The 105000-nt window shown below is 46.8% G+C and overlaps 3 protein-coding genes across 8 annotated transcripts in view; 2 read left to right on the forward strand and 1 right to left on the reverse strand.

Annotated features, from left to right (window-relative positions):
* The first annotated feature begins 7353 nt into the window (after positions 1-7353).
* LOC141105505 (exosome complex component CSL4-like) lies at positions 7354-21762 on the forward strand. Its single transcript, XM_073595363.1, has 3 exons — positions 7354-7362; positions 10766-10850; positions 21017-21762. Exons 1-3 carry the CDS (start codon positions 7354-7356, stop codon positions 21121-21123), a joined length of 201 nt encoding a protein of 66 aa, XP_073451464.1. The 3' UTR covers positions 21124-21762.
* A 9001-nt stretch (positions 21763-30763) lies between these two features.
* On the forward strand, positions 30764-68033 carry ZDHHC16 (zDHHC palmitoyltransferase 16). Of its 6 annotated transcripts, XM_073595487.1 has the most exons (12): positions 30765-30974; positions 38958-39106; positions 40356-40615; positions 42517-42711; positions 47582-47673; positions 49536-49564; positions 51886-52019; positions 53716-53763; positions 56828-56916; positions 60635-60758; positions 62820-62890; positions 67605-68033. In XM_073595487.1, the coding sequence occupies exons 3-12, from the start codon at positions 40400-40402 to the stop codon at positions 67717-67719; spliced, it is 1113 nt and encodes a 370-aa protein (XP_073451588.1). In that variant the 5' UTR covers positions 30765-30974; positions 38958-39106; positions 40356-40399; the 3' UTR covers positions 67720-68033. The 6 variants fall into 6 exon arrangements, with proteins under 6 accessions (XP_073451591.1, XP_073451592.1, XP_073451593.1 ...); XM_073595489.1 differs by lacking the exon at positions 38958-39106 and having other exon boundaries at positions 47585-47673; XM_073595486.1 differs by lacking the exon at positions 38958-39106 and having other exon boundaries at positions 30766-30974.
* A 32244-nt stretch (positions 68034-100277) lies between these two features.
* The window catches only part of EXOSC1 (exosome component 1), a 28424-nt gene continuing 23701 nt past the window's right edge, over positions 100278-105000 (reverse strand). Inside the window, exon 8 of the mRNA XM_073595484.1 lies at positions 100278-100399. Coding sequence (XP_073451585.1) covers positions 100293-100399 — 107 coding nt within the window. The 3' untranslated portion in view covers positions 100278-100292. The remainder of the gene's footprint in view (positions 100400-105000) is intronic.

Below are 105000 nucleotides of genomic sequence, written 5' to 3' on the forward strand. Positions count from 1 at the left end.
AGAGAGAAAGAAAGAAAGATATGGAGAGAGAAAGAAAGAAAGAAAGAAAGAAAGAAAGAAAGAAAGAAAGAAAGAAAGAAAGAAAGAAAGATATGGAGGGAGAAAGAAAGAAAGAAAGAAAGATATGGAGGGAGAAAGAAAGAAAGAAAGAAAGATATGGAGGGAGAAAGAAAGAAAGAAAGATATGGAGGGAGAAAGAAAGAAAGAAAGAGAGAAAGAAAGAAAGAGAGAAAGAAAGAGAGAAAGAAAGAGAGAAAGAAAGAAAGAGAGAAAGAAAGAAAGAAAGAGAGAAAGAAAGAGAGAAAGAAAGAAAGAGAGAAAGAAAGAAAGATATGGAGGGAGAAGGGGAGGGAGAAAGGGAGGGAAATAAAGAAAGGCAGAAAGAAAAAAAGAAGGAAAGAAATAAAGAGGGGTGGAAGGAAAGAGAAAGAGAAAGAAAAAAAGAAAGAGATGGAAGGAGAGAGAAGGATTGAAAAAGAAAGAAAGAGACATTGCACTACAATAACACACTATAATAACACTGCAATACAATAACACACTATAATAACACTGCACTACAATAACACACTATAATAACATTGCACTATAATAACACTGCACTACAATAACACACTATAATAACACTGCACTACAATAACACACTATAATAACACTGCAATACAATAACACACTATAATCAGTGGCAGAATTATCAGGGTTGCACCAGTCGCATTTGCGACTGGGCCCTTGAGTTCCGCCACTGTAGGGGGGCCCACCGCCGCTCGGGAGATAGTCATACACGTGGAGTCCCGGCTTCTCCGCCCATTCTCCCCGCCCACACTCACGGGCACACCACACAGTCCCCGCCCATCCTCTCCACCCATCCTCTGCTCCCGCACTCACAGGGACAGTCCCCGCCCACTTCGCCCATCCTCTCCGCCCGCTCCGCCCATCCTCTCCGCCCACACAGTCCCCGCCCATCTTCTCTGTCCCCACCCGCTCCCCCCATCTTCTCCGGGTCCACCTTCACTCAAGTCCCCGCCCATCTTCTCTGTCACCGCCTGCACTCACAGGCACAGTCCCCGCCTGCTCCGTCCATCTTCTCCGGCTCCGCCTTCACTAACAGGCCCCGCCCATCCTCTCTGTTCACCTAAGCAAGACTGGAGGGGGTACCAAGTGGTCTGCATGTGAGTGGCACCCATCTGATCCCCCCACACCACTGCTGCCACTAATCCCCCTCACACCACTGCTACCACTAATCCCCCCCACACCACTGCTGCCACTAATCTCCCCACACCCCTGCTGCCACTGATCCCCCCACACCACTGCTGCCACTAATCCCCCTCACACCACTGCTGCCACTAATCCCCCCCACACCACTGCTGCCACTGATCCCCCCACACCACTGCTGCCACTAATCCCCCCCCACACCACTGCTGCCACTAATCCCCCCCCACACCACTGCTGCCACTAATCCCCCCCACACCACTGCTGTCACTAATCCCCCCCACCACTGCTGCCACTGACCCCCCCCACCACTTCTACCACTAATCCCCCCCACACCACTGCTGCCACTAATCCCCCCCACACCCCTGCTGCCACTGATCCCCCACATCCCTGCTGCCACTGATCCCCCCACACCACTGCTGCCACTAATCCCCCCCACACCACTGCTGCCACTAATCCCCCCCACACCACTACTACCACTGATCCCCCCCTCCCCCCACACCACCACCGATACCCCCCACACCACCACTGCTGCTACTGATCTACCCCACCATGACCACTACTGCCACTGATCCCATCCCGCAACCACCATCCTTGCCACTGATACCATTCCCCTCCCCACCACTCATCCCATACCATCCCCCCAACCACCACCCTCGCCACAGAACCCATCCTTTCACCGCCGCTGCCACTCATTTCATCCAATGTCCCCCACCGCTGCCACTCATCCCATCCCCCTCCAACCCCTGAAAGTCACCTATGAAAAGTAAAGATTTGGTTTAAGACTCCTGGCCGTCCTCCTTGGTTGCCTTGCGCTTCTTCACTAGCTGGAATAATTCCTGTAGGTGAAAACGGGTTTGATCACTACGACTTTCGACGCTGGGATCGACAGACAGTGTTGTCCTTTGTTGACTAATGCTGGAGTCCAATAGCATATTGATGTCATCTGTCACTGGTGACATAAGGAAACTCGGTAATGAGAGGTTACCACCATTCTGTGGGATGATGTTTCTGTGATCCATAGGAGGCGTGACACTGGGAATTGGAACGTCAGTCTTGTCCAATGTTCTGTTCACATTCTTCCTACGACGTACGATGCTGGGATGGACAGTAAATGTACTCCATCGTGGCCTAAGGCCGGAACCCACTGCTGGGGTCATGTATTTGGTTGGAAGGATCTCATCACTCCAAGGCCTAGTGTTACTCCTGGTAGGTGCAACGCTGGGAATGGGAAAGGCAGTCTCCTCCATAGCGCTCTCTGCATTTTTGCTTGTTGGTGGAATGAGGACATCACTCGGTGAGATGATGCCACTCTTTTTCTTGGAAGGATATTCCTGTGCCTTACCATATTTTTGTTTGAGCTTCTTTATTCGCTGGCTCAGCCTAGCACAAAGGGAAGCTCGAGGAGGTGCGACTCTGGAATTGGGAACGTCAGTCTCTTCCATAGCGCTGTCCACATTTCCACTTGTTGGAAGGATATCATCGCTCATGCGGAATATGTTGCTATCCCTAAACATTTTGCTTGGCCTACGCTTTTTCAGTGGCCGGCATAAATCCCGTATGTGAGCACGGATGTGATCCCTAGGAGGTGCGACTCTGGGAATAGGAAAGTCAGTCTCCTCCATGGTTCTCTCTGCATTTTCTCTTGTTGGAAGGATGTCCTCGTTTGTTGGGATTATGTTGCCATTTTTGAACACTTTGGTTGGCCGGTGCTTCCTCTTTCGTGGGAAGAAATGTTTGCGTCTGACCACCATTGGTGGTTTACATCTCTTCATTTGCCGTCGTAGCTGGGCACGTAGGTAATCCCGAGGAGGTGCGACTCCCTTGCTATCCCTAAACACTTTGGTTGGCCTGCGCTTCTTTACTGGCCGGCATGAATCCCGTATGCGAGTCCAGATGTTAACCCTAGAACGTGCGACTCTGGGAATGGGAGAGTTGGTCTCCTCCATAGCACTCTCTGCATTTGTGCTTGTTGGTGGGATGATGGCACGCTTTCGTCGGAAGATAATATTTTTGCGCTTTAACACCATTCGTGGTTTACGTCTCTTCATTCGCCGGCGTAGCCAGGGACGTAGGTAATCCCGAGCAGGTGTGACTCTGGAATTGGGAAAGTGACGGACTTGGGACACCCTGTTGGGTATCTCCACCAAGAAGGTGCTTCTTAAGCTCTGGAACACGAGCACATCAGTCTCTCCCATAGCGCTGTCCACATTTTCACTCGGTGGGATGATGTCACTCTTTTTCTTGGAAAGATATTCCTGTGCCTTACCATATTTTTGTTTGAGCTTCTTTATTCGCTGGCTTAGCCTAGCATGAAGGGAAGCTCGAGGAGGTGCGACTCTGGAAACGGGAACGTCAGTCTCTTCCATAGCGCTGTCCACATTTTCACTTGTTGGAAGGATGTCATCGCTCGTTGGGAATATGTTGCTATCCCTAAACACTTTAGTTGGCCTATGCTTTTTCAGTGGCCGGCATAAATCCCGTATGTGAGCACGGATGTGATCCCTAGGAGGTGCGACTCTGGGAATAGGAAAGTCAGTCTCCTCCATGGTTCTCACTGCATTTTCTCTTGTTGGAAGAATATCCTCGTTTGTTGGGATTATGTTGCCATCTTTGAACGCTTTGGTTGGCCGGTGCTTCCTCTTTCGTGGGAAGAAATTTTTGCGTCTGACCACCATTGGTGGTTTACATCTCTTCATTTGCCGTCGTAGCTGGGCACGTAGGTAATCCCGAGGAGGTGCGACTCCCTTGATATCCCTAAACACTTTGGTTGGCCTGCGCTTCTTTACTGGCCGGCATGAATCCCGTATGCGAGTCCAGATGTTAACCCTAGAACGTGCGACTCTGGGAATGGGAGAGTTGGTCTCCTCCATAGCACTCTCTGCATTTGTGCTTGTTGGTGGAATGATGACAGCATTTGGTGGTAGAATGACGTCACTTGGTGGAATGGTTTCATCACTCAGTGGGATGATGGCACGCTTTCGTCGGAAGATAAATTTTTTGCGCTTTAACACCATTCGTGGTTTACGTCTCTTCATTCGCCGGCGTAGCCAGGGACGTAGGTAATCCCGAGCAGGTGCGACTCTGGAAATGGGAATGTGACGGACTTGGGACACCCTGTTGGGTATCTCCACCAATAAGCTGCTTCTTAAGCTCTGGAACACGAGCACATCAGTCTTTCCCATAGCGCTGTCCACATTTTCACTCGGTGGGATGATGTCACTCTTTTTCTTGGAAAGATATTCCTGTGCCTTACGATATTTTTGTTTGAGCTTCTTTATTCGCTGGCTTAGCCTAGCACGAAGGGAAGCTCGAGGAGGTGCGACTCTGGAAACGGGAACGTCAGTCTCTTCCATAGCGCTGTCCACATTTTCACTTGTTGGAAGGATGTCATCGCTTGTTGGGAATATGTTGCTATCCCTAAACACTTTAGTTGGCCTATGCTTTTTCAGTGGCCGGCATAAATCCCGTATGTGAGCACGGATGTGATCCCTAGGAGGTGCGACTCTGGGAATAGGAAAGTCAGTCTCCTCCATGGTGCTCTCCGCATTTTCGCATGTTGGTGGGATGGTGTCATCGCTCGCTAGTAGAATGACGTCACTTGGTGGAGTAATGTTGCTACTTGTTGGTCGGAACAGTCGGTAGAAATGCTTGAAATATATTAGGAGCAGTACCACCAGCATAGTGATAAATCCCAGAAAGCATTCTGACCGGTGCTCAGTAACAATATTTATAAGTACGGGTGAGGCTGTGTTCTCTAAGGTCACCCACCCCTTGGACCAGACTGACCAGAGCCCAGTGACCACCCATTGGTACCAATCACCAGCATTTATAGGCAGGGATGGGACTGTGTTCTCTAAGGCCACCCACCCCTTGGACCAGACTGAACAGAGCCCAGTGACCATCCATTGGTACCAATCACCAGCATTTATAGGCAGGGATGGGACTGTGTTCTCTAAGGTCACCCACCCCTTGGACCAGACTGACCAGAGCCCAGTGACCATCCATTGGTACCAATCACCAGCATTTATAGGCAGGGATTGGACTGTGTTCTGTAAGGCCACCCACCCCTTGGACCAGACTGACCAGAGCCCAGTGACCACCCATTGGTACCAATCACCAGCATTTATATGCAGGGATGGGACTGTGTTCTCTAAGGTCACCCACCCCTTGGACCAGACTGACCAGAGCCCAGTGACCATCCATTGGTACCAATCACCAGCATTTATAGGCAGGGATGGGACTGTGTTCTCTAAGGCCACCCACCCCTTGGACCAGACTGACCAGAGCCCAGTGACCATCCATTGGTACCAATCACCAGCATTTATAAGCAGGGATGGGACTGTGTTTTCTAAGGTCACCCACCCCTTGGACCAGACTGACCAGAGCCCAGTGATCATCCATTGGTACCAATCACCAGCATTTATGAGCAGGGGTAGGATTATGTTCCCAAAGGCCTGCCCCCTGCTGTTCCAGATATCGATCAGTATATAAACGAATCCACTCAGCTGCAGGAACTTCAAATAGTGTCCTAATATTCTGGCCAGGTAATTTTGGTGCAGGATGTGCTTCAGAATGAGAACACATATCAGGACCACCCAGCTAAACCAGAACGGAGTGCGGGTCAGGAATGAAATCCAGCTGATGAGTTCTAGGATGATGTTCTCAAAGGATGTCCCCTCGCTGTTCCAGATATTGATCAGTAGATGAATTAATCCGCTCAGCTGCAGAAACATCAAATAGTGTGCTAATATTCTGGCCAGGTAATTTTGGTGCAGGATGTGCTTCAGAATGAGAACACATATCAGGACAGCCCAGCTAAACCAGAACGGAGTGCGGGTCAGGAATATAAACCAGCTGATGAGTTCTAGGATGATGTTCTCAAAGGATGTCCCCTCGCTGTTCCAGATATCAATCAGTAGATGAATTAATCCGCTCAGCTGCAGAAACATCAAATAGTGTCCTAATATTCTGGCCAGGTAATTTTGGCGCAGGATGTGTTTCAGAATGAGAACACATATCAGGACTGCCCAGCTAAACCAGAACGGAGTGTGGGTCAGGAATGAAATCCAGTTGATGAGTTCTAGGATGATGTTCTCAAAGGATGTTCCCTCGCTGTTCCAGATATCGATCAGTAGATAAATTAATCCGCACAGCTGCAGGAACATTAAATAGCGTCCTAATATTATGGCCAGGTAATTTTGGCGCAGGATGTGTTTCAGAATGAGAACACATATCAGGACCGCCCATGGGTATAAGATTCTAAATATCAGCGGGATTTCCGCTGTCTGCTGTGTATTTGTCTCCACAATCCCCTCCTCCTGATCCATGTGGACCTCTGGGGATGGGATGACGGGATCCATGTGGACCTCTGGGGATGGGATGACGGGATCCATGTGGACCTCTGGGGATTGGATGACGGGATCCATGTGGACCTCTGGGGATTGGATGACGGTATTTCTGTTTAGCCCCCAAGGGAGCAACAGGACAAGAATCGTGACAACGATTCTGTTCATTTTTTTTTTTAAAGAAAATATAGAAATGTTTTCTTTATATAGAAAATAATTGGAAATTCCAATTACTATCAGTAGAAGATTATAGAGAATGAATGCCAATCAATAAATTGACTCTCAAATCCAAACACTGTAGATAATATGAGTATCGCTGAGGAGCTCTTCACAATCAGATCCTCTCTCTATCAAGACGGAACGTCAAGTGTCAGATTCTCCCTCTGCACTGCTAAATAACGGCTGCAGGTCACGTGTCCAACATCGTGTCTGTGCGTCCAGCCAATCACAGCTCTCCTTTGCAGCTGGAGATGGTTGCTATAGCAACCTCGAGTGAAAACGAGGATTGGCTGCAGCATAACTGAGCATGCGCGAGATAACGGCTGAGAGAAGATTAGGAAGGGCGGAAGTCATCTCAGCTGCGGCCTCGGAAGACAGGAGCTGAGGTGGCGCCGGTATTCCGTCAGATTAGGCGACCTGTTGGATTTCGTTACGGAAGTGACGTTCGGTCGCGGCCATCTTGGTACTCCACCTACTCAGGCGCTTCCTCAGCAAGCAATGATGGTCGACGCTGGTTGGGATCACGTAACGTCTTGCTGCCCATTCAGAGAGCAGCGTGCCTGCCGGTCACGTGGTAGCGATGGCTCCGGTGAGGTGGTGTGTGCCCGGTGAGTGGTGGAGATGGGAGGGGGAAGGGGAGATCACGGAGGCACCGGGAAAGTGGAAAGGGATAGGCCCAGAAAAATGGCGCTCAGTCTGGCTGTTGGAGATGTGAAAGTGAACAGTTGTCAGGTTTTTAATTCTGTTTATGACCCCATTGAGGAGATTTTGCCTCACTTCCTGTCAGTGTGACACCCATCCAAGAAACTGGAGGGGAGCAGTTGTCGGGGTCTCGTAGGCAGTCCAGGGTTGGGGTCCCGTAGGGAGGTCGGGGTCCCGTAGGGAGTCCTGGGTCGGGGTCCCGTAGGGAGGTCGGGGTCCCGTAGGGAGTCCAGGGTCGGGGTCCCGTAGGGAGTCCTGGGTCGGGGTCCCGTAGGGAGTCCTGGGTCGGGGTCCCGTAGGGAGTCCTGGGTCGGGGTCCCGTAGGGAGTCCAGGGTCGGGGTCCCGTAGGGAGGTCGGGGTCCCGTAGGGAGTCCGGGGTCCCGTTGGGAGTCCAGGGTCGGGGTCCCGTAGGTAGGTTGGGGTCCCGTAGGGAGTCCAGGGTCGGGGTCCGGTAGGGAAGTCGGGGTCCCGTAGGGAGTGCGGGGTCGGGGTCCCGTAGGGGGGTCGGGGTCCCGTAGGGAGGTCAGGGTTGGGGTCCTGTAGGGAGGTCGGGGTCCTGTAGGGAGGTCAGGGTCGGGGTCCCGTAGGGTGGTCGGCGTCCCGTAGGGAGGTCAGGGTTGGGGTCCTGTAGGGAGGTCGGGGTCCTGTAGGGAGGTCGGGGTCCTGTAGGGAGGTCGGGGTCCCGTAGGGAGGTTGGGGTCTCGTAGGGAGGTTGGGGTCCCGTAGGGAGGTTGGGGTCTCGTAGGGGGGTCGGGGTCCCGTAGGGGGGTCGGGGTCCCGTAGGGTGGTCGGGGTCCCGTAGGGGTGGTCGGGGTCCCGTAGGGAGGTCGGGGTCCCGTAGGGGTGGTCGGGGTCCCGTAGGGGTGGTCGGGGTCCCGTAGGGGAGGTCGGGGTCCCGTAGGGGAGGTCGGGGTCCCGTAGGGGAGGTCGGGGTCCCGTAGGGTGGTCGGGGTCCCGTAGGGGTGGTCGGGGTCCCGTAGGGGTGGTCGGGGTCCCGTAGGGGAGGTCGGGGTCCCGTAGGGGAGGTCGGGGTCCCGTAGGGGAGGTCGGGGTCCCGTAGGGTGGTCGGGGTCCCGTAGGGAGGTCGGGGTCCCGTTTCAGATTTGACCAATGTAGTGATGTATATACCATATGTGGCGGATGATGCTGGAAATCACTAGCGGACCCCATTACTACACTGGTTTCCCCCACATGCTTCCGGGACCTGAGCAGTTGGGCTGCTGCATTGTGAACACGGGAGGTCGAGCGATTGGCACCATTCAGATTTTGCTTTTCTAAATGACTGCAAAGTGTCCTCTGATTGGACGAGGTGGAGAAGATCCAGGGCGGTGATGTCACACTCTCTCCACCTTGTCCAATCAGTGAAGACGTTGCATTAATTCAGAAAACGCATCGCATTCTGTGAACGGCGTCCGTGCTGAGCGTCCGACCTCCTGTGTTCACAATGCAGCGGGGAAGCTGCTCAGTACAAGACCAGAAGATAGTGGAGATGAGTGGAGTAGCCGGGTCTCTATACAGTGATTTCTTGTACAGGGAACCCACAGATGTGATATTTTATGGAGTTGGTCCAACCTGGAGGAATGTAAAAATCTCCATCCCTGGAATGTAGCTTTAGGCCGGATTCTCACTATTCCCAATGAAGTGAGAGTTTCCCCCGCATCCGATTCTCATGTCCGGAGATTGTGAGCAGATCTGTATGGAGCCGCTTCACAGATCTCCGGAGCAAATTCTACACAAGTCTTGTGTGTGTCTTCTGCTCATTTCCAGGTCCCAATTCAGCCGAAAATTCAGACTGCAATCGGATGTGAAGAGGAATCCACCGGACCCCCCGCTGTGACCCGCTCCATGCGGCTGTGTGATCCCCGCCTAAAAATAGATATACCGTATATACTGGAGTAGAAGCCGAGTTCTTCAGCACTTTTTTATTTGTACTGAAAACGCCCCCCTCGTCTTATACTCGAGTCAAGCACTTTTCTGGTGCAAAGAATGACATTTTCCGAACCGAATTTGGGGCCCCGTATCTCGGGGGCCACTTGGTGCTAGAAACCCCAAATTTAGTGTACAAACCCAGTGGATCTAGCACTACAACATATCCAAAGCTGGGGTTCCTAGATCTAAGTGGCCCTGAGATACGGGGCCCCAAAGTCGGTTCAGAAAATGTCATTCTCTGCTGCAGAAAAGCGCTTGACATTTTCCGAACAGACTTTGGGGCCCCGTATCTCAGGGCCACTTAGATCTAGGAACTCCAGCTTTGGATATCTGGTAGTGCTATTTGCACTGGGTTTGCACACCAAATTTAGGGTTCCTAGTACCAAGTGGCCCCAAGATACGGGGCCCCAAAGTCAGCCAACTGTGTCCATCTGCAGCAATGTCATTTCAGGAACCTTTGGGTCCAGAGACCTCAAATTTTGGCTGCAGCTAGGGGGGCATCTAGGAACCCTTAACTACCGAGTTTGAAGTTCGGGGGACCTATGGCTGCAAATGGGCACAGTGAGGCTGCAAATGGGCATTGCTGACCCTCTTTTTCCACTTACAGTAGCTGCACATTTCTCACCCTCGGCTTATACTCGAGTCAATACATTTTCCCAGTTTATTGTGGTAAAATTAGGTGCCTCGGCTTATATTCGAGTATATACGGTAAGTTCACCTTTTTAAAAAAAAAAAAAGATTATATATATATATATATATATAAAAAATGCACTTTTACCCTTTTGCAGGTACAAAAAGGGCATTTATGATCTAGAGATGAGAATATATATATATATATAATTATCTTTTTTTTTTTTTTTTTAAATACACTGGAAACTGCTAATCACTGGTGCAATGCCAGGATACTGCAGAAGGGTCATGCACGTTTTGTTCATCTGCTGCCATCCTATCTATAATGAATGGGCGGCCTTAATGCACACATTGGATAACTTTACTCTAGAAGGGCGGCACATGCTGCAGCTGCCATGTTTTGCTGCAAAAGCGACACCCCCTTGTTGTGCGTTCAGCAGGCGGTGACCCATTTATACCGGGTGCAATGCACGTGATGGTTGCATAGTAGTGTAGCAATTAAAGGTTTAAACAGGAGGGTGAGGGGGCCACATATTTCCTCTTCACTGCCTGTCCAACACCCTCTACATGGATCACTTTTCGGAGGTGTGACAGTCCTCCAAGGACATGCATTGCAATATATGGCAGACAAGAATACCGCAGGGACAGCCTTTCCATTGGATGGAATGGAGATTGTGATGACTTGCTTATTTATCTTCAGAAGGAAAATGCTCCTTGACGTCCTCTCTAGATATCTCTGGGAGATTCTCAGTCCAATTACCTTCTCAGTACAGCAGAAAACCAGCTGGGTGTAGTAGTCGCACATAGTGAAGCAGGTATTATGGTGTTGTGTGATCTGTATTACCGGTGGAGTCCTCTGCCAGGCGGGTGGCTCCAATAGAATACATGTATGCTGTAAATGTTTCTCTGCATACATCATAAGATCCACGACTTGTCTCTGAACGCGAGATATGGGCAGGTTTTTGTTTTCTGCCGCTAATCACCACTCCAGAACACCAGGATGTACCCGGGCACGTTGGGTATCATTTAGCTGCCATACACCTCTGATAGTGGCATTCTTTGCACCTATGTGTGTGAGTGACGACCGTCACTGAATGGACTGTTCATAAAGTTAGTTTCATTCATTCGATCGTCTCTTCAATAGACAGCCGTACAGAGACTCTCCCTGTATTCAGATCCTTCTACTGTGCTGCCAACTGGCAATAGTGGTGAGAGAAAACACTGTAATGCTAATAACCACTTGCCGACCACAATAAAAAAAAAATAAAATAGATGGAGAGATGGAGATCTAGAGAGAGATATAGATTATATATAGAGATACAATCTCACAGAAGTAAGTACACCCCTCACATTTTTGTAAATCTTTTCTTCTATCTTTTCATGTGACAACACTGAAGAAATGACACTTGTCTACAATGTAAAGTAGTGAGTGTACAGCTTGTATAACAGTGTAAATTTGCTGTCCCCTCAAAATAACTCAACACACAGCCATGAATGTCTAAACCTCTGGCAACAAAAGTCAGTACACCCCTAAGTGAAAATGTCCAAAATGGGCCCAATTAGCCATTTTCCCTCCCTGGTGTCATGTGACTCGTTAGTGTTACAAGGTCTCAGGTGTGAATGGGGAGCAGGTGTGTTAAATTTGGTGTTCTCACTCTCTCATACTGGTCACTGGAAGTTCAACATGGCACCTCATGGCAAAGAACTATCTGAGGATCTGAAAAAAACAATAGTTGCTCTACATAAAGATGGCCTAGGCTATAAGAAGATTGCCAAGACCCTGAAACTGAGCTGCAGCACGGTGGCCAAGACCATACAGCGGTATAACAGGACAGGTTCCACTCAGAACAGGCCTCACCATGGTCCACCAAAGAAGTTGAGGTCATGTGCTCAGCGTCATATACAGAGGTTGTCTTTGGGAAATAGACGTATGAGTGCTGCCAGCATTGCTGCAGAGGTTGTAGGGGTGGGGGGCGGTCAGCCTGTCAGTGGTCAGACCATACGCCGCACACTGCATCAAATTGGTCTGCATGGCTGTCGTCCCAGAAGGAAGCCTCTTCTAAAGATGATGCACAAAAAAATCCACAAACAGTTTGCTGAAGACAAGCAGACTAAGGACATGGATTACTGGAACCATGTCCTGTGGTCTGATGAGACCAAGATAAACATATTTGGTTCAGATGGTGACAAGCGTGTGTGGGGGCAACCAGGTGAGGAGGACAAAGACAAGTGTGTCTTGTCTACAGTCAAGCATGGTGGTGGGAGTGTCATGGTCTGGGGCTGCATGAGTGCTGCCGGCACTGGGGGGGCTACAGATCATTGAGGGAACCATGAATGCCAACATGTACTGTGACATACTGAAGCAGAGCATGATCCACTCCCTTCAGAGACTGGGCCGCAGGGCAGTATTCCAACATAATGACCCCAAACACACCTCCAAGACCACCACTGCCTTGCTAAAGAAGCTGAGGGTAAAGGGGATGGACTGGCCAAGCATGTCTCCAGACCTAAACCCTATTGATCATCTGTGGGACATACTCAAATGGAAGGTGGAGGAGCACAAGGTCTCTAACATCCACCAGCTCCGTGATGTCATCATGGAGGAGGGGAAGAGGACTCCAGTGACAACCTGTGAAGCTCTGGTGACCTCCATGTCCAAGAGGGTTAAGGCAGTGCTGGAAAATAATGGAGGCCACACAAAATATTGACACTTTGGGCCCAATTTGGACCTTTTCACTTAGGGGTGTACTGACTTTTGTGGCCAGCGGTTTAGACATTAATGGCTGTGTGTTGAGTTATTTTGAGGGGACAGCAAATTTACACTGTTATACAAGCTGTACACTCACTACTTTACATTGTAGACAAGTGTCATTTCTTCAGTGTTGTCACATGAAAAGATAGAAGAAAAGATTTTGGGGCTGTTACTGATTAAAATTTTTGTGTTTTGATCGATTTTTTTTTTTAAATTAATTATAACTCACATACAGATCCAACTACTTTTAGCTGATCTCCTTGCATTGTGACTCTGCATTAGTCAGTGGTAAGTGTGGTATACACTATATACAATCATCAGACACTAGTTGGTTTCCACAATCCAGGACTTAACCTCACAATTCACACAAATTCGTTTTAAATTCAAACTGTAGCAAGCGCCGCCGTCATGGCAACAGCAGAAGCCGATCCACATGGCAAAAATACCACAGCTTATCAACCTCTAAGGACAACAATATTAAAAACGGAGGTTATCAAATTTGCCTACATTCATATTTACCATCACTGTCCAGGCTGTCCGGTGACGTCACCGGACTCCTCCCCCCTTCCCTTCGTTAGCAGACAGAGGCACTTGGGGAAGAGGGGGAGGAGTCCGGTGACATCGATGTCTGTGACGTCACCGGATCTCCAAACGGAACTCCCTGAAGACCCGGAAGCCGGCGGAGAGGTGAGTACCGATCAAAAAAATTAACGATTAATCGAGGAATTCATCTTTTATTTTCCCCAGCCCTAAAATATTTACAAAAATGTGAGGGGTGTACTCACTTTTGTGAGATACTGTGTATATATACGTTGTGTGGTTTACCAGGATTGTGGCTGTAGCTATCGGCTATAACCCCAGTACCGTTATTTTTCAGCCGGTGGCTTTCTCATGAGCCGCTGGAATGTTTTCCGAAACATTCGGCGAGGAGGGGGAGGGACATCCCCTCCCACCGCTTCCTGGTGTTTCTCCGGCTCTCTGTTTCCATTGGTTCGCCCGAGAAACGATCCGACGGTGCGGAACGGCTGCTCCTATAGGCGATCAAAGACTAGATACTCTTTGATGGCCTTGGAGTGCCGGAACAACATCACTTCCAGTCCAGGGTGGAGATAAATCAATTTTTCTTTCTTTATTATTTTTTTTTTTTTTTTTTTTTTTTTTTTACACTGTTCCTCTTAATTTTAATTTTTTTTGTTATCACTTTTATTTCTATTACAAGGAATGTAAACATCTCTTGTAATAGAAATAATAGATGACAGGTCCTCTTTATGGAGAGATCTGGGGGGCAAAGACTTCATTTTGCTTTTAACCACTTAAGGACCGCCTAACGCCGATGTACGTCGGCAAGGCGGCACGGGCAGGCAAAATCACGTACATGTACGTGATTTGCCTCTCGCGGGTGGGGGGTCCGATCGGACCCCCCCCCGGTGCCCGAAGCGGTCCCGTTCTGTTCCCCGGCGATCCGAGATGAGGGGGAGGCCATCCGTTCCTGGCCCCCCCCTCGCGATCGCCGCCGGCCAATGGGAACATTCCTTTGCTGCTGTATGCTAAACAGCAGCAAAGGAAATGATGTCATCTCTCCTCGGCTCGGTAGTTTCCGTTCCAGCGCCGAGGGGAGAAGACATCAATGTGAGTGCACAACACACACACAGTAGAACATGCCAGGCATACAAAACACCCCGATCCCCCCCCAATCACCCCCCCCCTGTCACAAACTGACACCAGCAGGTTTTTTTTTTTTTTTTTTTTTTCTGATTACTGCATAGTGTCAGTTTGTGACAGTTACAGTGTTGGGACAGTGAGTATTACCCCCCTTTAGGTCTAGGGTACCCCCCTAACCCCCCCTAATAAAGTTTTAACCCCTTGATCACCCCCTGTCGCCAGTGTCGCTAAGCGATCATTTTTCTGATCGCTGTATTAGTGTCGCTGGTGATGCTAGTTAGTGAGGTAAATATTTAGGTTCGCCGTCAGCGTTTTATAGTGACAGGGACCCCCATATACTATCTAATAAATGTTTTAACCCCTTGATTGCCCCCTAGTTAACCCTTTCACCACTGATCACCGTATAACTGTTACGGGTGACGCTGGTTAGTTCGTTTATTTTTTATAGTGTCAGGGCACCCGCCGTTTATTACCTAATAAAGGTTTAGCCCCCTGATCGCCCGGCGGTGATATGCGTCGCCCCAGGCAGCGTCAGATTAGCGCCAGTACCGCTAACACCCACGCACGCAGCATACGCCTCCCTTAGTGGTATAGTATCTGTACGGATCAATATCTGATCTGATCAGATCTATACTAGCGTCCCCAGCAGTTTAGGGTTCCCAAAAACACAGTGTTAGCGGGATCAGCCCAGATACCCGCTAGCACCTGCGTTTTGCCCCTCCGCCCAGCCCACCCAAGTGCAGTATCGATCGATCACTGTCACTTACAAAACACTAAACGCATAACTGCAGCGTTCGCAGAGTCAGGCCTGATCCCTGCGATCGCTAACAGTTTTTTTGGTAGCATTTTGGTGAACTGGCAAGCACCAGGCAGCGTCAGGTTAGCGCCAGTACCGCTAACACCCACGCACGTACCATACACCTCCCTTAGTGGTATAGTATCTGAACGGATCAATATCTGGTCCGATCAGATCTATACTAGCGTCCCCAGCAGTTTAGGGTTCCCAAAAACGCAGTGTTAGCGGGATCAGCCCAGATACCTGCTAGCACCTGCGTTGTGCCCCTCCGCCCGGCCCAGCCCAGCCCACCCAAGTGCAGTATCGATCGATCGATCACTGACACTTACAAGGCACTAAACGCATAACTGCAGCATTCGCAGAGTCAGGCCTGATCCCTGCGATCGCTAACAGTTTTTTTGGTAGCATTTTGGTGAACTAGCAAGCACCGGCCCCAGGCAGCGTCAGGTTAGCGCCAGTACCGCTAACACCCACGCATGCAGCATACGCCTCCTTTAGTGGTATAGTATCTGAACGGATCAATATCTGATCCGATCAGATCAGATCTATACTAGCGTCCCCAGCAGTTTAGGGTTCCCAAAAACGCAGTGTTAGCGGGATCAACCCAGATACCTGCTAGCACCTGCGTTTTGCCCCTCCGCCCGGCCCAGCCCAGCCCACCCAAGTGCAGTATCGATCGATCACTGACACTTACAAAACACTAAACGCATAACTGCAGCGTTCGCAGAGTCAGGCCTGATCCCTGCGATCGCTAACAGTTTTTTTGGAAGCTTTTTATTGAACTGGCAAGCACCAGCGGCCTAGTACACCCCGGTCGTAGTCAAACCAGCACTGCAGTAACACTTGGTGACGTGGCGAGTCCCATAAGTGCAGTTCAAGTTGGTGAGGTGGCAAGCACAAGTAGTGTCCCGCTGCCACCAAGAAGACAAACACAGGCCCGTCGTGCCCATAGTGCCCTTCCTGCTGCATTCGCCAATCCTAATTGGGAACCCACCACTTCTGCAGCGCCCGTACTTCCCCCATTCACATCCCCAACCAAATGCAGTCGGCTGCATGAGAGGCATTTTTATGTGCTCCCGAGTACCCCTACCCAACGAACCCCCCCAAAAAGATGTTGTGTCTGCAGCAAACGCGGATATAGGCGTGACACCCGCTATTATTGTCCCTCCTGTCCTGACAATCCTGGTCTTTGCATTGGTGAATGTTTTGAACGCTACCATACACTAGTTGAGTATTAGCGTAGGGTACAGCATTGCACAGACTAGGCGCACTTTCACAGGGTCTCCCAAGATGCCATCGCATTTTGAGAGACCCGAACCTGGAACCGGTTACAGTTATAAAAGTTAGTTACAAAAAAAGTGTAAAAAAAAAAAAAAAAAAAAATATATATAAAATAAAAAAAAATAGTTGTCGTTTTATTGTTCTCTCTCTCTATTGTTCTGCTCTTTTTTTACTGTATTCTATTCTGCAGTGTTTTATTGTTATTGTTATTGTTATTATGTTTTATCATGTTTGTTTTTCAGGTATGTAATTATTTATACTTTACTGTTTACTGTGCTTTATTGTTAACCATTTTTTTGTCTTCAGGTACGCCATTCACAACTTTGAGTGGTTATACCAGAATGATGCCTGCAGGTTTAGGTATCATCTTGGTATCATTCTTTTCAGCCAGCGGTCGGCTTTCATGTAAAAGCAATCCTAGCGGCTAATTAGCCTCTAGACTGCCTTTACAAGCCGTGGGAGGGAATGCCCCCCCCCCCCCCCCCCCCACCGTCTTCCGTGTTTTTCTCTGGCTCTCCTGTCTCAACAGGGAACCTGAGAATGCAGCCGGTGATTCAGCCAGCTGACCATAGAGCTGATCAGAGACAAGAGTGGCTCCAAACATCTCTATGGCCTAAGAAACCGGAAGCTACGAGCATTTTATGACTTAGATTTCGCCGGATGTAAATAGCGCCATTGGGAAATTGGGGAAGCATTTTATCACACCGATCTTGGTGTGGTCAGATGCTTTGAGGGCAGAGGAGAGATCTAGGGTCTAATAGACCCCAATTTTTTCAAAAAAGAGTACCTGTCACTACCTATTGCTATCATAGGGGATATTTACATTCCCCGAGATAACAATAAAAATGATTTAAAAAAAAAAAAAATGAAAGGAACAGTTTAAAAATAAGATAAAAAAGCAAAAAAATAATAAAGAAAAAAAAAAAAAAAAAAAAAAGCACCCCTGTCGCCCCCTGCTCTTGCGCTAAGGCGAACGCAAGCGGCGGTCTGTCGTCAAACGTAAACAGCAATTGCACCATGCATGTGAGGTATCGCCGCGAAGGTCAGATCGAGGGCAGTAATTTTTGCAGTAGACCTCCTCTGCAAATCTAAAGTGGTAACCTGTAAAGGCTTTTAAAAATGTATTTATTTTGTTGCCACTGCACGTTTGTGCGCAATTGTAAAGCATGTCATGTTTGGTATCCATGTACTCGGTCTAAGATCATCTTTTTTATTTCATCAAACATTTGGGCAATATAGTGTGTTTTAGTGCATTAAAATTTAAAAAAGTGTGTTTTTTCCCCAAAAAATGCGTTTGAAAAATCGCTGCGCAAATACTGTGTGAAAAAAAAAAATGAAACACCCACCATTTTAATCTGTAGGGCATTTGCTTTAAAAAAATATATAATGTTTGGGGGTTCAAAGTAATTTTCTTGCAAAAAAAAAAAAACTTTTTCATGTAAAAAATAAGTGTCAGAAAGGGCTTTGTCTTCAAGTGGTTAGAAGAGTGGGTGATGTGTGACATAAGCTTCTAAATGTTGTGCATAAAATGCCAGGACAGTTCAAAACTCCCCCAAATGACCCCATTTTGGAAAGTAGACACCCCAAGCTATTTGCTGAGAGGCATGTCGAGTCCATGGAATATTTTATATTGCGACACAAGTTGCGGGAAAGAGACAAATTTTTTTTTTTTTTTTTTTTTGCACAAAGTTGTCACTAAATGATATATTGCTCAAACATGCCATGGGAATATGTGAAATTACACCCCAAAATACATTCTGCTGCTTCTCCTGAGTACGGGGATACCATATGTGTGAGACTTTTTGGGAGCCTAGCCGCGTACGGGACCCCGAAAACCAAGCACCGCCTTCAGGCTTTCTAAGGGCGTAAATTTTTGATTTCACTCTTCACTGCCTATCACAGTTTCGGAGGCCATGGAATGCCCAGGTGGCACAAAACCCCCCCAAATGACCCCATTTTGGAAAGTAGACACCCCAAGCTATTTGCTGAGAGGTATAGTGAGTATTTTGCAGACCTCACTTTTTGTCACAAAGTTTTGAAATTTGAAAAAAGAAAAAAAAAAAAAGTTTTTTCTTGTCTTTCTTCATTTTCAAAAACAAATGAGAGCTGCAAAATACTCACCATGCCTCTCAGCAAATAGCTTGGGGTGTCTACTTTCCAAAATGGGGTCATTTGGGGGGGTTTTGTGCCACCTGGGCATTCCATGGCCTCCGAAACGGTGTTAGGCAGTGAAGAGTAAAATCAAAAATTCACGCCCTTAAAAACGCTGAAGGCGGTGATTGGTTTTCGGGGCCCCGTACGCGGCTAGGCTCCCAAAAAGTCCCACACATGTGGTATCCCCATACTCAGGAGAAGCAGCTGAATGTATTTTGGGGTGCAATTCCACATAGGCCCATGGCCTGTGTGAGCAATATATCATTTAGTGACAACTTTGTGCAAAAAAAAAAAAAAAAGTGTCACTTTCCCGCAACTTGTGTCAAAATATAAAATATTCCATGGACTCAATATGCCTCTCAGCAAATAGCTTGGGGTGTCTACTTTCCAAAATGGGGTCATTTGGGGGGGGGTTGTGCCACCTGGGCATTCCATGGCCTCCGAAACTGTGATAGGCAGTGAAGAGTGAAATCAAAAAGTTACACCCTTAGAAATCCTGAAGGCGGTGATTGGTTTTCGGGGTCCCGTACGCGGCTAGGCTCCCAAAAAGTCCCACACATGTGGTATCCCCATACTCAGGAGAAGCAGCTGAATGTATTTTGGGGTGCAATTCCACATAGGCCCATGGCCTGTGTGAGCAATATATCATTTAGTGACAACTTTTTGTAAATATTTTTTTTTTTTTTTTTTTTTTTTGTCATTATTCAATCACTTGGGACAAAAAAAATAAATATTCAATGGGTTCAACATGCCTATCAGCAATTTCCTTGGGGTGTCTACTTTCCAAAATGGGGTCATTTGGGGGGGGGTTTGTACCGCCCTGCCATTTTAGCACCTCAAGAAATGACATAGGCAGTCATAAACTAAAAGCTGTGTAAATTCCAGAAAATGTACCCTAGTTTGTAGATGCTATAACTTTTGCGCAAACAAATAAATATACGCTTATTGACATTTTTTTTACCAAAGACATGTGGCCGAATACATTTTGGCCTAAATGTATGACTAAAATTGAGTTTATTGGATTTTTTTTATAACAAAAAGTAGAAAATATCATTTTTTTTCAAAATTTTCGGTCTTTTTCCGTTTATAGCGCAAAAAATAAAAACTGCAGAGGTGATCAAATACCATCAAAAGAAAGCTCTATTTGTGGGAAGAAAAGGACGCAAATTTCGTTTGGGTACAGCACTGCATGACCGCGCAATTAGCAGTTAAAGCGACGCAGTGCCAAATTGGAAAAAGACCTCTGGTCCTTAGGCAGCATAATGGTCCGGGGCTCAAGTGGTTAAAGATAAAGAAGAGATTTCAATTTTTTTTTTTTTTTTGATCCCCCAGATCTCTCCATAAAGAGGACCTGTCATCATTTATCTCTATTACAAATGATGTTTACATTCCTTGTAATAGGAAAAAAAGTGAAAAAAAAAAAAAAAAAATTTAAAGTAACAGTGTAAACATAAATAGTAAAATAAAAAATTTAAAACGCCCCCATCCCTCCGCAAGCAAACGCATGCGTAGGTCGCGCACGCATATGTAAGCGTTGTTGGCACCACACATGTAATTCTAGCGCTAGACCACCTCCGTAACTCTAAACCGGTAACCTGTAAATACGTCGGGGGGGGGGGGGCGGGGTGTTGCATGGGAGGAGCCGAGTCTGAGGCTGCTCTTCACTCCTTTCTAAGATCAGACTAGTTTGGTGTGCGGCGTCTCTGCATTGCCCATATACCGTATATACTCGAGTATAAGCCGACCCAAATATAAGCCGAGGCACCTAATTTTACCACAAAAAACTGGGAAAACTTATTGACTCGAGTATAAGCCGAGGGTGAGAATGCAGCAGTTACTGTAAGTGGATAAGAGGGTCAGCAATGCCCATATATTCTGTCTACTCGGCGGCCGTGCAGTGTACCAAAGCCCCTCCTCCTCCTCCGTGACGGAACACGGACTCGGTTTCCCAGCAGTGAGTCAGTGTTCAGCCTATCAGGGACAAGGAGGAGGCGGGGCTTTGGTACACTGCACTGAATATATCACAGCGCCGGGAGATAAGGCTGCAGATGGGGACAGCGCCGGGAGGACTCGGGTATAAGCCGAGGGGGGCATTTTCAGCACAAGAAAAATGTGCTGAAAAACTCGGCTTATACTCCAGTATATACGGTACGTGACTTCCGGGTGAGTTTTCTAGACACCGGCACCCGCATGAGTTGTGGATCACTGGAGCTCGGATCGCGGTGCTTAGCATGATCCTCCGAGATATCCAATCCTGGTTGCAGTAGCGGACGGTTACTGTTCTGTGGTGATGATTGGTTAATGATCGGTGTGTTTTTTTTTGTTTTCTTCCACAGGGGCGACCATGGTGCCGATCAGCTGGTGTGAGATGCAGTGCCCCAAAACGCCCATCAAGGAACCCCGGAAGGTGGCACGTGTACAACCGGAGTTTCTGCAGACCTAAAAAATGAAAGCGTGGTCACCGCCGTACACCGGATCCTACCCGTCACCGCCGTACACCCGATCCTACCCGTCACCGCCGTACACCGGATCCTACCCGTCACCACTGTGTGGTTTGTACATGGGGGGGGGGGGGACCCAAAAGCAAATATTTATTATATTGCAGCAATTCTTAGATGTGGTGGCTGCATTCCCTTTTTTCTTTTTTTTCTTTTTTTTAGGCTGGCTTTCTTCTATTTTCATCTGGTGATCCTGCCAGTAAGTGTTTGTGGTGTTTTTTTTGTTTTTTTTTTTTTCAATAACACAAGCTCTCCAGCAGAATGTATCAATTACAGGGATGAAACAAACCATTTACCGCTGACAGGGGTGCGTACAATGATCAGGTTTTTTTTCTTATGTAAAACCCTTTATCCAAAAAAGGATTAAATCTGTTTTGATGAAACTTTTAATTAAGTGTTGGGTGGAGTTTGGCTTCAATTCGTTAGTGTATACAAATCTGCTAACACCCCCCCCCAGACTGGCAATGCTGCTGTCTGCTGTGCTCCTTCGTCCAGAGTGGGGGCGCTCTAGTACGGGGGGGGAGGGGGGGGTTACAGACCAGATCACCGGGTGAAAAGAGTGAAAAAAAAGCGCAAAAAACAAACGCAGCCGCCACATCTAATGATTGGTAATCTGCCATATATGACGTTTTTGGATCTGGGTGTAATACGGGACGGAAAGCAAACTGCTATTGGTGAATCTTTCCATCTGATGGTCTGGGAAATAGAAAGGGCCGGCAGGTGACTCCTTCAAAAAAAAAAGTTATTTTTATGCTGATTTCTTTTGGATGTAAAATACGCCGTATTTATCAAAGTGTCTGTGTTGCCCCCATTTTTTTTTTTTTTTTAAATACACAAAGTCAGCACTGATTGGTTGTTGTGGGATAACATAAGATAGATCTTTTATCAATTAGGCCTCTAGTGTTTATTTTTAATATATATATATATATAATTTTATTTATTTACAAATCTTGTTTTCTGTATTTTTAAATGGAAAAAAAAAAGTCCCATATTGCTTTCCCGTTTTTTACCTTTTTAAAAAATAAATAAAAATCTGTAATAAATGAGAATTGCATTCATATGTCTTTGTCTGATGGTCTGTCATTTACAGCAAGGGAATCGGTGAGCTGCTGTTCTTTTTCTCTCCTTCCTTTTTTTTTTTTTTTTTTATGTAATATTTTAAAACAGGGCTCAACAAACCCCAGTTGCCAGTTAGAGCTGCACGAATTATCATTAAAAAATTGTGATCTCGATTCAACCCCCCCCCCCCCCCCCCCCCAATCTCTATGTAGAATTTTACCGATTCATCCATGTAACAAGTGTAGAGAGTTCTCTGCTCACTCAAGTGTCAAAAAAAAACAAAAAACAAAACAAAAAACAAAAAAAAAACAGGCAGCCTACCAAGATTTCCACAACATTGTCTGAGTTGTTAGATATCTATAAACATTGCAACATTTTCTACTTGGATCAAAGGAATGAACTTCGGTCTGTAAAAAAAAATGGAACTTCCGCTTTTCGGAACCCTCCCCCCCTCCGGTGTCACATTTGGCACCTTTCAGGGGGGAGGGGGGTGCAGATACCTGTCTAAGACAGGTATTTGCACCCACTTCCGGCATAGACTCCCATGGGAGTCTATGCCTCTTCCTGTCCCTCCGCGCTGTCTCCTGGGAAACACACAGCTCCCAGGAGATAGCGGGACCACTTACGATGCGCAGCGCGACTCACGCATGCGCAGTAGGGAACCGGGAAGTGAAGCCGCAACGCTTCACTTCCTGATTCCCTCACCTAGGATGGCGGCGGCGGCAGCTGCCGAGAACCGAGCGGGTTCTCGGCGTCGCCTGCCGACATCGCTGGACCCTGGGACAGGTAAGTGGCCATTTATTAAAAGTCAGCAGCTGCAGTATTTTAGCTGCTGGCTTTTAAATTTTTTTTTTTTTTTTTTTTTTTTTTTTTTTTTTGGCGGTTTGGGTGGACTCCCTCTTTAAAGACTAAACCTTTTTCTGACACTTGTCTCTTACAAAGTTAAAATCAGTATTTTTTGTGTGTGTATGTATGTATGTATGTATATAATATATTTTTAGCAGAGATCCTAGGGCAGTGATGGTGAACCTTGGCACCCCAAGATGTTTTGGAACTACATTTCCCATGATGCTCATGCACTCTGCAGTGTAGTTGAGCATCATGGGAAATATAGTTCCAAAACATCTGGGGGTGCCAAGGTTCACCATCACTGGCCTAGGGAATAAAATAGCGATTGTTGCAATATTTTATGTCGCATTGTATTTGTGCAGCGGTCTTTCAAATGTAATTTTTTATAAAAAAAAAAAATATATATATATATACACCTCAATTAATTAAAAAAAAAAGAGTAAAGTTAGTCCAATTTTTTTTTTTTTTGCATATTGTGAAAGATGTTACGCTGTGAGAATTGAGAGAATCGTGATCCTTACTCTAAGCAAAAAAAAAAAAAAAAAAATGGTGATTCTCTGTACTGCATGTGGTGTGAACTGGCCCATAGGGGACTTTTTGTCCTCTGTTGTGACAGGAGAAGACAGAGATCTTGTGTTTCTGCTAAGCAGGAACACGGATCTCTGTCTTCTTACAGTACAAGCACCTCCAGTTAGAAAACACTCCCAGGAAACACATATAAGCCGTTTGATTGTCCCTGATGTTAACCCCTTCCTTGCCAGTGTCATTAGTACAGTGACAGTGCATATTATTTAGCACTGACAGCTATATTGGTGTCACTGGTCCCCAAAAAAAGTGTCAGTCTCCGATTTTGTTTGCCGCAATGTCGAAGTCCTGCTGAAAGTCGCTGATCGTCGCCATTACAATTTAAAAAAAAATTCCATAAAAATATCCCATAGTTTGTAGACACTAAAACTTTTGTGCAAACCAATCAACATACACTGATTGGGAATTTACTAAAAATTATGTAGCAAAATACATATTGGCCTAAATTGATGAAGAAATTTAGATTTTTTTTTTTTTTTATTGGATGTTTTATAGCAGAAAGAAAAAAAAAAACACAATTTTTTTTACATTTTTTTTTTTTTTCTTCAAAATTGTCGGTCTTTCTTTGTTTATAGCGCAAAAAATAAAAACCGCAGAGGTGATCAAATGCCAGCAAAAGAAAGCTCTTATTGTAGGAAAAAAAAAAAAAAAGGACAAAAATTGTATTTGGGTACAGCTTCACATGACCGCACAATTATCAGTTAAAGTAACGCTGTGCCCTATCACAAAAAATGGCCTGGTCATGAAGGGCGGTAAAACCTCTGAAGCTGAAGAGGTTAAAGTGTCACTAAATCCACATCATAAAAAAGTTATCCATAAATGGTGTATTACATACTGTTCATACTCAGTCGGTATGAGATTCCTTTTCTGTATTCTGCAAAAAACCTGGTTGATCCTGCTGCTCTCTATCTCCCCCTCCTGTGCATGTCCCCAATGCAGTTGGGGATTTTGCAGAGCAGTGGTGTCAGCTCTGCACATGCTCAGTTTTCACTGAGTTTCTATGCTGAGCATTTCCTCCCTATCGCATCTGAGCAGCTCATGTGGCTATAGAGTCACCCATGTGGGAGTATACACAGTGCTAAAGGACAGCCCACTCCCTCCCTCCTCCTTTATGCCCACTAACCAGCTAAACATAATGGGGAGGGATATTACATGTAGATTGATGGAGGCTTTGCCTCCCTCTTATGCTAAGACGCAGGCTGGAGGGGCATGACACAAACTGTGACTGTAAGAAATTCGCCCATCAAATCTTATCAAAAGATAAAGATTTGATATCAAATATATATATGTGTATGATGATTTAAACCAGTTTATTGATAATATTTATTTTTACTCTATTCCAAAGGCTTTTTTTTTTTTTTTTTTTACATGTGACACGGGACTTGAAGCTCCTCCTGCTTATGTTTCCCTGCAGATGGGCTGGGAGAGAGCTGGGTCATGTGACAGCTGTCTATCGATTTGGAAAACAGTTTTTTTTATAAAATGACAGAGCCGTCATCCACATACAGAAATAGAAGGGAGAATGTAAATCCTGGGGGCCACCATAAAGCCAAGTGTTACACTGTGCAGCCCAGGGTCACCTGGACTCACCAGAGAGCACAGTGTCCCCTTGAGTTACCATACAGCCCATTCTATACTGAAGGTTTCATCTAACCGAGTGTTTCCTGGGGTTACCATAGAGCCAAGTGTTCCCTGGACTCACCATGCAGCTCAGGTCCTCTGGAGTCACCACAGAGCACAGTGTCCCCTAGAGTTACCATAAAGCCCATTGTCCACTGCGTCTAGTGTTTCCTGGGGTCACCATAAATTCCAAGTGTTCCTTGTACTCACCGTGCGGCCCAGGGTCCCATACAGCCCATTGTCCACCGAAGCACAATCTATTCTAAGGCTTGCTGGGGTCACCATAAAGCCAAGTGTTTCCTGGACTCACCATACAGTCTAGGGTCACCTGGGGTCTCCGTAGATCACAGTGTCCCCTAGAGGTACCATACAACCCATTGTCTACTGAAGGCACCATCTAGCCAAGTTTTTCCACGGGGTCACTAAGTGTTCCTTGGACACAACATTCATCCCAAGGTCCCCTGGAAGCACCATCTAGTCTAGGGTTTACCATAGTGCCAAGTGTTCCCTGAACTTACCACGCAGCCCAGGGTCCCCATAGAGCACAGTGTCCCCTTGAGTTACCATACAGCCCATTGTCTACTGAAGGGGCTCCATCTAACCAAATGTTTCCTGGGGTCACCATAGAGCCAAGTGTTCCCTAAACTCACCAGGCAGCCCACTGTCCCCTGAAGTCACCAGAGAGCACAGTGTCCCCTAGAATTACCATACAGCTCATTGTCCACTAGAGGTCCTATCTAGTTTAGTGTTTCTTGGGGTCACCATAAATGCCAGGTGTTCATTGGACTCACCATACAGACCAGGGTCCCCATAGAGCACAGTGTGCCCTAGAGTTACCATTCAGCCCATTTTCCACTGAAGCACTATCTATTCTAAGGTTTGTTGGGGTCACCATAAAGCAGGCATGTCCAAAGTCAGGCCCGCGGGCCAATTGCGGCCTGAGTTCCGGTTTTGAACGGCCCGCCTGGTTATCTGGACATATATATCTTTTGTGGCCCCCAACGATCTCCCAGCGCCCAACACTGAAGAAATGACACTTTGCTACAATGTAAAGTAGTGAGTGTACAGTTTGTATAACAGTGTAAATTTGCTGTCCCCTCAAAATAACTCAACACACAGCCATTAATGTCTAAACCGCTGGCAACAAAAGTGAGTACACCCCTAAGTGAAAATGTCCAAATTGGGCCGAATTAGCTATTTTCCCTCCCCGGTGTCATGTAACTCGTTAGTGTTACAAGGTCTCAGGTGTGAATGGGGAGCAAGTTTGTTAAATTTGGTGTTATCGCTCTCACTCTCTCATACTGGTCACTGGAAGTTCAACTTGGCACCTCATGGCAAAGAAGTCTCTGAGGAGCTGAAAAAAAGAATTACTGCTCTACATAAAGATGATAAAGAAGATTACCAAGACCCTGAAACTGAGCTGCAGCACGGTGGCCAAGACCATACAGCGGTATAACAGGACAGGTTCCACTCAGAACAGGCCTCGCCATGGTTGACCAAAGAAGTTGAGGTCACGTGCTCAGCGTCATATCCAGAGGTTGTCTTTGGGAAATAGACGTATGAGTGCTGCCAGCATTGCTGCAGAGGTTGTAGGGGTGGGGGGTCAGCCTGTCAGTGCTCAGACCATACGCTGCACACTGCATCAAATTGGTCTGCATGGCTGTCGTCCCAGAAGGAAGCCTTTTCTAAAGATGATGCACAAGAAAGCACGCAAACAGTTTGCTGAAGACAAGCAGACTAAGGACATGGATTACTGAACCATGTCCTGTGGTCTGATGAGACCAAGATAAACTTATTTGGTTCAGATGGTGACAAGCGTGTGTGGTGGCAACCAGTTGAGGAGTACAAAGACAAGTGTGACTTGCCTACAGTCAAGAATGGTGGTGGGAGTGTCATGGTCTGGGGCTGCATGAGTGCTGCCGGCACTGGGGGGCTACAGATCATTGAGGGAACCATGAATGCCAACATGTACTGTGACGTACTGAATCAGAGCATGATCTCCTCCCTTCAGAGACTGGGCCACAGGGCAGTATTCCAACATGATAACCACCCCAAACACACCTACAAGATGACCACTGCCTTGCTAAAGAAGCTGAGGGTAAAGGTAATGGACTGGCCAAGCATGTCTCCAGACCTAAACCCTATTGAGCATCTGTGGGACATCCTCAAACGGAAGGTGGAGGAGCGCAAGGTCTGGAAGCACCATCTAGTCTAGGGTTTGCTGGGGTCACCATAGAGCCAAGTGTTCCCTGAACTTACCATGCAGCGCAGGGTCCCCATAGAGCACAGTGTCCTTTGAGTTACCATACAGCCCATTGTCTACTGAAGGGGCTCCATCTAACCAAGTGTTTCCTTAAACTCATAATGCAGCCCAGGGTCCCCTGGATTTACCACAGAGCACAGTGTCCCCTAGAATTACCATACAGCCCATTGTCCACTAGAGGCCCTACCTAGTCTAGTGTTTCCTGGGGTCACCATAAATGCCAAGTGTTCATTTGACTCACCATATAGACCAGGGTCCCCATAGAGCACAATGTGCCCTAGAGTTACCATACAGCCAATTTTCCACTAAAACACAATCTATTCTAAGGTTTGCTGGACTCACCATACAGCCTGGGGTCTCCATAGAGCACAGTGTCCCCTAGAGTTACCCTACAACTCATTGTCCACTGAAGGCACCATCCAGCCTAGTTTTTCCCTGGGGTCACTATAAAGCTAAGTGTTCCTTAAACTCACCATGCAGCCCACAGTCCCCTGGAGTCATCACAGAGCACAGTGTCCCCTTGAGTTACCATACAGCCCATTGTCTACTGAAGGGGCTCCATCTAACCAAGTATTTGCTGGGGTCACTATAGAGCCAAATGTTCCCTGAACTTACCACGCAGCCCAGGGTCCCCATGGAGCACAGTGTCCCCTTGAGTTACCATACAGCCCATTGTCTACTGAAGGGCCTCCCTCTAGCCAAGTTTTTGCATGAGGTCACTATGAAGCGAAGTGTTCCGTGGACTCAACATTCATCTCAAGGTCCCCTGGATGCACCATCTAGTCTAGGATTTGCTGGGGTCACCGTAGAGCCAAGTGTTCCCTGAACTTACCACGCAGCCCAGGGTCCCCATAGAGCACAGTGTCCCCTTGAGTTACCATACAGCCCATTGTCTACTGAAGGGGCTCCATCTAACCAAGTGTTTCCTTAAACTCACCATACAGCCCAGGGTCCCCTGGAGTCACCACAGAGCACGGTGTCCCCTAGAATTACCATACAGCCCATTGTCCACTAGAGGCCCTACCTAGTTTAGTGTTTCCTGGGGTCACCATAAATGCCAAGTGTTCATTGGACTCACCATACAGACCAGGGTCCCCTGGAGTCACCACAGAGCACAGTGTCCCCTAGAATTACCATACAGCCCATTTTCCACTAGAGGTCCTATCTAGTCCAGTGTTTCCTGGGGTCACCATAAATGGCAAGTGTTCACTGGACTCACCATACAGACCAGGGTCCCCATAGAGCACAATGTCCCCTAGAGTTACCTTACAGCCAATTTTCCACTGAAGGCACCATCTAGCCTAGTTTTTCCATGGGGTCACTATAAAGCTAAGTGTTCCTTGGACACAACATTCATCCCTAGGTCCCCTGGAAGCACCATCTAGTCTAGGGTTTGCTGGGGTCACCATAGAGCCAAGTGTTCCCTGAACTTATCACGCAGCCCAAGGTCCCCATAGGGCACAGCATCCCCTTGAGTTACCATACAGCCCATTGTCTACTGAAGGGGTTCCATCTAACCCAAGTATTTGCTGGGGTCACCATAGAGCCAAGTGTTCCCTGAATTTACCATGCAGCCCAGGGTCCCCATAGAGCACAGTGTCCCCATGAGTTACCATACAGCCCATTGTCTACTGAAGGGGCTCCATCTAACCAAGTATTTCCTGGTGTCACCATAGAGCCAAGTGTTCCTTAAACTCACCATGCAGCCCACAGTCCCCTGGAGTCACCACAGAGCACAGTGTCCCCTAGAATTACCATACAGCCCATTGTTCACTAGAGGTCCTATCTAGTCCAGTGTTTCCTGGGGTCACCATAAATGGCAAGTGTTCACTGGACTCACCATACAGACCAGGGTCCCCATAGAGCACAATGTCCCCTAGAGTTACCCTACAACACATTGTCCACTGAAGGCACCATCTAGCCTAGTTTTTCCCTGGGGTCACTATAAAGCTAAGTGTTCCATGGAGTCATCACAGAGCACAGTGTCCCCTTGAGTTACCATACAGCCCATTGTCTACTGAAGGGTCTCCATCTAACCAAGTATTTGCTGGGGTCACTATAGAGCCAAATGTTCCCTGAACTTACCACGCAGCCCAGGGTCCCCATAGAGCACAGTGTCCCCTTGAGTTACCATACAGCCCATTGTCTACTGAAGGGGCTCCATCTAGCCAAGTTTTTGCATGAGGTCACTATGAAGCGAAGTGTTCCGTGGACTCAACATTCATCCCAAGGTCCCCTGGAAGCACCATCTAGTCTAGGGTTTGCTGGGGTCACCGTAGAGCCAAGTGTTCCCTGAACTTACCATGCAGTCCAGGGTCCCCATAGAGCACAGTGTCCCTTTGAGTTACCATACAGCCCATTGTATACTGAAGGGGCTCCATCTAACCAAGTGTTTCCTGGGGTCACCATAGAGCCAAGTGTTCCTTAAACACACCATGCAGCCCAGGGAGCCCTGGAGTCACCAGAGAGCACAGTGTCCCCTAGAATTATCATTGTCCACTAGAGGTCCTATCTAGTTTAGTGTTTCTTGGGGTCACCATAAATGCCAGGTGTTCATTGGACTCACCATACAGACCGGGGTCCTCATAGAGCACAATGTCCCCTAGAGTTACCATGCAGCCCATTTTCCACTGAAGCACAATCTATTCTAAGGTTTGTTGGGGTCACCATAAAGCAGGCATGTCCAAAGTCAGGCCCGCGGGCCAATTGCGGCCTGAGTTCTGGTTTTGAACGGCCCGCCTGGTTATCTGGACATATATATCTTTTGTGGCCCCCAACGATCTCCTACAAAAGATATACAGTATCTCACAAAAGTAAGTACGCCCCTCAAATTGTTGTAAATGTTTTATATCTTTTCATGTGACAACACTGAAGAAATTACACTTCGCTACAATGTTTTGTGGGGTTTATCTAATCTTCAGGCCTAAAATGATTTTGTAAACGTGCAAAGAGTTGTTTATGTTTTTGGGGGATGGGGATTGGACTGGAAGGGGGGGAGGGGGGGTGCAGCCAGGTCAGCCTATTATATCTGCTGTGCAGCAGCCCTTATATTTCATGGGGTTTATTTTAAATATTTAGTGTTTGTTTTCCCTCCTTTGCTATCCCATAAAGCAGTGTGCTCCTCCATTCATTGGCTTTCACAGCCTCCACGCAGACAACGGGTCCCTCCCGCGCCTGCGCAGTAATGAAGATCAGACTCTGCTGCCAGGTGAAGTTGGCGCCTGCGCAGTGATTTCTCCGAGCAAGTGTGGTGCGTACTGCGCATGCGCGGTGTGCCGGGATGTCTCTGGCAGATGAGGGCTGAGCGTAATGACATCCGGTAAGAGCGGCGGTCAGCGTTCCCGGGATGGAGAGAGCGAAGGGGGAGGAGCCTGAGAAAGGAGACCGAGACCCCGCCCACTAAGAGACACCGACCGGCAGGTGAGACCACGGAGGGGGTCACCATAGAGCTCGGAGTCCTCTGGGGTCACCATAGAGATCAGAGTCCTCCGGGGTCACCATAGAGATCAGAGTCCTCCGGGGTCACCATAGAGATCAGAGTCCTCCGGGGTCACCATAGAGATCAGAGTCCTCCGGGGTCACCGTAGAGATCAGAGTCCTCCGGGGTCACCGTAGAGATTAGAGTCCTCCGGGGTCACCGTAGAGATCGGCGTCCTCCGGGGTCACCGTAGAGATCGGCGTCCTCCGGGGTCACCGTAGAGATCGGAGTCCTCCGGGGTCACCGTAGAGATCGGAGTCCTCCGGGGTCACCGTAGAGATCGGAGTCCTCCGGGGTCACCGTAGAGATCGGAGTCCTCCGGGGTCACCGTAGAGATCGGAGTCCTCCGGGGTCACCGTAGAGATCGGAGTCCTCCGGGGTCACCGTAGAGATCGGAGTCCTCCGGGGTCACCGTAGAGATCGGAGTCCTCCGGGGTCACCGTAGAGATCAGTGTCCCCCGGGTCACCATAGAGATCAGTGTCCCCCGGGGTCACCATAGAGATCACTGTCCCCCGGGATAGGCTTCCTTGAATAAGTGAGTTTTCAGGGATCTCCTAAAGGTGGACAGGTTAGGGGCTGATTGGATATACCGGGGGAAGGGAGTTCCAGAGGATGGGAGAGGCTCTGGAGAAGTCCTGAAGGCGAGCATGGCAGGAGGTAACAAGGGAGCTAGAGAGCAGTAGGTCCTGGGAGGAGCGGAGGGGGCGATTTGGGCGATATCTGCAGATGAGGTTGGTGATGTAGATGGGGGGAGATGTTGTGAATGGCCTTGTATGGTGTGGTGAGCTTTTGGAATTTTATACGGTGGGGGAGGGGAAGCCAGTGAAGGGATTGGCATTTGACATTTTTATCATTTTGTTCCCACAAATAGAGCTTTCTTTTGGTGGAATTTGATCACCTCTGAGGTTTTTTTTTTTTTAATTTTTTGCTAAAAAAAACAAAACTTTTTTTCATATGTTATAAAATTTTGCAAACAGGTAATTGTTCTCCTTCACTGATGAGGCAGCACTGATGGGTGGCAGTGATGGACATGGAGAGGCGGCACTGATGGTTGCCAGTGATGGGCACTGATAGGCGGCACTGATAGGCGGCACTGATAGGCGGCACTGATAGGCGGCACTGATGGGTGACAGTGATGAGGCAGCAATGATGGGCACAGAGGGGCGGCACTGATGGGTGCCAGTGATGGACACTGATGGGTGGCAGTGATGGGCACTGATGGGTGCCAGTAATGGGCACTGATGGGTGCCAATGATGGGTACTGATAGGCGGCACTGATGGGTGGCAGTGATGGGCACTGATGGGTGCCAATGATGGGTACTGATAGGCGGCACTGATGGGTGGCACTGATGGGCGGCACTGATGGGCGGCACTGATGGGTGGCACTGATGGGTGGCAGTGATGGGCGGCACTGATGGGTGGCAGTGATGGGCGGCACTGATGGGTGGCAGTGATGGGCGGCACTGATGGGTGGCAGTGATGGGCGGCACTGATGGGTGCCAGTGATGGGCGGCACTGATGGGTGCCAGTGATGGGCACTGATGGGTGGCAGTGATGGGCGGCACTGAAGGGTGCCAGTGATGGGCACTGATGGGTGCCAGTGATGGGCACTGATGGGTGCCAGTGATGGGCACTGATGGGTGCCAGTGATGGGCACTGATGGGTGCCAGTGATGGGCACTGATAGGCGGCACTGATGGGTGGCAGTGATGGGCGGCACTGATGGGTGGCAGTGATGGGCGGCACTGATGGGTGGCAGTGATGGGCGGCACTGATGGGTGGCAGTGATGGGCGGCACTGATGGGTGCCAGTGATGGGCACTGATGGGTGCCAATGATGGGTACTGATAGGCGGCACTGATGGGTGGCAGTGATGGGCACTGATGGGTGCCAGTAATGGGCACTAATAGGTGGCACTGATGGGTGGCAGTGATGGGCGGCACTGATGGGTGCCAGTGATGGGCACTGATGGGTGCCAGTGATGGGCACTGATGGGTGCCAGTGATGGGTACTGATGGGTGCCAATGATGGGCAGTGATGGGCGGCACTGATGGGTGGCAGTGATGGGCACTGATGGGTGGCAGTGATGGGCACTGATGGGTGGCAGTGATGGGCACTGATAAGTGACATTGATTGGCAGCACTGGTGAGCACTAAGGGGACTGATGTCCTTCTAACAGAAGCCGGTTTTCTTCTTTTCTTCACGCTGACAGTGTGAGGAAACAAAAAAGGCTGAAACCGGCTTCTGTTTACTTCTGTAATCAGCTGTCATTGGCTGACAGCTGATCACGTGGTAAAGGGCCTGCTGTGATTGGCCCTTTGCCCTGATCAGTGATCAGCTGAGTCCCGAGAACTCGGTGATCACACCGTGAGATATACGCCCTCCCGTCATTTTAAGCCCGCACTGTTGCCGTCTTTTGGCTATAGCGCGGGCACCAAGGGGTTACATTTTAAAGTGGTTGTAAGAGGCAGAAGGTGCCCCCCCCCTCCTAATACTTACCTGAGCCCCCTCTCTATCCAGCGATGTGAATGAGAGACTCGGCCATCCGGGACTCTCCCTCCTGATTGACTGAGACAGCCGCAGCGCCGTTGACTCCCGCTGCTGTCAAGCAAAGTCAGCCAATGAGGAGAGAGAGAGAGGGGGCGAGGCCGAACCTCGGCTCTGTGTCTGAATGGGCACAGTGAGCTGTGGCTCGGGGTGTCCCCATTGCCAGCTGCTCTCTGTGGGGGGGCACTCAACAGGAGGAGAGGGGCCAAGAGAGCCGGAGAGGGACCCCAGAAGAGGAGGATTGGGGCTGCTCTGTACAAAACCATTACAGAGCAGGAAAGTAGAACATGTTTGTTATTTTTAAAGGAAAAAAAAAGAAGACTATAGTATCACTTTAATTCTTGTTAGGGGGAGAAGGAGGGGGGAGGGGGGGGCAGTGGACGGCTCTATTTAAAGCGCTTTTAGTGGTATAATAATCCAGAGCTTGACAAATTTATTTTGAATGTAGGAGATAAAAAGGTTAGGAGCCAGTTTTTTTTTTTTTTTTTTTTTAACGTTAACGTTTTAAGCGTTAATGCCCTCCATTATTGCAGACCAGTAGAATGATAGTCTGGGGCAGGACCAGAACTTATTTATGTATGAGCTATCCGGAGACCTACATCTGGGGCACTCCGGGGACCTCTCTGGGTATATTCTGTGCAGTCTCTGAGGCGTAAGATATGTCCTATGGAAGAACTTGGCTTGTATCAGTTTTGTCCCTAGAGGATATCACCAATTTAAAACTTTCCTCGAAACTTTCCTCATAAGACTCCCTATCCAATGTAGGGATATCCGCCTCCCACCTAGACCAGAGTACATCCATCTTGAGAGAATCTTTCCTAATAAGAGTGAAGTACAATGCAGACAAAGGCTTGGGTAGGGTCTCCTGGGTCAACAATTCCTCAACCGCATCAGATGTTAGATGGGGTGGAGTTGGGAATTGTGCACGGAAGGCATGTCTCAACTGGTGGTACCAGAACAACATCCACCGAGGAAGGCCATTAACCCTAATAAGATTGAAGTACAACGCAGACAAAGGCTTGGGTAGGGTCTCCTGGGCCAACAATTCCTCAACCGCATCAGATGTTAGATGGGGTGGAGTTGGGAATTGTGCAGGGAAGGCATGTCTCAACTGGTGGTACCGGCAACAACATCCACCGAAGAAGGCCATTCACCCTAACCAATTCTTGGAAGGATCGGAGAGATCCCGCTACTACAACACCTTTTAGCAATTTGATATTATACCGGGCCCCAGAGCTGCGGGTCAGGGATTGTCCGGAAGTGTGGGAAGGACGGGTTTCCCCCACATAGGGCAAAAGGGCGACCACCTACCCGGAGAAACAAACCTCTTCCTGGCCCCACACCGTAAGAGTAGTTTTGGTAGGGATCGGTAAAAGAAGGGTATGCTGAGGCTCCACGATAAATCAGATTACCTAACTCTCTGAGATAACCCACAAGAGTCGCCTCAAGGCAGACTGCAGCATTGGCTTTAGACTGTTCCAACCACCATCTGACCGTGACCAATATGGCCGCCCAATAGTAAATTAACAGGTTGGGCAGCGCCAACCCACCACAGTCCACCGGGAGCTGTAGAGTTGATCTAGCTAATCGAGGGGAAGAGCCCCTCCATAAAAAGGAACCAATGCAGCTATCCAGCTCCTTAAAAAAGAACGGGGTATCAGCACCAGGCAGTTCCTGAACAGATAAATACATTTGGGAAGATAAATCATCTTTAGAACATTAATACGTCCTAGTAAGTTAAGGGGGAGATTGGCCCACCGAGAGCAGTGTTCCTTAAGGAGTGATACTACAGGTTGAATATTAAGGCGTTGAGAGGAGTGGGGATCTCGTGCAGCCCTAATTCCAAGATATTCAAATTCGTCTACCCATCTCAATGCTGACTGAGCCGCGGAATGTCTGGCCTGTGCATCAATAGGGAACAAAACAGATTTGCTCCAGTTGATCCGGATTCCAGAAAATCTTCCAAATTCGTCAAAGGCCGCTAGTGCAGCTTGTAGGGAAGGACCAGCGTCTTGCAGGTACAGCAAGGTGTCGTCTGCATATAATGATATTTTCTCCTCCAGAGGGCCGATCCTGAGCCCCCTAATATTATCAGAGTGCCTGACCAGAACTGCGAGGGGTTCCAAGGCCAGCGCGAAGAGACTTAGAGATAGAGGGCAGCCCTGGCGGGTCCCCCTCTGGAGGAGAAAGAAATCTGAGAGGGAGTTATTAACCCTAATCCTTGCCCTAGGGGCTCTATATAGCAACTCTAACCAATGTAGAAACCTAGGTCCCACTCCAAATCTCTTCAACACCTCCCATAGGTACTCCCACTCCACGGAGTCAAAGGCCTTCTCCGCGTCTAGAGAGGCTATGACTCTTGTACCTTCATTATGATGGGGTGTGGCCAGATTTAGAAACAGACGACGGATATTGATATCCGTGCCCTTACCCGGCATGAACCCGGTTTGATCTACATAAACAAGGTCCTCTATCACCTTACCAAGCCTTCGTGCTAGAATTTTCGCCAACAGCTTGGCATCAGCGTTAATCAGTGAAATAGGCCGGTAGGAGGCGCATTCTTCCGGGTCCTTACCAGGTTTGGGCACCAATACGCCACCATGACTCCGGAAGAGAGTCCAGGTCAAGGGACTGTTGTAGTAATGAAGTGAACTTGGGGGCCAAAAATTCTTGGTATGTTGAATAGAATTCAATGGGAATTCCATCAGGTCCCGGTGATTTGCCTGACTGCATACATCCCAACGCTTCCTGCACTTCTTCAAGTGAGATATCCCTATTCAAGTCCTCTCTTTTTGCTGATTCCAGGGAAGGGAGCGGGATCAGGTTAAGATATTCTATAAGTTCAGAGGTGTGGAAAGTTGCCCTAGAAGAGTATAATGACTGGTAAAATTTCAGAAACCTATGATTTATATCCGCTGAATCCGTCAAGGTGCGACCATCCAGATCCCTCACCCTACCAATATGGGTCACGGCATGTTGTCCCTTAGCCAACCATGCCAATAGCCTCCCGTTTTTGTCCCCGAATTCAAACACCCGCTGGGCGCTATCCAGCATAGCTTTTTTAGTGAGCTCAACTCTGAGTAGGGACAGTTCCCTCAAAGTATCCTGCCAGGGGACATAGGTACCCTGATTAGGAGATCTTACATAATCAGCCTCTTTTAACCGTGCCTGTTCCTCTAGATGCCTCAGAGACTGCACAGACTGCCTCTTCTTGGCAGCGATACACACCATATACGATCCCCTAAGCCATGACTTGAGGGTGTCCCAAACCACTAAAGGACCAGCTGAGCCTGCATTCCCATTCCAAAAGTTACACAGTTCCTCTGGCATCACCTCTTGTATATCTGGGTCCATAATCCAATATTTGGACAGTCTCCAAGTTCTAACACCCACCTCCTCAGAGAGCCTAAATGTAACTGATACCGGGGCATGATCCGAGATTCCGCGCGAGAGGATCTCCGCAGAGACCATTCTACGCAGTAAGGCCTCTGAGGCAAAAATCAGGTCAATGCGGGACAATGTCCGGTGTGTGGTGGATAGGCACGTGTATTCTCTGTCAAAGGGGTGAAAATGTTGCCAAACGTCTGTCATGTGAAATGTGGAGGCCCAACAGGACAACCCCAACTGCAGAGGACCAGAAACATGGAGTCTGTCCATAGTTGGAGAGGGAGCCATATTAAAGTCACCAGTAAATAGTACATTCTCGACATTATAAAGTGTAACCTGCTGCATCAGCTCATGAAGCACATCTATATCGGCTGGGGGGGGGGCAGGTACAGACCCACAATCACCACAGGAACTTCCAAAATCAGGGCGTGAAGGAGCACATACCTACTTCCCGAGTCGATTTTAACATCCAGGAGCTGAAAAGGCAGGGATCTGTGCACTAATACACTAACGACTCTGGCGTAGTTAGAGTAGGGTGCGTGGTAGTAAGCCCCCACCCAGGCTCGTTTTAAACTCAGAATAGGTGTCCAAAAAAAAAAAAAAAAAAAAACTCAATTCGAATCGTGAATCACGTTTTTTTTTTAAAGAAATTGCGGATTTTTTTTTTTTTTTGAGAAAATCGCCCAGCTCTACTCTCTCCTCTCTTCCCGGGATAAATAGTGGGGGGGGGGTTGCACGCTTTTTTTTTTTTTTTTTTACATACGTATATGAGAAATGTCAGAATGTCGGTATTGAGGTAGTGAAATACCCTTTGTGACCGTTGCCCAGCGTGCGCAATTTTAAAGCGTGACATGTTTGGGATCTATTTACTCGGCGTAACTTCCTCTTTTTTTATATTTTACAAAAAATTGGGTTATGTATTGTGTTTTTTTTTTTTTATTTGCATTAACATTCAAAAATGTGTATTCCCCCCCCCCCAAAAAATAGCATTTGAAAAACCACTGCGCAAATACTATGTGACACAAAAAAATTGCACCACCCCCCATTTTATTCTCTGGGGCCTCTGCTTTAAAAATATATAATGTTTTGGTGGGTTCTAAGTAATTTTCTAGCAAAAAAAAAATACTGACGCCTGTAAACAAAAAGTGGCAGAAAAAAGGTGATTAACCACTTCCGGACCGCCCACCACACCTGCGGCAGGGCGAAAACAACGTTTTGTGCGTGAGACACCGAGGGACGCGCGCCTGGGGAGCACGCGCGTAGGTCCCGCAAACTAGATGTCCGCCAGCAAACCCGCCATTGGTCCACAGAGAGGCAGAACGGGGATCTGCCTATGTAAACAAGGCGGCTCCCCATTCTGACAGGGGGGGCAAAATGGAGATCTGCTGTTTCAAGTAATCAGGAACAGCGATCTCTGTGTTGTCCCCAGTGAACCCATCCCCCTCCACACAGTTAGAACACACCCAGGGAACACAGTTAACCCTTTGCCCTTTGGAGAAGAGAGTGTACTGTCTGCCAATAGGGGACGATCAGTGGGCAGGTCCAATAGGTATGATACAGCGTCCCCACCTCTTTACAACAGCGCCAACAATGGCGATCGACAGATGGGGTATATAGAATGGAGCAGGTCAGGGGTTTGGTACCAGTGAAGTAAGATCTTGTATTGATTTTCTTTGTATAACGTACAGACAGAGCTCTTAGAGGCCTGCGACCAGATAAGTTGCCATGTCTTCAAGGGTATATCCTCGCCCAAGTCCTTCTCCCACTTGCGCATATAGGCATGCCAAGGTCCAGTTGAAGACAAATCTGTGATCAGGAGTTGATAGGTGACGCGATATCATACCTTTTTAGGGGACGAACCCTCTAAGCAGATATTCTCAAACTCGGTTAAGGGGGAGAATTGCAGGTTCGATACCAGAGACTGTGCAAAGTGGCTGATTTGTAATTCTAACTAAAGAAGGCTTGTCAGGGTAAATCAAAGGTATCTTTCAGATCCTGGAAGGACCTCAAAGTTCTGGTATCCACCAATTGACCGTACCGAAACAAGGCCCTATCCATCCAGAAATGGGACATCTGCGAGGTCAAGCTGTCCGGGATGTTGGGAGTAAACAGAAAGGAGGGGACCAGGGAGGCGAGTGGAGGTGAGCGGGTACAGGGAAGTTAATGCAAATTGGGAGGTGGAGAAGTGCCAGAGGGACGGGACCATGGGCGCTTCCTCCCGGTGATCTGGATCCAGGGTGCCGGAAGTGGCAGGGGAGCTGGCAGGGGTTCCCCAACCGGGAGTAGGCGGTACAGGAATGTCCAAGTCTCTGCAGAAGGACTGAAGGTCCTCCGGGTATCGTAGTGTGGTGGACCTCCCGTCTCTCTTTGCTGTAAGGCTAAAGGGGAAGCCCCAGTGATAGCGGAAATCGTGTTCCCTCAGTAGGGTAAGAAGCGGTTGTAGGGAGCGTCGTTGCTGGAGAGTAAACCACGTCAGGTCTGGGAAGAGCTGTATTGGGGCTCCGTCAAAGTCGATAGTGCGCATGTTGCGGGCTTTTCTCATGATTTCTTCTTTGAGGGTATAGTTGTGGACTCTGCATATCACGTCTCGGGGTCTAGACCCTGGCCCGCGAGGGCGGAGGGCATGATGAGCCCGGTCCAGTTTAACTTTTTGGTGTTCTGGGCAGCCCAGGACACTGTTGAAGATAGCTTGTAGGGTAACAGGTAGGTCTTCGTCCTGAGTGGCCTCAGGTAGGCCTCGGACCCTGATATTGTTGCGCCTGCCCCTATTGTCCAGGTCCTCAAGGTGGCGGTGGAAGTCCCGGAGGATGGATGCTGGCAGGCCAGGCAAAGAGCTTCAGCACTGCACGTCCGTTCCCGCTGCCAATATTTTTTTATTATTATTATTATTATTATCAATTTTTTTTTTTTTTTTACCAAAAATATGTAGAAGAATACATATTGGCCTAAACCGATGAATACATTTATTTATTTATTTTTTTTATTTATTTTTTTTGGATATGTATTGTATTATAGCAGAAAGTATAAAAATGTTTTTGTTTTTCAATATTGTCGCTCCCTTTTTTTTTTTTTGTTTTGTTTATAGAGCAAAAAAAATAGTGCAGAGGTGATCAAATACCACCAAAATAAAGCTCTATTTGTGGGGAAAAAAAAGGACATACATTTTCATTTGAGTACAGCGTGGCACGATTGTACAATTGTCAGTTAAAGTAACGCAATGCCGTATGGCAAACAATAAAGGGGGGTAAATCCTTCCGTGTCTGAAGTGGTTAAGTAGCAGCGGTGGGGGGGGGACTGGCCATTTTTTTTTTCTCTGTTGTGTGTGCGGCATGCGCGCTCCTTGTTTCACTCCTTTTTTTTTTTTTTTTTTGTTTGTTTCTCTTGGCACAGATGAGTATTGGCCTCGCGGTCTGTCCAGGTGATGAGTTTTGGGGATGAGAAACATTCGGCGCCTGTTCCTGAGGTGCCTCCGCCTGGGACACAGAAGGAAATGGACGAAGGTGAACCTCCTGACCGACTACGTGCGCTACTGCCGCCTCTGCCTGGTCTCCCTGGCCTACAACTCCTTCACCGACAGCGACGTGGTGATCGAGTCCTTGTTTGAACCCGTTTATTGGCTGGTGGATCACGTGACCAGATGGTTCGGCATAGTAAGTACTTACCCAGCCTTTTTTTCACCCCCCCCCCCCCCCCCCCGTGGTTCACCTCCCACCCACAACGGTAACTTTGGTTTGGCTGCAGTGTGATTGTGGAGGGCTGAGTGTTCCGTTTTTTCCCCAAGGTTCTCCTACCTAACCCCAGGGAGGGTTAGAAGAACGAGGATTGCACCGATACCAAGTCTTTTTACAAGCAAATGCTCTGATACCCGAAAACCCATATCTTTGCGGTGCGATTTGAGCCCATTTAACGGCTTGCCGACCGCCTCACTGCGGCAGAATGGCACGGGCTGGGCAAAAACACCCGTACAGGTACGACGTCCCCTTTAAGAGCCGCCGGAGGGCGCGCGCCCGCTGCATGGCGGGGGGCCCCGATGCGCTTGGCCAGCCGGCGCAATCGCGTGCTCGAGCACGGGGATGTGTGTGTAAACACACAAATCCCTGTTCTGTCAGGGGAGAGGAGACCTATCGTTTGTTCCTACTAAGTAGGAACAACGATGGGTCTCCTCCCCCAGCCAGTCCTATCCCCATACAGTTAGAACACATACAAGGAACACACACTTAACCCCTTGATCGCCCCCTAGTGTTAACCTCTTTCTACCAGTGACATTTATACAGTAATCAGTGCATTTTTTATAGCACTGATCGCTGTCAATGGTCCCAATAATGTGTCAAAAGTGTCCGATGTGTCCGCCGCAATGTCTCGGTACCGCTAAAAATTGCAGATTGCCGCTATTACTAGTAAAAAAAAAAAAATGCCATAAATCTTTCCCATAGTTTGTAGACACTATAACTTAATTGCTCAAACCAATCAATATCCGCTTATTGCGATTTTTTTTTTTTTTTTTTTTTTTTTAAATATGTAGAATAATACATATCGGCCCCAACTGATGAAGAAATCTGTTTTTTAAAAACATTATTGAGGATATTTATTATAGCAAAAAGTAAAAAAATATTGTTTTTTTTTTTTTTCAAAATTGTCTGTTCTGTGAGCGGAGAGCTGATGACTGTCAATCAGCATCTCTCCTCTCTGCTCCTCCTCACTCACTGGAAGTCTGAGCTGTGGAGGGGCGGGGAGCGGCTCGCTGAGACGGGTGTCAGTCCAGGCACCTGGCGGATCCAGACTTTATTGTCGGGATGCCTGGACTCATTCCTGGGACGTCAGCAGAGAGCGGACTTTAGGGCGCTCTCTGCTGAAAACGGGTCACAGGAGTGCAAAACAAATTGCACTCTTGTGACCCAGAGGAGAAGCCCTGCTGAACGAGCTCAGGCTGGACTTCTCCTTTTTAATGTGCTTCTTCTTGAGCCACTCCTTTGTTGCCTTGGTGGTATGTTTTGGGTCATTGTCATGCTGGAAGACCCATCCATGACCCATCTTCAGTGTTCTGGCTGAGGGAAAAAGGTTCTCCTCTAAGATTTTACAATATATGGCCCCATCCATTGGCCCTTCATGCTGGAAGACCCATCCATGACCCATCTTCAGTGTTCTTGTTGAGGGAAGAAGGTTCTCCTCTAAGATTTTACAATATATGGCCCAGTCCATTGGCCCCACATGCTGGAAGACCCATCCATGACCAATTTTCAGTGTTCTGGTTGAGGGAAGAGGGTTCTCCTCTAAGATTTTACAATACATGGCCCCGTCCATTGGCCCCTCAATGCGGCACAGTCGGCCTGTACCTTTTGCAGAGAAAAAGCCCCAAAGCGTCATGTTCCCACCTCCGTGCTTGACTGTAGGGATGGTGTCCTTAGGGTCATAGTCAGCATTTTTCTTCCTCCAAACCACGGAGGGTTCTTTCAGGCTCTCCCACACAATGTGCGGAATGGTTCTCCCCGCTGTGAGCTCACACAGGAGCCGGCTCGCTTCCTCTGATCTCCGCCATCTTTTGTCATTTCAGGTGTTTGTCGTTCTGGTGATCATCCTGACCAGCTCCATCGTACTGATCGTCTACATCTGTGTCCTTCCGCTCATCCTCCAAACCTATTCCACCGAGTGGATCTGCTGGCACATCGCCTACGGCCACTGGAATCTCATCATGATCGTGTTCCATTACTACAAGGCCATCACCACACCTCCCGGATATCCACCCCAGGTACCCCCATGGTTAACCCCTCGCCACCCAGGCCAATTCTGGCACTTCTCTCCTACGTGTAAAAATCACCATTTTTAATTGCTAGAAAATTACTCAGAACCCCAAACAGTCTATATTTATAGATATATAGATCTATATATCTATAGATATCTATAGATATATATCTCTATATATATAGATATATATATGAGAGAGAGAGAGAGATAAAATGTTAAATAAATAAATATAATATCATTTTTTTTTTTTTAGCGGAGACCCTAGAGAATAAAATGGTGGTCGTTGCAATTTGTTATGTCACCTGGTATCTGCGCAGCAATTTTTCAAACGCAATATTTTTTGGGGGAAAAAAATACACTTTAACCACTTCAGCCTCGGAAAGGATTTGCCTCCTTAAAGCGGGGGTCCACCTATCTATCGTTTTTTTTTTTTTTTTGGAGTTTATTCACAAACTTTTCTTCTTATGATTATCTACTCACATGTTCTGTGTAATAAGTCCGCCTGTGTCCGATTTTGTTGTAAAGAATAACTTTCACTGAAGGCGGTTTCCATCTTCATTGTGGGCATTTGAAGCCCACAAGCATGTATTTCCTGGATGCGGTGAATGCTGTGCTCCCAGCATTCACCGAGATGTTGTGATGACACTGTTGCACAATGCATGCTGGGAAGCCTGAGACTAGCTCCCAGGGGACTGTGGGAGGTCTGGGAGAGGCTAGAAACACGCCTACTCCCATGGGAGGAAAACCAGGAAGTGCTAAGAAGGTAATTACGGCGATTTAAATTTTTTTACACAGCATGTCAGCATCTAGGCAAGGAAGAGAATGCATAGAGATAATGTTCAAAATTTGGGTGGAACCCCGCTTTAATGACCAGGCCGTTTTTTTTTGTTTTTTTTTTTTTGCGGTACGGCATTGCGTCGCTTTAACTGACGTTGTACCCAAATAAAATTGACATCCTTTCTTACCCACAAATAGAGCTTTCTTTTGGTGGTATTTGATCATATCTGCGGTTTTTATTTTTTACGCTATAAACAAAAAAAGAGCGACAATTTTGAAAAAATACATTTTATTTTTTTTTTTTTTTACCTTTTGCTAAAATACATATAAAAAAATATATATATATAAAGAAAAACAAATTCATTCATCAGTTTAGGCCAATATATATTCTTTTACATATTTTTGGTAAAAAAAAAAAAAATCGCAGTGGGGGTATATTGATTGGTTTGCGCAAAAAAGTTATAGCGTCTACAAACTATGGGATAGATTTAGGGACTTTTAATTTTTTTTTTTTTAATTGTTTTTACTGGTAATGGCGGCGATCTGCGATTTTTAGCAGGACTGCAACATTGTGGCGAACAAATCTGACCCCGAATGACACTTTTTGACATTATTACATTGATCAGTGCTGTACAAATGCAGTGATCAATGTAAAAATGTCACTGGCAGGGAAGCGGTTAACACTAGGGGGCAATGAAGGGGTTAACTGTGTTCCCTGGATGTGTTCTAACTGTAGGGTGGATGGGTTACCTAGGACATGACAGAGATCGCTGTTCCCGATCACTGAGAACAGAAGATCTCTGACATGTCATTAGGCAGAATGGAGAAATGCCTTGTTTACATAGGCAGTTCCCCGTTCTGCCTCTGTACACAGCAATCGCAGGCATGCTCCCGCACCGCGCGCGTGTGCACGCTATCCTCCTTGCACGGACCGACGTACAGGTATGTCGGTTCGCGCAGGAGAGCCGACCTAAAGCAGTTAATGTACGTGAGCAGGTCAGAAAGTGGTTATTGAATTAAGAAAAAAATAAATAACACAATATTTACCCCTATTTATTTGTATAATGTGAAAGATTATGTTACACCGAGTATATAGATACCTAACATGTCACGCTTCAAAATTGTGCACGCTTGTGGAATGGCGCCAAACTACTGTACTTAAAAAAAATCTCCACAGGTGAGGCTTTAAACATTTTTACAGGTTACCAGTTTAGAGTTACAGAGAAGGTCTGGCGATAGAATTATTGCTCTCGCTCCAGCGTTCTCGGCGATACCTCAAGTATGGTGCAACTGCTGTTTACATACGTGGATGCAACCTACTTATGCGTTCCCTTCTGCATGCGAGGACAGGGGCGCTTAAAAAAAAAAAAAAAAAAGTATTATTATTATTTATTTTTACACTGACCCTTCAATTTTTTGATCACTTTAGTTCCTATTACAGGGAAATCTAAACATCTCTTGTAATAGGAATAAGGCATGAGAGGTCCTGTTTATGGAGAGATTTGGGGTCCCCAGATATCTCCTCTACCCTGGAAAGCATGAGATCAAAAAAAAAAAAATCATCAATCTGCTTTCCAGGAAAAAAAAAAAAGCTGTCAGTGTTTACATCTGCCAGAGTCGGAAGTGATGTCATGACGTCGCTCCCGGTGTTCTGTAAAAATTAGCCAACTCATCAGAAACTCCAACCACCTCACTTCCGCGATGGTTCCTTCAACACCAATATGTTAGTAGTGGGAGTAACAGGTTCTCTTTACCACTTCCCATCCCGTACGCCGTCATATATCCGCCTTGGGTTGAAGTGGAGATATCTGGATGGTGGGTGTAGCTACAGGCATCATCCGCTGGATTGCTTTTACAGGCAGTCCCGCCACCCCCCCCCCCTCCACCCACCACCCTCCGGTGACTTTCCACTACCACTACTAACATATTGGTGTTGAAGGAACCATCGCAAAGGTGCGGTGCCTGTATGTGTGTTGGAGCAGCACTCCAGCCTCCTGTCATAGGTTCACTTTTGGGGTTAGGTTTTAAAAGAGAAGAATGGCCAAAGCTTTTTAGGTGTGGGTCACATGGGGGTGTACTTACTTTTACTCTTCTGTGACCCAAAGTCATCAGATAGAGCGGGTTATAGCCCAGCAACTGACAGTCATTGCAGCAGATAGAGGACTGAATGTTTAGTGGTGATGTTAAAGGGGTTATAAAGGCAGAAGGTGCATTCTATGTGTGCAGCAGCCCCCCTCTCCATCCAGCGATGTACACAAGAGACTCGGCTGTCCAGGACTCTCCCTCCTGATTGGGGTACTATTGGCTCCCGCTGCTGTCAATCAAACTCAGTGAGCCAATGAGGAGAGAGAGAGAGGGGGCGGGGCCTAGCCACGGTTCACTGTCTGAATGGAAACACAGAGCTGCGTCTTGGCTCGGGTGCCCCCCCCCCCCCCCCCATAGTAAGCTGCTTGCTGTGGGGGGCACCTGGCAGGAGGGAGGACCCGAGAAGAGGAGGATCAGGGCTGCTCTGTGCAAATTCACTTCACAGAGCAGGTAAGTATAACATGTTGTTTGTTTTTGTTTTTTTTTTATTTTATTTTCAAAAAATAAAAAAAATAGATTTTAGTATCACTTTGAGAGATTACCCTCTTCAGTGCTGGAAGATTTACCCGCCTTCACGACCAGGCCACTGCATTAGTTTAACCGACAAAATTGCGCGGTCGTGCGGTGTTGTACCCAAATAATATTTTTTGTATTTTGTTCTCCCCCCCCCCCCCCACAAATAGAGTTTTCTTTTGGTGGTATTTGATCACCTCTGCGGTTTTTATATTTTGCGCTATAAACATAAAAAAGACCAACAATTAAAAAAAAAAAAAACAATATTTTTTAATTTCTGCTATAAAAGGAATCCAATAATTTAAAAAATAATTCTTTAATAATTTAGGCCAATATGTATTCTTCTACATATTTTTAATTAAAAAAAAAATCCCAATAAGCGTATATTGATACCTAATAAAGTGGCCATGTCCTTTTTTTTCCCCACAAATAGAGATTTCTTTTGGTGGTATTCGATCACCATCATCTGCGGTTTTTATTTTTTGCGCTATAAACATAGACCGACCATTACAAAAAAAAAAAAAAGACAATATTTTTTAATTTCTGTTATAAAACAAATCCAATAATTGAAAAAAAAAAAAAAAAACAATTTCATCAATTTAAGCCAATATGTATTCTTCTACATATTTTTAATTAAAAAAAAAATCCCAATAAGCGTATATTGATACCTAATAAAGTGGCCATGTCCTTTTTTTTCCCCACAAATAGAGATTTCTTTTGGTGGTATTCGATCACCATCATCTGCGGTTTTTATTTTTTGCGCTATAAACATAGACCGACCATTACAAAAAAAAAAAAAAGACAATATTTTTTAATTTCTGTTATAAAACAAATCCAATAATTGAAAAAAAAAAAAAAAAAACAATTTCATCAATTTAAGCCAATATGTATTCTTCTACATATTTTTAATAAAAAAAAAAAAAAAAATCTGCTAATTTCTGCTATAAAAGGAATCCAATAATTAAAAAAAAAATTCTTTATTAATTTAGGCCAATATGTATTCTTCTACATATTTTTAATTTAAAAAAAAATCCCAATAAGTGTATATTGATACCTAATAAAGTGGCCAGTGAGTGTATAATTTGCTGATCGCATACGTATGCACAGATTTTAGGGAGCGTGCATGGCAGCGGGGTTATGGGTTACTTTTAGTGGCTTTTTTTTTTTTTTTTTTTTTTTAATTTAATTTTTTTTTTTTTTTTTTTTTTTTTTATTATTATTATTTTGCAGCACTAAGTTGAAATAAAACGTTTTCTCTTGACACATACAGGGTTCATTTTACTAAAGCCGGAGACTTCAAAATCCGTCTTCTGCAGAGAAACCAATCAGCTTCCAGGTTTTATTGCCAAAGCTTAACTGAACAATCTGAAGGTGGAAGCTGATTGGTTTCTATAAAGTGGGCCGAATTTTGCAGTCTCCAGCTTTAGTAAAAAAAAAAACAAAAAAAAAAAAAAACGCATACCTGTCTAATTCTTCTCTTTCTTCCTCCTTCTTCTCAGCAGGCTCAGAAACACGTTCCGTCGGTGTCGGTGTGCAGGAAATGCATCGCCCCAAAACCCGCCCGCACGCACCATTGTAGCATTTGCAATAGGTAAGTTGTGCAAAGTCAGTTTTTTTTTTTTTTAATAAATTCTCACACCTCCTTGTGTATGGTGGAGACCCCAATATTAGAGGGGCTCCCCCCACTCTGGGATTGTACACTATGGAGCGTTCCATACCAGCAGGAGACTGATCTGGGATATTCCAGAGGAGATGCACTATACTACCAAAAGTATTGGGACGCCTGCCTTTACACCCGCATTTATTTCAGGTACTTGTATAGCGCCGTCAATTTACGCAGCGCTTTACATTCACATTGTACATTCACATCAGTCCCTACCAGGGACGGGACAAGGGGCGGGCAGGAGGGACGGCTGCCCTGAGCACTGCGGTATAATGATGTGAGGTGGTGGGGGCACCACAAGGAGATTTCCCACCCCACCTACCACCTCCGAAAAAAGTGTGTATGTATATATGTGTGTGTGTGTGTGTGTGTGTGTGTGTATGTATATATATATATACATACAGTATATACATAATTTCATACTCCTTTTTTAACAAATAAAGTGCAACATTTATTGTAAAGTGCCAGCTTAGGAGGACACCGGTGTGATAATGGTTCCTTCGCAGGGAATTTCTAAAACAAGTTGCAATGACTGAGGGCCCCTCCTGCACTATGTTTCTATGCAGGTTCCAATATGTGGGGCCCCTCCTTGCCCCAAGGTGTCTGCACATGTGGTGATCTGTGCAGAGGAGTGAGGCCGGGAGTGCTGAGTGTGCCACCCCTGGGCCCCTCTCCTCAGGCTGCCTGCCTGTATTGATTGTGCAAAGTGGGGCCCGGGCCGCTCAGTCCTCAGTGCCCATCAAATGCAACCTGATCAGTGCCCATCAATGCAACCTGATCGGTGCCCATCAATGCAACCTGATCGGTGCCCATCAATGCAACCTGATCGGTGCCCATCAATGCAGCCTGATCGGTGCAGCCTGATCAGTGCCCATCAATGCAGCCTGATCAGTGCCCATCAATGCAACCTGATCAGTGCCCATCAATGCAACCTGATCGGTGCCCATCAATGCAACCTGATCGGTGCCCATCAATGCAACCTGATCGGTGCCCATCAATGCAACCTGATCGGTGCCCATCAATGCAACCTGATCGGTGCCCATTAATGCAACCTGATCGGTGCCCATTAATGCAACCTGATCGGTGCCCATCAATGCAACCTGATCGGTGCCCATCAATGCAACCTGATCGGTGCCCATCAATGCAACCTGATCGGTGCCCATCAATGCAACCTGATCGGTGCCCATCAATGCAACCTGATCGGTGCCCATCAATGCAACCTGATCGGTGCCCATCAATGCAACCTGATCGGTGCCCATCAATGCAACCTGATCGGTGCCCATCAATGCAGCCTGATCGGTGCAGCCTGATCGGTGCCCATCAATGCAGCCTGATCGGTGCCCATCAATGCAGCCTGATCGGTGCCCATCAATGCAGCCTGATCGGTGCCCATCAATGCAGCCTGATCGGTGATCGGTGCCCATCAATGCAGCCTGATCGTGCCCAGCTGATCGGCGCCCATCAATGCAGCCTGATCGGCGCCCATCAATGCAGCCTGATCGGTGCCCATCAATGCAGCCTGATTGGCGCCCATCAATGCAGCCTGATCAGGAATTGGAATTGCGCTGTTTTTTTTTTTTTCCAATCTGTCATTTACCTTTTTGAATAGCTTTACTATCCGGCATTTCTAAATGCCAAACTGAATCATGTTTTCCATCTGAATATCCTTACATCACAAATACAGCGCAGGGGTTCTCACACATTTCCAATACTTTACTATAAGAAGTCTTCAGATTTTTTTTTTATACAAGGTCCACCTTTGAGTGCTAACGAGTGTTCTCTCTTCACAGGTGTATTCTTAAAATGGATCATCATTGTCGTATCCTTTATTGTTGTAAGAGACCTACGAGGAGAGAAATCTGGCGGCTGCTTTTCATCCCAGCTTTACTTTCTAGTTAGTCGCTGGACCTAAAACGAATGTGCAGGATGGGAGTCCAGACTTTGCAACACTTTACTTTGTTGCATGCTTGTTCAAGACAAGGACAGGAGTGACAACCCCCAAATTTTCATCCTTTATTTACACTATATTAAAGATGTTCTATCGGGTTGAGGTCAGGACTCTGTGCAGGCCAGTCAAGTTCCTCCACCCCAAACTCGCTCATCCATGTCTTTTATGGACCTTGCATCGTGCACTGGTCCAAATCATTTGGTGGAGGGGGGATATGGTGTGGGGGTTGTTTTTCCAGGGGTTGGGTTTGGCCCCTTAGCTCCAGTGAAGGGAACTCTTAAGGCGCCTCGTGCACCGGGGGGGGGGGGGGGGGCTAAACGCCGTATCCTCGTACATCTGGGGGCTAAATACCTAGTGTGCATGGGACCTAAGCAGTGCTTCTTGACATCTGCTTCACTTACAATGAACGCTGGAGCCCCGTGCATTGCGGGGGGGGGGGGGGGGGAGCTGAACGCCGGAGCTTTGTGCATTGTGGTAGGGGCTGAACACTGGAGCGTGCATTGCGGGGAGGGGCTGAACGTCGGAGCCTCGTGCATTGCGGGGGGGGCTGAACGTCGGAGCCTTGTGCATTGCGGGGGGGGCTCTGAACGCCAGAGCCTCGTGCATTGGGGGAGCTGAACGCTGGAGCCTCGTGCATTGCGGGGGGGGGGCTGAACGCCAGAGCCTCGTGCATTGGGTGAGCTGAACGCCGGAGCCTCATGCATTGGGTGAGCTGAACGCCGGAGCCTCATGCATTGCGGGGGGGTGCTGAACGCCGGAGCCTCGTGCATTGCGGGGGGGGGGGGGGGGCTAGATGCCTTATTCTTGTGCGTCGGGGAGGGGGTTAAAAGCTATATCCTCATGCATTGGGGGGGCTCAATGCTGTATCCTCGTGCACCGGGGGGGCATTGCGGGGAGGGGCTGAACGTCGGAGCCTCGTGCATTGTGAAGGGGCTGAACGCTGGAGCCTCGTGCATTGCGGGGGGGGGCTCTGAACGCCGGAGCCTCGTGCATTGCGGGGGGGGGGGGGGCTGAACGTCGGAGCCTCGTGCATTGCGGGGGGGGCTGAACATCGGAGCCTCGTGCATTGCGGGGGGGGGGGGCTCTGAACGCCATCGTGCATTGGGGGAGCTGAACGCTGGAGCCTCGTGCATTGCGGGGGGGGGCTGAACGCCGGAGCCTCGTGCATTGGGTGAGTTGAACGCCGGAGCCTCGTGCATTGCAGGGGGGGTGGGCTGAACGCCGGAGCCTCGTGCATTGCGGGGGGGGGGGATAGATGCCTTATTCTTGTGCGTCGGGGAGGGGGCTAAAAGCTATATCCTCGTGCATTGGGGGGGGGGGCTCAATGCTGTATCCTCGTGCATTGTGGGGGGGGCTAAACGCCGTATCCTCGTGCATTGTGGGGGGGGCTGAACATCGGAGCCTCGTGCATTGCAGGGGGGGGGGGGGGGCTCTGAACGCCAGAGCCTCGTGCATTGGGGGAGCTGAACGCTGGAGCCTCGTGCATTGCGGGGGGGGGGGGGCTGAACGCCGGAGCCTCGTGCATTGGGTGAGCTGAACGCCGGAGCCTCGTGCATTGCGGGGGGGGTGGGCTGAACGCCGGAGCCTCATGCATTGCGGGGGGGGGGATAGATGCCTTATTCTTGTGCGTCGGGGGGGGGGGCTAAACGCTATATCCTCGTGCATTGGGGGGGCTCAACGCTGTATCCTCGTGCACCGGGGGGCCTAAACGCCGTATCCTCGTGCATCGGGGGGGCCTAAACGCCGTATCCTCGTGCATTGGGGGGGGCTCAACGCTGTATCCTCCTACGTCCGGGGGCTAACTGCCTAGAATGCATGGGACCTAAGCAGTGAAACTTTAACAAGATTTGGTTCCCTGTTAGGAAAGTGATATAATTCTGATCACAGCGTGATGAATGATTGCACCTGATGGGAATACATTGTAACTCCTCCTATAACTCAGGTGGACACTGATTAGAAGTACTGGTGGGGGGTGATGTGGTGCTCCATCCCAAGGGGTCTAGTCAGGACCCATATAGTAGTGGGCATAAGCACTGTATGGCCATACGGTGTGACCGAATCCCCCATATTTGCTTTATTATGTTCAGGTTCTTTTAAATGGCCTTGTAGGATTGAAATGACATTTTTGCATGTGTGCGCTGTTATCCTTTGTTCTCTGAGACTCAGGCTCCTTAACATTGCTGACATCACAGCGTGGCTCAATAACTGTGTTGGCCATTACAACCATCGCTACTTCTTCTCCTTCTGCCTTTTCATGACCATGGGCTGCATTTACTGCAGCATCAGCAGCCGTGTCATGTTCCGTGATGCCTACGCAGCCATTGAGGTGAGATTATTGTGGGGGGGGGGGGAACCATCGGAGAGACCAAAGGGGCATTACATCATTGGTGTCTTTAAAAGCATCTGTCTACCCAAAACTCATACACTTCTGTATAGATGCCAGTGTGTGGTGTCATCAGCTGGCTTGTTATGTCGCTGCATCTGGGTTATCCCCTCCAACCATAGAACATGGCCAATTGAAAGAGGTCTTAAAGCCCCACTCTGGGATTCGTTTAGTCTCGCCCTCTCTTCTATCTGTTTGCCCCATATAAGAAACCCTTTTTACTTACCTCAAGCAGCAGTCATGTGACGCTGCAGCCCCCAAGCCTTCTCTGCTTCTCTTTACTTCCTGGAAGGGAACTTTTTCGGGTGTCCACGTCCGTGCCTGCATGATATGGACACTTCCTATTGAATGTCCAGCTTTGGGGTCCTCTCAGGATCAAGGAGGACAATATCGTCACGGGATTGACAATCTCAAGGGGGACATCACGGCACTGGATCAGCAGCCCTCCCCACCTGGAAATGGAAGTGGCGAGAGACCTGGAGGGGGGGACGTAGGTGAGTATATCTGCCTTCACAAGCTAAGAAGGAACAAAGTGCTTAATGCCACCGGTTAGAGGTGGGTGGGAGGGAGGTATTAGTGAAAAGAAATAGTTTTAGCCTGGAGTGGGGTTTTAATGTGAACCTGTGACCAAGCTATGGACAATACATTATTTACATATTCTTAAAAAGCTTTACTACAAGCCACCACTGACCCCTGTAGCTGCAGGGACTGTGGAGTAATTCATCCTCAAATTCCCTGCTGTCAGAGGAAGCAAAGGAAGATAACTAGTGATTACTGCTCCTCTGTTGTAAACTTTGAGGATGAATCGCTCCACAGTACTTACAACTACAGAGGTAATTAAGGTCTTGTTTTCTTGTTTTTAGAATATGTTATAATTTGAAGGTCCCTAGATTGTCCATGGATCCAAATAAGCTAAGCACACACATTCAGCCTTCTGTTTGAAAGTGTCAGATAATCTTTATGGGGTAGCTCCTGGGTAATGTAATGGAGGTCAACTGACCAGCCCAAGTGAAATCTTGTCCCACATTTCATTCATGTGCTGCAATACGTGTGTGTGTGTGAGGGGGGGGGTGAAGAGTTTACACCATTAACCTCAAGTTCATTCCAGGGGAAGTGATGTCACAAGAGTTAAGTAATATGCGTGTGTTTGGCTTTACTTTATAGGCAAGTCACTACCTATAATGAAGAACCACCTACCCATTTGTGGCCTCAGCACCCACCTGATTAATATGGTTGCCCCCTTTGCTGTATGGAGATTCTATGATTATTGGCTTTCCTTTTTCATATTTTTATTGTTGGGAACATTGCAGCAGGAGGGGTATGGAGGATTCATCATGCCAGGGGCCACTTACTTTACAAAAAGGTATATTCTTTATAGGTACTGAAGGTGGTGCCTTATACAGATGTTCAGCATAGTCTTTCAGTAGAGTCATGTTCTATGTTCAATATGAGGTTTGTGAGAAGTTTAGGTAAACCTGAGAGCCATAGAAACCGCTTACAACCCAATAGCCTGCCATTGCTATACTTCCTGATACCATAGCACTCCATCCTTCATATCACCACATAGCATTCTTGCAGCTTATAGGGGCATGATTAGCTGGACTGGAAGGTAATTGTGGTCATATTTCCTTCTTATCAGAAATTCAAGCACCAGGAGAAGGAGAGGCTGAAGTTTGCAGGCAATGAGGTGGGCTGTGTTGAAGTGATTGTCAGCTGTGTGTCTAAATAGCACAACACAAGTGCTAATGTTTATTGTCCTTTAACAATGCTGGAGGGTTCTTCTTGTGCACGGCTATCCTCTTCATTGCTTCAAGCATGTCCCCTCTTCCTGCTTCTTGATTGTATTGATGGATGGTTGTCTTGTGTCACTAACCCGCATTCACTTTTATTTAGGCCTTAGTGTTCCAGACCTGTGTAACGATCCATATAGTTTATCATAGCGACATATCAGACATTCTAGTTCACTTCCCAGGTTTATGGTGACCGGGTCTGTGGTGTTGGGCTTTTGGTTTGTGTCCATGGCATGAGCGTAAGATACATCTGAGATCCTTCAGAATTCATTGACAGATGGAACTGACCTGTAGTTAACCGTCTTCTGACCTGAATTTGACCTCCCTCCTGACCCCAGTTTGACTTTCTCCTGACCAGACTTTAACCTCCTCCTGACCAGACTTTAACCTCCTCCTGACCAGAATTTGTGCACCGCCTGACGAGAATTTGACCACCGCCTGACGAGAATTTGACCACCGCCTGACGAGAATTTGACCACCGCCAGACGAGAATTTGACCACCGCCAGACGAGAATTTGACCACCGCCAGACGAGAATTTGACCACCGCCAGACGAGAATTTGACCACCGCCTGACGAGAATTTGACCACCGCCTGACGAGAATTTTGACCACCTCCTGGACTGAATAAGACCTTCTTCTAACCAGAATTCAACCTCTTCCTGACCAGAGTGGACTGAATAATAAATCCATCTAACTAGAACTTGTCCTCCTCCTTGCCTGAATAAAACGTCCATTTGACTAGAACTTGTCACCCTTTTGCCCAGAGCGCGTCGCCCTTTTGCCCAGAGCGCGTCGCCCTTTTGGCCTGAGCGCGTCGCCCTTTTGGCCTGAGCGCGTCGCCCTTTTGGCCTGAGCGCGTCGCCCTTTTGGCCTGAGCGCGTCGCCCTTTTGGCCAGAGCGCGTCGCCCTCCTGTCCCCAAAGCGCGTCGCCCTCCTGCCCCCCAAGCGCGTCGCCCTCCTGCCCCCCAAGCGCGTCGCCCTCCTGCCCCCCAAGCGCGTCGCCCTCCTGCCCCCAAAGCGCGTCGCCCTCCTGACCCCAAAGCGCGTCGCCCTCCTGACCCCAAAGCGCGTCGCCCTCCTGACCCCAAAGCGCGTCGCCCTCCTGACCCCAAAGCGCGTCGCCCTCCTGACCTAAACAAGACTTTCATCTGTGCAGAACTTGTCCTCTTCCTGACCTGACTTTGCCCTCCTCCTGACCTCCTTCCAGCAGGTTTTGCATTGCCTTGGACTTGCATGAGAATGCAAAAGCTGTTGACACACTCCAAAGACGTGCAAGTTAAAAGGCTAGTTTCAGTACTTTTCCAGGCTGTCGTGAAAGGCTAAATACTGTGGATTATTTGTGGTACCTGGGCACTGGAACCAAGATGGTGTTATACACGCAAACTGCAAAGTATATAAAGCACAAGCTTGTTGCCCATGGCCAGTATTTTGGATTACATTGAGCCGCGCCGCACCTGGAGGATGATAGGGAGAAGCTGATAAGGGCAACATGAACAGTTCTGCCGGAGGTCAGCAGGAAGGACCAGAGGGGGAGATGTGAGGTTTCTCTACGGACTTCACGTGAGGATTTCTCATGAATGAATGTTCAGGTGGTGCCGTGGTAAAGGTAAGTATTCCCGGCCTTTTACAGGCAGGATTCTTTTGGAGGTGTTTTTATTTTTTTGACCGTATTACTTTAATTGTTGGGTAATATGTTGGCTGTGCATGGACTTCCTAGAAAAAAAAAAATCATTTGGCCACCACAAGCATCAGAAAACGTGTCCTCGTTCATACTCAAGGCCCATTGTGCCAGAAATATTTCTGAACTTGATCTTTCTTCACATATACTAAAGGCCAAATCCAGCTAAAACTGATCATTTTGAGATAGCTTTTGGTAGGAGGAATCACTTGGTGTTTTCTCAATCAATGTAAGGCTAGCAAAACATTTTTCCAGCAGACTGGCTTTTTTTTTGCCTCTCGTGGTGCACGTCAGTCTGTGAGTGGCTCCTTCCAAAAGTACTTTCGTTGCAGCGCACCACAATGCGTGATAAGCAGCATAAATTGCCCATCAGTTATGATAGGAGAGAAGAGAGATGAGCTCATCAGTCTGCCGCTTCTCTTTTCACTGTCCAGTCACAGCTTGGGGGTTCGTCCGGGATGGGATAACCTGGGCTTAGAGGAACTGGGTTAAATGTATGCTGGGCATCTAGGAGCAGAAAAAAAAAAGTAAATCTCCGGATTGTATTGTCGTGATTGATTTTTTCTTTTTTATAATTGAGTCTTGACTGGCTTTTATATGGAAGAATTCTGCCATATCTCCGGCAGGGGAAGAGACGAGAAGTAATTGTGTATGTGGCGGTATTCAGTAACAATCGGGGTCGGTGCTTTCCTGGTACAGTGGAACCTCGGATTACGAGCATAATCCGTTCTAGGAGAATGCTCGTAAATCCAAAGTACTCGCATATCAAAGCGAGTTTTCCCATTGAAGTCAATGGAAAACAAAAATAATTTGTTCCGCATTGACTTCAATGGGATGCAGTACCGCATGCGGCCCCGGGGGGGGGGGGGGGGGCGCCGGAGAGCCTCGGAAACAGCCGAAAAGGCCTGAGGGACAATTCGGCGGACCTCGGGAAAGACTTCCTACCCGAGATTTGCCAAGGTCAGACGTGCTGTACTCGGGCCTTTCCGTGCATTTCCAAACGTGACGTTCTTCTCGGCTCCGGCGCCCCCCCCCCCACCTCAGGCCAAAAGGGGTACTGCACTCTGCTTTGGCCTGAATCGTGCTAGTGTTGCGGAGACAACACTCGCAAACCGAGTTACGATTTTAAAAAATACAGAGCTCGTATTGTGAAACGCTCGTTAACTGCGTTACTCGCAATCCGAGGTTCCACTGTATATTGCTTCTTTTTTTTAAGGAAAAGCTGGGAATCCTAGACATGGATGCATAATAAGTATAACCATCTATATATTTTTTGCTCTTAGACCATCTACAGTCAGACTCCCCCACCTACCTTCACCTTCAGAGAGAGAGTGTTTCACAAGTGTATCATCTACCTCTGGGTGCTCTGCAGGTAAGTTCACACAACCTCCTTCCTTCCTAACAGGCTCCGCCCTTTTATTGCTTTCAGTAACGCCCATCTAGTTTCCCATTAAAGTGATCTTCCAATGCAATGCCAGCTCACGTCATGAAACAACATAATAAATCCTCCAGCAATACTAACCCACACGGGAAACAAGAACATGAAAGCAAAGGAACTGAAGTCTTTTTTTAATGTTTTGTTTTACCACTTAAAGCGTTTGTTACCCCAACACTTCATATTCCTTATTTGTGGCGGCTGTATAATGTACTGATATCAGAAAGTCTCCTGTTCTCTTTTGTATCGCTTCCTTTGTGTGAAATCCCTGGTGTTCCTGGCAAGTCCCTCTGCTTTCCTATTAAAAACTGACCACACTAAGCAGGAGAGCACAGCGTGGTCAGCTCTCTAGCTATACTGGGAACTGATTGTACTCTCCTCCAATGATTAGACTTTTCCTGACGACCCCCCCCACAGCGCCATTCACTGCAGCTCTTATGCAACTGAGAACAGAGGGAATGTGATCACTTAAAGTGGAGTTCCACCCCCACCAAAAAAAAAAAAAATTTATGTGCTTAAAAATTAAAAAAAAAAAAAAACATTTGGAGAAATGTTTTTTTTTTATTTACTCACCTCTAAATGCCTGTTGCTAGGGGGTCCCTCGTAATCTGCCTCCTTCGGGGCCTGGGCTCCTGACGTCACTTCCCTCGGTGCAGGAAGTGAGATCGCCCCCCCCCCCCCTCTCTCTTGTCAATCATCTGGGACACGTGACCGCTCCCAGATGATTGCGCGGCCAGCGACGGTGCGACTTGCGCGTGCGCAGTGGGTGCCCGGCTGTGAATCTACAGCCGGGGGCCCACAGGTTAAATGCCGGCGCCGCCGAGCAGAGGGGGGGGACAAGCGGGGCTTCGATCCCCCCGCATCGCTGGACCCCGGGACAGGTAAGTGTCCGATTTATTAAAAGTCAGCAGCTGCAGTATTTGTAGCTGCTGACTTTTAATTTTTTTTTTTTTCTTTAAGTGTGAACCCCGCTTTAATATAAAAAACTTTTTTTCATTTTTTTTTTTTCATTTTATTTATTTTTTATAGCTATACAAAAATGTTTTGCCTTTTCATTTTTATTTTAAACGGAATGGGGTTGTTTTAAGAGCGGTCGTTTTACAATCACTTTAACCATTTCAGCTCCGGAAAGGTTTCACCCACTTCCTGACTGGCCATTTTTTTTTTTTTTTTTACGATACGGCGCTGCGTCGCTTTAACTGACAATTGCGCGGTCGTGGGACGCTGTACCCATATAATTGATGTCCTTTTTTTTTTTTCCCCGATCCCACAAATAGAGGTTTCTTTTGGTTGGTATTTGATCGCCTCTTCGCTTTTTATTTTTTGTGCTGTAAATACAAAAAAGACCAAAATTTTTGAAAAAAAAAAAAATATATAAATATATATAAAATAATATATATAAATATATATAAAATAATATATATATATTTTACTTTTCTGATAAAGCACATCCAAAATAAATGTAAAAAAAAAAAAAAAATTTCTTTATCAATTTAGCCCAATATGTATTCTGCTACATATTTTTGGTAAAAAAAAAATCCCAATAAGCGTATAAATATTGATTGGTTTGCCCAAAAGTTGTAGCGTCTTCAAACTACGGGATAGATTTAGGGATTTTTTTTTTTTTTTTCTGGTAATGGGGGCGATCTTAGCGGGACTGCGGAAATTGCAGCGGACAGATCAGACACTAAGAAGTTTATTTACTAAAGCAGGAGAGAGCAAAATCAGGCTCAACCAATCAGCTTCCAAGTTTTCTTGCCACAGATTAATTGAACAAGCTGAGGTTAGAAGCTGATTGGCTGCCATGTACAGCTGAACCAGCTTCTGAGTGCACCAGCTTTAGTAAATCTATATCCCCAAGTGACACTTTTTGGGGACCAGTGACACCAAATACAGTGATCAGTGCTACAAAAAAATGCACTGATTACTGTATAAATGGCACTGTCAGGGAAGGGGGTTGACATCAGGGGGCGAGCAAAGGGTTAAATGTTCCCTAGGGAGGTGCTTAATAATTGGCTCCCGCTATGTCCAATCACAGCGGGAGCGGCACGCCCTCTAAACTGCGTGCACAAAATCACGTACAGGTACGTGATTTTGCACCGCCGGGCCGCCCTGCCTGCAGTAAATGTACGTGGGGCGGTCCGGAAGCGGTTAAAGACCGCCCCATAGCAGGGTTTTCTTTCTACTCTCCTGTGCAGAATCGCATATATATAATATATATATATATATAATTCTGCACTCCTGTCTGTAGGGGGCACGCGTGGGCTGCTTCTTTTTTGATTATTCACAGCAAAAGCTGATCCACATGTGCTGGTCACTGGATGTCCTCCGTCACCTGCTGATCGGCGGTAATGCACACATGACTGAGATCGGATGTAAACAAGGCAGATCCCCGTTTCTGACAGGGGTGGAGGGATGGATTCTGTGTTCCTGCAAAGCAGGGAATAAAATCCATCACTGTCCTTAGTTAAAGCAGCACACACAAACACTGGCTAGGCACACAGTTAACCTTTTGCTCGTCCCTGATGTTTAACCCCCTTCCCAGCCAGTGTCATTAGTACAGTGACAGTGCATATTTTTTTAGCACTGCTAAATTTATTAGTGTCACTGGTCCCCAAAAAGTGTCAGTCTGTGTCCGATTGTCCTCTGTGATATTGCAGCCCTGCTATAAGTCGCTGATCGCCGCCATTACGAGTATTAAAAAAAACATAAATAATATCCCATAGTTTCTGGACATAACATTTGCGTAAACCAATCAGTATACGTTTATTGGGAATTTTTTTTACTATGTAGCAGAATATATATTGGCCTAAACTTATGAAGGAATTTGATTTTTTTTTTTTTTCATTTTTTTATTGGATATGTTTCATAGCAGAAATTAAATAATATTTTTTTTTCCCAAAATTATTCTTTTTGTGTTTATTGGGATTTTTTTTACCATGTAGCAGAATAAATATTGGCCTAAACTGATGAAGGAATTAGATATTTTTTTTTTTTTTTTTTTTTTCTTTTTTCATTTTTTTTTCTTTTTTTTTCTTGGTTATGTTTCATAGCAGAAATTAAATAATATTTTTTTTTTCCAAAATTATTCTTTTTATGTTTATTGTTTTTTTTTTTACCATGTAGCAGAATACATATTGGTCTAAACATATGAAGGAATTCGATTATTTATTTTTTTTTTTATTGGATATGTTTCATAGCAGAAATTAAATTAATATATATATATATTTTTTTTTTTCCAAAATTATTCTTTTTATGTTTATAGCGCAAAAAAAAAATAGAATACGAAGAGGTGATCAAATATCACCAAAAGAAAGCTCTATTTCTGGGGGAAAAAAAAGGACATAATTTTGTTTGGGTACAGTATCGCATGACTGCGTCAAAGTAACGCAGTGCCGTATCGCAAAAAATGGCCTGGTCATTAAGAGGGGGGGGGGTAAATCTTCTGGAGGTCAAGTGGTAAAATTAAAGGCAAAGGGCAGGGCCGCCATTACAATTCAAGGGCAGCAATGTGTTCCTCCATAGGAACGGTTTACTTTTTGGGTAAATGTTGCATTCCCTTAGGGAGTGTAAAGTAACGGTGACAAGGACTGGGGGGGGATGGGGGGGTGGCTGTCCCCACACACTGATGAAATGGTTCTTTGTCTTTCCGCAGTTCGGTGGCTCTGGCCCTCGGCGCTCTCACGCTGTGGCACGCAATGCTCATCACCCGAGGGGAGACCAGCATAGAGCGGCACATCAACAAGAAGGAGAGGAAGAGACTGCTGGCCATGGGGAAGGTAAAATAACCACAACAAAGATGGCTGCTCTGTTCCCAGTGCATTGTGACACTATAGTACAGCCAGGGGGAGATGAGGAGAGGTGGGAGGGAATACGGTAGGGTTGCACCAATCGGTGATCTAGCAAATGCTCCAGTACCGGAAACTGATACTTTCAGGCTCTGATCTTTTGGCTGTCAGCGGGATTCTCCCACTGACAGCTGCAATGTAAAAAAAAAAAAAAAAAGCCGGCAATTATCGGATGTTAAGGGGCGGGGCCACCGCATCTGATGGCTGATTCAGCTGTCAGTGGGGTTCTCCTGTTGACAGCTGAAGTGTAAACAAAGTCCCAGTAATTGGAGCTGTGCCATAAAAAAAAAAAAAGCAGCCAGGCAATGATTATTAAAGCGGAAGTTCCACCCACATTTTTCACTCCTCGCCATGCAGCACTAATGTACATTATTATGAATTGTCAATTTTTTTTTTTTTTCTGTTCACTTACCTGATTTATGCCTATATCTAATTTCACTTCCTCCTTTTAGGCGCCGTGGCGCCGTACGTCATTTCCGGTTTTGCATTGGCTCCTAGGAAATCTGGGTCAGCTTGGCATGGCGCTGCTCCCGTAACATTTAACATTGGTGTCTATGGAAGTTTTTGGTCAGCTTGGCATGGCTCCAGTAACATTTAACATTGGTGTGGGAAGGGTGGGTGAAAGGCGCATGATCAAGCGCTTACATCAAAAACATCACGCGCCTTTCACCCACACAGTCTTTCCCAGACCACCCCTGGTCTGTTTAGGCAGCGGGACACGCATGACCATCTTTTTCCAGTTTTTTTCACTTTAAACAGCACAAACCAATTTACACCCACAACGCCTTCACGAGCGCAGGAGTAATTTTTCTTTTTTGTCTACATTTCGCACATTTAACATTGGTGTCTAAGGAAAATCTTGGTCAGCTTGGCATGGTTGTGCCATGTCAAGCTGACCAAAGTTGCACTGCACTGCGCATGTGCGAGATCGGCGGGTGCATGTTGGGTAGCCAGCATGCACGGAATCCAGGAAGAAAGGACACTGTGGCTTCAGATGTCCACACTGAAGATGGTCGCGCTGTGCAGGAACTTCACAAAGTAAGAAAACGATGCCGCACAAATAGAAAACTGGGCACAGTTTACAGCTTACTTTTCTAACATTGCACGAGGCATGAGTATACTAGGGGTATTTTTTATCTGAAAAATGTCTTATTTCGGCCGGAACTCCGCTTTGACAACATTGCTCAGCTGCTGAAACAGAAAGATAAAAAGAAACATTGGTTTTTTTTGTATCTTTATTTTTATTCATCTACAGATCAAAGGGATGAACTTTGATCTGCAGATGCAGCCAGTTTAACGCAATCTGTCAAAAAAAAAAAATTTGAGGGATTTTTTTTTTTTATTAAATGTTTCTGTTTAACCCCTTATTAACCCTTAATTGTACCCTAATCAGCCTTAATTAACTCTATTTTATTTCTCCTTTTTATTATTTTCCTGCTTTTTTTTTTTTTTTTCACTTTGTCATTCTGACACTGACACTTTTTTGGGGACCAGTGACACTAATACAGTGACCAGTGCAAAACCTATGCACTATCACTGTACTACTGACACTGGCTGGGTAGGAGTTAACATCAGAAGCGATCATAGGGTTTAATGTGTGCCTACCCAGTGTTTGTATACTGTGGGGGGGGGGGGAGTTCTTTTACTAGAGGAAGGCAAAGATCTGTGTCTCTCTGCTTTGCGGGAACACAGGATCCATGCCTTCTGTACTGACAGAACGGTGATCTGCCGGTGTGATGAACGATCGATGTGGGGTGCTGGTGGACATTGAGTCTGCGGTACCCGTGTAATCACAGCAGGAGCGAGCCACATATATAAATATATATATATATATATATATATATATATATATATATATATATATATATATATATATATATATATATATATGATCCATGCCACCCTGTATTAGTAAAACTGGTATAGGGCGGTTGGTTACTTTGTGTCACTTTAAGTCGATCTGTAATATCAGTATCATTGTTTTCATTGCAGGTATTCTATAATCCGTATAGCTACGGCCGCGGCGGTAACTGGAGACTTTTCTTTGGAGTGCAAACAAAACTGTAAGTTCTTTTAAACTAAAAGAAAAAAAACACACAGAGGGAAATTTGCCAGAATCCGGAGCAGCTGTTCATAGCAACCGATCGGCTTCTACGGGGCCCCGCATATATATCCGCTTGCCGGCCGCCACATGTACATTTACGTCGGCAGAATGGCACGGCTGCGCAAATGGGCGTACCGGTACGTCCCCTTGAATTTGCAGTCGTGCCGCGTGCTCCGCGATCGCGCACGTGATGTCCGCCGGGGTGCCGCGCGATCGTTTTGCGGACAGAACAAGGCATTCCCCGTTCTGCCTTGTGACAGGGCAGAAATCTACTGCCCCCTGTCATCGGGAAGCAGTGATCACTGTCGTGTCACTTGTAGCCCATCCCCCCCCACAGTTAGAATCACTCCCTAGGACACACTTAACCCCTTCATCGCCCCCTAGTGTTTGACCCCATTCCCTGCCAGTGTCATTTTTATAGCACTGATCGCTGTATAAATGACAATGGTCCCAAAATAGTGTCAAAAGTGTCCGATCTGTTCCGCCATAATGTCACAGTCACGACACGGCAAATCAAACAATATGCGCTTATTGCGTTTTTGTTTTGTTTTTTTTTACCAAAAATATGTAGAAGAATACATATCGGCCTTAACAGGAAAAAAATAGTTTTTTTTATATATTTTTGGGGGATATTTATTATAGCTAAAAGTAAAAAATATTGCTTTTTTTTTCAAAAATGTCGATCTTCTTTTGTTTATAGCGCAAAAAATAAAAACCGCAGAGGTGATCAAATACCACCAAAAGAAAGCTCTATTTGTGGGGAAAAAAAGGACATCAATTTTGTTTGGGTGCAACGTCGCACAACCACGCAATTGTCAGTTAAAGCGACGCAGTGCCGAATCGCAAATGGCCTGGTCATTCAGCAGCCGAATCTTCCGGGGCTGAAGTGGATAGAATTGCCACAAATTGCGGGGGACCCAAGACTGCCACTAAATATGGTGTTGAGATATAAACCCGATCGTTAATGATCATTATGAGAGAAGATATCGGAATGCTGGACCTTCCAGATTCCATTCACAGCAGCAGCTGCACTAAAATCTCCGCACTCTGCACAGCTTTTTATTATTATATCACAAAATTACATTTCATGACCTTTTATTGGCTGTAGGTGCAGCATGGTGCAAGATGGGGGTTGCATTGCAGTGAAAAAGAAAAAGTACTGCATGCAATCATTGTGTTTTTTTTTTTTTTTTTTTTTTTTTTTTTTTAGCACATACCACCATAATGCCACACAGCGCGGTATTGTGAAGTGTAAATTTGCTGTCCCCTCAAAAAAACTCAACACACAGCCATTAATGTCTAAACCGCTGGCAACAAAAGTCAGTACACCCCTAAGTGAAAATGTCCAAATTGGGCCCAAAGTGTCAACATTTTGTGTGGCCACCATTATTTTCCAGCACTGCCTTAACCCTCTTGGGCATGGAGGTCACCAGAGCTTCACAGGTTGTCACTGGAGTCCTCTTCCCCTCCTCCATGATGACATCACAGAGCTGGTGGATGTTAGAGACCTTGCGCTCCTCCACCTTCCGTTTGAGGATGTCCCACAGATGATCAATAGGGTTTAGGTCTGGAGACATGCTTGGCCAGTCCATCACCTTTACCCTCAGCTTTTTTAGCAAGGCAGTGGTCGTCTTGGAGGTGTGTTTGGGGTGGTTATCATGTTGGAATACTGCCCTGCGGTCCAGTCTCTGAAGGGAGGGGATCATGCTCTGCTTCAGTATGTCACAGTACATGTTGGCATTCATGGTTCCCTCAATGATCTGTAGCTCCCCAGTGCCGGCAGCACTCATGCAGCCCCAGACCATGACACTCCCACCACCATGCTTGACTGTAGACAAGACACACTTGTCTTTGTCCTCCTCACCTGGTTGCCCCCACACACGCTTGTCACCATCTGAACCAAATACGTTTATCTTGGTCTCATCAGACCACAGGACATGGTTCCAGTAATCCATGTCCTTAGTCTGCTTGTCTTCAGCAAACTGTTTGCGGGCTTTCTTGTGTATCATCTTTAGAAGAGGCTTCCTTCTGGGATGACAGCCATGCAGACCAATTTGATGCAGTGTGCGGCGTATGGTCTGAGCACTGACAGGCTGACCCCCCCCCACCCCTACAACCTCTGCAGCAATGCTGGCAGCACTCATACGTCTATTTCCCAAAGACAACCTCTGGATATGACGCTGAGCACGTGACCTCAACTTCTTTGGTGGACCATGGCGAGGCCTGTTCTGAGTGGAACCTGTCCTGTTATACCGCTGTATGGTCTTGGCCACCGTGCTGCAGCTCAGTTTCAGGGTCTTGGCAATCTTCTTATAGCCTAGGCCATCTTTATGTAGAGCAACAATTCTTTTTTTTTTCAGATCCTCAGAGATTTCTTTGCCATGAGGTGCCATGTTGAACTTCCAGTGACCAGTATGAGAGAGTGAGAGCGATAACACCAAATTTAACACACCTGCTCCCCATTCACACCTGAGACCTTGTAACACTAACAAGTCACATGACACCGGGGGGGGGAAATGGCTAATTGGGCCCAATTTGGACATTTTCACTTAGGGGTGTACTCACTTTTGTTGCCAGCGGTTTAGACATTAATGGCTGTGTGTTGAGTTATTTTGAGGGGACAGCAAATTTACACTGTTATACAAGCTGTACACTCACTACTTTACATTGTAGCCAAGTGTCATTTCTTCAGTGTTGTCACATGAAAAGAGAGAAGAAAAGATTTACACAAATGTGAGGGGTGTACTTACTTTTGCAAGATACAGTGTATATATATAACATTTTTTCGTCCTTCCTTTCCAACGCTTTTCCAGTAGATCAGTGGTCTCCAAACTGTGGCTTACAGGACATATGTGGACCTTAGGGAACTATTCCTCCCTCTGACACCAATGATGGGGCACTATTCCTCCCACTGACACCAATGATGGGGCACTATTCCTCCCACTGATACCAATGATGGGGCACTATTCCTCCCACTGACACCAATGATGGGGCACTATTCCTCCCTCTGACACCAATGATGGGGCACTATTCCTCCCACTGATACCAATGATGGGGCACTATTCCTCCCACTGATACCAATGATGGGGCACTATTCCTCCCACTGATACCAATGATGGGGCACTATTCCTCCCACTGATACCAATGATGGGGCACTATTCCTTCCACTGACACCAATGATGGGGCACTATTCTTCCCACTGACACCAATGATGCGGCACTATTCCTCCCACTGATACCAATGATGGGGCATTGTTTATTTCCACTGATACCAATGATGGGGCACTATTCCTCCCACTGATACCAATGATGGGGCACTATTCCTCCCACTGATACCAATGATGGGGCACTATTCCTTCCACTGACACCAATGATGGGGCACTATTCTTCCCACTGACACCAATGATGCGGCACTATTCCTCCCACTGATACCAATGATGGGGCATTGTTTATTTCCACTGATACCAATGATGGGGCACTATTCCTTCCACTGACACCAATGATGGGGCACTGTTCCTCCCACTGACACCAAAGATGGGGCACTATTTCTCCCACTGATATCAATGATGGGGCATTGTTTATTTCCACTGATACCAATGATGGGGCACTATTCCTCTCACTGATACCAATGATGGGGCACTATTACTCCCACTGATACCAATGATGGGGCACTATTCCTCCCACTGATACCAATGATGGGGCACTATTCCTCCCACTGATACCAATGATGGGGCACTATTCCTCCCACTGACACCAAAGATGGGGCACTATTTCTCCCACTGATATCAATGATGGGGCATTGTTTATTTTCACTGATACCAATGATGGGGCACTATTCCTCTCACTGATACCAATGATGGGGCACTCTTCCTCCCACTGACACCAATGATGGGGCACTATTCCTCTCACTGATACCAATGATGGGGCACTATTCCTCCCACTGACACCAATGATGGGGCACTATTCCTCCCACTGACACCAATGATGGGGCACTATTCCTCCCACTGATACCAATGATGGGGCATTGTTTATTTCCACTGATACCAATGATGGGGCACTATTCCTTCCACTGACACCAATGATGGGGCACTGTTCCTCCCATTGACACCAAAGATGGGGCACTATTTCTCCCACTGATATCAATGATGGGGCATTGTTTATTTCCACTGATACCAATGATGGGGCACTATTCCTCTCACTGATACCAATGATGGGGCACTATTCCTCCCACTGATACCAATGATGGGGCACTATTCCTCCCACTGACACCAAAGATGGGGCACTATTCCTCCCACTGATACCAATGATGGGGCATTGTTTATTTTCACTGATACCAATGATGGGGCACTCTTCCTCCCACTGACACCAATGATGGGGCACTATTCCTCTCACTGATACCAATGATGGGGCACTATTCCTCCCACTGACACCAATGATGGGGCACTATTCCTCTCACTGATACCAATGATGGGGCACTATTCCTCCCACTGACACCAATGATGGGGCACTATTCCTCCCACTGACACCAATGATGGGGCATTGTTTATTTCCACTGACATCAGGATTCCTGGGTGTTTGGGAAGTCTGGAGACCCCTGCATTAGATATAACATTGTATTTCGCACAGGTAGAACATTTGGTTGTTTGGTCTTCATTGAACATTTTCTCTCGGCAGACATTGGATAAGTCGGGTCCTCCTCCCATCCTCACACTCGGCCTATGGAGATGGACTGACCTGGAAGCCTCCATCTTGGATCCCCACAAAGCAGACTTCTGTTCTTGCGATCTGAGGTTCTGTCCTCCCGGCCCGGTGAGATTATTTATAAACGGATTATTTTTTTTTTTAGAAATCGTTTTCAGACTTTTATTCCAGAAGAGTGAAGGAGGGAAAAGGATGATTAAAGTGGACCTGTCCCGAGTCCTGGAGACATCTGCGTTCTTTATGGAAGAAACTTTTGGTCAGAGACTTAAAACTCGTCAGTAAGTCGGTGTAAAGAACAACGATGGGGTGCGATGTACAGTGACCCAACGCAGCCAATCAGAAATCGTCTCTCACCGGTGTTACTGCATTAAACTAAAAGCTGATTGGCTGCTTTATATCACACCATTTTGTACATTATTCTTCTTTTGTTTTCCTGTCTTGTTGGATACAAATGACCTGTGATTGGGGAGCTCCACATTGACTTCTAGTGAATGAATAGATGGGATTCTTACAAAATGATGTGAAGTGACCCTGTCACTGATGTCTGAACCCGAGGCGTTCCTCCATTGCTATTTATATAGATTATTCCTGCGCTACCTCGGAACTAGCGGTGTACGTGGACAGAGTGGGATCAGACAAGGCCCATAAATAGTACAAAACATAAAGAGAGAGTGCTGCGCTGGTCCAGTGTAATGTGATTTGTGTAGCGGTGTTTTAAAATTACGAAAAAATAGAATTAAAATAAAATAAAAAAGCGCGTACGGGTACTATGTTTGTATGCACAGTATCCTGTATTGAATTTGTAAACTGTGTATGAGTGAAACAATGTCCTATATCCCGTTCGGCCTATGAAAGGGATGGGACGGTGCAATGTGTGCAGGGAGCCGATACAAATAGTCCTCATACACGCCTGGTATTGATATAACTTGTGCAAATAAACTTTTAAAGTGCTGTCGTGTCTGTGCAACTCATAGGAATATAAAATTACGGATAAAAGTAAAAAGGGATATACGGGTACTGTGTTTGTATGCACAGTATCCTGTGAAAAAAATCTGTGACAAAATATCTTATATCTGGTTCTGTCTATATAAGGACTGTGACAGCACAGTGTGTGCAAAGAGCCTTAAGGTGCTGTTGTGTCTGTGCAGCCCATAAAGATAAATAGAGTCATATTCATGGAATCCAACAGTGAATAAAATTAATAAATATCACAAACACAACATGTGCAAACTTCAATCTCTTAAATACAATAAATGCCATATACCTTCTATGCGGTTGTCCCATTGCCGCAAGGTAAGGGGCCATCACTCACTTGTGTGTGTTTGAGCACGAAAAGGATACATAAACCCCTCTCTTGTCACAGATTTTTTTCACAGGATACTGTGCATACAAACACAGTACCCGTATATCCCTTTTTACTTTTATCCGTAATTTTATATTCCTATGAGTTGCACAGACACGACAGCACTTTAAAAGTTTATTTGCACAAGTTATATCAATACCAGGCGTGTATGAGGACTATTTGTATCGGCTCCCTGCACACATTGCACCGTCCCATCCCTTTCATAGGCCGAACGGGATATAGGACATTGTTTCACTCATACACAGTTTACAAATTCAATACAGGATACTGTGCATACAAACATAGTACCCGTACACGCTTTTTTATTTTATTTTAATTATATTTTTTCGTAAATTTTAAAACACTGCTACACAAATCACATTACACGGGACCAGCGCAGCACTCTCTCTTTATGTTCCTCCATTGCTGCTCAGCAACTGCTGTCAGCTTTTTGCTCCATTTGGAGACGTTAATAAGGGTCCTAATATGCAGTGGCGGCCGGTCCACAAGGGGCACCCCCCTCCCCCCCCAGCTCACACCATCTGTGTGGCCATGCACTGTGCGGGGCAGCAGACCAATAGGTTTCTGCCAGGACCGCATCCAATTGGCCAGTTTTATATTATCCTCTAAACCCTCCCACTCTGTGATGCCAGCGAATCTGCTTCCCAGCCAGTCAGAACCTGGAAAGAAGAGCAGGTGAAGACAGTCCAGGGGAGCTCCGCCATAGAGTGAGTGCGGACCTGGAGGGGGGTCGCCTGCACCCCCCCCCCCCCAAAAAAAAAACCCTCCAGCCACCACTGCTAATATGGATTTGCGCGATCCTTGACCCATCCTGAGGCTTAGGTCACACCAGGTATTTCAGGGCAGTCCCACCGCTCTTCCCCGGGCCAGTCCCACCGCTCTCCCCAGGAGCAGTCCCACCGCTCTCCCCCGGAGCAGTCCCACCGCTCTCCCCAGGAGCAGTCCCACCGCTTTCCCCCATTGCCGACCCGCTCTTCCCCAGCGCGGTCCCACCCTCCCCCCCGGCGCACTCGCACCGCTCTCCCCCATTGCCGACCCGCTCTCCCCCGGCGCAGTCCCACCGCTCTCCCCCGGCGCAGTCCCACCGCTCTCCCCCGGCGCAGTCCCACCGCTCTCCCCCGGCGCAGTCCCACCGCTCTCCCCCGGCGCAGTCCCACCGCTCTCCCCCATTGCCGACCCGCTCTTCCCCGGCGCGGTCCCACCCTCCCCCCGGCGCAGTCGCACCGCTCTCCCCCATTGCCGACCCGCTCTCCCCCGGCGCAGTCCCACCGCTTTCCCCCGGCGCAGTCCCACTGCTCTCCCCCGATGCCGAGCCGCTCTCCCCCGGCGCAGTCCCACCGCTCTCCCCCTGATGCCGACCTGCTCTCCCCCGGCGCAGTCCCACCGCTCTTTCCCGGGGCAGTCCCACCGCACTCCCCCGATGCCGACCCGCTGTCCCCCGGCGCAATCGCACCGCTCTTTCCCGGCGCAGTCCCACCGCTCTCCCCCTGATGCCGACCCGCTGTCCCCCGGCGCAGTCGCACCGCTCTTTCCCGGCGCAGTCCCACCGCTCTCCCCTGATGCCGACCCGCTTTCCCCCAGCGCAGTCCCACCGCACCCCCAAGACAAAGCCACATGCCTCATCTCCAATGTGAATGCTTTTGTGGCCGTACTGCACGCAGTACTTTATTCCAGTGCAGCGCACTCAAAACATTCCAGCTGATAGTACTTTATGAAATGTCACTATGTGACATTTTAATAAAGTTTGTTTAAATCAGAGCTCCCGGATCCTTCAGAAAAAAAATTGTCAGCAGCTACAAATACTGTAACTGCTGACTTTTAATATGAGGACACTTACCTGTCCAGGGATCCCGCCATGTCGGCACCCCAGACGATTTTTTTTTTAGTCGGTTCTCAGGAGCTGCTGCCGCTGTTCCCTTTGAGGGAAACCGGCAAGTGAAGCCTTGTGGTTCCTTACTGCGCATGCGCGAAGCACGTTGCCCTTTGTGAATGGCCCGGTGGCGGGGGGGGGGGGGGACGCGGCAAGATCCGCTGGCAGTGGGAGCGGGTACCTGTCAAAACCAAGTACCCCCCATCCCTAAAAAGGCACCAAATGTGGCAGTGGAGGGGGGGAGGAGGAGTTTCCCCTTTTGGGTGGCGCACCTCTTTATGTGACATTTCAATAAAGTTTTTTAGGATATTTTTTTTTTTCTCCTTCTATTGGTTGAATTTGATGGACTTGTGTCTTTTTATTTTTTTTTAACAAGACTAACTATGTAACTGCTTCCTGTAAAATGTTGTTTTGGGTGGTTGTCATATGACGTCCTCCCCGGAACGCACTTCCGCACGATCATTATGTCCACCGGACACGGCGGATGACAGATCGCTGTACTGGCCCGTTGCCGGTAGCATGTGATCACTGTGACCAATCACAGCAGATCACATGACAGTCATACACAATGGATGGCTTCTTGTCATGCAGTTCATTGTGTACGATTGTGTTGCTAGCTGTGATTGGTCACATTGATCACATGGTACACACAGGGCCAATCACAGCCTATCTGTGCCATGTGATTAGCTGTGGCCAATCGGCAATAATACGCAATTTCATTCAGTAAAAAATCACTGCTAGAAGCAACTCTCAATGGTTCCTCCCTCTGATAGGATACAATTAATGATGGAGGACAGAGGGAGGAGACAGTGAGAGCCGCGGGAGGCCCCAGGAGTTGGACGCTCCCGGAAGTGTCGGTTTCATGTGATGCGGGGAATAGGGAAAAGGTAAGTGTTCAGGTGCGGCTCGGCTCCTGATATCGGCTATAGAGACACAATGGCCGTACGGTAGACGGGCCCTCTTGTAGCCGTTGTCACCTGCAGGCAGTGCGGCGTCTCCTGGCTCCCCCAATCTCATGTACTGATACCAGTCAGAGTTGGTGGCTCCCCCTACAGGTTGCGTCAGTAACGTGCGGCCGCCATGCTGGAGTCTGGGGGGGGTAACACAATTCCCGCTCTTCCTCATCCTCTGTTTCTGATGTTCACAGATATTTATTTTATTATGTCTAAGGCCCCTTTCACACTTGTGCGACTTTGGACTGCAGTCGCATGACAAGTCGTACCCCCCATGATTTCCAATGAGTACCGTTCATATCTGTGCAAATTCAAGGTAGTCCCTGCGCTGCTTTGGTCAGACTTTGATGCGACTTGAGGTCTGCAGACCTCCAGATTACACAGGCATTGCTTCAAGTCACGGCAAAAAATCGGGCGACTTTCAAGCCGCACAAGTGTGAAAGGAGCCGAAATCTATTCATACAGATCTGTCTTGGAGCAGCAGCCTGTACCGTCCCTCTGAAAAGCCATTTGCAGTGGATTGCTTTTCAGTGGGTAGTGAGGGGGGGGGCGATATGCCTATATCTGCAGCATGTGTGCAGCCCTCAGCAGCTGGGGGAGGTATAATCGTGGTTCAACCACCTCGTTTAACCGCCCCGCCCCCCCTCTTCTTCTTTAGCGACTTGGATATGACTTTGGCTTTGACCAGCGATAACGGACAACTGTTGCATTGTATAATATTCGGGTGCGACTTTCATGCAACTTCTGAGGGTTAACATTGAAGTCTATGGCCCTCGAGTTGCATGAAAGTAGTGCATGAACTACTCCTGAAGTCGCTGCAACTTTAAGTCGCATATATATGAATGGTTATCATTAGAAAACACGGGGAACGACTTGTCATGAGACTTTGATGTCCAAAGTTGCTAGACAAGTCACACAAGTGTGAATGGAGTCTACCCCCCCCCCCCCCCCGCTTCACACTATGCACTGTGGGAACCACATGTGATTTTTGAACAGGAATCGCACCACATTCCTGTTCAAATCACATGCGACTCTTCAGCTGTGCGATTCTTAGCCATTATTCTGTATGGCTCAAATCGCACAGGACCCCTTTTTTTTTTTTTTTGGCTGCACCAGAATCAGATCGCATTGGGTGTTCACACCCATGCGATCCGATTCCGCATGACGCCCTGCGTTTTGCGAACCGATTTTCTGGGTGTCGTTAACATACACACCCGCATCAATTCGCATGAACAAGGGTGCGATTTGCATGCGGTGTGGAATCCGCACAGAACCTCGCAGCCCACAAGTGTGAACTGGGGGCTAAATGAACATTTATACAGTGAGGGGAAGAAGTATTTGATCGGCTGCTGATTTTGTAGGTTTGCCCCACTGACAAAGAAACGATCGGTCTATAATTTTATTGGTCGGTTTATTATAACAGTGAGAGACAGAATAACAAGAAAAATATCCAGAAAAACTCATTTAAAAAAAAATATCAATGAATTTGCATTTTAATGAGTGAAATAAGTATTTGACCCCTTCACAAAACATGACTTAGTGGTTGGTGGAGAAACCCTTGTTGGCGATCACAGAGGTCAGACGTTTCTTGGAGTTGGCCTCCAGGTTTGCACACATCTCAGGAGGGATTTTGTCCTCTTTGCAGATCTTCTCCAAGTCATTAAGGTTTCCAGGCTGACGTTTGGTAACTCAGAACCTTCAGCTCCCTCCACATATTTTCTATGGGATGAAGGTCTGGAGACTGGCTAGGCCACCCCAGGACATTAATGTGCTTCTTCTTGAGCCACTACTTTGTTGCCTTGTGTTTTGGGTCATTGTCATGCTGGAATACCCATCCATGACCCATTTTTCAATGCCCTGGCTGAGGGAAAGAGGTTCTCACCCAAGATTTGATGGTACATGGCCCCGTCCATTGTCCCTTTGATGTGGTGAAGTTGTCCTGTCCCCTTAGCAGAAAAACACCCCCAAAGCATAATGTTTCCACCTCCATGTATGACGGTGGGGGATGGTGTTCTTGGGGGTCATAAGCAGCATTCCTCCTCCTCAGTTGAGTTGATGCCAAAGAGCTGGATTTTGGTCTCATCTGACCACAACACTTTCCCCCAGTTCTCCTCTGAATCATTCAGATGTCCATTAGCAAACTTCAGATGGACCCGTACATGTGCTTTCTTCAGCAGGGGGACCTTGTGGGCTCTGCAGGATTTCAGTCATTCGTTGTGTAGTGTGTTACCGATTGTTTTCTTGGTGACTATGGTCCCAGCTGAGATCATTGACAAGATTCTCCAATGTAGTTCTGGGCCGATTCCTCACCGTTCTCATCATCATTGGACCTCCACGAGGTGAGATCTTGTATGGAGCCCCAGACTGAGGGAGATTGACCGTTATTTTATGTTTCTTCCATTTGCGAATAATCGCACCAACAGTTGTCTCCCTCTCACCAAGCTGATTGGCGTTGGTCTTGAAGCCCATTCCAGCCTTGTGTAGGTCTACAATCTTGTCCCCGACATCCTTGGACAGCTCTTTGGTCTTGGCCATGGTGGAGAGATTGGAATCTGATTGATTGCTTCTGTGGACAGGTGTTTTTTATACAGGTAACAAGCTGAGATTAGGAGCACTCGCTTTAAGCGAGTGCTCCTAATCTCAGCTTGTTACCTGTATAGATGACACCTGGGAGCCAGAAATCTTGCTGATTGATAGGGGATCAAATACGTATTTCACTCATTAAAATGCAAATCAATTTATAACTTTTTTGAAATGCGTTTTTCTTGATATTTTTGTTGTTGTTATTCTCTCACTGTTATAATAAACCGACCATTAAAATTATAGACCGATCGTATCTTTGTCAGTGAGGCAAATGTACAAAATCAGCAGGTGGATCAAATACTTTTCTCTCACTGTATATAAATATATATTTAGGCAAATGTGAAAAATTTGTGATCAGCCCCCCCCCCGCCACTCTTATATCAGAGCCCCTCCTCTTGGTCACATGATTAGAATTAGACGAGCTGTGGCCCCAGAATCCCTTTCCAGGAGTCCTGCAAACGTCTCCTGCACAGGATAGCTGTCACTTGAACACAAGTTCTGGGTGGAGCTTTGGCATTAGAAATGAGGTGGGAATTCTGGGACGTTTTTGCTAAATTTTGTAACACTTCCAGCAATATGGGCCTAAGAATGTTTTATTCCGATAATGATATAGATGTGGAGTATCCGTCTCCTCGCAGTGATAATTCTATGTAGACGATTGTTTTTTTTTTTTTTTTTGTTTTTTTAATAACGTGATAGATTTGCTTTTTTTTTTTTTTTTGGAAAGAGTCTGACCCGTGACCAGACATGACGCTCTCACCTCCTATGACCACTACAAAAAAAACCAGCATTCCACAAGCACACCACTAGAGGGCGCTGTCAGTTTAAGTGATTAAAATACCCCAAACCCTGAGATATGTTCCTGGCTGTGGTGATGGTGAAAAATTCCCCCGTGACGGACCTCTGACATGAATGAGATAGTTTTGTGTTCTGTTTTGTCCCGAGTAATAATGATCTGTATCATTGGGGGGTTTATTTCTTCTTCTCGTCATTTCACGATCTCTGTAAATGAAAATGTGTTGTTTTTTTTTTTTGTTTGTTTGTTTTTTAGTTTGTTTAGATGTGACTTCTCTTTTGTTTTTCATCTGATTTTTTTTTTGTTTTTTTTGTTTGTAATTGTTAAATTTGAATATTATAAGAGTTTGAAGCTTTGTGTGTGTTTTCTATGAGTGGGAAGGTTTGAGGCTAGAAGCATCAGTCTATACTCATGGAGACTCTGAGAGCGGGGCGGATCCTGGGCACCGAGGGGGGGGGGGGGGGAGATTTACTAAAACTGGTGCAGCTCTGAAGAGGTTTTTATGAACACGAGTGCCCCAGTTACTGTCTAGCACCACATCCCAGAATTAAATAGTAGCAGGCAGAAAAATTGGGACTTTATGGGTGCAAATCAATTAGAAAAATATCAAACATAATATATAAAAAAATTCTTTCATTTTGAGGAGCAAAATAAGAATTCATACATTTAAAAGAAAGGAAAGGGGGGTAGATACAGAAATGGTGAGTACAGTTGATTATAGTAACAGCAACACAAAATGGACTTCCCAACATGTTTCGCCCGATACATGGGCGAAACATGTTGGGAAGTCCATTTTGTGTTGCTGTTACTATAATCAACTGTACTCGCCATTTCTGTAGCTACCCCCCTCCTTTCCTTTCTTTTAAATGTATGAATTCTTATTTTGCTCCTCAAAATAAAATAATTTTTTATATATTATATTTGATCATTTTTCTAATTGATTTGCACCCGTAAAGTCCCAATTTTTCTGCCTGCTGCTGGTGCAGCGCTTCATACAGTGGGGAAAATAAGTGGGTGGCTACATATAAAGGAATCGATCCCCCCCCCCCCGCTTCTTCTCCTCTCCCTCCCACAGACATTCAGCGGCTGCAGGAGGAAAATGGAGAGATGGGTTCCTCTATGTCGGTGTTTCTCAATCTTTTTCCAGTCAGGGCACCCTTGAAGTACACCCCTAGGGGAATGGGGCTGCACTGCAACTGTGTGCATTGCATGCAGTTGCAGCATAGTGATGATGCATTTAAGGGGTTAAAACAGGCAGTCAGTAGGCAACATATATCATCTTTACCGGCTGTCATTTTTTGCTGGTGCTATGAACAAGCGAAAAAAAAGGGTTCTGATTGTACACATATAGGGGGGTCAGGATTAAAAGCGCATACATAAAATGTGCATACATACATGTAAACACACACACACATATATACTGTATATATACATACATAAACATATATATATATATATATATATATATATATATATAATGTATAAACCAGTGGCGGCTGGTGCTCAAAATTTTTGGGGGGGTGCAAGCAAACTGAAAAATTCTGAAAAAAAAAATCAATTGCAGCCACCGTGCCCATCAAACTCTGCCAGTGTGCCCATTAAATGCTGCCCGTGTGCCCATTAAACACTGCCACTGTGCCATCAAATGCCGCCACTGTGCCCATCAAACTCAATATGCCAATATCTGCCGTCTGCCAATATGCCATCAATTGCCACCAGTGTGCCCGAAAAATGCCGTCACTGTGATCATCAAACTCTGCCACTGTGCCCATCAAGCGCTGCCACTGTGCCATCAAATGCCGCCACTGTGCCATCAAATGTCGCCACTTTGCCCATCAAATGCTGCCAGTGTGCCATCACATGCTGCAACTGTGAGCGTCAAGCATGGCACTCGCAGTTCACCTATTTTGAAGCCTATGGCTCTAATCAGGTGCTTCAAAAACACCCTGTCGTAATAAAGGGGGCCGAAAAGGGGCCGGACACCTAAATATGGGGATGGCAGCGGTGGCCATGGATAGATTCATGCTATGCATGAATCTATCCATTGGTCATAGAGGGGGTGGCTTGAGAGAGAGGGGGTGGTGCCCGTTTGCCCTAATGGATGCACCGCCACTGATAAACACATGCACACACACACATACATACATGCACATACACATACATACATGCACACACACATATAAACACACATACAGTAGATAGATAGTCTTATAAAAAAACGGCAGACCTTTACCTTAGCTCTTCCTGCCGGGTACTGCACTGTAGGGGGAGACAAAGAGCACAGCACTGTGCTTTCACTTTAGGTTAATGTGACGAGCTCCCTGCACAATGCTTCCGATTACAGTATGCCTGACGATCGGGGAACTCGTCTCAGCCGCTCCTCCTATCGAAGAGTACGGGGGCCCTCAAGGGCCCACTGCAGCAAGGGACCCGGTCGCCATGGCGATCTCAGCGACCCCTATCATTCCACTGGTCTGGAGACTGACTAGGCCACTACATGACCTTAATGTGCTTCTTCTTGAGCCACTCCTTTATTGCCTTGGCGGTATGTTTTGGATCATTGTCATGCTGGAAGACCCATCCATGACCCATCTTCAGTGTTCTGGCTGAGAGAAGAAGGTTCTCATCCAAGATTTTACAATACATGGCCCCGTCCATTGGCCCCTCAATGCGACAAAGTCGGTCTGTACCTTTAGCAGAGAAACAGCCCCAAAGCTTCATGTTTCCACCTCCGTGCTTGACTGTAGGGATGATGTGTGACTGTAGGGATGATGTTCTTAGGGTCATAGTCAGCATTTTTCTTCCGATCATTGGTATCAGTGGAATGAATAGTGTCCCATCATTGGTGTCAGTGTGTACCGATTCCTGGTCAATCCCGACCCCTTAGCTTGTGATCAGCTGTCGGCCAATGACAGCTGATCATGTGATGTAAACAGCCGGTAATCGGCTATCTTTTCTCCTCACGCTGGTAGCGTGAGAAGAAAAAAAAAAAAGCTGTTCACCGGCGGCTGTGAGAGGTACCTCAGTCCTGATCGTGGAGAGCCTCTGCAGAGGCTTCTGTGCCCACCTACCAGTGCCCACCAGCGCTACCTACCAGTGCCCACAGTGCCACCTATAAAAGTCACCAAAGTGCCTCATCACAAGTGCTGCCTATCAATACCACCTACCAATGCCCATCAATGCCACCCACCAGTGCCGTCTTATCTGTGCCTAAGGCAGATTGCAAAATTTTATAACAAACTATGAAACATGTTTTTTTATTTTTTTCAAAAATTTGTCTTTTTTGTTTGTTTAGCAAAAAATAAAACCCAAAGTGGTGATTAAATACCACCAAAACAAAGCTCTATTTGCGTGAAAAAAATAATAAAAATTTCATTTGGGTAAAGTGTTGCATGATCGCACAATTGTCATTCAAAGTGTGACAGCGCTGAAAGCTAAAAATTGGTCTGGGCAGGGGGGGGGGGGGGGGTTGTTTAAGTGCCCGGTAAGCAAGAGGTTAAAGTACCCACCACCGGAGCCTAGGCTAGTATGTGCGACACCTGTCCACCATAAACAAAATAGGCTCTGGAAAAAAAAGCCCCCCTGTGCCCCCCACCACAGGAGGATAAGAAAAGAAAAGGAGCAGCCTGCCCCCTATTTTCTTACCTTCCGGCCTGATTCAACCGATGGCGCCTCCAGACCTGCTTCCATGGATCCCGCCATCTCCATGCTGCTCCTGGAAGCCTTCGGTGCCATCTTCTTATCTAGGCCCCTATTTAAGGAGGTGCGGAGTATCCGGGGTGGCGCTGTGGATCCGGCGCCGGCCCTCCAGCACAGCACGCCCGTTAACTTTTAAATTGCCCTTGCTAGGGCTTAATTTCCTGGCGTCTGGGTGTACCAAGATGGCTGCTGCCGGAAGTGACATCATCATTCCGTGCCCCCAGCGTGGTCCACACGCTGAGGATAGAGAAGCCCTGAAACATGGGGATCTCTGAAAACGAGCAGCGGAGAAGAGAACCTGGAACCACGCGGCGGCGGCGGGCCGTGCCTCCACCAGGAGACCACCCTGCTGTGCTTTCCGGATGGACCCCACTGGGCCACCTCCTCCACTCCTAACAGGTACCTCACTGAGACTACAACCACAAAGCGGGAGAGGGGGTCCCTTACCTTCACCCCCGCCCGCTATTCCAGGTCTATGGGTGGCCGACTCATACCCCAGGAGTACTGCCCCTGTTACACTGGGTATGGACGCCGGGAGGCCCCTGCCACCTACCACGAAGGTCGGACAAAACAAAATAAATAAACATTGTTTGGAGCTCCTGTCTGGCCGGAGGAAACACAAATACTGGAGGGGCTATTGCATGTGTTGTACTTTTATAATGTGTTTCCTGTGCTAGGTGGGAGGAGCCTATCTCTCTGTAAGCCGTCCTGGAAGATGACTTGGGGAAAAAAAAAAAAATTCCCAATACGTGTATATTGGTTGGTTTGCATGAAAGTTATCGGTCTACAAACTATGTATACTGGAACTGTAACTATATATAATTTTTTTTTATTTTTATAGTAGTAATGGTGGCGATCAGCGACATATAATGAGAATGCGATATTGCTGACAATCTGACACTTATTACCGCTGGAGGGTGGGAACTGACCGACACCAATACAGTGATCGGTGATACTATACATGACACTGGCTGGGAAGGGGTTAATACCTAGAGTATCCAAAGAGTTAAATGTGTGCTTAACTATGTGTACCGATACTTTTTTCAAGTACTCGCCAATACCGATTACCGATACTTTTTTAATGTCACGTGACAGTGGCACTAATATGCAGCACTGATGATGCGTGGACTGTGTCAGTGTTTTTTTATAGCTTTATTTTTTACAATTGTATTATTTTTTGGGGGGGGGGGGGTCAGTGTGTTTTTTATTTTATTTTTTAATTAATGTTACAATTTAAACTTTTAAATAATCTGTTATGATTCTTTAATTTTATTTTTTTTATCAGCCCTCGGGGGGGGGGGGGGGGACGACTTTGGTGAGAGATCAGGGATCTTAACAGACCCCTGACATCTATCGTTTGAGACACAGAAAGGGACTGAGGACAGAGATTCCCCAGTTCCTTTCTCACTGCACTGCACTGGAGATGAATGGACAGGAGACAGGGACTCCTATCCATTCATAAACTGCAGCATTGTAAACACAGCTTAGGATGCTCAATTATGAATGGACAGAGTCAGTGATCACTGACTGTTCATTTGGAATAGGAAGAAGCCGACAGATTTACTGGCTCCTTCCTCTGCTCTCCATCCTGAAAGATTGACACGGAGGGGGGACAGGAGCGCGGTACACGGAGGGAGAGGGGACAGGAGTACACGGAGGGAGAGGGGACAGGAGCGGAATACACGGAGGGAGGGGGGACAGGAGCGCGGTACACGGAGGGAGGGGGGACAGGAGCGGAGTACACGGAGGGAGGGGGGACAGGAGCGGAGTACACGGACGGAGGGGGGACAGGAGAGGAGTACACGGAGGGAGGGGGGACAGGAGCGGAGTACACGGAGGGAGGGGGGACAGGAGAGGAGTACACGGACGGAGGGGGGACAGGAGAGGAGTACACGGACGGAGGGGGGACAGGAGCGGAGTACACGGACGGAGGGGGGACAGGAGAGGAGTACACGGAGGGAGGGGGGACAGGAGCGGAGTACACGGAGGGAGGGGGGACAGGAGAGGAATACACGGAGGGAGGGGGGATCGGTGCAGTGGTGGTGGTGAGGGGGAGTTACAAGCACCGATCCCCCTGTATAGATTTCAATAAAGAAGCTGCGGAGGGGAGGAGGAGGAGGAGAAGCTGCCGTCAGCTACTTTATTAAAATCTATACAGGGGGATCGGTGCTTGTAACTCCTCCCACCGCCACACTGATCACCCCCTGACTGCCCAGCTATTGGATAAAGCATCGGAGCATTTGCCCGAGTACAATACTCGGTATCGGTGCCACCCTAGATGAGACACTGACAGATCCCTCCCTCTGTATAGAGCTGTGTGCTGAATTACAACACAGGGCCCTGAGCTGTGATTGGACACAGCCGATCAGCAGGTCCCGGCCATGAATCATTGGACAGGACTTGTCGACAGGCTTGTGTACAATCACAGGGGGAGCCAGCCGGGGGTCGCCCATGTGCGGTGCCCTAACCCCGGAATTAGGCAGAGACATACCGGTAGGTCGCTTTGCCTACAGCGGCCGCCTGTCTGTTATATTGTGGGCGGGGCAAGTGGATAAAGTATAAATTCATCTCTAGTAATATGTTACATGGAACTCCCAAATTTAGGGTGTAACGTATCGTGATACTAATGTACCGCTCCCCCTGACACCCCCCCCCCACACTATAAAAGTAGTCAGGGGTTCCTCTACCAGCACCCGCTGTCATAATAAAAATAGCTCCGCCCACGCCCAGTCTTACGAATCTGAGCAGTTTTCTTTAAATAAAATTTCACTGCTCTCACTACATCAAGACAATGTAGTGACTTATCTTCCCTGGAACATGGTTTTGGGAAAAAAAAAGAAGGCAGGATTGTCATTCAAATGAAAGCCTGAAATCACTTTTGGCAAAAGCCTGGATGAGAGCGTAACACCACTCTGTCCTCGTAAATATTCAAATATGGCTCTTTACAAGAAAGATGCTTCAGCTGATAAGACTGACACAGCGGCGGGCAGCGTGGTTAAACCTTCAAAGACCTCCCAACCACGACACTACCTGCTTGGAGTTTGCATGTTCTCCCTGTGCCTGCCTGGGTTTCCTCCTGGTACTCCGGTTTCCTCCCACACTACAAAGACATGCTGGTAGGTTAATTGGCTCCTGTCTATATATATATATATATATATATATATATATATATATATATATATTGTCCCTAATATGTATCAATGTGAGTTAGGGACCGTAGATTGTAAGCTCCTTGAGGGTAGGGACTGATGTGAATGTACAATGTATATGTAAAGTGCTGCGTAAATTGACGGCGCTATATAAGTACCTGAAATAAATAAAATAATAATAAAGACTGGGGCCTATTTTATAGGGGTTCCACTCCTTTGGGACATGTGTAGCACCCCTCAGGACAACTTTAGGTAATGTAGCAAGACCAAAAGAGGAGCATTACAGGCAAAACCTCGTTCTTCTATGCGAGGCCCGGGTACCATCTCGGAGCCGCAGTGGGCGGGATGGATTCGGTTGTGGAGGTTTTTTTTAAATCCAGCATGGATCTTGGAGTGCCACAGAGCACATCTTCAATGGTGACCAACACCTTTAGACACTGGCAAAAAAAAAAAACTGAGGTACTCCTGGAAGGAGGAGGAGGGGTTATATAGGGGAGTCAACTTCCTTTCTTGATTGCCAGTGTCAACACCTGAAGGTGGCTATAACCCAATAAGTAATTACTTGCGGCTCTGTGTCCTATGATGTACGATAAAGAAAAGTCCCCTATGGGCCAGTTCACACCACATGCAGTCCAGAGAATCATGATTTTTTTTTTTTTGCTTAGAATAAGGATTACGATTCTCTCACAATTCTCACGGAGTAACATCTTTCACAATATACAAAAAAAAAAAAAAAAATTGGACTAACTTTACTGTTTAGTTTTTTTTTTTTTTAATTAATTGAGGTGTACTTTTTTTTTTTATTAAAAATTTGAAAGACCGCTGCGCAAATACAGTGCAACATAAAATATTGCAACGATCGCTATTTTATTCCCTAGGGCAGTGATGGTGAACCTTGGCACCCCCAGATGTTTTGGAACTACATTTCCCATGATGCTCAACTACACTGCAGAGTGCATGAGCATCATGGGAAATGTAGTTCCAAAACATCTGGGGTGCCAAGGTTCACCATCACTGCCCTAGGGTCTCTGCTAAAAATATATCTATCTATCGAGATAGATATATATATACACACACACACATACACATACACATATATATATATATATATATATATATATATATATATATATATATATATATATATACACACACATATATATACACACATATACAGTGGCTTGCAAAAGTATTCGGCCCCCTTGAACTTTTCAACCTTTTGCCACATTTCAGGCTTCAAACATAAAGATATAAAATTTTTATTTTTTGTGAAGAATCACCAACAAGTGGGACACAATTGTGAAGTGGAACGAAATCTTTTGGATTTTTGAAACTTTTTTAACTAATAAAAAAAAGAAAAGTGGGGCGTGCAAAATTATTCGGCCCCCTTGCGTTAATACTTTGTAGAGCCACCTTTTGCTGTGATTACAGCTGCAAGTCGCTTGGGGTATGTCTCTATCAGTTTTGCACATCGAGAGACTGAAATTCTTGCCCATTCTTCCTTGCAAAACAGCTCGAGCTCAGTGAGGTTGGATGGAGAGCGTTTGTGAACAGCAGTTTTCAGCTCTTTCCACAGATTCTCGATTGGATTCAGGTCTAGACTTTGACTTGGCCATTCTAACACCTGGATACATTTATTTGTGAACCATTCCTTTGTAGATTTTGCTGTATGTTTGGGATCATTGTCTTGTTGGAAGATAAATCTCCGTCCCAGTTTCAGGTCTTTTGCAGACTCCAACAGGTTTTCATCCAGAATGGTCCTGTATTTGGCTGCATCCATCTTCCCCTCAATTTTAACCATCTTCCCTGTCCCTGCTGAAGAAAAGCAGGCCCAAACCATGATGCTGCCACCACCATGTTTGACAGTGGGGATGGTGTGTTGAGTGTGATGAGCTGTGTCGCTTTTACGCCAAACATATCGTTTTGTATTGTAGCCAAAAAGTTCGATTTTGGTTTCATCGGACCAGAGCACCTTCTTCCACATGTTTGGTGTGTCTCCCAGGTGGCTTGTGGCAAACATTAGACAAGACTTTTTATGGATATCTTTGAGAAATGGCTTTCTTCTTGCCACTCTTCCATAAAGGCCAGATTTGTGCAGTGTACGACTGATTGTTGTCCTATGGACAGACTCTCCCACCTCAGCTGTAGTTCTCTGCAGTTCATCCAGAGTGATCATGGGCCTCTTGGCTGCATCTCTGATCAGTCTTCTCCTTGTCTGAGCTGAAAGTTTAGAGGGACAGCCAGGTCTTGGTAGGTTTGCAGTGGTCTGATACTCCTTCCATTTCAAAATGATCGCTTGTACAGTGCTCCTTGGGATGTTTAAAGCTTGGGAAATCTTTTTGTATCCAAATCCAGCTTTAAACTTCTCCACAACAGTATTACGGACCTGCCTGGTGTGTTCCTTGGTCTTCATGATGCTCTCTGAACCCTGAGACTATCACAGAGCAGGTGCATTTATACAGAGACTTGATTACACACAGGTGGATTCTATTTATCACCATCAGTCATTTAGGACAACATTGGATCATTCAGAGATCCTCGCTGAACTTCTGGAGTGAGTTTGCTGCACTGAAAGTAAAGGGGCCAAATAATTTTGCACGCACCACTTTTCAGTTTTTTAATTGCTAAAAAAGTTTAAAATATCCAATAGATTTTGTTCCACTTCACAATTGTGTCCCACTTGTTGGTGATTCTTCACAAAAAATTAAAATTTTATATCTTTATGTTTGAAGCCTGAAATGTGGCAAAAGGTTGAAAAGTTCAAGGGGGCCGAATACTTTCGCAAGCCACTGTACATACACATATACACACACACCTCTCTCTCTCTCTATATATATATATCTATATCTACTCCCGAGAGAGAGAGAATATATATAGAGAGAGATGTGTGTGTATATATTCTCTCTCTCTATATTATATATATATATATAGTCAGAAAAAGGTTTAGTCTTTAAATAGTTAAACTTCCCCTCATTTACAGACCGAACTTCATTCCTTTGATCCAAGTAGAAAATGTTGCAATGTTTATAGATATCTAACAACTCAGACAATGTTGTGGAAATCTTGGTAGGCTGCCTGTTTTGTTTTTTTGACACCCGAGTGAGCAGAGAACTCTCTACACTTGTTACATGGATGAATCGGGAAAATCTGCATAGAGATTGGGGGAGGGGGTTGAATCGAGATCACAATTTTTTTACGATAATTCGTGCAGCTCTAACTGGCAACTGAGGTTTGTTGAGCCCTGTGTAAAAATATTACATTAAAAAATAAAAAAAAGGAGAGAAAAAGAAGAACAGCAGCTCACCGATTCTTTCCCTTTGCTGTGAATGACAGACCATCAGACAAAAGACATATGAATGCAATTCTCATTTATTGCAGATTTTTATTTATTTTTTTAAAAAGGTAAAAAAACTGGAAAGCAATATGGGGCATTTTTTTTTTCAATTTTAAAAATACAGAAAAACAAGGTATATATATATATATATATATATATATATATATATATAAATAAATTAAAATACACACTAGAGGCCTAATTGATCAAATATCTGTCTTATGTTATCCCACAACAACCAATCAGTGCTGACTTTGTGGATTTAAAAAAAAAAAAAAAAAAAAATGGGGGCAACACAAACACTTTGATAAATACGGCGCATTTTACATCCAAAAGAACTCAACATAAAAATAACAGCATTGCAGAGTAATGTGGGGGTATTGCAGAGTATTGTGGGGGTATTGCAGAGTACTGCACAGCATTGCATAGTAGTGAGGGATGGCCGAGGATGGATGGATGGATGGATGGATGGATGCCTCTGTGCAGCGCTGCGGAAAGCAAACTGCTATTGGTGAATCTTTCCATCTGATGGTCTGGGAAATAGAAAGGGCTGGCAGGTGACTCCTTCAAAAATAGTTAGTTATTTTTTATACTTGCCGGCCCTTTCTATTTCCCAGACCATCAGATGGAAAGATTCACCAATAGCAGTTTGCTTTCCGTCCAAAACAGATCAGATCCAAAAACGTCATATATGGCAGATTACCAATCATTAGATGTGGCGGCTGCATTTGTTTTTTGCTTTTTTTTTTTTTTTTTAACTCTTTTCACCCGGTGATCTGGTCTGTAACACCCTCCCCCACTGTACTAGAGCGCCCCCCACTCTGGACGAAGGAGCACAGCAGAATTGTAAGTCTGGGGGGAGGGATTGTAAGCAGATTTGAATACACTAACGAATTGAAGCCAAACTCCACCCAACACTTTATAAAAAGTTTCATCAAAACAGATTTTCTCCTTTTTTCGATAAAGGGTTTTACATACAAAAAAAAATATATTGATCATTGTACGCACCCCTGTCAGTGGTAAATGGTTTGTCTCATCTCTGTAATTGATACATTCTGCTGGAGAGCTTGTGCTATTGGGGAAAAAAAAAAAAAAAAAAAAAAACACACACACTTACTGGCAGGATCACCAGATGAAAATAGAAGAAAGCCAGCCTAAGGAAAAAAAAAAGGTAATGCAGCCACCACATCTAAGAATTGCTGCAATATAATAAATGTATGTTGTATATGCCCGTCCCAAAAAAACAACAATGCTCTGTGCTTAGTACAATATTCTAACGGTGTATGTGCGGCACATAAATAATTATATGACTAGTAGCAGCTGCTTAAATAGTAGAACATGTATATAGGCAATAATGAATCAATTAAATTAGATAAATATATAAATACACAATTATAAATATATAAAGTGTCTCTTCAGTATTGCACCCCAATTAAACAGGGTCTCTTTCTTAATCTATTTCAGAAAGTTCAAACACGGATCTGATAGCCAGAGTCCTACCAATAAATAATCAAGATGTATTCTATGAGGGTAGTAATCCTTTCACCAAGCGATACACCATGTGCTGGGGTCCCCAATGAAAACTCACTCACCAGAAATCAGATCAATAAAAGCCTTGATTAATAGTAGTAAATCTGCATCAATATCCAAAGCGACCACCAGATGTCAGTATTATTCCCAGTAGTTCCAATAGGATATGTAGAAGAAACAAAAATGCTCACATAGCGTGATACTGCTAAACATCTTTATTTGAACCATCCAAACATCCCCTTAAAAACATGCGTACCAAAATTTAATAAACATTGAGCAAAGATAACAAAGTGCACTGTGCCCGATTGCGTCCTCCAGTCGTGAAAACCTGTCAGGAGCGCTCCCTGTGTGTAGCCACAGTCACACGCTTCCAGTCGACGCCCTCAGAAGAAGTCCAGGAAGTGACGAAACGTTAGGGATGTGTCGCACAGGAAGTGACGAAACGTTAGGGACGTGTCGCACAGGAAGTGACGCATGCGCTCCACCAACCGAGGAACCAGGAAGCGTGTGACTGCGGTTACACACAGGGAGCGCTCCTGACAGGTTTTCACGGGTGCCGGCGTCTAGAAAACTCACCCGGAAGTCACGTACCGTATATACTCGGGTATAAGCCGAGTTTTTCAGCACATTTTTTTCTTGTGCTGAAAATGCCCCCCCTCGGCTTATACCCGAGTCCTCCCGGCGCTGTCCCCATCTGCAGCCTTATTATCTCCCGGCGCTGTGATATATTCAGTCTACTCGGCGGCCGCGCAGTGTACCAAAGCCCCGCCTCCTCCTCGTCCGTGATAGGCTGAACACAGACTCACTGCTGGGAAACCGAGTCCGTGTTCCGTCACAGAGGAGGACGAGGAGGAGGCGGGGCTTTGGTACACTGCGCGGCCGCCGAGTAGACTGAATATATCACAGCGCCGGGAGATAATAAGGCTGCAGATGGGGACAGCGCCGGGAGATCATAACGCCGGGACAACGGCAGACGCCGATCAGGTACTTGAGGCTGAAGCATGAAGATGGGCACAGTGAGGCTGCAAATGGGCATTGTTGACCCTCTTTTTCCACTTACAGTAACTGCTGCATTCTCACCCTCGGCTTATACTCGAGTCAATACGTTTTCCCAATTTTTTGTGGTAAAATTAGATGCCTCGGCTTATATTTGGGTCGGCTTATACTCGAGTATATACGGTATATGGGCAATGCAGAGACGCCGCACACCAAACTAGTCTGATCTTAGAAAGGAGTGAAGAGCGGCCTCAGACTTGGCTCCTCCCATGCAACCCCCCCCCGACATATTTACAGGTTACCGGTTTAGAGTTACGGAGGTGGTCTAGCGCTAGAATTACATGTGTGGTGCCAACACCGCTTACATATTGCGCATGCGTTTGCTTGCGGAGGGATGGGGGCGCTTTAAATTTTTTATTTTACCATTTATTTACAGGTTACCGGTTCTTTATCTTTAAAAGCAAAATTAAGTCTTTTTGACCCCCAGATCTCTCCATAAAAAGAGGACCTGTCATCTATTATTTCTATTACAAGGGATGTTTACATTCCTTGTAATAGAAATAAAAGTGATAACAAAAATATAAAAATAAAATTTAAGAGGAACAGTGTAAAAAAAATAAATAAAATGATTTACTTGCACCCTGGACCGGAAGTGATGTCATTCCAGTCCTCCATGGCCATCAAAGGGTATCTACTCTTTGATCGCCTATAGGAGCAGCCGGTCCGCACTGTCGGATCGTTTCTCGGGCAAACCGATGGAAACAGTGAGCCTGAGAAACACCAGGAAGTGGTGGGAGGGGATGTCCCTCCCCCTCCTCGCCAAATGTTTCGGAAAACATTCCAGCGGTTCATGAGAAAGCCACCGGCTGAAAAATAACGGTACTGGGGTTATAGCCGATAGATACAGCCACAATCTTGGTGAACCACAACTAGGGTTGTCCCGATACCGATACTAGTTTCGGTATCAGCACCGATACCAAGCATTTGCCCGAGTACTTGTACTTGGGCAAATGCTCCCGATGCTTCACCCGATACCTGGACAGTCAGCGGTGATCGGTGAGTGGGGGAGTTACAAGCTTCTCTCCCCACCCCCCAGCTTTCAGCTGCTTTAGTGAAATCTATACAGCGGTGATCGGTGCTTGTAACTCCCCCACACAAGATCACCGCTGATTGTCCCCGCATCCTCCTCTAGTCCCCCTCCATGCCCCCTCCATTCTGCCGTCCCACTCCTTTCTTCCTCCGTGTCCCCCGCCGTTCAGCTGCTGTCCCCCTCCTGTCTTCCTCGCTGTCCCCCCCTCCGCCACTCTGATTGCTGTCCCCCCCCCCGCCACTCTGACTCGCTGTCCCCCCCTCCGCCACTCTGACTCGCTGTCCCCCCCCCCGCCACTCTGACTCGCTGTCCCCCCCCACTCTGCCTCGCTGTCCCCCCCCGCCACTCTGCCTCGCTGTCCCCCCCCCGCCACTCTGCCTCGCTGTCCCCCCCGCCACTCTGCCTCGCTGTCCCCCCCGCCACTCTGCCTCGCTGTCCCCCCCCCGCCATTCTGCCTCGCTGTCCCCCCCCCCCGCCATTCTGCCTCGCTGTCCCCCCCCCCCCGCCATTCTGCCTCGCTGTCCCCCCCCCCGCCATTCTGCCTCGCTGTCCCCACCCTCCGCCACTCTGCCTCGCTGTCCCACCCTCCGCCACTCTGCCTCGCTGTTCCACCCTCCGCCACTCTGCCTCGCTGTCCCACCCTCCGCCACTCTGCCTCGCTGTCCCACCCTCCGCCACTCTGCCTCGCTGTCCCACCCTCCGCCACTCTGCCTCGCTGTCCCACCCTCCGCCACTCTGCCTCGCTGTCCCACCCTCCGCCACTCTGCCTCGCTGTTCCACCCTCCGCCACTCGCATTATTTTCATGCACATTCCTTTTTTCACATATATTTTACATGTCATTATTCACTGTGCACATCCCTCACTTCTCTTCCTATCACTGCCATTGTCAGCATTTAAAGACAAGGTCATCCCTGACATATTTTATATTAGTTATACCAATATAGTCACTTTACTCATTTTATTATCCTTCATATGATCAATTCAAGCTGTAATAGATTATTACAACACTTTCTGACCGCCCAACAGTTAAATCTAACCATTAACCTATATGGGTATATTCATGAGCTAACGCTCTGACAATTTTCGTAGGTTCCGGCCCCACCCCCCAGTGGCGTGTTGGTGGGGGGGCAATTACACGTGTGACTCCTTGCAAGCCATATCAAGTGGATTCCTGTTCCCCCTTCTTCCGGGGTGCTGCTGCGTGCGGGCACACTGGATGGTTGGGCTGCTATGTGGGGAGGCTCTGATCGAGGGGTACATCCAAACTCAGTGGTAATTATGTGCAAAGTGTTACTAAACATGTTGCTAAACAAACTTGCCTATGCTGTAATTCTTTTAAATAAGCTGGACATACTGTTATAAATTTTTCTTTTTTCTGTAGCAAACTCATCCTCTGAAGAGACCCCAAAATTCATGGGTCGAAACGCGTCAGTTTTGTTATGCAATAGCCTTATCATATGCTGTGTATAACCTATGTTTGCTATTGTATGTATTTGGTATGGGTATTTTCCCACTGGAGCTCCTAACTTATATTTATATGTTGTTACATTCATTCATTACCCTTCAATAAAGCATTTTAATATTTTATTTACTGCCTTGCTCACATCTATAGTTAGCTGCCTAAAAACCCCGCTCGGGGGACCTTTTCCCATTTATCTTGGTCTCATCAGACCAGAGAATCTTATTTCTCACCATCTTGGAGTCCTTCAGGTGTTTTTTTAGCAAACTCCATGCGGGCTTTCATGTGTCTTGCACTGAGGAGAGGCTTCCGTCGGGCCACTCTGCCATAAAGCCCCGACTGGTGGAGGGCTGCAGTGATGGTTGACTTTCTACAACTTTCTCCCATCTCCCGACTGAATCTCTGGAGCTCAGCCACAGTGATCTTTGGGTTCTTCTTTACCTCTCTCACCAAGGCTCTTCTCCCCCGATAACCAGTTTGGCTGGACGGCCAGCTTTAGGAAGGGTTCTGGTTGTCCCAAAAGTCTTCCATTTAAGGATTATGGAGGCCACTGGGCTCTTAGGAACCATAAGTGCAGCAGAAATATTTTTGTAACCTTGGCCATATCTGTGCCTTGCCACAATTCTGTCTCTGAGCTCTTCAGGCAGTTCCTTTGACCTCATGATTCTCATTTGCTCTGACATGCACTGTGAGCTGTAAGGTCTTATATAGACAGGTGTGTGGCTTTCCTAATCAAGTCCATTCAGTATAATCAAACACAGCTGAACTCAAATGAAGGTGTAGAACCATCTCAAGGATGATCAGAAGAAATGGACAGCACCTGAGTTATATATATGAGTGTCACAGCAAAGGGTCTGAATACTTAGGACCATGTGATATTTCAGTTTTTCTTTTTTAATAAATCTGCAAAAATGTCAACAATTCTGTGTTTTTCTGTCAATATGGGGTGCTGTGTGTACATTAATGAGGAAAAAATGAACTTAAATGATTTTAGCAAATGGCTGCAATATAACAAAGAGAAAAATTTAAGGGGGTCTGAATACTTTCCATCCCCACTGTACACACCTTTTTGAAAGGCCCCAGAGGCTGCAACACCTAAGCAAGAGGCACCACTAACCAAACACTGCCAGGAACTCTCTAACCACTAACCAAACTGAAGACCAAGGAACTCTCCAAACAAGTAAGGGACAATGTTGTTGAGAAGTACAAGTCAGGGTTAGGTTATAAAAAAAATATCCAAATCTTTGATGATCCCTAGGAGCACCATCAAAATTATCATAACCAAATGGAAAGAACATGGCACAACAGCAAACCTGCCAAGAGACGGCCGCACACCAAAACTCACGGACCGGGCAAGGAGAGCATTCATCAGAGAGGCAGCACAGAGACCTAAGGTAACCCTGGAGGAGCTGCAGAGTTCCACAGCAGATTCTGGAGTATCTGTACATAGGACGACAATAAGCCGTACGCTCCATAGAATTGGGCTTTATGGCAGAGTGGCCAGAAGAAAGACATTACTTTCAGAAAAAAACAAAATGGCAGGTTTTGAGTTTGTGAAAAGGCATGTGGGAGACTCCCAGAATGTATGGAGGAAGGTGCTCTGGTCTGATGAGACTAAAATTGAACTTTTTGGCCATCAAAGAAAACGCTATGTCTGGCGCAAACCCAACACATCACATCACCCAAAGAACACCATCCCCACCGTGAAACATGGTGGTGGCAGCATCATGCTGTGGGGATTTTTTTCAGCAGTCGGGACTGGGAAACTGGTTTAGAGTTGAGGGAAAGATGGATGGTGCTAAATACAGGGATATTCTTGAGTAAAACCTGTACCACTCTGTGTGTGATTTGAGGCTAGGATGGAGGTTCACCTTCCAGCAGGACAATGACCCCAAACACATTGCTAAAGCAACACTTGAGTGGTTTAAGGGGAAACATGGAAATGTGTTGGAATGGCCTAGTCAAAGCCCAGACCTCAATCCAATAGAAAATCTGTGGTCAGACTTAAAGATTGCTGTTCACAAGGGAGAAACCATCCAACTTGAAGGAGCCGGAGCAGTTTTGCAAAGGGAGGAATGGGCAAAAATCCCAGTGGTAAGATGTGGCAAGTTCATAGAGACTTATCCAAAGCGACTTGGAGCTAGCCGCAAAAGGTGGCTCTACAAAGTCTTGACTTTAGGGGGGTGAATAGTTATGCACATTGACTTTTTCTGTTATTTTGTCCTATTTGTTGTTTGCTTCACAATAGAAACATTTTTTTTTAATTCTTCAAAGTTGTGGGCATGTTCTGTAAATTAAATGATGCAAATCCTCAAACAATCTATGTTAATTCCAGGTTGTGAGGCAACAAAACATGAAAAATACCAAGGGGGGGGGGGGGGGGTATATTTCATTTTTATAGCCACACACTGATGCATACCCATCTGGTATAATTTTGGAGACATATTGGCTATTATCATTATGTTATTTTCACCTACCCAGATCATACCAGTTCTGATGTCATTTTTCTGGCCACCGTTTGGACCTTCCATGGATTATCTCCTTTGCTTGTGAGGTGTCCATCCCTGAAGACCTGTCCGTCCAGTCTCTCTCTGTCCTTGGGCGGGAGGGGGGCCCTCTAGGTCTCTCTCTATTGTATTCTTCACACAAACAATTGATACCATTGGTATGTTCTTGATATCTCCAACAATATTTGCCTTCAGCTTTGTCTTTTTCAACCTATGTTTACTGTCTTTTTAACCACTTACGGGACCGGCCGCCGCAGTTTTACGTCGGCTGTTTGAAGGAGGATATCATTGTTATGGCAGCAGCTAGCCGCCACAACCCCGGTATCCTCCTTTTCAGCTGGCGGTCCGCCACAAGATAAAAGTGGTCTCTGCGGCAGATTCGCCGCGAGATCACTTTTATCAGTGGCAGGAGAGGGCCCCCTCACCACCACCACCACCTCCCGCCGCGATCCGGTGCCCTCCGCCGCTTACCGGAGCCGTCGGCAGCGGCGGAGGCGATCGCGTCCTCTTGCTGGCTCAGTATGGGAGGACGAGTGAGGGGAAAAATGGCGCCCACCCAACTCAAAACGCGCCATTTTATTTTTAGCTGAAAGTAATGGCTTTCTTCTGGCCACTCTGCCATAAAGCCCAACTCTATGGAGCGTACGGCTTATTGTGGTCCTATGTACAGATACTCCAGTCTCTGCTGTGGAACTCTGCAGCTCCTCCAGGGTTACCTTAGGTCTCTGTGCTGCCTCTCTGATTAATGCCCTCCTTGCCCGCCCAGTGAGTTTTGGTGTGCGGCCGTCTCTTGGCAGGTTTGCTGTTGCATTTGATGGGCGCTGCTGAGGCTGCATTTGATGGACGCTGGTGAGGCTGCATTACTGGGCGCTCGTTGGCTGCATTGATGGGTGCTGTTAGGCTGCATTGATGGGCACTGGTGAGGCTGCATTTGATGGACGCCGGTGATCCCTTGTCCTGGACACAAAGTTGTTTAACTTCACGTTGAATCTGGAGGCTAGAAGATCTATGTCCGGAGCCCCCCATCTTTGGCAAACAGCCCGAAACACTTCGGGGTGAAGAGACCATTCCTCTGGGAATAACTGCTGGTGACAGATAGTCCGCCTGCCTATTTTCTACTCCCGGAAAGAAAACTGCCGATAGGGATGGGACATTCCTATCTGCCCAAGTTAGGATATGGTTCACCTCTCTCTCAACTGAGAGACTCTTGGTGCCCCCTTGGTGTTTGATATAGGGCACAGCCGTGGCATTGTCGGATTGAATCCGGACAGAACAATTCTTTAACCACTTCAATACCGGGCACTTAGACACCTTCCTGCCCAGGCCAGTTTTCAGCTTTCACCGCTGTCGCACTTTGAATGACAATTGCGCGGTCATACAACACTGTACTCAAACTAATTTTTTATCATTTTGTTCCCACAAATAGAGCTTTCTTTTGGTGGTATTTGATCACCTCTGCGGTTTTTATTTTTTGCGCTATAAACAAAAAAAGACCGAAAATTTTGAAAAAAAAAAAAGTTTTTTTGTTTCTGTTAAAATTTTTTGTAAATAAGTACGTTTTCTTCTTCAATGACGGGCACTGATATGGCTGCACTGACGAGCACTGATAAGGCGGCACTGATGGGCACCGATGAGGTGGTACTGATGAGGTGGCAATGATGGGCACTGATAGGTGGCACTGGTATGCAGAACTGATGGGCACTCATAGGCGGCACTGATGGGCACTGATAGGTGGCACGGATGGGCAGTGATAGGTGGCACGGATAGGTGGCACTGCTGGACACTGATGGGTGGCACTGATGACACTGATGGGTGGCATTGCTGGGCATTACTGATTTTATTTTGGTACATGTTGGTGCCAGTCAGTGCCCATTTGTGGGCACAGATTGGGCATCATTTGCACATGTGGATGGCCATGGGGTACATACCTGGCCGTCCACATGTTGCCCACTTCCCTGGTGGTCCTGGGGGCCTCCCTGGTGGTCTAGTGTGGGCATCCGAGGGGGGGCTGTGTTGATAAACAATCAGCGCAGATCCCCCCCTGTCAGGAGAGCCGCCGTTCGGCTCTCCTCTACTCGCGTCTGTCAGACGTGAGTGAGGAGAAGCCGATCACCGGCTTTTCCTGTTTACATCGTGATCAGCCGTAATTGGACTTGGCTGATTACGTGGTAAAGAGTCTCCACTGGAGGCTCTTTACCGAGATCGGTGGAGAGGTGTGTCAGACTGACACACCGCTCCACCGATCGCCGCGATGCGTGCCCCCACGGGCGCGCGGTGGCATGTTATCCTGAAGGACGTCATATGACGCCCAGTCAGGATAACAGAACCACTTCCCGGAAGTCAATCTGCTATTGACCGGGTGGGAAGTGGTTAACCTGGAGGTCCAGGTTTTCAGAGCCAGATACACTGCCCTGGATCTCTAGGATGTTGATGGGCAGGGCTCTTTCAAGTTTCGACCACTGTCCCTGGACAGTTGTCTTTCTAGTACCGCTCCCCAGCCTGAGAGGCTGGCATCTGTCGTTACTACTTTCCAGATTATTGGTCCTAAGGATTTCCCTTTCAGCAAAATCTGGCTTCGTAACCACCAACTGAGGCTTTGAGACACTCTTGGGGTCAGCCGCATTGGCAAGCCCAAAGCTTGGATCGTCTTGTTCCAAGCAGAGAGGATTCTGTTTTGCGACAGTCTTGAATGGAACTGGGCATAAGGGACTGCTTCGAATGAAGCTACCATCTTCCCAACAACCTCATGCAGAAGGTGAATTGAAGGATTTGCTTTTGACCTGACCATCCGTACCAGCTCTTGTACGGAGCTGATCTTGCTGGAGGCAAGACACCCTTTTCTGGGCTGTATCTATGATCAGGCCTAAGCAATGCAGCCTTCTTACTGGTCTTAAAGGAAGACTTCTCTAGGTTGAGCATCCAACCCGAGATTTTCCAGGTAACTGGTTGAAATGCGTAAGATTTGCTTTAAGCGAGTCACTGACTGGTCTATCAACAATAGATCATCTAGGTACGCCAACACCGTTATGCCCTGAGCCCACAACCTGGCTAGAGGTGGGGCCAGTATTTTTGTGAATACCCGTGGTGCTGTGGCTAGCCCAAAGGAAAAAGCTGCAAACTGAAAGTGCTGTTCTACTTTGAAATCGCGGAAACCTTTGGTGAGCGGGAAATATAGGGACATGCAGGTATGCATCCCTGACGTCGACGGATCCCAGAAGTTCTCCCTCCTGTAGGAAGGAGATCACTGAGCTGATCAACTCCATGCGAAAGGAGCGAATTTTCAGGAACCGGTTTTAGATTTTTTTTTAGATCCAGAATGGGAACATTTGGTCTCAGAAAATGAGATGGCGGAAAATCCCGAAATAGTTTGTATCCTAGAGTCACTGTGGAGAGAGTCTATCTGTCCTGAGTTTCCATTAGTCACACTTCTGTGTAATGCAGAAGCCCCCCCCCCACACTTTGTTGTTGAGGGGAGACGCCTCTTCGTGAAGAGGTCTTAGTATTCTGCTTTGCAGTTTTGCGGCTCCAGGTCTTCTTTGAGTCTGACCATGCGATCTTCCTCTGGAATCCGTCGCCACTGCCTAGAGGCGGATGCGCTTGGCGCAGGAGAGAGAGTCCGTTTAAAATGAAGGACGTTTAAAAAAAAAAAAAAAAAAAATGAAGGACGTTTAAACTTTCTTTTGACTGGCAAAAAAGTGCTCTTTCCTCTGGAAATTGTTTGGATGCATTTATCCAAATCGCCAAAAATAGTCGCTCCCCATTAAAGAAGAAGTAAACTCTCCCACTCTGATGCTGCTTTCATTTAGTCCATTATAATAAGTAATTATCAAACTATAACCACTGTAATCCAGCCCAAATCGTATATTACTTACTGTTTAAAGAAACTTTAAAAAACTTGTTTCCAGGGGTTAGGCAGCGCCATCTTAAGTATTGTTTTCTGAGTCCACAGTGGAGTGTATTTCCGCCCTTACATTGAGCACTTCCTGTACTGTTAACCAAGCCTCCTTCTCAAATCCAACGTTTCTATGGCAACCCTGCTTCCCTGCTCATAGTATTTACTTGTGCCTATTATCTATTGTTTGCCTGTGTCAGTCTTATCAGCTTCAGCTGATAAGACTGACACAGCGGCGGGCAGCGTGGTTTAAACCTTCAAAGACTGGGGCCCATTTTATAGGGGTTCCACTCCTTTGGGACATGTGTAGCACCCCTCAGGAACAACTTTAGGTAATGTAGCAAGACCAAAAGAGGAGCATTGCAGGCAAAACCTCATTCTTCTATGCGAGGCCCGGGTACCATCTCGGAGCCGCAGTGGGCGGGATGGATCCAGTTGTGGAGGTTTTTGTTAAATCCAGCATGGATCTTGGAGCTCCGCAGAGCACATCTTCACTGGTGACCAACACCTTTAGACACTGGCAAAAAAAAAAAAAAAAAACTGAGTTACTCCTGGAAGGAGGAGGAGGGGTTATATAGGGGAGTCAACTTCCTTTCTTGATTACCAGTGTCAACACCTGAAGGTGGCTATAACCCAATAAGTAATTACTTGAGGCTCTGTGTCCTATGATGTACGATAAAGAAAAGTCCCCTATAGGCCAGTTCACACCACATGCAGTGCAGAGAATCACCTTTTTTTTTTTTGCTTAGAATAAGGATTACGATTCTCTCACAATTCTCACGGAGTAACATCTTTCACAATATACAAATTAAATTTAAAAAAAAAAAATTGGACTAACTTTACGTTTTTTGTTTTTTTTTAATTAAGGTGAATTTTTTTTTTTTTATAAAAAATTGCATTTGAAAGACCGCTGCGCAAATACAGTGTGACATAAAATATTGCAACGATCGCTATTTTATTCCCTAGGGCAGTGATGGCGAACCTTGGCACCCCCAGATGTTTTGGAACTACATTTCCCATGATGTTCAACTACACTGCAGAGCGCATGAGCATCACGGGAAATGTAGTTCCAAAACATCTGGGGGTGCCAAGGTTCACCAGCACTGCCCTAGGGTCTCTGCTAAAAAAATCTAAATATATATATAGCAAAAAATACCGATTTTAACTTTGTAAGAGACAAGTGTCAGAAAAAGGTTTAGTCTTTAAATAGTTAAACTTCCCTCATTTACAGACCAAAGTTAATTCCTTTGATCTAAAGTAGAAAATGTTGCAATGTTTATAGATATCGAACAACTCAGACAATGTTGTGGAAATCTTGGTAGGCTGCCTGTTTTTTTTTTTTTGACATCCGAGTGAGCAGAGAACTCTCTACACTTGTTACATGGATGAATCGGGTAATTCTGCATAGAGAATGGGGGGGGAGGGGTTGAATCGAGATCACAATTTTTTTAATGATAATTCGTGCAGCTCTAACTGGCAACTGGGGTTTGTTGAGCCCTGTGTAAAAATATTACATAAAAAAAAAGGAGAAAAATAGAACAGCAGCTCACCGATTCTTTCCCTTTGCTGTAAATGACAGACCATCAGACAAAGACATATGAATGCAATTCTCATTTATTACAGATTTTTATTTATTTTTTTAAAAACGTAAAAAATGGGAAAGCAATATGGGACATTTTTTTTTCAATTTTAAAAATACAGAAAACAAGATTTGTAACATTATTATTATTATATATATATATATATATATATATATATATATATATATATATATATATATATATATATAAATTTGAAATAAAACACTAGAGGCCTAGTTGCTCAAAGATCTGTCTTATGTTATCCCACAACAACCAATCAGTGCTGACTTTGTGGATTAAAAAAAAAAAAAATAAAAAAAAACGGGGGCAACACAGACACTCTGATAAATACGGCGCATTTTACATCCAAAAGAAATCAGCATAAAAATAACTTTTTTTGAAGGAGTCACCTGCCGGCCCTTTCTATTTCCCAGACCATCAGATGGAAAGATTCACCAATAGCAGTTTGCTTTCCATCCCGTATTTACACCCAGATCCAAAAACGTCATATATTGCAGATTACCAATCATTAGATGTGGCGGCTGCATTTGTTTTTTCCTATTTTTTTTTTTTAGGCTTTTTTTTCACTCTTTTCACCCGGTGATCTGGTCTGTAACCCCCCCCCCCATACTAGAGCGCCCCCACTCTGGACGAAGGAGCAAAGCAGACAGCAACATTGTCAGTCGGGGGGGGGGAGTGTTAGCAGATTTTAATACACTAACAAATTGAAGCCAAACTCCACCCAACACTTAATAAAAAGTTTCATCAAAACAGATTTTATCCTTTTTTGGATAAAGGGTTATACATACAAAAAAACCTGATCATTGTATGCACCCCTGTCAGCGGTAAATGGTTTGTCTCATCCCTGTAATTGATACATTCTGCTGGAAAGCTTGTGTTATTGAAAAAAAAAACACCACACTTACTGGTGGGATCACCAGATGAAAATAGAAGAAAGCCAGCCTAAAGAAAAAAAAAGAAAAAAAGAAAAAGGGAATGCAGCCACCACATCTAAGAATTGCTGCGATATAATAAATATTTGCTTTTGGGTTCCCCCCCCCCCCCATGTACAAACCACACAGTGGTGACGGGTAGGATCGGGTGTACAGCGGTGACGGGTAGGATCGGGTGTACGGCGGTGACGGGTAGGATCGGGTGTACGGCGGTGACGGGTAGGACCGGGTGTACGGCGGTGACGGGTAGGACCGGGTGTACGGCGGTGACGGGTAGGACCGGGTGTACGGCGGTGACGGGTAGGATCCGGTGTACGGCGGTGACGGGTAGGATCCGGTGTACGGCGGTGACGGGTAGGATCCGGTGTACGGCGGTGACGGGTAGGATCCGGTGTACGGCGGTGACGGGTAGGACCGGGTGTACGGCGGTGACGGGTAGGACCGGGTGTACGGCGGTAACGGGTAGGACCGGGTGTACGGCGGTAACGGGTAGGACCGGGTGTACGGCGGTGACGGGTAGGACCGGGTGTACGGCGGTGACGGGTAGGACCGGGTGTACGGCGGTGACGGGTAGGACCGGGTGTACGGCGGTGACGGGTAGGATCCGGTGTACGGCGGTGACGGGTAGGACCGGGTGTACGGCGGTGACGGGTAGGACCGGGTGTACGGCGGTGACGGGTAGGACCGGGTGTACGGCGGTGACGGGTAGGAGCGGGTGTACGGCGGTGACGGGTAGGAGCGGGTGTACGGCGGTGACGGGTAGGAGCGGGTGTACGGCGGTGACGGGTAGGACCGGGTGTACGGCGGTGACGGGTAGGATCGGGTGTACGGCGGGGACGGGTAGGACCGGGTGTACGGCGGGGACGGGTAGGATCCGGTGTACAGTGGTGACCAGGCTTTCATTTTTTAGGTCTGCAGAAACTCCGGTTGTACGCGTGCCACCTTCCGGGGTTCCTTGATGTGCGTTTTGGGGCACTGCATCTCACACCAGCTGATCGGCACCATGGTCGCCCCTGTGGAAGCAAAAAAAAAAAAAACACAGATCATTAACCAATCATCACCACAGAACAGTAACCGTCCGCTACTGCAACCAGGATTGGATATCTCGGAGGATCATGCTAAGCACCGCGATCCAAGCTCCAGTGATCCACAACTCACACGGGTGCCGGCGTCTAGAAAACTCACCTGGAAGTCACATACCGTATATACTCGGGTATAAGCCGAGTTTTTCAGCACTTTTTTTGTGTGCTGAAAATGCCCCCCCTCGGCTTATACCCGAGTCCTCCCGGCGCTGTCCCCATCTGCAGCCTTATTATCTCCCAGCGCTGTGATATATTCAATCTACTCAGCGGCCGTGCAGTGTACCAAAGCCCCGCCTCCTCCTTGTCCCTGATAGGCTGAACACTGACTCACTGATGGGAAACCGAGTCCGTCACGGAGGAGGACGAGGAGGAGGCGGGGCTTTGGTACAGTGCACAGCCGCCGAGTAGACAGAATATATAACAGTGCTGGGAGATAATAAGGCTGCAGATGTGGACAACGCCGGGAGATCATAACGCCGGCACAACGGCAGACGCCGATCAGGTACTTGAGGCTGAAGCATGAAGATGGGCACAGTGAGGCTGCAAATGGGCATTGTTGACCCTCTTATCCACTTACAGTAACTGCTGCATTCTCACCCTCGGCTTATACTCGCGTCAATAAGTTTTCCCAGTTTTTTGTGGTAAAATTAGGTGCCTCGGCTTATATCTGGGTCGGCTTATACTCGAGTATATGACGGTATATGGGCAATGCAGAGACGCCGCACACCAAACTAGTCTGATCTTAGAAAGGAGTGAAGAGCGGCCTCAGACTCGGCTCCTCCCGTCCAACACCCCCCCCCCCCCCCCGACGTATTTACAGGTTACCGGTTCAGAGTTACGGAGGTGGTCTAGCGCTAGAATTACATGTGTGGTGCCAAAACCGCTTACATATGCGTGTGCGACCTATGCATGCATTTGCTTGCGGAGGGATGGGGGCGCTTTCAATTTTTTTTTTATTTTACTATTTATGTTTACACTGTTCCTTTATTTTTTTTTGTCACTTTTTTTCCTATTACAAGGAATGTAAACATCCTTTGTAATAGAAATAAATGATGACAGGTCCTCTTTATGGAGAGATCTGGGGGTCAAAAATCGAAATTTCTTCTTTATCTTTAAAAGCAAAATTAAGACTTTTTGACCCCCAGATCTCTCTAAAAAAGGAGGAGCTGTCATCTATTATTTCTATTACAAGGGATGTTTACATTCCTTGTAATAGGAAAAAAGGTGATAACAAAAATATAAAAATAAAAATTAGGAGTAACAGTGTAAAAAAATAAATAAAGAGATTTATCTCCACCGTGGACTGGAAGTGATGTCATTCCAGTCCTCCAAGGCCATCAAAGAGTATCCACTCTTTGATCGCCTATAGGAGCAGCCGGCCGCAATGTCGGATCATTTCTCAGGCAAACCGATGGAAACAGTGAGCCTGAGAAACACCAGGAAGTGGTGGGAGGGGATGTCCCTCATGTCCCTCCCCCTCCTCGCCGAATGTTTCGGAAAGCATTCCAGCGGCTCATGAGAAAGCCACCGGCTGAAAAATAATAGTACTGGGGTTATAGCCGATAGCTACAGCCACAATCCCAGTAAACCACAACGTATATATACACACATGTTTATATCACAAAATTAAGTACACCCCTCACATTTCTGTAAATCTTTTCTTCTATCTTTTCATGTGACAACACTGAAGAAATGACACTTTGCTACAATGTAAAGTAGTGAGTGTACAGCTTGTATAACAGTGTAAATTTGCTGTCCCCTCAAAATACCTCAACACACAGCCATTAATGTCTAAACCACTGGCAACAAAAGTCAGTACACCCCTAAGTGAAAATCTCCAAATTGGGCCCCAAAGTGTCAATATTTTGTGTGGCCACCATTATTTTCCAGCACTGCCTTAACCCTCTTGGACATGGAGGTCACCAGAGCTTCACAGGTTGTCACTGGAGTCCTCTTCCCCTCCTCCATGACGACATCACAGAGCTGGTGGATGTTAGAGACCTTGCGCTCCTCCACCTTCCGTATGAGGATGTCCCACAGATGATCAATAGGGTTTAGGTCTGGAGACATGCTTGGCCAGTCCATCACCTTTATCCTGGGGTCGTTATGTCGGAATACTGCCCTGCGGCCCAGTCTCTGAAGGGAGGGGATCATGCTCTTCTTCAGTATATCACAGTACATGTTGCCATTCATGGTTCCCTCAATGATCTGTAGCTCCCCAGTGCCGGCAGCACTCATGCAGCCCCAGACCATGACACTCCCACCACCATGCTTGACTGTAGACAAGACACACTTGTCTTTGTCCTCCTCACCTGGTTGCTCCCACACACGCTTGTCACCATCTGAACCAAATAAGTTTATCTTGGTCTCATCAGACCACAGGACATGGTTCCAGTAATCCATGTCTTTAGTCTGCTTGTCTTCAGCAAATTGCTTGCGGGCTTTCTTGTGCATCATCTTTAGAAGAGGCTTCCTTCTGGGATGACAGCCATGCAGACCAATTTGATGCAATGTGCGGCGTATGGTCTGACCACTGACAGGCTGACCCCCCACCCCTTCAACCTCTGCAGCAATGCTGGCAGCACTCATACGTCTATTTCCCAAAGACAACCTCTGGATATGACGCTGAGCACGTGACCTCAACTTCTTTGGTGGACCATGGTGAGCCCTGTTCTGAGTGGAACCTGTCCTGTTATACCGCTGTATGGTCTTGGCCGCCGTGCTGCAGCTCAATTTCAGGGTCTTGGCAATCTTCTTATAGCTTAGGCCAGTGATGGCGAACCTTTTTGAGCCCGAGTGCCCAAGCAGCGACAAATAAACAAAAACGTACGATTCTGCCCAGAGATTTTTTTTTTTTTTTTTTTTTTAAAGGAATGCGTTACACTCAGAATGCAGGGTTCAGGAGTGTGTTACGCACAAAATGCAGGGATAAGGATTGTGTTACGCACAGAATGCAGGGATCAGGAGTGTGTTACGCACAGAATGCAGGGATGCATTTGCTGAGCTCTGGTAAGGATGCATTTGCTGGGCATTGGGTATACCCAGGCATACATTCCATTGTTATATGGTTACTGCACAATTGTTTGGGTATGTGGATGCATAATGGCGCCTAGATGTTTTTGTTTTAGACAACGTTGTCTTTTTAGATGGTTGTAGGTGGAGGAACATCTTTTTGTATTTGACCGGTTTTAATTAATACATTTTTGTCATTAATTTTCCATTGTTTTTGTTTCTATTTTTTTGATTGCTATATCCCTGTGGCTCTATTTTGTGGCATCTTAACTGTTCCTTCTCCCTGGCACAGTCCTCCCTTGTATGCAGCTTTTTGGACACTGAGCTCCACTTCCTTTGCATAGTGAGTGGATGAGCTCTCAGTAATATTTGTATACCACAGTGTGGTTCCCAGTTTTCTATTTTTTGTCCATATAAACATCTCACTTGTCTCCAGTGTTTCCTGAACTGGCAGGTTATTCCCGTCCGCACATCACCCCTGATCGATCCCAGCCGCGTGGGAGCCCTGTACTCTCAGGCACGCCCACCCCAGACACGTCACCGCTGGCCCCAGAGATTTGTGGTAGATGTAGTATGATAGGGGGTGCGGTGTGGACGAGACAGATTCTGTGATTGGATTTGCGTGTGCATGCACGTCACCCCTTACCGCGTCACTGCTAGCCTAGAGACCTGTGGGAAATGTAGTTCACGGTGCGGTGTGGGCGATTTCAGTGTTGTGGATGAGGCAGATTCTGAGATTGGATTTGCGTGCGCATACACGTCACCCCTGGCCGGGTCACCGCTAGCCTAGAGACCTGTGGGAAATGTAGTTTGCGGTACGGTGTGGGCGATTTCAGTGTTTAAGTGTGTGCTTTTCTCCATTTTTCCTGGAGTGCCCACAGAGAGGGCTTGGCGTGCCGGCAGCGGCACGCGTGCCATGGGTTCGCCATCACTGGCCTAGGCCATCTTTATGTAGAGCAACAATTCTTTTTTTTTTCAGATCCTCAGAGAGTTCTTTGCCATGTTGAACTTCCAGTGACCAGTATGAGAGAGTGAGAGCAATAACACCAAATTTAACACACCTGCTCCCCATTCACACCTGAGACCTTGTAACACTAATGAGTCACATGACACCGGGGAGGGAAAATGGCTAATTGGGCCCAATTTGGACATTTTCACTTAGGGGTGTACTCACTTTTGTTGCCAGCGGTTTAGACATTAATGGCTGTGTGTTGAGTTACTTTGAGGGGACAGCAAATTTACACTGTTATACAAGCTGTACACTCACTACTTTACATTGTAGCAAAGTGTCATTTCTTCAGTGTTGGGCGCTGGGAGATCGTTGGGGGCCACAAAAGATAGATAACCAGGCGGGCCGTTCAAAACCGGAACTCAGGCCGCAATTGGCCCGCGGGCCTGACTTTGGACATGCCTGCTTTATGGTGACCCCAACAAACCTTAGAATAGGTTGTGCTTCAGTGGAAAATGGGCTGAATGGTAACTCTAGGGCACACTGTGCTCTGGTCTGTATGGGGAGTCCA

This window comes from Aquarana catesbeiana, linkage group LG08, assembly GCF_042186555.1.
Source record: "Aquarana catesbeiana isolate 2022-GZ linkage group LG08, ASM4218655v1, whole genome shotgun sequence".
In the NCBI taxonomy this organism is placed as follows: Eukaryota; Metazoa; Chordata; class Amphibia; order Anura; family Ranidae; genus Aquarana; species Aquarana catesbeiana.

What these genes read in the sequence shown, in the direction of transcription:
- ZDHHC16 (XM_073595487.1), top strand. Translation starts at nt 40,400, where the DNA reads ATGAGAAACATTCGGCGCCTGTTCCTGAGGTGCCTCCGCCTGGGACAC. An exon ending in TGAAGTTTGCAGGCAATGAG is followed by an intron (nt 53,764 to 56,827) that starts GTGGGCTGTGTT and finishes TTTTGCTCTTAG; the next exon opens with ACCATCTACAGTCAGACTCC. An exon ending in GACTGCTGGCCATGGGGAAG is followed by an intron (nt 60,759 to 62,819) that starts GTAAAATAACCA and finishes TTTTCATTGCAG; the next exon opens with GTATTCTATAATCCGTATAG.
- LOC141105505 (XM_073595363.1), top strand. An exon ending in AGTCGCACATAGTGAAGCAG is followed by an intron (nt 10,851 to 21,016) that starts GTATTATGGTGT and finishes TTTCTTCCACAG; the next exon opens with GGGCGACCATGGTGCCGATC.